Source organism: Podarcis filfolensis (genome assembly GCF_964270895.1).
Source record: "Podarcis filfolensis genome assembly, chromosome: 4".
Lineage (NCBI taxonomy): Eukaryota > Metazoa > Chordata > Lepidosauria > Squamata > Lacertidae > Podarcis > Podarcis filfolensis.
In genome coordinates this window covers 10,705,377-10,848,355 of record NC_139607.1, presented here as the reverse complement: position 1 = coordinate 10,848,355, position 142,979 = coordinate 10,705,377, and the positions used below count along the sequence as shown (strand labels likewise).

The following is a 142,979-nucleotide window of genomic DNA, read 5'->3' as shown; positions in this document are numbered from 1 at the left end:
GGCCGTCACACCCTGCTGGTGGGCTTCAAGAGCAGACCCTCCAAGTGTCCCTGTTTTCCAGGGACAGTCCTGGTTTCTGATTTGATCCGGAATGTCCCGTTTTTCCTTAGAACGTCCTTATTTTCATTGGAGAAATGTTGGAGGGTATGGAGTTACGCAACCGCCAAGCCAAGGAGAGAAGTAACTATACAACCTTTAGAAGGCATCTGAAGGTATATGGAAGTTTTTAAATGTTTAATGTTTTATTATGCTTTTCTATGAGTTGGAAGCTGTCCAGCGTGGCTGGAGCAACCCAAGTCAGATGGGTGTGGTATAAATAATAAAATCATCATCATCATGGAATAGGACATTCCTGTTTTCATTAGAGAAATGTTGGAGGGTATGCAAGAGGCATCTGGTTGGAATGGATCCCATACCCTCCAACATTTCTCCAATGAAGATAGGGATGTCCTGTTTGTTTGTTTGTTTGTTTAGCTACCCATATGACTAGATTGCTCCAGCCACTCTGGGTGGCTTCCAACATATAAATAAAAACATAATATAAACATTAAACATTAAAAAATCTTTCATATACAGGGCTGCCTTCAGGAGTCCTTTAAAGGTTGTATAGTTACTTATCTCCTTGGCTTGGGGGTCAGATAACTCCATAGCCTCCAACATTTCTCTGATGGACATCCTAAGGAAAAGTGGGACATTCCGGGATCAAATCAGAAACTGGGATGGCTTCACTAAATCCCAGGGGTGTCCCTGGAAAATAGGGACACTTGAAGGGTCCGGGACCCTTGGTCTGAACCGCAATGACTCTTGTGGGTTCACTCTCAAATCCAGGAGCAGGAGGCAAGCAATCAGTAATCTCTGTGTTGCAATTAGTGACTCTACAGCTATGCATAGCTTTCAGTTATGGGCAGCGGCGTAGCGTGGGTTGTCAGCACCCGGGGCAAGGCAAGTAATTTGTGCCCCCTAACCCGGGGCAAGGCAAGTAATTTGCGCCCCCTAACCCGGGGCAAGGCAAGTAATTTGCGCCCCCTAACCCCTAACCTGCCGCCGCTGCCCGCTTCTTCTTGCTGCTGCCTGGTCTGGTCTGGTGTGGTTCTCTCCCGCGCTCAGCGCTGCGCTGGGCGGCCGCTGCACTGTCCCTCCCCCAGATAGTCCCTTGCGCTCTCTCCTCACCGCACGCCTGGCACCCACCCCCTCCACAGTGGGCGGCGACCCGGCGGCTCGGATCGGATTCGCACAGCCAGCACTGCAGTGAGAGAGAGTGAGTGAGCCAGGTAGGGGCAGAGAGCTGCGAGTGCGAGCGCGCGCCCCCCCCAGATGTTGCACCCAGTGCGGCCGGGCCCCCCTGCACCCCCCACGCTACGCCACTGGTTATGGGCTGTTTCTTATTCATATGCCCTGCATTTTGATAAGTTCTTGTATGGCAGTGATGCTGATGAACAAAGCATATCGCCCATTCTTAGGTGTGCTTACTTGGAAGCAGATTCCTCGTGTAAGAAAAAAATGAATTTGGGAAAAGAACTCATGATTTTGCAATGAAAAGGGCTGGGAAAATAAAGCTTTAGTGTGACTTATCTATTTATGAAATGTTTGCAGTTGCATTGGTCCAGGGAAGGGGGAGGAAATCAACATCACCAGACAGACAAATCACAATACCCCAGGCATGCAAATTAGTACTTGGTGATGGGCTGTGTGGAAGAGGAAACTTTGACATGTGAACCTTGCCATGCACCGATCAAATGCCCTTCTTCCACACAGATATTAGGGATACAAAAGCCCCATTTTCCTGTCCAATTTCTCACTGTAGTCTCATTCTTAACTTAAAGGCTCCCTTAGGCATGAGAGCAGGATGACATCACAAAATCTTTCCCAGCGTGTTTTGGTTGCCTGTTCTATTGCTCACACCTGTCATTTGCTACAAAGATTTGGGTACCCAGATTGAGGCCAATCTAGCAGTAGATTGAGTGCACCTGCAATTCCCATGCTCAGCTCTGTCTGGCAGGGAATGCTAGCAGAAGCCAAAGGAAAGGACTAGGTGTGAACGTTTTCCAGAGCACCGGAAGCCACTGGGATTAGCAGGTAAGTTCAAGTTTTACTGAAAATGATGGGAGATAGTTTGTCTCATGCAGAAAACACCGATTGCAAGCAATTGATTCTATGTGTTGCACCTCACCATACATCTAAAGCACATTTAAAGTGCCCCCCCCCCAAAGTCATGGGAACTGTAGTTTTGTTAAGGGTGAGGGGTAAACTACAGGTCTTGTGGCAGGATGTGCTTTGTGCATGCAGCCTAAGCATAAACATCGTGTTTACAGGGAGAAGCATTTTCAGAAAAAGCGACGTAAGCCTCCATATAAGCTTTGGTGTGTGTATTTTAAGGATTAAATGCTGCATAAAGTGTTGCTGCTGACTCTTACTCCGTAGGCTCAGGCACCTTAAATGACATGTTCTCTTCACGTGCCGAGCCTTGCTCTTGCCCTGAGGTATTCTCTTGTGTAGAAATGCCTTGCAAGCTGGCCAGCCAATTAGTACTTTTTATTTTCCTACAGCAAAAGTACATGCTTCGCTGCGCAGATGAGAGAACGGCCTCTTCTTCTGAACTACTGGAAATATTGAGTGAGCCTCTAACAGGGAGCATGGTAGTGAATGCCTTTTCACGGGAACGGTTCATAAAATCATTCCAGCATTACAAGGACCCCTGCACTGGGGTTTATTTAGCAGTGAGATTACTCAGGCCTGGATCCCTTTTATAGAGATTTCCTTAGACGGAGTCAGAGCATCGATCCAATTGGCTGACTGTTGTCTACACCAGGAACTGCCACCTTTGGGGGCCAGTCAGTATATCTGGAAATTTGAGAAAGCGGATTTAGGAGTTTTGAACCCAATACACATCACTTTTGTACTAGCTTACATTGAATTATGTTAGCCATTTTCATGCCTGTTTACTCAGTTTGGAGATTTTTCCTTGAGCTTCTTCCAATTCTGTTTTATTCTTACAAACCTGAAGAATTTGGTGCCATCATTTTTAACTGCGCTTACTTATAAGAGACCTGTCCTGTTATCCCATGACTGCTAAGCTTGCCTAGCAACAGTGGATGCTTCATGCTTCAGCACCGGGGGCGGGGCACGCCACATGCAGGGGCGTGGCGCTGAGCCCGGGGGGGGGTGGCAGCCGCGATGGCACCCTACTGGGATTGCGCTGCTGGGGGCCGTGTGCTCCCCCTGCACTCCTCTTCCTCCGCCAGTGCCCAGCAGTCTTTGGTGGGGGGTTTAATCAAAAGCCTTTTGAAAGTCTCAGTATATAATGTCTACTGGCTCTCTCTTCTCCATGTGCTTATCAACACACTCAAAGAACTGTAAAAGGTTAGGGAATGAGGACGTACCCTTGAGAAGCCATGTTGCTTTTTTCTTCATGGAGATTTGTTCTTCTATACGCTTCGAATTCTGTCTTTAATTATGCTTTCTACCGGCTCCACTGGAACAGATGTTAGATTAACCAGCCTCTAATAACCTGGAACAACAAACCTCTTCTAAATATTGGTGTTAGATTGGCCACTTTCCAGCGCTGACTTATGGAGACTGACTTTAGAGAAGTTACACATTTTTTTGTTAAAAGATCAACAATTTCACATTTGCCTTATTTAAGAACTCTCAGCTAGATGCCATTCTGGGCTTGATTTTCTCTTTTTTTTAAAAAAAGAAACTTGTTAGTAAGCTCTAGAATTTCAATCTATGCCTTGGTTCCTTTCCTGAGAAAATTAGTTTAAGCACAGAGATCTTCTATCTTCTTCTGTGAAGAAAGATGCAAAAGGCTTCCTTCCCCTCCTCTGTACTCTCCTTATTTACAGGCTCATCCATATTTCCTTCTGCACTTCCAGGCCCAGTTCAGAGCTTTAAAGCTCCCTGACCGAGTAGGGGGTGGGTTTTTGGTCCTTGTGCTTTTCCAGGGAAAACCCACATTTTGCCGGTGAATCAGAGCAACCAGTCATCTGCTGAAAACCCAATTGCTGTTTGCTCCAATTCAGTAGTGAAACATGGGCTTTCCTGGGGAAAGCACTGGGATTTAAATAATAATAATGATGCTTGGACACAGAGCTTTAAAGCCCAGACCTGTGCCTACAAATGCAGCGTAAGTCTGGGCGAGCCCTTCTTTACGCACACCCTTAACTTCCTTGTCCCCCAAGGGTCAGCTGCCTATCTTAAATAGTGTACCTGCACACTGTACCTTTAAAGCACATCTGAAATATATTCTTTTCCTCAGAGAATTATGGGCAACACAGTTTACCCTTCACGGAGCTGCATTTTCCAGCAACCCGTAAACTACAGGGCCCAGAATTCTTTGAGGACAGAATGTGTTTTGAACGTGCTTTAAAGGTACAGTGTATACATAGTCATATTTAAATAAGTATGTGTTGATGGTCTCTTTGGGGTTTTGTTCTTCCAGCTATGTTACTTTGCTGCCATCCCATGGTGAGCAGAGATATGACGTGTGCTCTAAAAAGCTTATCCAAGGGATAAGCTGTGCCAGTCCAGGACAAGAAAGCGAGGATACATTATTATGCATTTTTGAGATGCAGAACTAACTTCCAGGTCGGATGCTGTCATTAAGGGGGTGGAGGCAGCTGACAGAAGTGGTAGCCAGGAGTAGTGATCAGATTCTTGGCAGACAGTGCTGTTCATGTTACTTGCTATACTTGCTGCCTGTGCATCATAGAATTAAAAACATTCATTTTTTTTTTAAAGTTACACAACCCAGTAGGTATCATTGTGGACTTTGTTAAAACAAAACAAAAATGCAGGGGCCTTGAAGTTGTCCCTCTGCAGATAGCATACTAACTGGACAGGCTCCTGAACAGATGCACAGGTCATGGTCTTCCCTGCTATGGTGAGATGTATTTTACTTCTACTTAAATTGTCTAAATTTCCACGGAGGTGTTTAAATGAACATATCAGACCTTCCAGGTGTCCCTATTTTCCAGGGACAGTCCCAGATTTACAGAAGCCGTCCCAGTTTCTGACTTGATCCCGGAATGTCCCACTTTTCCTAAGGACGTCCCTATTTTCATGGGATAAATGTTGGAGGTTATGATATCTCTGTCCCTTGTTTTGGCAAGGCACAAGTCATTTGCCTACCAGTTACCTTATTGCATCACTGCCAAGTTGGGTTGACTACAGCCCATGAGTAGGTTGCCTTCAACTGCTTGGCTCTCTTCGGGGACTCACCCAGACCTACAGGCACTTTGCTATGGTGGGCCTGTTCTCCATTATCTCAATGGTGTAGTTACTGCTGCAGAGGGTGCAGACCTGATGGTCTTCTGGTCTCACGGAAGGACTGTTTGGTATTCCACTTCATGGCCCACGCACTGACACAACACATGTGCCCTGTGTGGACAACTGAGATCTAGGTACAATCAGCATGCGTGGGACGCAGTGGGATGACAATAACAAACCCCACCTGTATCTTCTGAGCATGGTGGAGAACATGTGTAAGTTCTGTGCTCAAGGCCCAATCAGGAATGAAGAGGGAGCCCTGGTCCCCATTCTATGTGTTCACCGTTCCAAGTTTTGAGGCATCGACTCAGCACATGGGCATAGCCAGGATTTATCTTTGGGGGTGGCCAGGACACCCACTTGTCATCATCTTCTTTCTGGCTCTGTCTGGCAGATCCGGAATGAAATGTCTCAACAACAGTTGTTTTAAATTGCTCTCTTTTGACTCCAAGTGCTCAGGAAGATCTGTCAAAATCTTCAGTCATTTGCAAATACAGATAAGTGGTAAACAGGTGAAAACATTGGCAGGATTATTGTAATAACCTGCAGTTTTATAAGAGTATATATTTAAAGAAGATGAATAAATGAACAAATTAGGTTAATTTGGATATGCAGAAGATAATAAAAATAAATTTAAGGAACCGCAGAAAGAGGGGAAAGGAAGTCAAGTTTTGAAATGTCAAACAATTGTAAAATTATTGAAATGTATAAAATTAGTGAAATGTATAAACTTGAAAAGTATCATTTTTTTAAAAAAAAATCTTCAGTCATTTGAAAACTAGGAAATTAAATAAAAAATAACACCAGGGAGTAGCTTCCATGCAGTTAATGAGTATATTTTGCAAAATTACAAAGAAGACGCCTTTTTTCATCTTTTAAAAAAATCTAAACTAAAACAAGTTTTCTTGGATTTGCTGAAAACGTTTTCAGTACTTCCTTCTCAAATTCCTCCTTTTTTCCAATACAGTTTTTTGGTGCACACTCATTAAGCCTAGCCCATTGAGACGTTCCCCTGCCATTGTCGACCTTAGCCAGGTCATCGCCCTCCGCAGGGTACTGAATGACAAGTGTCCTCAGTGAGCATTTCAATTTCAAATATTCCGATTATTTCTACTTTTAGTTAAGTGTTTTTATTTATTTACTTGACTTAGGCAGGGGCGAAGGAAGACTAACCGGCACGTGGTGCGGGGTGTGGGGCAAACTGCCCGGCGGTGCATACGCGTGCGCCGTACGTATGGCACATGCACGCCACCACTACGTACTGCATGTGCGCATGCACACGCGCAGTACATGGTGGCGGCACACATGCGCTGTGGGGCTGTTTGCCGCCAAAGCTGCTCAAGTGCCGTACGGATGGCGGCGGGATCCTCTGCTCATGGCTGCAGTAGCGGTGGGTGGATCCGTACAAGTGACATACAAGCCACTCAAGCACCGTGCAGACAGCAGTGGGATCCCTTTGCCGCCACTGCCGCCATGAGAGGAGGATCCTCCGCACACGGCTGCGGTGGCGCGATGGCTGCGGCTTGTGCCGCCATGCCCGGGGGCAGTGGGGTGAGCCCCCCGCCAGGTGCCTTCTTGTCACCCCCTTAGAGATGGCACCTGGGATGGACCGCCCCTGCCCCCCTTCCTCATCAACTGGACTTAGGCTGCTCCCGTGGCTACGTCCATGGCTCAGTGCTTCACTAACTACCCTGAAGGCCCAGGAAGTAGCTCATACAGTGGTACCTTGGGTTAAGTACTTAATTCGTTCTGGACAGTGGCGTAGCGTGGGTTGTCAGCACCCGGGGCAAGGCAAGTAATTTGCGCCCCCTAACCCGTGGATTTGCCCTAACCCCCAGATGTTGCTCCCGGTGCGGCCGGCCCCCCCTGCACCCCCCACGCTACGCCACTGGTTCTGGAGGTCCGTTCTTAACCTGAAGCTGTTCTTAACCTGAAGCACCACTTTAGCTAATGGGGCCTCCTGCTGCTGCCGCGCCGCCGGAACATAATTTCTGTTCTCATCCTGAAGCAAAGTTCTTAACCTGAAGCACTATTTCTGGGTTAGCGGAGTTTGTAACCTGAAGCGTATGTAACCCGAGGTACCACTGTATTTCCCCCAGCAATTGGCTGAACTTCCTTACAAAGACCCGGTCTCACATTTTGAGGACTGTGGGCTAAAATCAGCTTTTAGCCAATGGACTGCACACAACCCCTAAGACATTTTTTGTGCTACTAGAGGACTGTTTATCAGAATCCTGGAAACGTCTGCTTTCCTTTGCTTCCTGTCTTTCTCGATTACAGAAGGAGCAACTTTGAACCCAGGCATGCTGCATGTTCCAAAGTTCCAAATAGGCCATTCTTTTTATTCTTGCTCTCCAAAATCTGACACTAGGATTCCTCCCCACACCCACTGTGTAAGAACTACGAATGCTGATATGATCCATGTTGCAGGGCTTCTATTCCCCGGGGTCTGTTTTTGGTATTAGAGATTAGTAGTTGTTGTGAAAACACAGAGTCTCAAAATGAGATCAGAAAAGGTAAGTGCCTTTCATCTCACCTTTAGAGGTTCCAAAGAGTGTGGGCTACAAACTAGTACATGCTGTGCTTGTGCTTGGCATTCTCACATCATCTTTCTCAGGGAGCCTAAACCGTTAACATTTATTTTGTTTGGTTGCAGTTTTGAAATTTTTTATTACTAAAGTTGTCCCAGTTTGGTTCCTAGTCAGGCTAATGAAAGCTCTGCAGATCTGGATAAATGCGATTTTGGTTCACACAGGAAAATTCATAGTATTATACCAGTTTGCAGATGCGTGTGGTAGGATGATGAATAGACTTTTCGTTGTATTTTTTTAAACTGATCTGCTGCATACCATTTTCTTTGTAGCCTTGGGTCGGCTTTCATTTTTATGCTTTTTTTTTTACTCTTCAGTTATTGCTTTGGAATTGCTTGTATTCCTTGTTTAATACTGTTGCTTTATTGCTGTTTTTATTGATTTGTTATGCAGTGCGCAACCTTGAGCCCTCCATGTAATTTAATATCTGGGAAATATACATCAGGCAGTGAATGTTTGGGCATGTCTTCTCTGGGGTGGCACCCAGCTCTGGCGTGTCCCTTGAAATTCAACTAGAGCTTATGCCATTGGTATTTAGATACTAGCTTAAAACATAATTTTTTACATGGCCTTTTAGAAATTTTCATTGATACTCAGCTGAGAGTTTGTGATTCAGTGTGCTTTGCACTGCTCTTTTTATATAATTTTGTGGTTTACTGATATTATGATTTTATGGAAGTTTATTACTCATTGAGTTCTTTAGATTAAGGGCAAGACAGAAACTGTCCAAATAAATAAAAATAATAGGGATTATAATTAAAAGTAACAATTACAATGCACTGCATTGAATTTAGTTGTATACATGTCGACTCTTTCTATAGACATACAAAAATGTATTTAACAGATGGGCATCTATTGGTCAACTCCAGAGAAAATAATCTCATGATTTCTGCCAGGGGAAAAGAATATGCCTCTAGCATAACTTTTCATATGGCTTCCCCCCGCAGCTGATACCCTTTCTCTCTTTGTTTTCAAAGGGAAATTACAGTTGCTAAAAAAAGAACACACAGACGACTTCTTTCTTTGCAATATACAAAAGGAATGAATCACACGGAGCCATGCTCTTAACAGAAAAAAAAGGAAAAGGAAAAGCAATTCTCTCTCCAACTCATCAAATTTCTCATCTGTAGTGTTTTTTAAAAGCTGCTTTCGCAGGCTGGTTCCCACTTCTTGCAGCAGATATCCTTCCGACTTATATGTTAATTACTGGAAACAGAATCATAGAATTGTAGAGCTGGATGGAACAAAGAGCGCCATCTAGTTCAACCTCCTGCAATGCAGGAATATTTCACCCAAATATAAAACCTCAGAAAAAAATATAGTGGATGAGAGATCGACCAGAGATCCCTTGCATATCTGTTATGTTTGAGGCATGAATAGCTAAGGGTGGTGGGACAAATTCAATTCAGCTGGCATTTAATAGTGGGGTAAAAGATCATAATCGTAGACCTTTCTTCAACTGCCCCATAGTGGGCTAGGAGAGCTGAAAATAATGCAGAGTTAACACCAAATACACTACTTATGGTAAATGAGCCATCATCGCCACTAGAGGGCTGTGAAAATTTGTGTCCCAAGCTTTTTAGACTCATCTACCAAAGAGATGCATTGGTTGCCAGATGCGAAATATATTGGCATTATTTTCAGCTCCCCCTACCCCACTATAAAGCCGAATGTATCAAGTTTCTACCTTCCATAGCCATATGAGACCTCCCCCCAAAAATGATCGCATATCTGAACTTTGTGATGCAGTTCTCCAACAAGAACGTTTACCAAAAAAGTCTGCATTACTATGACCGGAATGTAATTGAAATTAATAAGACTTTGGAACGCAGAAATAAAGAATATCATCAAATCTAGCACGCGGGGACCACTTTATCTAAATTATATAATTCGGTATTTGAAAAATTGGTATTAATAATTGTGTTATAAATTGGTATTGTTATAATGAGGCTTTTATTGGATTGTAATTGAAAACTAATAAAAATTATTATTATTATTATTATTATTATTATTATTATTATTATTATATTTTAAAAAGTCTGCATTAAGGACAGGAGGGCATAAAAATCATTCTATTAGTGAAAACAACATACAGAAGCACATTGCAGTGTGAGAAATTGCTTGCAAAAATGTGTACATTAGTCGATGTAAATGCTATCTTTGTACAGTAGACTAGTTTGTACACACACTTGCAGCTCCCCCCCCCCCCCGCCTTCCATTTAAGCAAGCAAAAGGCAGTTTCAAGGACTTCCCTGCCAGGCAGTAGCAGTCAAGAATCAGGACCAGTAAGGGGTGTGGCCTGGAGAGGGGTGTGTGGTCTAAAGAGAGTCCTGAGGGCCCCCTAGAGAGGCTCGGAGGCTACGTTTGGTTTTCTTACGGTCTAGTCTTTCACCCTAATACCTGTGTTTTCACTGCAATTTTTTGTAAAATAGTTGTTATTGCATTGCATAGTATTTTAGTAGTTGTATATGCTTTATGAGGCAGCCATATAAGTTGGGTAAATGAATGACTAAACAATGTAGGCCCTGTTGAAGGATTCTCTCCCACATGATTGCATTGGGTGAGGCAAAGAATGTCCCATCCTTGTTGGCAGGCACATCGCCTTCCATGGAGTGGGAAGGCAAAAGTCTGGAATTGGAGAGACATCTCTCCATGCAGTTCAGAGCCCTGAACTTCTAAGGTTCTAAATGATACAGGCAGAGGCGGTTTGAGAGTAACACAGCCGGTTTAGCTGCCCTGGCCTCCGTCCTTTAGGGGGCGCCACAGCAATGCTGTAGAATGGAGTGACGGGGGGGAGCATGGAAATTTAGTGTCGCACAGGACACCACTGAAATTTGAGAGTCCAAAGTCTGCCACTGACAGGGAACCCATGCTCATGCAGCAGTAGGGGGCATTGAATTTTTCACTTTTCAAGTTCCAAAATTGAGGGGTGCTAGAAAGTCATAAAATGTCTTGGGAATTCATGATATATTTTGGTCAAATTAATACCATTTAGTTTTGCTTAGAAAGTAGAATGAGTGTAGAATTGCATAGAAGTCATTAAAAATGATTGCCAAGTACTTGTATTATTATTATTATTATTATTATTATTATTATAATTAGCATTATTAGCATTACCTGAAATTTTCAGAAGGTAAAATTAAAATTCTTTGGTTTTACAAAGCAGTTCATATGCTTCTTCATCAAACGTAGACTTACTAAGCTAAACTAACTGTTGTCCAACCACAAAAATAATGGCAGATCTGAATTCCTCACACACAAATTAATTTGCAAAATATAAGTTTAACCCTCTGAAATGGCAGCAGCCTCCCTTCTCCAAATGTTCGGTCCTCCACCTTGCAGAGGGCAATGGGGCTGGGGAGCCAATGTGCTTGTTAATAATAATAATAATAATAATAATAATTTTGTTATTTATACCCCACCCATCTGCATGAGGGATTTGAACACTGCATTAGGACTGTATATAAGGCTCTGAGGCAGTGTAGCCATGCCCAGGCCGTGTCTAGTGCAGCCAGGTAAGGAGTGAAGGTGAAATAATGTGAGGTAAAAGACCCTCAAGGAAATGACATATTTCTTGTGGGATGCCTCTGATTTGTCTAGCATGTGGGGAAAATTAGTAAGTGGTTAAAAAACAAGTTAAAAGGTAAAGGACCCCTGGACGGTTCAGTCCAGTCCAAGGTGACTATGGGGTTGTGGCGCTCATCTCACTTTCAGGCCAAGGGAGCCGGCGTTTGTCCACAGACAGATTTCCGGGTCATGTGGCCAGCAGGACTAAACCGCTTCTGGTGCAACGGGACACCGTGGCAGAAACCAGAGCACACGGAAATGTTGTTTCCCTTTCAGCCACAGTGGTACCTATTTATCTACTTGCACTGGTGTGCTTCCGAACTGTGAGGTTGGTAGGAGCTAGGACAGAGCAATGGGAGCTTGCCCTGTCGCGGGGATTCGAACCACCAACCTTCTGATCAGCAAGCCCAAGAGGCTCAGTGGTTTAGACTACAGCGCCAATTCTAACCTCCTAGTAGGTGGTGCACACTAAAATTTACAGTATGTGATAATCACTGCAAGCTGCACATTGATGCATCCTGTTCACTGAATTAAAAATAAATGTTTTCAGCTCAGTGGAGAGATTTGGGGTTTAATGTAACTGTCGCATTCCTAGCAATGTTCAGGCAACCACCTTCTGCGTGAAGTAGTCTTGTCTTGCCTTTTTGGCTCACTCACCTTTCGCTGCCCAGCTCTACCAATCCCACAGCAGCCTGTCCCCTGTCAGAACAGAGCCATGGTCATGGTAAGAAAACATGAACTAAATCCCATCCCCGGTCGCTCATGGTCCAGAAGGGAGTTTTGCCTGGATTTGGAGAAGGAGTTTGCAGACAAGTATGGAGACATGTGTCCTGAGATAGCATGGTAACAACCCACACTTGTCTTCTAGGGATGTCAGAGAATTCTGGTGAAAACAGAGACAGGAGTGAAAATTGCAGACGCCTGCTTATTTCACATTAGAAATGGAAATCAATCCAGAAAATAATATTCGCTGATGTTGCTGCTTTCAGGCCACAATCGATATGTAATTGATTATATTTCCACACCATCTGCATCATGTTTCCACCTCATTCATTTCGAGGCAAAGACAACACAACTTAGGTAAATTATGCAATCAATTATGCAAGTTATGTAATTTTGCCGTCATGGGGCCGCGAGACAAACAAGAGCAGAACAGAAACAATGGGACAAAAACAGGGCAGGAATGGAAAAGGATGCCCACCTGTATCCCAAGTCATCTCCACCGTTTTTCACGGCATGACCAGGCGATGCTTTTCCACACTAATATTCCCAACTGCATTCTTTGTACACTAATTCCATAAATCTTTTCTGAGAGACGCTAGAGATATCATGCCTGCGTGCTGTCTGGCTCTGTCTTCACACATTTATTTCTTTTTCTCCCTCGAGCTCTTTGGTGAGTGATATCCTAGGGCTGCCATACATCCAGAATTTCCCGAGCATAGCCAGGATTTGACCGTTCAAAATGGCGCCTGGGTGGAAATTTCGGAAAGTGGCTAAAATGCTCCAGGGAAACCCAGGCATATGGCAGCCCATATTGGAAGTGTTGGTTTTTTGGCGATTTTCCTAAAAAGTAGGTAAAGAACTTCATTTTTTTTGGTCCAGATTTTCACTTTTTGAAATATGGCAACCCTGTGATATCCAGACAACTCTGCTTAAGCGTGTGCCTTCAGGTCACTACATGCTGCCTGGGCTTGTGCCCCGGGGAGGTCACTCAGTGGTTTGACTTTACTCTGGAAATGCACTCCATTGTCTATCGAGACAAATGGATGCCAACAAAAACATTACAATCTATTGGCAGCACTTCCTAATGCACAGCACTCATTGATTTTGCATTTTTACATTGCCTTTGGTCACTGCACTTTCAGTTCTAAGGTCTGAGCAGTGCCTACCCCATCTGTATGTGCTAACTATGGAACTATGGCCTAGGACCCACGTACCTACAGGACCGCTTCTCCTGGTATGCCCCGCAGAGGACCTTAAGGTCCACAAATGACAACATTTTGGAGGTCCCAGGTCGCAAGGTGGTTAGATTGGTCTCAACTAGGGCCAGGGCCTTTTCAGTACTGGCCCAGATGTGGTGGAACACTCTGTCACAAGAGACTAGAGCCCTGCAGGACTTGTCATCTTTTCGCAGGGCCTGCAAGACAGAGCTGTTCCGCCTGGCCTTTGGTTTGGACTCGGTCTGACCTTTATGTTTCCCTCCCCTTATGGTCTTGGTTTATCGGCTGCTTTAAACGAGGCTGCATTTTAAATTGCATTTTAACTTGTATTTTAAATTGGTGTTTTTTTCTTTCTCTTTCCCCCCTATTATGTTTTTACTGTGATTTTATTGGTGTTAGCCACCCTGAGCGCGGCTCTGGCAGGGGAGGACGGGGTATAAATAAAATTTATTATTATTATTATTATTATTATTATTATTATTATTATTATTATTATTATTACCTGGGCTGCCAACATTCTTGGACCATGTGTCCTAGCTATATAAATGCCTTGCAAAAAAAAGTAATGCTTCCTGCAGTGTTGAAGGAGGCACCCAGAGGCAGCTTAGCAGGGATATGATCTGGAGTTTCTGATCTCCACTGGATGCCCAGGGTACTTTTGCAAAAAGAAAAGAAGCAGCAGACACAAATGAAAAGTAGTATCCCAGTTAGCTCTTGCTGATTTAATGCGATTTAATTTAATGAGCAAGTGATAGTTTTGATGTGCCCAGAGACAACCTTGGGCCACCCAAGCAACCATTCTATACAACTGAATTAAGTGCTCTGTGTTTGCCAGGTTTTTCCAAAGACACATGGAAGAGCCTATGTCCCATGAGGCTGCTTTACTCATCAGGTTCATGTGAGCCAGAGATGGAGAACCTGCGATCCTCTAGATGTTGCTCGACTTCAGTTCTTATCAACCCCAGCCAGCATGAGCAGTGGTCGGAGATGATGGGAGTTGTAGTTCAACAACATCTGGAGGGAGATAGGTTGGTTCCACACCCCTGATAAAAGCCACTCTTAAGACTTGGCAGCTGTGTGCAGCCTCTTTCTAACTTGTTTCAGGAGACAACCGGTACCAGAGCTTCTGAAGAGAAATGCATCTGTTCACAATTTTAATATTCCAGATCTATTGAAGTCACTGCTGCCCCCTGTCTGTTGCATTAAGTGGCTCAACTTGCATCTCAGAAGAGACTGAACGGCTTGCTGGAAATTATCGCTGATAATGGCGTAAAGTAACAAGTTTCCACAGGTGTTCAGGGCAGCCAGTGGCCTGGATAGAATGTAGGCAGCATGGATCTGGTTTTCAATATCGCAGCTGACTTGGTACAGCCTTAGTTCAATCCGAACAACCCTAAAAATATGGAAAGGTAGAAAGCACACATAAAAGACTACCAGGAGGAAAAATGCAAGTCTACGAGCCTTCTGCTTATAAGGGTTTTGAGTGTGGGGCCCTGTAGCCAAGGTATAGATGATCACAGTGTAGCAAAGAGTCACCGTTATTAATGGCAAGTAGAAGGCCAGGCCAGTTAAAAACCAGTTGTACCACCGAATAACACCCACGTTTTCAGAACTGGTAAGGTCGAGGCAAAGAGATTTGTTCTCCTCCATCGTCGAAGTAAACAAAAAGTTGAGAGGACCCATGGCCAGCAGCGAAATTACCCAAGATGCAACGCAGGCCGCAACAGCCCATGCCTTTTTCCGAACGGAAAAAGACTGTATTGGGTGGACAATTGCAATGTATCGGAAGATGCTGAAGCAGGTCAGGAAGAGGATGCTGCTGTACAAGTTGAAGTGGAAACCAAAGCGGATGAACTTGCACATGAAGTCTCCAAAGACCCAATGCTCTCCATTGGCGTAGTAGTGAATCAAGAAAGGAAGGCTGGATAAGTACAGGAGGTCGGTGCAGGCCAAGTTGAACATGATAATGGTGCTGCTTTTCCAGGGCCTCATCTTGAACGTGTACACGCAAATCGCCATGATGTTTCCTGGGAATCCCACCGAGAAGATCATGCCATACAAGGGTGGCAGGTAGGATTTCCTGAGTCTGTGCACGTCGTCAGTGCAGTTCTCAACAGCAACTGCAGCGTAGCTTGGCAGCGCGCTGGTCTGGTTGGTTGCATTTTCAAAGGCAGTTGCGTCCATAGCAACCATTGTGAGACTTCATGAGGGCGGGAGAGAGAAAAGAGGGTGGGTTTGGCTTAGACAAGTTTCAAAAACGACATGCTCAAGTTATTTTGCTATAGGAAGAAAACTTCTGGGGATGCAGTTAAGTGCAATATAATCAGGGTGGTTAGCTCTGTGAAATGTTCTCATGGTTTTGCTCCCCAAGGATGTAACGCATCCAGAGAGAAAGAGAGAGGACACCCGCTGCTGCCTAAATGCTCAGACAGACATGGATGGAGAGGGTGGGCTGTCTTTTCCTCAATTCTCCTCCTTCCTTCCATTCCCTCAAGAGTTGGAATGGAGGAAAAATTAAATTCATATTTCAGTTAAAAGCGAACTCACCAAATTTGCACTTTCTAAAACAATACAAGAGCTGAAACATGACCAACCTTTGAAATTTGCACTTTTCTGAACTTTGCAATGCAAGTGATACGCACAGCCAAGCAATATGCAGTAAAATCACTGTATTAAAGTGTGCACGTAAGTGCATATATGAGTAGGAAAAATGCATAAAATCCATTGTGCTGCTTGCAAGAATGTGCATATTTGTCAAACCTGCACGTTTTTTTAGGGAGAAATTCACATTGGGAGAAGTAATTTTTTGTAAGGACCCCACCACCCCTAATGACAAATATGGAGAACTGAATTTAAGATTGGAAAAATGAGAAACAAAAAGAACCTCAAACTGGCAGATCCCTCCCTCCCTGCTCAAGAGACCTTCACACATCTTAACCCCAAGAGCAAGGAGGTTCTCAGAAGCCTGAAATTAGAACAAGTACGTGTGGAAACTGCTGGTGGTTGGGGGTGGGGAAGTTTAATGAACCCCCAAATTTAGGGTTCTGTGCACTATAGGAGCATTTGCAGAAATAGGATCTACGCAGGCCTGTAGCCAGCCTCCAAGTTTGGGGAATGGGTGAGAGTGGATGCCAGAAAAGTAGAGAGGCAGTTTACACATTGATGTATTACTTAAGATTCATTAAGGCTATATTAATGATGATAATGATTATCATTGTTACCGTTACCTGTGCAGGTCTTGTTGCAGGTAAGAGGGCAACTATTTCTGGGGTTGCCAGAGTACAGCCTCTTCCTGCTGCTGCCTTTCCTTCACTTCTTTGATTTCCTCCTTCCACCCACTCACCCTTTGCTTGCTTTCCTACCTTCCCCCCTTTTCTCTTCCTCAGCTTCCCTTAACTCCTTTCATTAGGAGCCAGTGTGGTGTAGTGGTTAAGAGCGGTAGTCTCGTAATCTGGGGAACCGGGTTCGATTCCCCGCTCCTCCACATGCAGCTGCTGGTTGACCTTGGGCTAGTCACACTTCTCTGAAGTCTCTCAGCCCCACTTACCTCACAGAGTGTTTGTTGTGGGGGAGGAAGGGAAAGGAGAGTGTTAGCCGCTTTGAGACTCCTTAGGGTAGTGATAAAGCGGGATATCAAATCCAAACTCCTCTTCTTCTTCTTCATTTCCTTGTTCTGCCCATTCTCGGTCCTTCCCTTCCTTTTATGTTTTCACCAGGACCTTTTAAAGAAAGAAGAAGAGGATTTTCTAATTTTAAAATTATTTGTAAAAAAGGGGGAGCAGAGAAGATTATGGGGAGGGCAGCCCCCCCCCCAGCTTCCCTCTGGCTACAGGCCTGGGTTCTGTATTCAGAGCTCATTGGTTAGATTGACAGTTTTTTTAAAAAAAATACGTGATTAAAAAGGTGCATTCTGACTAACCAACCCATTTAATTATTTTTTTAAAAAAGATGAAGTTGATTTTTAAAAATAAGCATTTAAAGTAACTGCAGGTAGCAAGCACAGACTTGGAACAAGAGGTTCCTCTTTAACTCTCACACACAAGGGAATACTACTAATGGCACCTTCACCACCTCAGCTGAGTTTGTGCATTTTCTGCATTCTCACAATCCCCTAATAGCCAAGTCAGCGCATGATTTTGCATGGGATTTGTTGCATGATTCTATAATCGGCACGGAAATCCTACATTATAAATCACACATCATTTAACGTTCCCCAGCTTTCTCTTGGTTGTTTTTAACGTCAGAAGGTTTGTATACCTGTCAGTGATTTGCATCCCCTCTGATCCTCTTCATAGTTGGAAATGAGAAGGCAGCAAACTAGTTGGCTACAAAGGGAGCTGGATGGCAAAAGACGACACTCCTCAACTACTGGAGCAACTTTGAAGTTCCACGGAGATCCATTTCCATATTTGCAGGAAGAGAGAGAAACAAATGCTTGCACTACGGTCTGGAAAGGGAGGAACTCTGCCCTGCGTTGACTCCTGTGCAACATAGTGCAGCTCTATATGTTTGTGTCTAGTTGTCTCCTGTCCCACCCTTTGCAGCAGAAACTGCTCACAGCCTGTCCAGTTTCGCTGTTATGGGTGTCTAAGGTTTGCCAGGCAATGTTTCATGGAGGAAAGGTGATGAATCAGTCATATAGCTCTCACCATCCATCTGGGAAGATTTCTCCCACAGGAATGTAAGCAAGCCATCGTTCTTCCATGTAGCTCATTGATGTGAGCAAAACACTTTAATCCTAGTTTCCTCTGAGTGTCTGTTTATGCTCCCTGTGCAACGAATTCCTTCTGCACCAAGAAATAAGAAGCTTGATATCCGAGAGGAGCAGAAATGGAGAAATACATTCACTTGATTTGCCCTCTGCTTCTAATGATGGAATGCCACCCTGTCATCGTAGACCAACTGTAAGAATCAGAATAATAATTAAGGAACTATGTAGAGGCAGGAAGACAATAAATATACTGAACATTTTTCAAGTCCTGGCTAGTGATCTAAGAAGGCCACAATTTTCATTCTTAACTGTCTTTTTCAGAAATTTCCTACTTCCCACAAACAAATCAGAATTAATGCTGACTTAAAAGAGCCAACATTGTCTATCCTCTCCCAAACTTTCTACAAACAAATCAGGATGAATGCTCAAAAAGTGGGTTATCTGGAATCAACCTTAATTTCTAATTCCACAGAAATATTTCTTCTTGCTGTCACTTTGTTTCTATAACCATGTCAAAGAACTGCTACAGAAGTGTTGGGTTGAATCTACACACATTTAAAAACCTGGTTTTTTTAAAGTGTTTTTAAAAATACATTGAATTTTCCATAAGGCTCACCAGTGCCATCAAGTGTCACATTGTATATTGCACTTAAAACACTTTATTTGCAGCTGTATAGCTGAGTCCTTGGTGTGGGCAGGAGTAATATATCAAGATCTAGAAAAGCCTCAGAGCCTGTGACAGGAAAAAAAGACTCATTGAAACAGGTTGGCAGCTGTCTTCCTTTTGATTCATGTATATGCTCTGCAGGATCTGTTTGATTAATGACATGGACCAGAACTGGATAAACTACAGTAGTGAATTAAACAAAATGCATTCGGTTATGTACACTATCCATTTACAGAACTGTGCGTTTTTACTTGGTACCGTACCTAAAGTCAGGCATGTGAAACTAGCGATGACATCAAAAGTTTGAAATTAATATATTTTGGTTTGACACTTTTGAATAGTTCAGTAACTTTGTATACTGTTTTTGACAAAGGTGGCTTTAATCTGCATGTCCAAAACTGCGTTTTTTAGGTGTGTTGGATCCTTTCTTTAAATTAAATGGGGTGAAATTGTCACTGGAGTCCAAATTATTGGGTGGATGGATGGATGGATGGATGGAGATACTGCATTTGTATTCTGCCCTCATGACTCTGTTCCCAGGTGACTTACATACCCTATTAAAAATACAAAGACAACCCAAAGTTTAAATAGAAAAAAAAATCAAATTAAAATTAATACAAAATAGCACCCACCTAACAAAAATCTGCTTTAGACCAGTGGACAGACAGTTTGCAAAGCCAGCCCCAGGCATAAAACTGGAGCAATCGAACCATGAGGTCATCCAATTTTGGACAACTGGAACAAGACTCTCTGTCTCCATATAGCTGTGTGCTTAACAAGTCAACTATGTGCTCCTCCCCAGCTTTACTTTTTCACTCCAAATGCCTCTTGTTTCTCTGCCTGCCCATTTTCTGCCTGCTTGCTTCTCTTCTGTGTCACAATCTGCTTCTGTTTTGCAATAGGCTCCCTTCTCTCGGCTCTCCCCGCCACATAATTCCGCTCGGTCTCTCCTCCTTTCAGTTTTATTTTATTGTTTCAGCAGTTTACATGCCATTAAACGTTTTTTAAAGGTCTAAGAGGTTTACAGTGTTGATCATAAACCTTGTGCCAAAGGGATGGGCAGAAATCTTAGTCTCGCTCCTGCAGTGGAGAATGACCCATTTGGGAGAGTGAGGCTATGCCCCACTAACCTCATTTGGTCCTCTGTCAGTGACCACCTGCCTGCCTTCTTATTTAGAATAATAGAATCATAGAACTGTAGAGTTGGAAGGGACCCCAAAGGTCATCCAGTTCAACCCCTTGCAATGCAGGAATCTCAACTAAAGCGTCCATGACAGATGGCCATCCAACCTCTGCATAAAAACCTCCAAGGAAGGAGAGCCCACAGCCTCCCAAGGGAGTCTGTTCCACGGCCAAATAGCTCTTCCTGTCAGAAAGTTCATCCTGATATTTAGTCAGAATCTCCTTCCTTGTAACTTGAATCCATTGGTTTGGCTCCTACCCTTGGGAGCAGGAGAAAACAAGGTTGCTCCATCCTCCATATTATAGCCCTTGAGATATTTGAAGATGACTATCATCTCTCCTCTCAGTTTCCTCTTTCCCCATGAAATATACTCGGAGTCGAGTGTGGATTTCATGCTCTTTATTCAGCTCATACATTAGTTACACAATGGGCCCCACGTGATTGGCTAATTCTGGGATTCTCTTGTAGACCAATCAGGTTGCGGATTCACTTCCACCTGGAGTTGGATTGGGTCCTGCGGACCAATCAGACTGCTGCATTCTGGATCCTATGGACCAATCAGACTGCTGCATTTTGGATCGTATTCAACTCAGTACATAACACCCCAACTCCCTCAACTCCCCATAAGGCATGGTTTCCAGACCCTCCTCTGCACACCTACAACCAGTGCAGGGCCTGGCACTGGTTTTCAGCTGTTGTCTCCTCAGTCGCAGTGTGGCCTTTGCAGAACTCAGCAGAGAGAAGGATGAGGACAAAACTAGAATGAGTTTGCTCAGCCTGTTGTTGACTTGGATACACATGCTGTGCTGAACTAATTATAAACATTTTTAACACAATGACATTTCCACAATCCGTTGCCTTGCATTGACAGACTTGAAAGCTACATGAGGAAATCAGAAAAGGGATGCTTCAGAATAAGGACGATGTAGGGAAACATTTACAAAAATAATTAATGCTATTTTATGGTAATGTGTAAATGTAGACGTCATGCTATGCCCTTTTATGAATCAATTTGTCTTCTAACTTGGACCCAGCTGTACACCTGCAAATATAATGTTTTAAGTGCATTATACAAATGTGACACTAGATGGCAATAATGAGCTTATGGCAAATTCAATATATTTTTCAAAATGTTTCTTTTTAAAAAAATAGCTTTTTCACAGTGGGTTTTTTAAAATATGTGTCACCTTAGTTGTACCTTAAAATGAATTTTTGACCTATCCCACAGGATCAGCATGTCTTAAAATAATTTATAAAACAATCCACTCCTGCAATATATTAGCTGAGATGGCTGATATACCTAATCAAACAAATCCATATTTCATTGCTTTCAGAAATTGTAGCAGGGAGTTAGGAAGAAGGCAACACATATCTGACCTGGTACACTTTATTTCCGGAGACCCACGCCCATCAGTCCAGCCACTGTATTCTGCCCCAGCTGTAGTAACCAAATAGCCTTAAAGCCATGAAGAATGTGTTGCAGCGGCAATTGCATTATCTCAATTAATTGACCATAACTGCTTTAGCTCTTCGCTATGCTCATAATGAAAACTGATCTTCCAAATCTGCTCTTTGCATTAGTGGGAAAGCTCCCATTAATGTCAATGGAAGCTTCCTCCCCAGTGCGAATAGCAGTGTTGGGAATGAGGGGTGTCATCAGCATTGTAGCATGGGAGAAAAGGGTTAATTCCCACCTCTTGCAGTTCCGTTCCTTGTGGGTCCCCCAGTAGCTGCTATTTGCATTTCTTTAAAGCATGTGTGTTAATTGCACCCATAAAACACATTTAACATTGTGGGGAAGCAAGAACACTGTACTCTCTGAAAGATCTCTGAATTAAACCATGAAATGGATGTCATATTGTGAATGGTACTGAATTTCTTAATACTGTAGTGCAGGCTTCCCAATAATCCACTGGCAATTTTTGATGCACCAAGATCTCACTGTATCTCAGATTAATCTGTTTTTCCCTCTCGAAAGGTCAGCTTGGCTGATGTTTCCAAAACAGTTTCATATATCCTCCATCATGGTGCCTGTACACATTCCCCTTCAGTTTACACAAGCTGAGGGCAAGATGAGTTGCCACATACTTCAGATTTCTTCCAAGGCCAGTTCTAAGCATTTCCTTCTCTTGCTCACATGCAAAGACAATTTTTATAACTTGCTTGGCATATTTATTTATCCACTTATTTTTGCAAGGGTAGGAACACAAATTCCAGGGTTGTAACATTCTCCAGTGCCTGCAATTTAGCATAAAAGAAAACAAAATTATTGTCTATAAAATACTATCTGGGGTTTCATTTTTTTTTAAAAAAAGAATGGTTTTAGAAAATGCTGATTTAATTAAACACAATATTCTCCATCCAAGAATATGGCCACTCAACAGACAGAATATTCCTGGTTTAACATAACATCTGGCATACATCATGCCTAAATTAAAGTTATTGGACTCCCAGCTCTCATCAGTCCTGACTGTTGGTCATGCTGGCTGTGACTGATTCATTTGGAGTCCAACAACATCCACAGCTTCCCCATCCTGTATTCTGGCTGCATCCAATCTATTCTTACAGTTTCTCCTAGCAGGCTTAGCTGTTGACTCTGCCTTGCCACATATATCTAGCCAACATAGATTTTTGCGGGGCAGTTACAGGGCAATTCTATGGCAAGATGAAGGGACGCGGGAGGCGCTGTGGTCTAAACCACAGAGCCTAGGGCTTGCCAATCAGAAGGTTGGCAGTTCGAATCCCTGTGACGGGGTGAGCTCCCGTTGCTCGGTCCCTGCTCCTGGCAACCTAGCAGTTCGAAAGCACATCAAAGTGCAATTAGATAAATAGGTACCACTCTGGCGGGAATGTAAATGGCATTTCTGTGTGCTGTTTCTGGTTTCGCCAGAAGCGGCTTAGTCATGCTGGCCACATGACCCAGAAAAACTGTCTGTGGATAAATGCCGGCTCCCTCGGCCTGAAAGTGAGATGAGCGCCACAACCCCAGAGTCGTTTGCGACTGGACCTAATGGTCAGGGGTACCTTTACCGTTACCTATGGCAAGATTCAAGGGGATGAGCAGCTTAGAACGCACTGGCTCTTCAGCACAGCCACTGTGCTTTACCACTGCCTCAGATGGCATTAAGTCCCCAACCCTGGCTTAGCCAAAGATACACCAGTGTTACTGGCTTGGCTCAGTAGGCCATGGCTTAGCCAAGGCTTGTGCAAGGTCCCCAGAGAGCGACTTGGCAGTGTCATGGCAGAAGCGGGAGCAGAGCAGAGGGACCTAGGCTGGATCCTAAGCCCGTTCAGCTCAGTCACATGACTTGGCTGCTTTAAAGGCTTGCTTTTCCTCTGCCAGGCTTCAACAGTACAGCAGCAACAGTCACATTTGGACCTAGTGTAACTTTACACCGACTTAACTTAGGACTTAGCTAGACCCGTAAAGAAAAAGCGATTTATATGTGTTGTATGTGCAATATAACGTTGTGCCACCAGATAGTGACGTGGAGTCTCGTTTTCCTCTACCTGTTTTCCCTGTTTAAATTTACGCTTTAAACCAAAAGACTTCTTGGATCCAGCCATACACTGGCTTGCTTTACGCCAGCTTCTTGTGCATAGGCTTACTCTCCCTTTCTACTTCCATCAGTGATATCAATGGTAGGTTGTTGCTGCGTACTTCAGGCATTGGAAAGGACAACGGTTTCCGGCTGGGGAGGCAGACACGCATACTGCAAACTTTGCAAGCAACCCTGTACAACTTGGTAAAGCGGGGACTGATTTGTGGGGAGTTTAGGTTGATATATACAGGTGCCCTCAGCACTGGCAATAAGCAAGTACATCTTTACCCTACAATTTCCCCTTGCTTGGGCTCTTCTGACCTTCTTTAAATGTGCCCTTGGTGGTATGAAAACCTTGTTTATATTGCACACTTCCTAGATGTTTTCTTATCTTCCTTCTCTAACATTCTTTCCTAGGTGTGTATCATTCACATACCTGGCTCTGGGACACTTTAAATGTGTTTAGCCTCTCCTGTGCCCACACCACCTGGTGTTTATTGGATCCAACGATAAATATATTTATATTTACGATTCTCTATATATAGCCACAAACTTTGGCTTTGTTTCTTGGCCTAATTTTCACCAAGGTGTGTGGGTTCTGTGCCACTTCAGGCTGTGGTTTGGGTTCATTTATCCCTGCCCACAATATTTCTATACAGAAAACTAGATTAGCATCGCACCTTCTCCTTGGGCATACAGTATTCAAAGCAGATTCCTCCCCACAAAGAATTATGGGCATTGAAGTTTACCCTGCATAGAGTCACAATTCCCAATTTAGACCCTTGCAAATCTCTTTTTAAACAGACTTTCACCTTGCTAGCTCAAGGAAAATGTGGAGCTAAACTTGATTTTAGCGAAGAGGATGAATGAGATATATTCTGTTTATTCCTAATAATGTTCTTAACCTATAACAAGGAGAAACAGTAAAAAAGTATGATAACATGACTTTCTTGAGACATGACTTGCCAGAACTCTGAACTACCTTCTTCCAAAATAGTTCCCGTGAGGAGCAGATATAGTATAACCGCAGAGGACATTCAATATCACCTATGGTATTAATTTATGAGCAATGGGATAACAGGCTAATCTGTGACTATTAAACTTCAACACTAGGTGGTAGTGTCGGCCCTCATTTAAGAAGCTGTATGTCTCTCATTCGGCCTTTCGCATCTTTCTTTCACAAATGAAAATTAAGCAAGGTTGTGTCAAGGGTATCTGAGGCAGAGGATACTGCTCTGGGAACCTTGTGGTGGACAGGCTGATCTGAGGGGCAGAGAGAGAAGTTGGTATTATGGGAAGGAAGATGTTGACACAATGGGAAGGAAGATGCCGCACCACAGAATTAAACTGGTTTTGCTGTCCCCCGCTCCCAAACAAACATTATGTGGGGTTAATGGCAGCAAAAGAAGGGCAGGGAGTAGAGCAGGGTTGCATTTCAGGCTACAAGCCCTCTGCCTACTACTTGCATTCACAGACCCTCCCGTAGCTGTCAACGTTTCCCTTTTTTTAAGGGAAATTCCCTTATTCCGAATAGGATTCCTCGCAAGAAACGGGAAAAGTTGACAGCTATGGACCCTCCAAGTGTCCCTGTTTTCCAGGGACATCCTTGATTTAGTGAAGCCGTCCCGGTTTTTTATTTGATCCCAGACTGTCCCACTTTTCCTTAGGATGTCCCTATGTTATCCGACCCCCGCAAGCAGTCTGAAGGCAATCCTGTAGAGGGAAGGTTTTTTTATGTTTAATGTTTTATTATGCTTTTATATATGTTGGAAGCTGCCCAGAGTGGTTGGGGCAACCCAGTAAGTGTGGGGTATAAATAGTAAAATTATCATTATGGAATGGGACATCCCTATTTTCCTCAGATAAATGTTGGAAGGTATGCATTCAGCATGTGGGCACACAGCCTAGGCCCTGCTTCTACACTTTTGACTGAGCATAATGACACAAGACCAGGGCCGGATTTAGGTTTGATGAGGTCCTAAGCTACTGAAGGTAATGGGGCCCTTTATATGTCCAGCTGTCCTTTGTCAACAACAAATTATCGCTGTTTTTTTGTGCTGAATATATGCTATATGGTAATTTATATACCTAATAGGTATCTAAAGCCATTTGCACATAACAAATAGGAGCCTACACAACGCAAAACACTAATGCTGTATGTAGGTTTTATTTTATTTGTTTTTTATCTTATATTTTGGAAATGTACATCCAGGTGTTTTTTTTCCCCTCTAAATTTTTTTGGTGCCCTCAAGAGAGTGGGGCCCTAAGCTATAGCTTGTTTAGCTTATATGTAAATCCAGCACTGCACAAGACACTTAGATTTGTTTTATACCCGTTTCACTGCCTCTTTGTAATACAGTGGTGCCCCGCAAGACGAATGCCTCACAAGACGGAAAACCCGCTAGACGAAAGGGTTTTCCGTTTTGGAGGTGCTTCGCAAAACGAATTTCCTATGGGCTTGCTTCGCAAGACGAAAATGTCTTGCGAGTTCCTGCGGGGTTTTTTTCCTTTCCCCCCCCTTTTTCCCAAGCCGCTAAGCCGCTTATCAGCTGATCCGCTAAGCCGCTTAACAGCTGATCCGCTAAGCCGCTTATCAGCTGATCCGCTAAGCCGCTTATCAGCTGATCCGCTAAGCCCGCTAAGCCGCTAATAGCGCTAATCCGCTAAGCTGCTAATGGGCTTGCTTCGCAAGACGAAAAAACCGCAAGACAAAGAGACTCGCGGAACGGATTCTTTTCGTCTTGCGAGGCACCACTGTACATATCCTAAAGCAGGCATGTCCAAAGTCTGTTTTGGGGGCCTAATCCAGCCCAGTGGTCAGTTAAATCCTGCCCCCGTGGCAGTTTATTTCCTGGGGTAAAATCCTAAAATAACCTCAATAACTTAAACCCTTAAAAAAAGGTCAACAACTTGTGTTGGTGCTAAGCTTTAAAGCCCTAAGGGGTAGGCAACCTAAGGCCCGGGGGCCGGATGCGGCCCAATTGCCTTCTCAATCCAGCCCATGGATAGTCCGGGAATCAGCATGTTTTTACATGAATATGTCCTTTTATTTAAAATGTATCTCTGGGTGATTTGTGGGGCCTGCCTGGTGTTTTTACATGAGTAGAATGTGTGCTTTTATTTAAAATGCACCTCTGGGTTATTTGTGGGACATAGGAATTCGTTCATCTCCCCCCCCCAAAAAAATAGTCTGCCCCCCCACATGGTCTGAGGGACGGTGGATTGGCCCACAGCTGAAAAAGGTTGCTGACCCTTGCCCTAAACGGCCTCGGCCCAGGATACCTGAAGGTGCGTCTCCACCCCCATCGTTTGCCGGGACCCTGAGGTCCAGCTCTGAAGAAATTCTGGTGGTTCCCTCACTGCAAGAAGTGAGATTGCATGGAACCTGGCAGAGGGCCTTTTCGGTGGTGGCGCCCGCCCTGTGAAATGCCCTCCTATCAGATGTCAAGGAAATAAACAACTATATGACATTTAGAAGACATCTAAATGTCTTCCAGGCAGCCCTGTTTAGGGAAGTTTTTAATGACTGATGTTTTAATGTATTTTTAATCTTTCGTTGGAAGCTGCCCAGAGTGGCTGAGGCAACACAAGCAGGTAGGTAGGATTCTTCTTCTTCTTCTTCTTCTTCTTCTTCTTCTTCTTCTTCTTCTTCTTCTTCTCCTCCTCCTCCTCCTCCTCCTCCTCCTCCTCCTCCTCCTCCTCCTCTTACACATACAAATTCCAATTAAACATTTTTAGACTGTGAGGTTTAGGTCTTAATTCTTTATTTAAGAGCCTAGGCCAGTGGTTCCCAACATTTTTTTGGCCATGCCCCACTTAAGCATCTCTAAAATCCTGACCCCCCCGCCCCGTGACATATAATTCTTATTATTCAAAAAGTGAATTCCTGTTCACGTGGAGGAAGCCTAAAAGGCCATTAACTTGGTCTAAACAAGCTTCCAAAGAACATGGCGTCCATGAAAGAGAAAAATAAAAGAACGAAAGGACAGTTGAAGTACTGAGGAAGAACTCACTAAGAAATTGTCAATAATAATAATAATATGAAGTGATATGATAAATAGCAAATAAAGTTTCAGAACATATAATAGAGAACTGAAATGCATAAATATAAAATACCGTATTTCCCCATCTATAAGATGGGCAACAACCAATTGCCAGTCCACCCTTGGCACTATCCGTGTATAAGACGCCCCCTAATTTTTGACATTATTTTTTCGGGGGGAAACCTAGTCTTATACATGGAAAAATACGGTAATTTTAATGGAAGCTTTTTCCGTAATACTTTGCTATTTTAATTACTATACAATAAAATAAAGGTACTTAACAAATTCAAAATATAATTTTCTCGAATTCCCCCCCATTAAAAATCAAATTGCCCCCCTGTGAGGCATGTGCCCCACATTGGGAACCACAGGCCTAGGCAAACCGGTCCTGTCTACCACCTCTCTTCCCTGAGAACTTTCCCTTCGGCTTGAGGGAGTATACCACTTACTAGCCCTGCGTGGCTGATCTTAAAATGACAGAACTCAATATTCTACGATGCAAAGGAAGTCGCATTGCCTCCCTTTTTGTTTGTATTGAAAGATAGCTTGCTTGCGCCAGCCATTCCAATCTAGTCCAGTAAAGTATGTGCATTTAAAAGCTGTCCCCCCCCCCCCAGTGCCTGGCAGCAAGTGGGTCCAATGAAAGACATTCCTTGCCCCTCACATTTGCAGCGAACGTTTGTTTCATCGCTCCCCATGAAGCCTGCTTTCAGCCTGTAATGTATTTCTAAACCCTCTCTTCTGAAGACAAGGAGAGAAGGTTAATGCAACCTTCACAAGCGGGTTAAGAATAGCACTTCACTTGCGGAGACCATCAATAAAGTCTTCCCTGGCTGTATAATTATCTTATTAATTGGAACATTATTTACAGGGAGAGCTTCCTGCACAGCAGTGCACCTCTTTTCTGTCACGCTTACAGTGCCCAGCAGGCTGCCTTTGCATAAAGCCCAAGTTGAAGCAATAACAAAATGGCCAGTAAAAGGCTCCTTAATGGGAGCCCTTGCAGCAGAAGGAGATGAATTAAGAGAGAGGCCTTTTTCAAGCCGGAAGGGAGAGGGAAGTGACCCTTTCAAGGTTGCTCAGTCCCACAGATAAGGGTGCCCTCTTGCTGTTGATAGTCATTCCCCTTTACACTTTGCTGCTAATTAAAAAAGCAAAGACATTCCCCAAACAAAAAAAGCCCTGTACAGTGGTACCTCGGGTTAAGTACTTAATTCGTTCCGGAGGTCCGTTCTTAACCTGAAACTGTTCTTAACCTGAAGCACCACTTTAGCTAATGGGGCCTCCTGCTGCCGCCGCACCGCTGGAGCACAATTTCTGTTCTCATCCTGAAGCAAAGTTCTTAACCTGAGGTACTTGTTAAGTTGTGGGTGAACATATTAGATGACACAGCTCTTGCTTATTCACAGGTCAGAACAGAACTGAACTGAAGGGTTCAGCCAGCCTGCTTATATAGAGCACCAGTACAACGTAACTGTAACAACTTTCTGTAACTATCCAATCACTGAACGTCACTTTCGATCCCTTATTTGCATATGTGGATCTGAACTATCTACAGCATCCCCCTGCTGGCCCAGGGTGAGAACTTCAGTACATAACAGTACTATTTCTGAGTTTGTAACCTGAAGCATATGTAACCTGAAGCGTATGTAACCCGAGGTACCACTGTATTAGTTTGATGGTCTGTTTCCCTTTACGAAACATATGTGATTATTTATCTAGTGCCTCGGAACATTCCAAAGTGTGTCCATTTTATGCAGATACAGATGTTTAAATATGCACACAGCATACCCCCCAACATTTCTCTGATGAAAATAGGGATGTCCTATTTCATAATAATAATTTTACTATTTATATCCCACGCATCTGACTGGGTTGCCCCAGCCACTCTGGGCGACTTCAAACATATATAAAAACACAACAAAACATTAAACTTCCTTATACAGGGCTGCCTTCAGATGGCTTGAGGGTCAGATAACTCCACAGCCTCCAACATTTATTTGATGAAAATAGGGACGTCCTACCATACCCTTCAACATTTCTCAGAGGAAAATAGGGACATCTTAAGGAAAAGCAGGATCAAATCAGAAACTGGGACAGCGTCTGTAAATCTGGGACTGTCCCTGGAAAATTGTCATTCTTATAAGGAGGCTATCATTGCATTATAATTGCAAAATTAATAAGAATTATTATTTAAAAAATCAGATTCATAATACATTTTTATTGCCTTTTCTTGGTTGTTAATTAAAAGACAGCTAACAACACTTGGCACAATGCAATCTATTCAATACTGTAATTTACATTTAGCAAATATAGTGAAAAGAGGTCTTAACAATGTTTCCTGGAAGCATATAAGGGACAATTCTGATGTTTCATTCTGATACAAGTGTCATGGTTGCCACTTGCATACAGTCAGGTCAAACCACAAGTGCATCTTGTTTTCACAGAGGCCAACCAGATGCCTGTGAGGATGAGATCTTCCCTATATGAGCCCATGATTTTGCGGCTATTTCCTTATTACAGCGGTACCTCGGGTTAAGTACTTAATTTGTTCTGGAGGTCCGTTTTTAACCTGAAACTGTTCTTAACCTGAAGCACCACTTTAGCTAATGGGGCCTCCCGCTGCCGCAGCGCTGCTGGAGCACGGTTTCTGTTCTCATCCTGAAGCAAAGTTCTTAACCTGAGGTACTATTTCTGGGTTAGCAGAGTCTGTAACCTGAAGCGTATGTAACCTGAAGCATATGTAACCCGAGGTACCACAGTACCTATATGGTCCTGCCTTTCTTTCAACATGAAACTCACTGAGTTTTATCCAATGCTAGTCATGCTCAGGACAGACCTACTGAAATCCTGAGCTGTAAAGTGGACTGGACCATTTCGTACTATTTAATTCTTGGTTGTAGAGGAGCAAGATTGCTTGGTCTCATTATACCGGCCTCCAAATGAAAAAATCAGCAGGTGGCATCATTCGCTCACTGATGGCTGCTCGTTTCTTCTTCTTCTCGCCTTGAGAGCACCAAGAGGTGATGTTCTCTGCATTCCTCATTACTGCAGACAAATAATCTGAGCTGGAGCTATCACAGAATGCTGGAAAAGGAAAATCTTGTCATTACTGTCCCAGATGACTAACAATTCACCGATATTTTGCTTGACATCTTTCTAACGCATACCGTTTACACTGACAGCAGAAAGAGTTTTGGCCCTGTTCAGTTATTAATGCTGGGTTAAAACTGAGGTTGTGGATTGTGACTATGGGAGCTGATGCATGTTTGGGTCAAGACATGCATCTGATGAATGCTTGGCGGTCAGGCTTGAGACCAGCAGGCACATCCTCACTCCCTATGCAGGAGGAACAGAGCTCCTATGCAGTGGCATAGCGTGGGCAGGCCACAGAGGTGGTTGCCCTGGGCACAAAATTGTTAGGGGCACAAAATTTCAACACCCGGTGCTGCCTCAATACACTTCCATTGCTGGGCTCCGTTGAAAACGGCTTCTTCATGCAAACCAGGAAGTGACATCTCAAGACAACAGAACGACTCTACGTTTTTTATCTCTGTGGCTATGATCTCCTGGGTGACGCAGATGCCATTAGGCAGTTGAATGCACATGCGTACTGAATGTTTCCCTCCCTCCAATAATAATAATAATAATTTATTATTTATACCCCACCCATCTGGCTGGATTTCCCCAGCCACTCTGGACAGCTTCCAACCAAATATTAAAAACAATATAGCATCAGACATAAAAAACTTCCCTAAACAGGGCCGCCTTCATTGTCTTTTAAAAGTAAAACAGTTGTTTATTGCCTTGACATCTGCTGGGAGGGCGTTCCACAGGGCAGGCGCCACTACCAAGAAGGCCCTCTGCCTGGTTCCCTGTAACCTCACTTCTCACAGCAAGGGAACCGTCAGAAGGCCCTCGGCACTGGGCCTCAGTGTCCAGGTAGAACAATGGAGGTGGAGACGCTCCTTCAGGTATACAGGACCAAGGCCATTCAGGGCTTTAAAGGTCAGCACCGACAATTTGAATTGTGCTCAGAAACGTACTGGGAGCCAATGAAGATCTTTCAGGATCAGTGTTATATGGCCTCGGCGGCCGCTCCCAATCACCAGTCTAGCTATCGCATTCTCCAAGCCACCCCTCTGTGCAGCCTGGGCCCATGCAACCCTCGCTACACCACTGCTACTATGTCACTTCAAAAATATTATTCTGGGATGTTATTGTGGCATGAGGTTGTCTAAATAAGAGCCTGCAATTACAAGGAAGGCTATGTTTGGCTTTGTGATTACCATGGATTTTATGATGTCTTCTCCTCTCTGTTGTCTTCCAGCTGCTGCTGTCTCACTATCCCTGCAACAACAGTCCTGGAAGACATACCCTTCCACAAAACGGGCATACGCTTAGGAACCAGATGTTTTCATTATTTCAAAAGAAGGGTCTTCCTGTACTGCTCTCCAGCATTTGTTGCAGCTTCTCTGCTGCTTCAGTACATTGGGTGATGTTTTCTCACACACATGTAATATTTCTGGATCCACCTGTAGCTTTTCATTGGCTGCTGGTGATTCCTGGCTTGCAAGAATTTTATTCCAGATAAGACAGTGTTGGCAAAGCTGCTGATTGGGCCAGAAGTTTGCAGTCATTTCAGAATGGGGTTGCATGCTCCCAAGTCTGCTGCTTGGAAGTCCTCACAGATGCTATCTGTGCATGGATTTATCAGTGGTTATGAGCACCTTTCACCAGCTTAGACTTGCTTGCCAGATGTGACCCTATCTAGAGAAAGTGTGCATTGCCTTAGTTACACATGCTCTAACTATAACCAGACCAGACTGTTGTAACGTGCTGTAAGTGGGACTGTCTTGAAAGATGGTTTTGGAAACTTCAGCTGGTACAGAACACAGCCATGTATGGTGGGGTGGCCTGACACTGGATTATATAACACCTGTATTGTGCCAGTTGTATTGACTACTTGTCTGAGGTGTTGATGGTGTTCTAAACAGTTTCAGACCAGGTTTCAGACCACTGAAACCTATATGAACTTGCTTCGGACCTGAAGATCTGTCTTAGAGACCGTGCTCATAGGCCATCCATCAACATCTATAAAACCAGTTGAGCTTTTTGGCTTCATATTTGTGGACCTCTCTAAGGAAAATACATATGACCCCATATTTATCAGTTTCAAATACATCCGTATTTTAATCTGCTTTTAATGAAAAACATATAAAAAGATGGATTTTATATATTGTTTTAAAATACTGTTATTTTTCATTCTGAAATTGTTTTTACCTGTAATTAGAGTACTTATTTATACATTTTAAATGTTTTCTCTGTGTAGGCGAATCAACAGATACTGGAATGAATGAATGAATACTAATAAGAACTTCCAAGTCCAGTCCAGCTATATCACAAGGTGAGGAGGAAACTCTTGTTTTAGGAGGCAGATGTGAGGGATTTAATAGCCAGCTTTATGGAGTTTAAGCTTTATGGCACCATCTCTGAAAGATGTTGTGCCCTAAAGACAAAGGTTTGGACTTCTCTCCAGTCCTAACATTCCCTGATCCTACAAATAATTTCTGTGGTGTCTAGCCAGTTCGTTTTTGTGATGAGCAAAACACTTTCTGGCCCAGTATTTCACACAACCTAGCAAGAAACACAGACATAGTCACACGTATGCATACAATTATTGGGAACCCACAGGCCACTTGTTCAAAATATATCCAAGTGGTGAGCAAATACTTAACAAGCACATTTTAAAAATAATTTAAAAATACCTCCATGTAACAGGGCCTGCCAGAGGCAAAACGAGTGCTTTTTTCTGGGGGTATGCTGGGGTACGCATACCCCTAAACTTTTTGTGAATCTAAGTTTGGCCTCATTGAGTGGCAGTATTTCAATATGAATAGGAAAATAAGAATACCCCTAAATATTTTTTTTAGAAAAAAAAGCACTGGGCAAAACCAATAATGGGGATAGGCATGTCCTCATTGGGCCTCTGAAACAGGAATCAGAAAGTGCCTCTCTGATTGACTTGAATACTGTACTCCTGGATATCTCAGCTGTTACAGAGAAACGGAGCTATGTGTACCCAATGCACTGATGACATTGAGCCTCCAATCCTCCAATCCATTCTCAGCAGTTCAGTGTAGATCCAAAGCAACACTGGGGACAGTACAGTGTCCTGCGATGCCCCAAAGCATGATTGCCAATGGGCTGAAAGACAGTCACCTAATGCTACTCTCTGGAAACACTCCCATAAGCAGGAGCACTTTGGCCCAGTTTTCCCAGCTCCCAGAGGGCTCCAGGAGGATGCCGTGGTCAAACATCATGGAGAGATTGAGCAGAAGCAACAGGGTTGTCCTTCCCTTGCGCCTCTCTTGATAAAGCTCCTTCCTGGGGGCCCTGATCTGCACAGGCTTCCTTGGGTGGGATCACACTGCAGATGCGATGCACACATGACTGTGTGCCAGTAGCGTAGCGTGGGTTGTTAGCACCCGGGGCAAGGCAAGTAATTTGCGCCCCCTAACCCGTGGATTTGCGCCCCCTAACCCGTGGATTTGCCCTAACCCCAGATGTTGCGCCCGGTGCGGCCGGCCCCCCCTGCACCCCCCACGCTACGCCACTGCTGTGTGCGAAAAGGTAGGACAAAGTAATCTTATCCAGCACCCAGGAGTCTTTGTGTCTGTATGTTTCCAGCAGATACTCATCACGAGCTGTTTTAAAAGCTCTAACGATCTGTTGTGGGGGGGGGGGAGATTAAATGCAAGCACCTCCCAGGGGGCTGGTGTTACCAGAAGCTTATGGCAAAGGCCATTTGGTAAACGTATTAATTGTGTACATTGCATAATATTCGGCTGCAGGGTCACAGCACTGTTTTCATCGCAGCCCAAACCTTAGACCAGGGTAAGGAATCCTGCAGGCAACTAGATATTGCCGGACCAGCACTCTCACTCATCTCTGGCCATTGATAGATCTAACAGCATCTGGAGGGCTGCCAAAAGCGCATATAGGGCACCACAGATAGAAGTATTGCACAGCGACATCTCAGTTTGTTAAAAAATAAAATAAATTTAGTTATTGCTCTTGATCCTGAAGGTGCATATGCAGGAAAAGCCACCTAAAAAGCCATGCAAATTTACCTAGCGCTCTTCTCTGTTTCCTTTTCTCCATCCTTTTCCAAAAGACCAGTGATCTTTTTTTAAAGTCATTTTAAAAAATAAAACACATCATCGTTTTCAGATGTTGTAAAGTGACAGATTAAAACAGGTGGGGGCAGGCGAAGAGAAGGCGGAGGCTGCGCTTTAAGCCAGCGTTTGCCTGGCTAAAGCTTCGGCGTTGCTAAGCAACCTCTCTCCTCCACCCATTCCCCCCCCCCAGCCTGGTTGCCATAGTGCTGTCTGCCAGAACTATCAAATTACAAAGAGAGGGCATTACTCATTAAAAATTAGAGCTAGAGAGGCAAATAAACATTTCGAAGCATTTTCATTTGCCTCCTTTCGCCTTCAGCTGGAATAATGTGGGCTACGCTGTGTACTGTTCCGTTCTGCCTTTCAGTAGCGCAGTAATTTTCCTTCCCCCCCCCTTTTTTAAAATTAACCCACTATGTGTCATTATGTTACACCTTTATTCAGCCTGATCTTAAACAGGTTTACGTAGACATTACATACCAGTGAGTTCATTGGACTTTTCTCCCAGTCATTCAGATTGCACCTGGATCCTAAGCATGTTTTCTCAGAAGTAAGTTGCGATGCGTTTAGTGTGACCCCAAAACTGCATTCCCTGCGAGTGAGCACCACTCAAGTCAGTGGGACTTACTTTTGAGTAGAGCTGTGTAGGGTTGCACCTATACTCTCCTGAAAGAGTGTGCAGCACTACAGTCCTAAGATTGCACCCTAGCTGATAATCTTAGACTTCAGTCCTGTGTACATGTACCCAGAAGTAAGTCCCACTGAACTTGCACACTGCTGGCTGATGGACATTCAACCTGATGGGGTTGCTTGGCAGCCAAAGAGATCATGGAGGCGTGGTCAAAGAGGTTGTGATGGGATGTGCAGGCTGAGTGCAATCCGTGCTCCATAGGTGCTGCTCGCTGAGTTGTCATCTGAACCTTCCTCTGCACCACCCTGCTTTTTGTAATAGTATTTTGAACTTGCCAAAGTATTTTACGGTCTTTTCACCCTCTCAACAACCCTGTAAAATGGACCACAATGCAATGTGAACATAACGACAAAAGTAACACTACCAGCACCTTAAGGACAAACAAATTTATTACGCTTAAGCTCCTCCTCCTTTTTTTGGCTAAAGTTCACTTCATCAGATGCATCGTTCTTGCTTGTTCAAGCTTGTTCAATAAGGCATTTGCCCATGTTTGAAGTGCGACTTGTCTATTGCTTTGTTTCAGTTGTAAGTCATGACTAAGCTGGCTACCCCTTGTATCGAAAGGGTTCCAGAGTACTCAAGACGATACAATGAGCCTGTGCAGAGAAATATTAGGTCTACACATCCTCCGGTGGGCTTGTTTAAATAAAAAAATAAAAGAGGTATAAAGACAAGGAAGCTCTTACCAATTGGCTTAGTGAGAAGGAAAATGTGCAAGTGATATTCTACCCACTCAAAGTGTGATGCAGCCTAAGGGTTTGAACTGTTAGCACTACCAACTCCTTGCAAACCACAGCGTCCTCTCAATAGACTTCCCCAGGAGCTTACTTCCCCGTAGACATGTATAGGATTGTGCTGTTAATTTGGAGAGATAATCATAAATCTAAATAGCTATAACCTAAAAAATGTTTATTAACGATCATAATAGGAATGTTTATTATTATTTTATTGATTTTAAAAAATGTGTTAGCTGCTTTTTATACTTTATTATTATTATTATTATTATTATTATTATTATTATTATTATTATTATATTCTGTTTTTACCGTTTTTAGCTGCTTTGGGCATCTTTAGCTGGGATATCCATTTCACAAACAAATAAAACAAACCAACAAATCAGCAAATCAATATCAAAAACCTCTACTTTGCTTCCTTGAAGCCTGTAACAACCTAAAGCACATCTCAAGTTTTGTTTGTTTTTTAGAATAAGTCCGCTCCCATCCAATCTGTATGTATCGTGCTTGTTATGACGAAGCGTTTGATGTTGATAAGCTGGTATGATAGGATAAACTTGGGAAATAGAGCTATCAAGAGTCTCTGCAGGGAAAGCTATCATTCTGGCTGCGATTAAAACCCAACAGAGGTCCTAGGGAGAAGTTTTGAGAGACAGGACAGGAATAGAAAGAGGTATCAGGACTATGCGAGGCTGGGAGAGAAGAGAACCCAGCGGCTAGGCAGCTGCAAAGAGACAGTGGATTGAGAGGAACCTGAGGTAAGGGTGGAGGGATGAGGAAGAAGTAGCTGAGAGACTGCTCCATTAAAATGAGTGGGTCACTGCTTCACCATCCTCAGTCTAGTCTCAGCCAGCCAGATACCCGCCAACCACAACCTTCCTAATTCCCCCTCCTCCAATGTTGTTGAAATATACTCAGAGTCGAGAGTGGATTTCATGCTCTTTATTCAGCTCATAGTGGTGAGGAGGGAATGGAAGTCCCCTCAAAGTATCTGCTTTATATACATTATTTACACAATGGGCTGCACGTGATTGGCTAATTCCGGAATTCTCCTGTAGGCCAATCAGGTTGTGGATTCACTTCCATCTGGAGTCGGATTGGGTGGCTCCTGCAGACCAATCATACTGCTGCATTCTAAATCCTATTGTTCTAGGACCAATCAGACTGCTGAATTCTGAATCCTATTGTTCTAGGACCAATCAGACTGCTGCATTCTGAATCCTATTTTTCTAGGACCAATCAGACTGCTGCATTTTGGATCCTATTCAACTCAGTACGTAACAGTTGTCCTGGAGGTGGAGGACAAAACTAGAATCAGTTGGCTCTTCCTGACTTTGACACCACCTACTGTTGGTGGTGGCCCAAAACATTTTGGCCCATGAGGCGAACCACAAATGGGTGCTCCTCCTTCACAGGGAAGCAGGGGCAAGTGAAGATCTACATCGGGAACAAGGGAGAAATAATTATCTACACTGGGAACAATGGTGAGAGGAGACCAGCAGAGCCTCCTATTCTCTAAGAGACTGCTATAGAAGTGGGATTTGGGTGGCTGCTGAGGAGGAGGCAGATCTGACCTCTGAGGAATGCACCACAGCAGCAGCAAGGGATCTTGCCCCTGAGGCAGTTGCCTCACCTTGCCTCATGGGTGGGCCAGCCCTGCTTCCTCCCTACCAGTCCCACAGAGCACCAGCCACAACTGCCCTGAGGTGATTGTTTTGTTTCAGTGACCCTGAACAGCTCAATAGCTCCAACAAATTGGGCCACCTCACTGCTCACCTTTAACTCTCGACCATTTGCGAACAAGACTTGCGGTGGAATTTTCCCGTGAGCTAAAGAAAGCACCTGTCCATTCTGGAGGCTGCCTCCTGAGACCTCAGCGGGATCGCTGCAGGCACTTCAAAAATTCTAGAAACGAGGCATTGTCGGGGGCGGGGGAGCCGCCATTTTAAAATATACGCTCTGACGCTTTTAGGTGCAGTAATAATTCACCAAGCATGGCTGCTTATTGTCCAGCATAGATTTCATTGACGCTCGAGAGAGGAGAGACCAGCACAGACTACCACCCTGTTTTCTAGGTTTATGTTTCATCAGGCTCTGTTACACAATTTGATATCAGTTTTCCTAAGTGAATGAAGGTTGACCGGCTGCAGTGCTTGGTGGATTTTTGCCCGGTGTCCTCATTTACCCTTTAATCAATCTCTGCACATCAGCCTATTTGAAGGAGTACCTAAGGTCTGGGCTGCTGGCCAATTTACTAAGCATTACCCTGAGTCTTGCGTCTCTTGGCTAGCCTCTGCTTTCTTTCCCTTTTGTCCTTGATAAGTGCTGCCTTTGCCTTCCCAGTGTAAGAATAGGCATGTCTAGAGTCCATGAGTCCCATATGCCCAAGATATAGTTCTTTGGATTAAATCTATCTGGAACCCTTCCTTAGCAGGCAATATATTTTTGACCAGCTTCGGCTATGCAGATGACACTATTTAAGAGGCAACATTTCCCAGCTTTAGGGAACAATCCTATAGCAAGGGAAGAAGGGAACAGTGGGGTAGGATCCAGTGGGTCTCCAGCTGAGCCAGCATATATCCCCTGTTCCAGCTGGCTGGGCAGAGCTTGGTGGATCTTAAACCTGCATAAGCATTGAAAGAGGGGTATTACAGGAGCAAGGTAGGGACAGGTCCAGAGAAGGGAAAGCTTAGGCCGGATACTAAACTCATTCAACTCAACCACGTGACCTGATAACCCGGTGTAAATTTAGCCAGCAGAAAGGATGGTATGACTCAAATGCTATTTTAAAGGCGTGATTTCTCTCTGTTCAGACTTAGGGTGGTTCAACAAGCGTAGTCCCCACTTCTGAATGAAGACGGGATCTGGTGTAACTTTACACCAGCACAATATTCACTTCCCTGCAAGAATCCTGGAACTGTAGTTTGTTATGAGTGCTGACAATATTCTGTGAGGGGCAAACTAAGGTTCCCATAATTCTTGGGGTGGGGTGCGTGCTTTAAATGCGTACACAGCCCAAGTCTAGTTTGATCCTAGCAGAGGCCCAAACGTATGTGCGTTGTCTCTTTTTTCAGGTTGTGAAGTCTTTTCTAGAGATCAGTTACATTTGATATGAGACGTTAGTGTTGTATTCAGTATAAGGTTGGGGAAGAAGAGAGGGGGAGAGGAGGGGTGGTGTGGTAAAACATATTCTTTTATATAGTGTACATGTGGGGTTTTGTGTCAGCGTCAACTGGGTAGGTTCTCTTTTTATTCGCTTATTACATTTCCTTAGTAGTGAGAGGGATTGGAGAGCTCCAGGGTGTGCTTGGTTGTCTGTAACTGGCTGCGGTGAGGTTTGTTTGCATGTGTGTGTGTGGGAGGGGGAATTGTTGGGTCAACAAAGCCATGTTGATTTTTCGTGCTGTCAGTGGGTTCTTGCTGTCTTGTTGGCCTGTGATATGATAAAGGGGAGCTATACTGGAGTGAAAGTGTCCTATTATATTTGTCCCCATGTCAGTTTCAGTCTGTTGGTCAGCTTTTCTAGTAAGGCTGTTCCCCATACCATTTGGTACCAGTGGTCCATGTTCGCTCCTGACAAGGCGGCCTAAACCACTGAGCCTCTTGGGCTTGCTGATCAGAAGGTCAGCGGTTCGAATCCCTGTGACAGCATGAGCTCACGTTGCTCTGTCCCATCTCCGGCCAACCTAGCAGTTCAAAAGAACGCCAGTGCAAGTAGATAAATAGGTACTGCTGCAGCAGAAATATAAATGGCGTTTCTGTGTGCTCTGTTTTCTGTCACAGTGTTCCATTGCACCAGAAGCGGTTTAGTCATGCTGGCCACATGACCTGGAAAGCTATCTGAGGACAAATACCGGCTCCCTCAACTTGAAAGTGAGATGAGCACCACACCCCATAGTCGCCTTTGACTGGGCTTAACCATCCAGAGGTCCTTTCCCTTTTACCTTTTACCTTACAGCTGACAGGTCTCTCCAGTGTCTGGCTATGGTGCTTCTGGCTGCTGAGAGTAGGTCGGTTATGAGCTCTTTATAGTGTGAGTGGGCATTATTATCTTGGGAAATGTTCAGTAGGGGCAGTTCTGGGGTGGCTTCTAATACCTGTTTACCATATTTTTGCGTGTATAAGATGCCCCCATGTATAAGACACCCCCTACTTTTGGAGACCCCGAATTTAGAAAATGGGTGTATGCACTACCCGTGTATAAGATGCTCCCAGATTTTTAACTTATTTTAAAGTAAAAAAACCTAGTCTTATACATGGAAAAGTACAGTAGTTATTTTGCATATTAGGACTGCTGTCCAAAAGGGTTGGCTTTTGAGGCATTTCCACCTCATGTGGAGACATGTACCTGCAGAGTTGCAGCCTCTCCAGCATTTTGGTGAGGTTTCTGGGTGTATCAGCGCCAGTTTCCGTGGTGTTAGGTACCATCTGTAAGTGAGTATCAGAGTTATTTTCTTTAGGCTGAGATGGATTTAAAGGGAGGTTTAGACCACATTCTAGTCCATTGGGTAGGGTTTATTTTGTAGCCTATACAGTGGTACCTCTGGTTATGAACTTAATTTGTCCGGAGGTCCGTTCTTAACCTGAAACCGTTCTTAACCTGAGGTACCACTTTAGCTAATGGGGCCTCCTGCTGCCGCTGTGCCGCCAGCGCACAATTTCTATTCTCATCCTGGGGCAAAGTTCTTATCCTGAGGTGCTAACCCGAGTCTGTAACCCAAAGTGTTTGTAATCCAAGGTGTTTGTAACCCGAGATACCACTGTATTGTACTCGCATTTTTTTATTATTATGTAGAGGGGGTTTGTGGGATTTTTGAGCAGTATTTTGTATATTGTGGATACCATCCCCTTGCTATCAACCCACTTGTTAAAAAGAATAGAACTTATTGTGGTTTGGAAAGTGACATGGAAATGCAATTAAAAGTGTGGCACGAACAAATGACTAAAGGAGACACACAAACATTCAGGATGAATGCTCATTGCTATATAGCCACCCGGTAAACAAACCAGAACAAATGTTCAGTAAAGACTGGGTATAAGCTAACCTTCATGCAACCCAATCAGGGTGAATGATCAATAAATACGTTGTGGCCTAAAAGCAGCAATACTTAAGGAACTGATAAAGCAGTGGCTAGGGGCCTTTCCCTAATAGAAAGTTTGAGAACTCTTGCCTTAGTGTTTGGACAGGAATATGTAGAGACAAGCAGTCTTTTGGGCTCCCTGGTTCCAGGATGTGAAGGACTTCAAATCAGCATTTTGAACTGAGTCTGGAAATGGACGGAGAGCCAGCCCCTGCAGTTGGCAAAGCATGAGCCTATTAAGGTCCTTTCCTAGCTGCGCATTACAAGTGCATTTTGAACTCATTGCATCATACTCCCTTCACTCCATTCATAAGCAGTTTCCGTTGCCATATGGAGATGCTATTTGATATCACTTGTTGGTCCATCTGTCCCACAGAGATCCAAGGCTTCTTTTGTTTATCTGCATTTTCCTGCTTTACAGTTGATTGTGCCGTCTTGAGAAATGAAACTATATTAACATGTCCCTGTGATCCACCCATCAAAATAAGTGTCTTTATGTTAATATAGTTTCAAGACAGCATATGTGTGTGTGTGTGTGTGTGTGTGTGTGTGTAGTGTTAAATCCGCATGGAAGAAAACTTGCTTTTATTACTTTGTTTTGTGATGCATTTCCTGGGGAGAGAAATAATAGCATTCTCAAAACCACAAGAACAAATGGGGATAATTGGAGCATATATATAGCAACTAATGTGGTAATAGATGCTTTCACGTAGCTACAAAAAAACATGCTAGCTGTGACTGTAATAGTTATAATGCAGAAACACTGAAATTGGTGGTGAATGACTGAAAAAGGGAGATCATTCAAAAATTCTGAAAATCTCAGCTTTCTTTTTTTCCTTCTTTTTACGTCCTCATACAGAGAAGAACACTTTCAGGGCCAGTCCTACTGTTAGACAGAGTGAGGAGGCTTCCTCAGGCAGCAAATGCTGGAGAGCAGGGAGCAACAACAAGCTGCTGGAGGACAGCCCATTGTGCTGTACTGCACAACTTGTTGTGCGTCACCTAAAGTAGACTGCTGCCCTCAGGTACAGTGAAGGATACCTCTCCTTTGCCACTGCTGAAGTAATATTTGACTGCTCATCCGGTCAGCTTCTTTACTTGGAATGTGGGAAGGGGGCCTGTTTTTCCTTCATCTCAGTCAGCAAAATGTCTTGAGCCAGCCTGAGAAGATGGCATTACATTCTATGTCAGTGCTTGTCTGGTAATAAGAAGTCCGGAAGTGTACCTCAAAAAATTAAGCCATGAAGTTGAATGACATCATCACTCTGTGCCCAGGAAACCCATGTAAGGCTCCTTCTCTACTGGTATAAAGACAGGGAGATCATCTAGAGGAGAAATGATGGTCCTAGAATTATTATTACAATCTCTGAGGAAGTTCATTTCCATTCCTCAGTCCCGAGCAAAGGGGAGTTTTGGACTACAGCCGGGAAAGTAAGGGTTCAAATTCCCACTGGGCCACGAAGCTCACAGAGTGACCTTGAGCCAGTCACTGTCTCCTACCTTATTCTACCTCACAGGTTTGTTGTGAAGATAAAATGTACACCCACAATGAGGTTTTGTGTTGTTGTTGTTGTTTTACAGTCGAAAGGTATATCAAGTTTATGAAATAAAGAAAACAACTAATAATAACTGGGTAACTGAGCCATCCTTTTCTTTAAGGGTTGCCAGCTTCCATCCTTCCTTTAATTTAACTGGATAATTAAATACATAATTAAAAGTATATACCGTCCATCATCTGAGGATCACAGGGCAGTTGACAGCATAGACCACTTAATCACCAAAAAATACCTCTAAGCGGTTTATATATTCCTTTAAAATATCAGTAAAATCCAATGTTTAAAAACAAGTTGACACACAGGTATCTTTCCTTTTTAAAAACCTAAGAGCGAAGTGTGACTCCAATTTTAATTTTGGGAAATGCTGCCGTAAATTCTTGACACGAACTCCAAAGATGTATTCCCCCAAGTTGACTGTGAGTCTGATTTTCCACTTGGCTTGAAGCATGCCAGAAGATAAGGGCACAGAGGGCAAGGCTTCTACATTCTGTTTGCCTCGGTCAATAACATTCAGCATCCAGATTCCTCTCGTTGATGCTTTTAAGATTACTGAGATATCTACCTTTGTCCTCAGCAGTGCAGATCAAAACAGAAAAATAAGGTTCAGAAAAGAAAAGAAAAAGTGTTGATGTTTAAGTGATACGTCCCTTTATTTCATCTCAGATTGTTTTCTTCTTTGTTTAAGTCCCTCTCAGCTTGTATATTTGCATTCTGTGTTTTAGTGCCAAAGGCTGAGAGTGAATTGCCTGAAATTGCCATTAATCCATTTAATGGAATTAGCATGGATCTTCTAGACCTTTGGGGAATTCTTGGGTAGAACAGAATATCCACTAGGAAAAAAAGGCTTCTGCTGACCACAGAAAACGACTTGCAATTCCACCATTATATGTATGTTCCTAGATATGTTCCTAAAACTCCATGTGGGTTCCCAGAGGACATTGTGGACTTGATCCACAAATGTTCCAAACACATATTATCCATCCTGGTTGCTACTGGAAATTCTCCCCCCCCCCCCCCGCAGTCCAAGGATTGTGTAAGAGCAACCTATCTTAGACTTATTTTCCAAGCTGCCATAGCAAATTGCCCCCCACCCCCAATCCAAGGCACCCGACCATTCTGTCTCATTTCATGCTGCTACCTCACCTCAGAATATCTCGATTCATATATCAAATCTGTTAGGTTCACAATTCCTGAATGTATAGCGGGCCCTGGCTTCGTTCCAACATCCTTTCGCATTTCTGTAATTCAAACTGAGCTTAATTATGAGTTAATTTATATTTTCTCTGCCTGTGCAGTTTTTATGACTTTCTTTGTGTACAGGAAGTGCTGAGGCTTAGCTAGCACACAAACTGTAGTTGTGCAGAATGCAGGATGATCCAGCATTTTGATTCCAAACTGAGGGCTTAGTCCAGTGGGCACTGAGGTCAATAGGAAACATTTCATTTCTGTCAACAAAGGCTGGATCATTCAAGAACGCCGACAATTGCTATCAGTGATGAGGACATTTTGGTGTCTAAGATCTAAGAGCAGGGTGCTTGGGTAAATGTATGGCTCGGTTCTAGACTCACACATACAAGAGACTTGCTGAAAAAAACAAGCTCAGATCAGACAGTTTAACTCAGGGGATCCCAACATGGTGCCCTCCAGAAGCTGTGGACTACAACTCCCATAATCCTATGCTGGCAGCGGCCAATGGGAGTCTGGCAACATTCCAAAGGCATTCTGTTGGCTTCCCCTTGGTTTAATTGCACTTGTTTAATACTTTGAAGCTAGTGTGGTGTAATGGTTAAGAGTGGTGGACTCGTTATCTGGTGAACCGGGTTCGCTTCCCCGCTCTTCCACATGCAGCTGCTGGGTGACCTTGGGCCAGTCACACTTCTTTGAAGTCTCTCAGCCCCACTCACCTCACAGAGTGTTTGTTGTGGGGGAGGAAGGGGAAGGAGATTGTTAGCCGCTTTGAGACTCCTTAGGGTAGTGATAAATCGGGATATCAAATCCAAACTCTTCTTCTTCTGTGTTAGTGTTACAGTTAAATAATTTTAGATTTACTAGACTTACAGGTCACAACACTTTGTAGGGTAATAATAGTCTGGCTCCAGATTTTTGTCAGAGATGGTTTTAGGATAGCAGAACTGGTTCAGCCGCACAAGGTACCAATTCACAGGGGGCACCCCAACCATCCTGTAGAGGTGTGCGTGGGGGCGAATTTTAGTGTCGCACAAGACGCTGCTGAAATTTGAGACCCCAAGTCTGCCACTGTTTTTGTTGGTTTCCAGATTGCACCTGTGCCCCCCCCACTTTTTTTAAGCCCTGGTGGCTTAGTCATGCTGGCCACATGACCCGGAAGCTGTACGCCGGCTCCCTTGGCCAGTACAGCGAGATGAGTGCCGCAACCCCAGAGTCGTCCATGACTGGACTTAACGTTCAGGGATCCCTTTACCTTTACCTTTACTCTTTAATAAATGAATAATGTCCATGTGTGCAAAATTCAAATTACAGCCATGTCACCTTTCTTTCTTTTTTTAATGAATTTATGTTCTGATTGCTTAAATGCTGGCCTCAAAGTGAAGGAAGGGTATGGACAGTTCTCACTGTTCATGGTCTTCTCTCACTTCCTGTTAAAAGTGGAACTTCAGAGACACCCCTGCCTATTGAGATCAAGCAGGTGCCTTCGCTGTATTCCTTTTGGCACCTGCTAACAACATTTTTGGTTGGATCAGCCTACCCAGATGCTGAGAAATGCAGATGTGAATTTTAGTCTGTTTCAGTATTTTAACTTCTTCTTTTTTAAAAAAGAAGAAGTTTTTATTAAGGGTTTTTTGTGTTACAAAGCAAACAGATAAGCAGGAAAAGGTACACCTATTGTCTCCACTTTAAATTCATGGTCTTTTTCACAGTTTGTTTATGTTTGGTGAGAGACACTTTCATCATAGACATCTTGCAGTTGGCGGAAAGGAAGGGGTGTGTGTGGAGATGGAGATACTGTTCTTTCCTTCTGTTGCCTACTATTGGTGTAGGCGTAGGGTTGCCATTTATCCTCTTTTTCAAGGACATGTCTTCTTTTTCTCAGGTAAAAGTTCAGTATTTTAACTTCTTGTATGTGTTGTGATTTTTTCCTTGTTTTATGGTTTTATCTTTTTAAAATTGCTTTGAGGTTGTTGTTTTTAATAATCAAGCGGTGTATAAATTTTATGAAATGAAAATAATTAAATGGGATCCTTGAGTCACACACTGACTGGGCATCTTCCCCTTAGGGCTGCATCTGCACATGGATTGAACACGCAACGGTAGAGCATCTGACCTGTGTGTGTGGCTTTAATCTATACCTGCCAGGCTATAGAATTGGCATAGGAGGAGGCATCTCACTATTAATGTGGCAGACTCCCAAGGACAAATGGTACCTGCGTCACCCCAGGGACATTTCCCGGTTGTGCTACAATGCTCTGTGCTTAAATCTGCTACTTTAAAAGTTACAGCATATCCCTCATTTTGAAAAGGCCACAGGAGAAGATGAAAATTAAAAGAGCTCTCAGTGCTATGGATTCTTTATAATGTTAGAATCACAGAACCGTAGAGTTGGAAAGGACCCAGAGGGCAATCTATTCCAACACCTGCAGTGCAGGAATCCCAGCTAAGGTCTCCTGCAAGGTCTGTAACTAAGGGGTGACATTTTTGCAGTTTCACTGCATTTCGTTGCAGATTCCCCATCACAGTTTGGCTGTTTGATTGTGTTGCATGCCTAGATCTTACTTCAGAACACATGTGTAAGCCTTGTTGGCTCAGACTTGGTCTTATTTGGCATTTCATGCTACTGTTCACATGTCTCCGTGGTAGTTGCTGTCTCTGCTTTGTTATTTATTATTAGTATTCTTAATTAAATTTATATACCCCTGCTTCATCCGGAAATCTCAGGACTGTGCTTGAGAAATGCATTCCCGGCACAAAGTGGATTATAATTGTTCCAGCAGAATGCACTTTAGATTGACAAATAGTGTAGGGAAGGGAGGGCATGGGGATGCTAAAAGGTACAGGAGCCCTGGATAGTCATCTCGCTTCTGGTCAAGGTGAGCTGGCGTTTATCCACAGGCAGCTTTCCGGGCCAGCAAGACTAAACTGCTTCTGGTGCAATGGAACACCGTGACGAGTGCCAGAGCACAAATAAATGGTGTTTACCTTCCCGCTGCAGTGGTACCTATTTATCTACTTGCACTGGCATGCTATCGAACTGCTAGGTTGGCAGGAGCTGGGACAGAGCAATGGGAGCTCATCCCATTGCGTGGATTTGAACCGCTGGCTTTCAGATTGGCAAGCCCAAGAGGCTCAGTGGTTTAGACCACAGCGCCACCCGCTCCCACCCGCTGTACACATAGATGATGTCATGTGTACAGCGCTCCCCCCCCCCCCGAATAAAGATGCCTGCATCCTGCACTGAATGTGTGTTACCAGGCAGTGCGTACACATCCTAAGTCGGCAGCCCTGTAGGCACTTCCTTTGGGGTAAACTCCACTGTACTCAGTAGGATTTTCTTCCAAATGAACAATTCAAACGGGACTGAGCTGCTGCATGAGAAAGGAAACCCACAAGACAGTTTTCTTGTACAGATGAAGGAAAAGATGGCTGTTTAGGAGATGATGTTACTTTTCTTTTTCTTTTTGGATAATCTCCTCCAGAAAGGACAAAGAGGAAGACTGGGGAGAGGAGCTTAAGGAAGAAACTGAATGTAGGGGAAGTTGACAGGAGATAGCCAGTAAGCTGATTAGAAAAGAAAGGGGCAGAGTTGAGAGTCAAGAGTGGGAGCTTAAAGGAGAGGAAGTTGGCAAGCCCGCCAGACTTTCTCCGGAGACATTTAATAAGAAGTAGATGTGGGCAGAGCAATTTAAGGACTGAGCTGCAGTTGTATTTGGAACACACAAATGTTTGATTGTGAAGTACCACAGATCCAAGTTCTAGCAGCTCACTATAATCCAGGGCGGAGTGTGTTTATTCAGAGCTCAGATCCTGCATTTCATTCATTCTCTAGCTGTGTGCCATACACACAGAGACAGAAAGAGAGACACATGTTTACCACATGAGTTGGAAAGGTGCAATTGCTCTTTCCTCCTTCCTACAAAGGCAGCAGCTTGACAAACGTTTTTGTTAAGAGCACCGTGTGCCACAATACAGTTTGCTCTTTATAACATCGGGGAGAACATTATTTTTCCCCCAGAACACTTCTTGCTGGGCTCATTTAAATCTTTATGTCAGAGAGACACGATTAAACTGAAGAAGAGGGCAAACTTTCTAGGAGCTCGGAATGACTCATTTCCGAAAGCTTCGTCATCACCGACATGAATTTGTGCCGTGGAAAATTATAGGCAATCATCTTTATATCTTTATTCCTGCTTGCTTTGTTGTTGTTGTTGTTCTTGCCAAGATAAAGGGTGACAAAACTGGCTCACGCTGGTGTTTAAAGCCCTAAGTGACGTAAGTAGCAAATATCTAAAAGACCACTTCCAACCGTTTCAGGTGTTAAAATTGGCAGAGAGAGGCCCATTTGCTAGTGAGCGGTGATGGCTACAAACTTAGACAGTTTTAAAAGAGGATGCGTGAAATTCGTGGATGATCAGGCTATCCAGGACTACCAGCTATGATGGCCGTGTTCTGCCTCTGCTCTCAGAGCCGTATGCTTCTGAATACCAGCTGCTGAGAATCGCTGGTGGCAAAAATGCTGTTGCATTCAGGTCCTTTTGTGTGGGCTTCCCTGGGCATCCACATGGCTACTGTGAGACCAGGAGGCTGGAATAGATCCGGCGGGCTGTTCTTACGCTTTTAGTTCCAGCATCTCAGAAGTGCAGGGAAATGTGGTGGTGGTGGGGACTTCCTCTGAGGCAACCCATAAATTGTGGGACATCTCCTATGCCTGGTGTCTTCATAGAATCATGGAGTTGGAAGGGACCCTGCGGATCATCAGGGAATATGCAGCTGTCTCATATGGGCATCGAACCTGCAACCTTGGTGTTATCAGCACCATGCTCTAACCAACTGAACTATGATGATGATGATTTATTTATATCCTGCTCATCTAGCTGGGTTTCCCCAGCCACTCTGGGTGGCTCCCAACAGAATATTAAAAACACAATAAAACATGATATAGCTTCTTCCTTCTACCAAAGATGCAACTTTTTACCCTGGCCTTTGACAGATATCATTGTGGGACGCACCTTTCCTGCTTCGTTTAACCTCCGCTCCTTCTGTCTGGGAAAGGCTTTGCTTGTTTTTATAATGTATACTTGTTTTACTTGATTTTAATTGTATGATTATATGGTTATGTCACCCACCCTAGGACATCATGATGAAAGGCAAGTGAGAAGTAACTAGATAAGATTCATGCAACACAGAGACCTGGAAAACAGGGAGTGACTGGACCAAGCAGTGCTGATTCCAGGTTTGGGGATATACCGGTATATAGGGAGGTGTCCTTGGCCAAGATGCCTTGTGTCCCCCCACCTTCCTTGTTTCTCGCACTGCTGCCCATTCAGTTCCCCTCTTTCGAAAGGCAGGATGCTGCTTTGGCTCCTCACAGTGGTCACTGCTTGCATACCCTCCAACATTTATCTGATGAGAATAGAGACATCCTATTCCAATATGATGATGATTTTACTATTTATACCTTGCCCTTCTGACCGGGTTGCCCCAGCTACTCTGGACGGCTTCCAATATATATAAAAACATAATAAAACATTAAACCAGTGCTTTTTTCTGAGGTTACGTACTTAAGGTAGCAGTACCAGCACCTTTTTTGCTTAAAAAAAAAAAAAGAAGCATTGCATTAAACATTAAAAAAACCCTTCCCTATACAGGGCTGCCTCCAGATGGCTCGGGGGTCAGCTAACTCCACACCCTCCAATATTTCTCCGATGAAAATAAGGAAAAGTGGGAAATTCCGGGATCAAATCAGAAACCGGCTTCTGTAAATCCGGGACTGTTCCTGGAAAATAGGGACAGTTGGAGGGTCTCTGCCTGCGTGCTCAGAGAGGGCTGCTGAACAGGCAGCGACTGCAAGCAGGAGGAGCAACAACAGTAGGACCAGGATTCGCTGGGAGTTGGCAGTGGCTCTTGCAATGCTGAAGGGGTTTCCGCATCATGCAGGCAATTCCCAAGCCTTGTGCTCAGGCACGCTGCTGTGCCGCAGGAGAACTGCTAATGTGCTGTGAGAAACTCATTAATAGCTACAGGGTTTTGTGAGCCCCAGTGCCCACCCACAATGAAGGCTGTTCACAAAGGAGGCCTAGCGCTCTGGCCTTGTTCCTTTCTTTGCAGCCTCTGTGGTGGAGAGGGAGCGACGCTGCTGTGATTTGTGCATCAGATGTGACTGGAAGATTCAGTCACTTCTGGTTTGCAGAGACGCAGCAAGATTACTTGTCCTCGGAAGGAGGCTGCCTGTTGCATCTCTGTGTGAGCCCTTGCCTGGGGCTCTGCCCTCCTTCCAAAAACTTGTGCACAGAAACACCTCTGCCGGGAGCAGTTCTTCCTCTCACACCTGCAGCAATGAACCACGTGGGCCTACGGTTTTTAGGCAGAAAGAAAGTTATCCAGAGAATGGGGAACACTGATTTAGGCACCGTGCTTCACTGAGGTCCAGACCCTCCAAGTACCCCTAGTTTCCAGGAACTTCCCTGATTTAGAAAAGTCATCCCAGTTTCTGATTTGATGTCCCACGTTTCCTTAGAATGTCCCTATTTTCATCAGAAAAATGTTGGAGGGGGTGGAGTTATCTGACCCCCAAGCCGTCTGAAGGCAATCCTCTATAGATATGGTAAGTTTTTTTAAATGTTTAATGTTTTTATATGTGTTGGAAGCTGCCCAGAGTGGCTGGGGCAACCCAGTAAGATGTGTGGCGTATAAATAGTAAAATAATCATTATGGAATGGGACATTTTCACTGGAGAAATGTTTCAGGGTATGTGAGGCCTAGGGACCAAAAACAAACACCTGGGTTGTGGAAGCATAAAATTGTAGGGCAGCTTACTAAGTCTGGAGCCCCTTGCTCCCATTGTTGGGACTGGGTGCCAAGGATGGTTGTCTTTTGTCCTCTGAGGAGGAATTCCAGGGACAGTCCTGGTTTCTGATTTGGTCCTGGAATGTCCCGGTTTTCCTTAGGATGTCCCTATTTTCATTGGAGAATTGTTGGAGCACATAGAGTTCTGCAACACACACACCCCAAAGCCAAGGAGATAAGTAACAGTACAACCTTTAGAAGACATCTGAAGGCAGCCCTGAATAGGGAAGGTTTTTTTAAAAAAAAGTTAAATGTTTTACTATGTTTTTATATAGGAAGCCAACCAGAGTGGCTGGGGCAACCTAGTCAGATGGGTGGGGTATTACGATGATGATGACGATGATGGAATAGGATGTCCTTATTTTCATTGGAGAAATGTTGAAGGGTATGTAATCCAGATTCATTAAAATACCGTATTTTTCGCTCCATAGGACGCACCTGACCATAAGACGCACCTAGTTTTTAGAGGAGGAAAACAAGAAAAAAATATTCTGAATGAAACAGTGGATGTATGATTTTTGTGGTTCATGCTTTGGCCACAGACATGTGATTTGATGGTGAGTTTGGGGTAGCCCAATGCAAAAATCCTGAGAATCCATGTGGATCCGTGCTTTGTAACCATGTTTTTGCGCCATTGCGGCCCCAGGCAACAGTGGGTGCGTGATTTTTTTGGTGCAGGCTGTAGCCATGGACATGCTATGTGATCTGATGGTGAATTTGGGGTGACCCAATGCAAAAATCCTGAGGATCCATGGGCTTTTACCTCCCCCCCTCCCAGGCAACCTCCTTTATCACTTAGCCTCCCTTATCTCTCTCCTGACCCCACCGAACAGCTGCTTCCTTTCAACACTCCCTTCCCTCTTGTTTGCCTTAGTGTCTTTTCCTTAGCTGGAGCAGTTTTTTGCTCCTCCTTTTCTTCTAATTTCTCTCCTCATTGATTTAGTCTTCCTGTCTCCCCTCCTTGCAAGTTTGCTGTCTTTACCTCCCCCCTCCCAGACAGCCTCCTTTATTGCTAGCGTCTCTTATCTCGCTTCCGATCGCTTCCGATCAGCGGCTTTGTTTCAACACCCACTTCCCTCTTTCAAAAAAAAAGGCAGGATCTGCTTTTCGCCCCTGGGCAATTCGGCTTCAGGGACCACGCATTCGCTCCATAAGATGCACAGTCATTTTACCTTAATTTTTAGGATGAAAACAGTGCGTCTTATGGAGCAAAAAATATGGTAAATGGGGAAGGTTTTTCATTGGCCTCAGTAGAATGCGGATTTGTATAATGCGCTGAAACTCCCTTTAGGGTTACATCCTTTGAACATAGGAAGGTGCCTGATACTGAGTCAGATCATTGGGTCACCTAGCTCAGTGTTGTCTACACTGACTGGCAGTAGCTCATCAGGGTTTTTGATGGAGGACATTCTCATCCCTACTTGGAGATGCCAGAGACTGAACCTGTGAAAGTTTCAGAATTATAGGCTGGCCTGGCAATGCTGCCGTTTTGCCTTTTGGTAAAAGGCCTCCTTAGTTGCTCTGCTAAGGGGAGTAGAAGTGCAGTTTGAGTGACTTGACATAATAAATAGCCATTAAAATGTTATCAGCAACATCTGTTCCACCCATTAGGAAATAGCTCATGCATTTAAGAAGATTTTTAGTGAGTCAAGTGATAATGCAAAATAAGACTTTCCCCCTCATACATTTACTTTTCTCAGTCACGGATTTCTTATTTTCATTTCCCTGTCCTTCCATATACCAAGAGGCAGCATTAGGATACAGTCAGGCAGAAGAGGGAGTTACCAAGCCATGGACTCGGTCTGGATAAAATTAAATATTTTACACCTCAAGTTCAGTGGGGCAGATTTAAGTAAACGGGATTGTGCTCCTCACATTGTGCAATCAAAGTTCGTGGCCAAAGGGGGGGAAAAAGTGAAGATGAAATGTAGACATCCTGTTCCAGTTTCTAAATATAAACCTGAATGTTCTCCCTTCCCCCCTCAAAGGAGCTTATCACCTTGATCCCTATAGATATCTGCAGCTGAAACAACATAAAGAGCTACAGCAGAATGCACCGATAAAATGAGTTTTATCTTTCTTGACACACCTCTTGTTCCCACAGCCCCATTATTAAAGGCCATTATCAAAATTCAGAAACTGTTCCTAAGAACTATTTGAAAATAGAATAGTCTAGAGGGGGGAAGTCTGGTAAAAATGAGTTGAAGAACCGCAGCTGGCATTAGCCATAGTTCTGCTGATTTGAAAAATCAACAACCTTTTCCACCGGGAATCTGGTGCAGGTCTAACACTCTATCCCATATGGCAAGATAACTGTGTTTTATTGGGGTGCTTCCTGAAGGGCAGACACCGGTCTCTGGAACTGCAGATCAGTCATTCTGGCAAGTCTCCTCTGTCTTTGGTTTGTTGCATAACAGAGGAAAAAGCAGCAGGTCCCTTGCAGTTTGTGCCCACGCTAGAGAGGAAACATCACCTGCAGCCTGGCTGTTTATCATGGAGTCTGATTGCTTGGGGCAAGAAGGTTGGTTTGATGCATGCAATATATAATAATAATAATAATAATAATAATAATAATAATAATAATAATAATAATAAATTTTTATTTATACCCCGCCCTCCCCAGCCAAGACCGGGCTCAGGGCGGCTAACAACCAATAATAAAAACAAGTTGATTAAAATACAATTTAAAAAGATTAAAATACAACATTAGGATGCAGCCTCTTCACAGAAGGAGAAAGGAAAAAGAAAGAGGGGGAGGGAATCAAACTGATTCTAAGCCAAAGGCCAGGTGGAACAACTCTGTCTTACAGGCCCTGCGGAAAGAAATCAGATCCCGCAGGGCCCTGGTCTCATGAGACAGAGCGTTCAACCAAGTCGGGGCCAGTACAGAAAAGGCCCTTGCCCTAGTTGAGACCAATCTAACCTCCTTGAGGCTTGGGACCTCCAAAGTGTTGTTATTTATGGAACTTAAGGTCCTCCACGGGGCATATCAGGAGAGGCGCTCCCATAGGTACGAGGGTCCTAGGCCATATAGGGCTTTAAAGGTCAAAACCAGCACCTTAAACCTGACCCTGTACTCCATCGGGAGCCAGTGCAGTTGGTAAAGCACTGGATGAATGTGATCCCGTGGCAAGGACCCCGTAAGGAGCCTCGCTACAGCATTCTGCACCCGCTGGAGTTTCTGGGACAGCTTCAAGGGCAGCCCCGCGTAAAGCGAATTACAGTAGTCAAGGAAGGAAGGATATAAGCAAGGAACATTTCAGGAGATGGGCCATGAATGCTTCTCCAACCCAGGGAAAGAGAAAGGAAAGGTGTGGAGGGGGAGAAATCTCCTACATACATCTGATGAACAATATTATGAAGAAGTGGGGGTGGAATGGGAGGGGACAGAACAGGAATGAAATTCCAGCCTTTCTGCCTGGAGAAGATGCTTGACACTTGACCAAACAGCTACTCTGAAATGGAGAAGCTGGGTCATTTTGGCAGGTAAACTGGATTCAGTATTATAGTATCAAGCTTTTCTCCAAACCATCATACAGGGATATTACATCCATCATGCAGGAGTATAAAGCAGTCATTTACATATGGTAACTATATGTAGATGTTAGAAGATACAGAGTTTCTGTCTTGTCTCATGGTGATCAGGAATGTTTCATGAAATTTGCCACTCATAATCAACTCTCCACCGCCAAGCACAGTTCTGCTGAACAGAAAGGCAAATACAGTGGTACCTCGGGTTACAAACGCTTCAGGTTACATACGCTTCAGGTTACAGACTCCACTAACCCAGAAATAGTACCTCAGGTTAAGAACTTTGCTTCAGGATGAGAACAGAAATCGGGCTCCGGGGGCGCGGCAGCAGCGGGAGGCCCCATTAGCTAAAGTGGTGCTTCAGGTTAAGCACAGTTTCAGGTTAAGAACAGACCTCCGGAACGAATTAAGTACTTAACCCGAGGTACCACTGTAGAATAAAACAGCAGCCATGGGTATAGGTCGCATAGACTAGAATCCACTTTTTGAGTCTTTAAGGAGACAGAAGATTTTAGTTTTTTTCTGCAACAGACTAACGTGGCTACCCTTTGGAAATAATAGAACAGAGAGAGAGAACAAACCTTGAACGAATGAATATGAATTTTGCTTTTGATCATGTATGTTGTTTATTTCACAATAAAGGTGTATTATCAGTAGCGTAGGAAGGCAAGGGGGAGGGGCAAAAAAAGCTCCGCCCCAGGTGCTGGCGGGGGGTTTGCTACACCACTGTATATTATACCAGTACAGTAACCGAGGCATGGCCAAACTTAGCCCTCCAGCTATTTTGGGACTACAACTCCCATCATCCCTGACCACTGGTCATTAGCTAGGGATGATGGGAGTTGTAGACCCAAAACAGCTGGAGGGCCAAGTTTGGCCATGCCTGTTAACCCCAAAAACCCTCTGTAATAGTAATAGACTAGCAAGGTGGAAGCACAGAGCATGACCCAGCCAAAGTTATGTGCATATTAGTTATGTGCAAGCAAATAAATTACCAATTCATTAGCTTGTTTTCTAAATATTCTGGGGCAGCAAGATCCAACAGAATTCATTTTAGTCACAGGCAATGTATTTTCCCTCCCTAGCTAAGAGACTTTCACGATGAAACGAGGGCAGGGTGGTTTTTCTGCCTCCAATGGGTTATTTAGAATGTAGCATGAGGCACGCAGATGCAAATTATGTTATTGCTGAAACAGAAGCACAAATGAAACATTTGAAAACCGCCAGAGCGCTGGCTTTTTTGTGTTTTGTTTTAAACCAAGATCGCTGGATGTGGCAGACATGTTGATGCTTTTCCACCAAGTGAAACATGCAAACACCCCCCCCCCCCAAAACCCTGGCCTTTTCTTTGCTGCCTTCTGCCTCTTTCCTTTGCTGAATGAAAGAGATGGAATTGAGAACGGGAACATTCTATTCTTGACAACCTATCCACATGGCCATTGTTTGAGCACTTAAATGCACTTAAAACACATGAATAGGGGGGAACAAACAAGCAGATAAGAGGTTTATTAATTATTTAATGCACCGGGATGGGGTGGGGGGGTTCCACCAGGAGAAACCGAGTCTGCGCCTGAAATGACTGGGGTGTGCGGTCACAATAAAAAATGCTGCTGAGTGTTTATAAGGAATAAGGGGGAAACAAGATGTTGTAAAGTTACTCTCTAGCTGGCTTATTTCAACATCTTACAGAGTAGCGGAGACCAGCCATCATTCATCCATCTTCCCCTCGGACCGAATCCATACCTGTTCATCTTACGTCAAAGGTGGAGAAACTTTCTCAGTGCCAAGAGGTGCATTTCCTTCTGGGCAACCATCCAAGGACCACATGTCGGGGGAGGATAGAGCCGAAACAACAGTTTTTATCTTCCATCCAGGGATGCAAGGGAACTCAGGTGAGAAGCAGGGTGAGTGAGTTGTGTGGCCTTGTGAGAATTATGTGGGTCAGATGGAGGAGCCTGGAGGGACACATTCAGCCTGTGAGGCTGAAGTTTCCTACTCCAGAACTGCATTGCTATCTGAAGTCTTGGAGGCGGTGACTTAGCTGGGAGCAAAGAGAACGCAAGGAATGTACAGGAGAAAATCCAGTGCAACTGTAGCTTTGCAACGCTTGCCCTCCCCTCGCAAAGTTATTCATTTCTAGCTCCCCTAATTTTTTGAGCAGCAAACACCAGGGTTAAGATGTATTGTCAAAGTTGAGCTTCAGGCTGCTGTCAGGGCAGAGCAACAGCTGTTAAGCCATCAGGTCAGAGCCAGGCAGCAAGCTGAAATGTCGGAATAAACCAACAGGCTTGGATGACTGGCATTACCCAGGCAAATTCTGATTTTGAACAGCCTGTCCTGTTGAGGCATGTCTGGATGAGTGGAGTAATTCTAATATTTGCAACTCCTTTACTGTGCAGGGAAGGAGGTTCTCTGCAGCTATGCAGAGAGCCATGGGCCTACGATAGTAGCATCAGAGGCTCAATACAGGTATATTTGAACTAACTGAAGTCAGGGTCAAATGAGAAAACTTCACAACCACAGTTGAAAAATCAATGGTTTAATAACATCTGAGAACTCCTGACAATGCAATACAGGGATTCCTCAACAGGCCTTAAGAGGAAGGCATGCAATTTTCCAGGCAATTTCATCCTCCTTGTGATCATACGCATTCACACGTCACTTGGGAAACTCTAGCCCGGTATATTTTAATATAAATAATATTTCTGTTACGTAAACAAACCTATATATCATCCTTGGTCCTGCTTCTTACCCCAATTTGCTTAATATGTGCTATTATTTGTTTAGAGTAGCTGTAGAGTTGCTTAATAAGTCTTCAGTGACTTCCATTTTCATTGGTACTGTTGTTTTTATTTGCATTGTTCTGTGCATTTATTCCAAACACTGCATAAATGACTCTCCCCCCGCAAGAGAATATTTCTGATTTTTTTACCCTGCTAAAGTGAGACAAGGGGCAGAAAGTAAGGCTATAAACACTGTATCTCAAAAAAGCTACAAGAATCATAACTTTCCTGAGCCTTCAGAGTCACAGAAAGATGTTCTGGTTTTGTCCACATTTGAGCATTATTTAGCTGTTAAACCACTCCCCACCACATACGGATTAAACCAAAGTAGTCCACACCCACACATATTGAATTTGTATGAGAAGCACCTTTGGTTTTTCCCATTTTACATTTGTCCCTTTTGTATTTATCCCCACCTTCAATTTTTTAAAATTCTGTTATACAGATTGATCAACTAGACAGATTAACTATCAACAGGGCACATGTGCAGATAGTTGTGTGTACACCTTATTGTTGTTTTTTTAAATTTCCCCATCCAGGAAGTGTGCAAAAGCACACAATTGTAAATTCTGAGCACATACTTTACATTTTCTGGTTTTGTGCAAATCTGAGGGACCAAAAGAATATATATATGCTCCTTTACAAGCACAAACTGTGTGTGGGCGCGTGCAAAAAAAATTAAAAATGTATTAAAACCAGTGTTTAAAAAAATCTAAAAGAAAATTCTATTTTTTAGAAAACTGGATTAAAACATCCTACCCACAGAAAAGGCCACAATTAATTAAAAGCCAAAGGCTTGATGAAAAAGAAATGTTTTTGCCTGGCACTTAAAGACATGTAATGATGGCACCAGGCGATTCTCCATGGGGAGAGCATGCCACAAGCAGACCTTCCATCATGGAAGGGGAATATGATGAAGGGTCTCAGATGACGACTGCAGCGTCTCGGTTAGTTCATATGGGGAGAAACAGTCCTTGATGTATTGGGGTCCTGAGCCACATAATACTGTATAGGTCAAAAATATCATTTTGAATTGGGCCCAGCAAATGACTGGTAGCCAGTGCAGTCGGTCCAGGACTGGCGTTATGTGCTCAGACCATCTTGCCCCAGCGACTTGCCCCAACCTGGCTGCCAAATTCTCTACCAGCTGCAGTTTCTGAACAGTCTTCAAAGGCAACCCCAACTGTAATGCAGCTATGAAAGGAAGGCTGCTGCTTCATGGGAGTTATCCATTTTTAACAGTACTGGCCTCTTTGGCCACCTGAAACAAATGAACAACTAAAAATATGCATCTGTTTCAAAGAAATAAGTGAGCTGATGTAACAGCGCAAAGGGCAATAAATGAGGTGCAGTTTGTAACGTTCCCGAGATTGCTTTTTCAATACCTACCCACTAGGTGCGTGATCATTTGGCACATGATGGGAATTCACATTAGAAGATTGATGTGGCATTTTATTTCCACCACTCTGCGGAACTCATCTTCCACCTCCTGGGATGCCTAAGGCACACATTTTCCCATGCTCCAGGGGGTGCTCCTTCAGTTCCCGCCCACTTGACAAATGGCCATTTCCAACAAATATTTCTTGGGACTAAGAGCAGGCAAGCAGAGGAATGTGAAAGGAACATCTTTCCGGCCATTTGTTTGAATATCAGCTGGTGATCAGGAGCAACTTAGCAATATCTCCTTAAATTCTGCATGGAGAATCCAGCCTGAAAGACAGCAATATTACCAAGAAGGAAGAGAAAGGAGTCACAGTGGATGGACGCCAGGTCCCAGGCCTTACGAGCAGCCAGGGAGCAATCACCTCAGATACACAGGTATCTACTTTATACCAGGTCAGACCTTTGATCCATCATGGACTGGCATCAAGTCTCCAGGGTTTCAGGCAGGGAATTTCCCTAGTCCTCCCTGGAGATAAGGGACGCGGGTGGCGCTGTGGGTTAAACCACAGAGCCTAGGGCTTGTCAATCAGAAGGTTGTGGTTCAAATCCCCACAATGGATGAGCTCCTGTTGCTCGGTCCCTGCTCCTGCCAACCTAGCAGTTCGAAAGCACGAAGTGCAAGTAGATAAATAGGTACCACTCCCGCGGGAAGGTAAACAGCGTTTCTGTGTGCTGCTCTGGTTCACCAGAAGCGGTTTAGTTGTGCTGGCCACATAACCTGGAAGCTGTCTGCGGACAAACATCGGCTCCCTTGGCCAGCAAAGCGAGATGAGCACCGCAACCCCAGAGTTGTCCGCGACTGGACCTAATGGTCAGGGGTCCCTTTACCTTTACCTGGAGACAGGGAGGCATTTGTTATGCAAAACATGCACTCTGTGACTGAGCTATGATCCTCACTCTATGATAGTACTTCATAACAAAAGGCAGAACACACACACTTTGTACAATGATAGTATTTCATTAATGAAACATACCCATTAATTCATCATTGACAAGCTGGAACAATATACTGCGTTGTAACTACATGTATATAAAGCAAAGAATATCTTCAGAGAGATACACAGCATTGATCAAAGCAGTGATTATCAATAAAGATTTCTGCTGTGCAAGTAATGATTACAAAATAATAGGGAATATTGTCTTGGGTCTAATTATGCTAGTCGGTTTTTCACTTTTGGTTAGTGAGAAAGTGGAACCCAGATTTAAGAGGTTACTAAGAAGAATTGTTTGCCTCTTCTCCCCGCCTCTGCTCCCATTTTGCTTGTTACTATTTCCAATTCTTAACAGGTGTGTCACAATCCTGCCCCTCTGTTTTCAAAGAGTAGGGGGACGTGGAGCTTTTTGTGGCGAGGGTGCACGAGACACCAAACCAGATGTGATAACTTAAGGCTATCATGCATGTCCCATCTGCACAATACACTGAAAGCAGTATCATACCACTTTGAACAGCTCTCCCCACACCACACCAAGAATCTTGGGAAATGTAGTTTGTTAAGGGTGCTGAGAGGGGAGCAGGGGTACCCTAGCAACTCTTAGCACACTTAACAAACTACAGTTCCCAGGATTCTTTGGGGGGGGCATGGCTGCTTAAAGTAGTATTACATTGCTTTAAAAGTTTAAATCAAAAGTGCAGATGAGGCCCTGTTTGCAGCAGAAATTAGCTCTGGGTGATGCTGAGGGACTGGTGTTCATATCGCCAAGATGCTCCTCAGCTCACCACCCCCACATTTCAGGAAGTTTTCTCCTTTGAAAACTGTGTACAGTATAAAGTGATATATGTAATGGAGAAATATGCAATCTGCAAATGCCAGCCCATGATACTCTACTGCCTGAAGTGGGACAGCAAATGGTGCCTCTACCACTCAGTTGAAAATGCATCCTAGCCAAGGCCTTTAAGGTGCACCTGAGGTGGAAAATCCCACAGGTGCCTTTCCTCTTCTCTGGTAGTAAAAATACAGCAACAACAATTTTTAAAAAAATCAAATGACCCAACAATTCACTGTCCTTTCACAACACCCCTAATCAGCTGGTAAGGCAGGCCCTGCCAGAGGACTTTTAATTCCAACCCCTCAAATGATATCCCACCTAATGGATATCATTAGGAGAGAAGCAAGACAAGTGACAGTCGAGCTAAGAGCTCAATTCAGAGATTTGTTTTGCGCCTTTCACTCAAACGGTGCAAGCTGGAAAAAGCCAGGCTTATACGGCTGTTGCTTCTCATGTTCTGTGACGCCTGGTTCCTATCATGGTGTGTGCATGTTTTGAAAGCAACCCTATTTCAAGGGCAAATAATGCCCGTTTGTCTTGCTTTATCAATAGGGTGAGGAAGGGGGAAAAATAACAACTAAGAAATATGATGGTTATGATTTGTCAGTTTTTCACAACTCGTGAGGGCCGAGGGCCCCCCAAGGCAAGGCGAAGAGGGGCCTCGGCTTCCCCGGCAGCCAGCCCAGCCCCTCCGCGTTCACCTTGGCGGAGCCGCAGGACTGAGGCGGCGGCGGCGAGGCCTGAAGCGCCGCGAGAGGGACTGTCGGTTTCCGCCCCACGTCACGCTTCACCCGCGCCTGCCTCCCTGACTCGGAGCGCCGGGCTACACGGAGGGGAGGGCCTGCGAGCTGAAAGCCGAGGCCGCCCCACGCCGCTGCATAAAGCTCCGAGGCGGGTGCGCCTCCGAGGGACGCGCGGCGACCCCCGGGCATGGGCCGCAGAGGCGCCGGGGGAGCAGCGGGCTCAGGGAAGCCGCCCGCGTCTCCCGCCGCCCGGCGTCTCCTCGCGCGCTGCCTGCCGGCGGGGGCTGCGGCGGCTCTGTGAGGAGGAGGAGGAGAAGAGGCGGCGCCGCGGCGGCTTTGGCCCGGCCCTTCGGGGTGGGCCCGGGCAGCCCGTCCCCAGCGGCCGCCCCCCCTCCCCGCGCCGGCAGAGCTGGCAAGTTCCTGCCTTTCGCGCCCAGCCCCAGACGCGCGGACGCGGCTCGGTCTCTCCGCGGCAGGTGAGGGGAGAAGCGGAGGCGGCGAGGGCGAGGGGACCTTGGCGAGGCGCGCCGGCTCCTCCCCGGAGCGCGCGGCGGGTGGCCAGGTGCGGGCGGCGGGCTGAGGGGAGGACGCCGGCCTCTCTCCCGGGGGCGGCGGGGACGCACGTAGGGAACGCGGGCCGGGCGGGGGGTCGCGGCGAGGCGGCGGCGGCGGCGGAGTCACCTCTCGGCTCGGCCGCCCGCGCGCAGCGGGTGCTACGGAGATGAGCGCAGGTTCGCTGCGCAAGAAGAGCCGCGGCGTTGCCAGGCGCCCTGTTTACCCTCTAGACCCAGGTTTACGCGTTTGGCGTGCTCTGTTCCCGGGGACCCGACGCTCGCGCATTCACACGAGCAGTTCGCGCCCGAGGTGCTGTCGGGTTTAACCCCTGGCTGTCCGGCTCCCCCCGCGCCGAGGCGGCACCGGGGCTGGTGGAGCGTCGGGAGAGGCGTTATTTGCAAGGGACGCGCGTGTGAAGGAGCAGAACGCCTCTCCCTCCCTTTGCTCAGGGAGGAGGGAGGAGTAGTTCTGACTTAGATAAGATTAAAAGCCCTGATGGGAGCCAGATCCCTTTCCCTTAGGGTATGCCAACTTGGTCTACTACTCCTTCAATCCCCTCCCCCCTAATAATAGTAATAGTAGTAGTAATTACTAATAATCATAATGACACCAACGCCAAGGTCTCCTGCAGCTGACTCAGGCCTTTTTCAAATCTTTCCCCTCCCCTCCTCTCCCCGAATAATGAGTAGCATATGTAACTTGCGATCCGCTTGAATGAGGCACAAATGCGTTGGTTTTCAACAGTTTTTTAAAAGATCTGACGCATCTGCGTCTGCCCTTGCGGAAAGAAGAATAAAGTTACGTGCCTGTCTGTCCAGGGTACAACAGTGTCAGGCTACTGAGAACGTGTGGAAAGAAAGCCACGCACTCCCCATTACTTTTGGTTCAGTGCAGATTCACAGTTTTGTTAACTCAGCATTTGGCAACCCCCGGTGCTTTTGGTGGTAGCAGCAGCAGCAGCGAGCAGCTCATGTTTGCGTTTGGCTGAGTTGTTTCAAGCAAGGAAGAGAGCCTGACTGCGAGGTGCTTTGTATGGTGGTGTTTTTTAAATGTTTTGTTTCCTGGTTCTGTAGTTGCAGCTGTTGGTGAGATTGGTGCAAGAAGTAACATTCTCAGGGACATTTCATTTACAGAAGTGATCTTGCGCCAGAAACAGAGTTCAGAGACTGTAAAATATGCTGTTCTCTTGGCTGTGAAGGATCTGTGACCAGGACTACTCTGTAAGAGGGAAAGATGAAAGAAAATGCAACACTAGAGACAGAGGAATTTTACATAAGAACAAGGCTTCAGACACTGAGGCTGCATTGGGATGGTATCTTTTTTCTGCAGGCTTGCAATTCATAAAATCCCATTTTATGCTGTATGATATTGTTTGAATGCAAGAAAACATTACATTTGTGAAAATGCTGCAATCCTATGCCTACTCAGAAGGAAGTACCTTGTGCTCACTGATACTTAAAGTGCAATCTTGTGTGTTTTAACTCAGAAGTAAGTTCACTAGTGGTGCTTGCTCCCTAAGCAACTATGTTTAGGATTTCAGTCTTCCTCCCAGTTAAGCCTGCATGGAATTTCAGACCACATCCCACTGAAATCACTTGAGATTTACTTCTGAATATACGTGCTTAGATTTGTGCTGTGAGTGCAGTCTCCTTCTCCTCCACTGGACTCGGTGAAGACAGCCACCTTGGTTTTAGTGGAACAGCTCCCACTCCTGACACAATTGTGCACCAAAGGCTACATACCAGTGGTGTGAAACAGTGGATGCCATCTTACATTCTCATGTGTATTATAAGATGGATGGGAAGGTGGCACACGCCATTCAAACCATGCATGGCAGAAGGGGGTCATATACATTTGTTAATTTGCGCACCCATATCCAGTCTCCCAGTCCACCATTGGTGATGGTGGACTCTGCTTCCCGCGTGTATCTCTCTTGGTGGGTTAGAATAAAAAGGTGTAGCCTGACCCGTACTGAACTCATATTAAAACTTCCCATTTAGTGAGGGGAGATTGTTGCCTAGGGAGAGTTTGCAAATTAAAATGATCATAACATGCTTTAAAAATGGCATTAAAGGTTCTGCACAATTGTCAACATGTGGGAAAAGCTGGCAGCATAGCTGACATTTGTTTGTTTTGTACCCTGGCTAACGCTGTCTTGTTGCTTTTAAGTTGCTGCCTTAGCATTATTTATTTGATTCAGTTGTCTCAATGTATTTCGTTTGTCTTAACAGGCAGCTTGAGAACATTTTAAATATATGAAAACTTTTGAACTTTATATTAAAAAACCTGAACTGAACTGTGATTCCCATCAAAAATATTATCATGTGTTTCAAGCTGCTGAGCTGTGGCATTTAGACTTGCAGCTTGCCTTTGTAGTTCTGAACTAATTATAATAATTTTATAAACATTTAAATGCAATGTTATATTAAAGGATAAAATTAGCACTATATGGGTGCCTTGGAGCCACTTTTAGGATATATGGTAGTGAAATGTTGGTGGGCACCTAACAGTGTTCCATCAACTTCGGTAGACCATACATCCAGTAAATGAACTCTGAATTGCAGTGGTTGCTTAAATCTATAAACCTAAGGCTATATTGCCCCTGCATAGGGAGTTAGTAACTAGGCAGTGGACACAATAGAACTTACTTCAAAGTAAACATGGAAAAGGATTCTGTTGCACATTTGTTCATTTCTTATAGAAATGTGGGGTTGTTGTTTTTTTCCTGACTAGTGAGAATACTGAACAGTCATACCAAAATGACTTGCTTTGCATATTCTTGGGTTAAGTCCCATTGAATTCATTGGGAGAGAAAACAATACTGTATGTGGATCGTAATTTAACTTTGCTCCAGATGAAATAAGTTAATTTAGTATCACTGTAGCATCTGATAATTATACTGCCTGGTTGCCTCCTAATTTAATATGTCATAAAAGTAGTGGGGTTGTAGCTGCTGTATGTCATGGGGGAAAGGGCCCAACTCAGATATAATGAATACAGTGTTTAATTAAATATCTTAATAGAGGCATGTGGAAAAATAAGAGAGTGATTCTTCAAGTTGTAGAAGAACTGATGTGTCATCAACTCCTTTCTTTTGTTCTCCTATTCTCATCCAAGCTGCAACTTGTTGCACACTCATAGTTTTCTCATTTAATGTTGAACTCTGCAAACACACCCTTCCCAAAGGAAGATGCAACCATTGCCAGGCAGCATCTATTACTTCTTTCCACATGTCTAAACCTGATCCTTAAAGCTGGTATCTCAATAGGCTATCAGTGAATCGCATGGAATGCCAGATGTTCAAAGAAAATGGGCTACTGCCTGTTTACAATGGCTGCACTTGTACATATTGCTGAACCATGGTCTAGCACTACATGCATGAGTAAATGAACTGAGGCTAGCTCTTCTACAAAAATAGTACTGCATTAAGGAGAGATCACTTTTTTATTTTTGGGGTGTGGGTTGAGTACAGTCTCTGATGGAAAATGCTTGTCCATTTTTGAAATTTTATCAATGGCAAGGTATCAAATTTTATCAAATGGCAACTTAGATATTGTTGACTGCCCACCCCACCCCAGCTCACATTGGGTTGAGTAAGAAATAAGCTAGGGTACTTAAAAATAAGTGGATCATATTATTTTTGGAAGAGCCCAAATTTAGACTCCCTTGTGGCCCCCAAACCCCATGTCAAGGTGCAATCATTATAAGCCATGGAATTTCTGTGGCTTATAATGACAAAACCCCTCTAATTAGGACCAACCAAAATGTCACAAAATAGTGGCAGACTTTCTCTTTATCAGGCAACTATTGCGCAAAGCAGATGATGGGGCAATGAAGAAAAAGCAAAAGTAAAATAGCAGTAAAATAAAAGCAATTTATAGTTAAGCATGCCTGAAAGGAATCCTGTTGACGTTCTCTTATCGGCCTAGCCTCAGGAAAAAACCCTCTCCAGAGTAGTTAATTCACATACAAATATACCTGTTTACCACATTCTTTTCATAGAGTTTGCTGTTTCTGTGCATTTTGCCTATTAAATGGTGAGAAAGTGCATCTTGTGAGAGGAGGCAGCTGTCTCCTTATCCTCCCATTCTTTTAAGAGTTATTTAAAAAATGGATCTGTTTGGGAGCTCTCTTTTTTTGTAGGTGGGAGGACAGTTTTCCTTCCAGGTGTTCTGGCCAGGGCATTTGTCAGTACCTGCCAAACGGTGATGCTGTATGGCTGCTCATTATGCCCTGGGAGTTGTCCTTAGAAGAGGTGCATCCACCTTCTCCAACATGGGCATCTACCAGGTAAAATTATAGAAACAAATTACAGCCAGGGATGGAGAAGCTGTAGCCCCCTAGATGTTATTGGCTGTACACAGAAAACATTTTCGGCTTACCTTGAAACCAGTAAAGGGTAAAACAGTCTTCAGATCTTGTGGTGTGAACTGCTTACTGTGTAACTGACCACAGTGAAGGACTCCGTGCATGTCTATTTACCAAAGCTGTGTCCAGATTAAATTGAATTAATGAAGATTGACAGATATTGTGTCCTCAGTGGGAATGATATGGACACCCATAACAGATAGGGTTCAGTCTCCTCTTGTCACTCGGGTCTAAAACCTTGGGGACTTGCATAAACTACTCTTGTACTTGACACTTCAGGATAGGCTGGAGTGCTTTTGTGTCAGATTCTTAAGGCTGTACAGTGGTACCTCGGGTTACATACACTTGAGGTTACATACACTTCAGGTTACAGACTCCGCTAACCCAGAAATAGTACCTCTGGTTAAGAACTTTGCTTCAGGATGAGAACAGAAATCGTGCAGTGGCGGCGCAGCAGCAGCAGCAGGAGGCCACATGAGCTAAAGTGGTATCTCAGGTTAAGAACAGACCTCCAGAACTAATTAGGTTCTTAACCCGAGGTACCACTGTATCACTAAAGCACACAATGCAAGATTGCTCTTGAAGTTGGTTTCGAGGCTTCAGCTGGTGCAGAGTACAGCAGGAGTCAATCTGCTTGCTGGATTAGGTCATTGTTGGCACAGCACATGACGTGGGTCAAGTGTCAACATTGTTGGGCACCTACCTAAGCACTGGGACCTCAGACGGGCTCATTGCCAATTCCACTGCCATTGGAATCCCTTCCACCACCAGAGCTGTGGCATGACACTGCTGCCACCACTGCTGTTACATTCTTCAGTTGCTTCCCTTGCCTTTGTGCCTTCTTTCTTTTTGTGATGCTTATCCAGAAGCAGTACTTATTACGGGAGCTTAGCTGATACTTGGCTCTGTTATGCAGCAGGTGGCCATCATGGCAGAGGCAATGCCTGATGTTCTTGGGGAATGTAACCTGGTGGTTGTCTCCGGTTGGCTCAGATCACACACTAAGCAATAACTGCCTGCTGCCAGGTGGCATGTCTGTGGAGATAAGGAGGCCAACGTGAGTGTACAAAGGAGATGTACTATATGGGAACTCAGGTGGTAGAACCAGATGGGGCCCATTAGTAGCATGAAAAGACTGATTTAAACCTGATGTTGACCCTGCATGTTTGTGCTTCGTAATCTGAATGGACTCCCCAATTCTATGTCTTGGCCTTGACCTATAAGTCATAAGCGTTTTGGGAATTCATATTGACTGTAGCAGACAACATGGCAGGGCTGCCTCTGGCTGAGTTGCTGCTGCATAACGGGAAAGAGAGTGGTAAGGGTAAGGCAGCTGTGAGGTTGGCGCAGTGCAAACACACTGGCAGGAGCACAGGAGTTGTAATGCACTGGGCTAGATGCTGTATGATTTTGTTGTCTTTTAACTTATTTTGTTACTTCTATATTGTATTCTATAGGTTTCAGATTGTAATGCAATCAAATATAAGAAAGAAAAGCAATAAAAATGCAATATTAATATTTAAACTGAAGGATTGCTGCCTTCCATCTTCCACCATGCATCCACAGATATGCCACAGACCAAAATAACTTTTCAGGCTACAGTTTGGGAACCCCCAACCTAGAGCAAAACACTAGGACTGGGAGCATATCCAGTCCATTCTGCAACCATTTCACTTGCTGTTGGTTCGCTTCCGTTCTGAATTCAAAGTGCTGGTTTTAACCTTTAAAAGCCTTTTTTGGACTGAGTGGCTTTCATACTGTCCTACCCACCATAAATTATAAAGATGGATTGGGTGGTGCGCCTCTTTTTATTTATTTTTAAAATATATAAGCTGCTCTTCTTTGTCAAAACACCCTCAAAGCGTTGCACTTGAAATTTAAAAACAAAACACACAAGTCAAAATCAGAACAAATCATACTTAGCTTTGGGGAAATGCATCATCTGGTAGTACTAAAATACGTAGAAATGGGATGCTTTTCACAATCTTCCTAAACGTTAAGAGAGAAGGCACTAGATATGCCTCTTGAAGGAGAGAGTTTCAGAGTTTGGATACTTTATCCATGAAGGCCGTCTTCCATGTATTCACCAGCTGAACAGGATGTGAGCAGGGCTACTCTCTAAGTTCTCAGTAGGTTGGCAGAATCTTGTCTGAGGACAGCAAACCTTTTTTGCAAGAAGGTGTGTAGCCTGTGCTGTGGGTGCAAGTGACAGAAGGCACTCCTGCGAGGTGCAGTATTGGGTCCAGGAGCAACATTGGCCTGTAAGTCTACTTTGATGGGATAGAGCAAAATGTCCCTTGAGCATCAGCATCAGCCTGATGATGTCTGCATTCAGTCTCAGCCTAATCAACCTCATCCACTTCATCATCAATTCCAAACACTTGCTTTAGCACCTAGCTGTTTAGTTAATGAAGTATAGAACTGGGTTTCATCAACATGATGATGATGATACCCAACTGCACAGCTCCAGACTATCTTGCCCCATGGCTTTGTGTGTGTGTGTGTTGAGCAATGTGTAATAGTATCAACTCCTGTGGAGTCCCACTTGACAGAACCCAGTGAGGAGATAAGCTTGCCTCATCAGTTATGGCTCCTTTGCATGTGTTCAGTTAGGCTTCCCTTTTGTTCCCGTTAGAATAAATCACATTTGTTCTTCAGAGTGCTATTAAATGCCCAATGCTTACACTTCGGTGACTGAATGTAGGGATGCTCTAGTCATGTGTTAACAAGCTGGTCCATGGAACAAAAGTGTCCACAGGCATCATTCAGGTGGTCAGCAGTGTATCCTGTGAACCACCCTGAGACCTGCGGTTGTAAGGCGGTATACAAATTTAATTAATAATAATGATGATGATGATGTCTGTGGATTTGTGGTTGAAGAATAGTGATGGCACATCCATTGCAATAAGTACAGTGGTACCTCGGGTTACAGACGCTTCAGGTTACAGACTCCGCTAACCCAGAAATAGTACCTCGGGTTAAGAACTTTGCTTCAGGATGAGAACAGAAATCGTGCTCCGGCGGCAGCAGGAGGCCCCATTAGCTAAAGTGGAGCTTCAGGTTAAGAAGTTTCAGGTTAAGAACGGACCTCTGGAATGAATTAAGTACTTAACCCGAGGTACCACTGTATTCCTAGTGATTTTCAATTGCATTTTTATTGTTTCTTTTATTTCTTATGATTTAATGTATTGCAATTCGAAATCTACGGCATGCAGTAAAATACAGCGTATGAGAAGTAAAATTGTACAGCTTCTAGCACAGAACTGTAGTGTTACAGTTGCTGCAACAGGCAGACAAGTTGTCTTCTAAGACACTCAGCATTTTTCAAGTGGTCCATGGGGGGGGGGGAATGTTTGGGAACCATGGCTCTAGACCATTATCATGTTGAATGTATGTATTAGCTGTTATAGATCATTGTAGTGTAGGAAGGAACCTAAAGGAACTGTTTATTCTTCAAGTGCTAGTTTTTCCATGAAGCGAAACTCTCAGGAAATAATAATAATACTTCTTTATTAAATTTGTTAGTCTCTTTATCTTGTCCAAGGTAATCTGAAGCGACTTACAACCAACCAAGCCATGCCAAGAAATCGCGGGAGCTAATTAAAAAACACATCTCTATTGTGCCACAGGAATTCTATCTCAATCTGTACCTCAGCATCCAAATTATTGGAAGATATGTGTTTTATATATAACCCATTTATTTATAGGATTTCTTACTTTGACAGTAGGTCTCAGGGCAAGCTGCAACAATATAAAATAGGTTAAAACAATTTACAACAGAAAAACTGAGCGAGTCCTAAATTATACAGGTTGTATCCAATGTTAGTTTTAATTCAGAGTGCATCAATAGAAATTAATGAGCATGACTAACTTAGATCCATTAATTTCAGTGGGCCTATTGGGTAAGAGAAAAAGGATTAAAGAAAGTGAATTATAAGTAATTGAAATTAGGGGTTGCTGGGAAAGTTTAAAACAGGGATGCAGAAAAGGGAGGTATGGGGAAGTCGTTGAAATAAGGTTTAAGAAAAAGAGGTTATGAAATTATACGTGTTTATATGTTTGTTTGTTTATGTATTAGTTTATTGTGTCTTAATATATGTTGGAAAATTAATAAAAATTTATATAAAAAACAAAAAAAATTCAGTGGGCCGACTCTGAGTAAAATTTAGTTGGCTACGGCTCTGAATCTCAACTATCAAACATCAGGGTAAAGCGATGCGTCCTCTGCATGCAAAGGAAACTATGCAACAAAAGTGCCAGCTGTTCTTCTGTGGGGATCTAGTTCCACAGGTGTGCCCTCTCTGTGGCTGGGCTGCCACATCCTGTACTTCTGAAGGTGGCAGAACCACCAAGAGGGAACCCTCTGCTGATCTTAACACCCCCCTCCCCCCCCAAATAATAATCCTGTAGGGATGGAGACAGTCTCTCAGGTCTTTTCCTACCTCATGCGTGCCGAACGTAACTTAAAAAATATAACATCGGACTCTTTTTCAAATTTAGAAGCTAAATAAATGAGGTAATGCTATGGTACGTTGTTTGTGGCAAACCTCTTTCTAAGAAAAAATGCAATTTCCACATTGAATGTGGAGATTATAAACCGCTTGTCTAAATTCATCAGCTTTTATTTTGGCAACCTTTTTTTTTTTAAGTGAAGGTTACATTACTTGGATTAATATGCACGAACAAATCTCAGTTCCAACAGATGGCAGCCTGTTACCCATAACCCTGTACATGCCAGCACTAAACTGCTTCTGAGAAAAAATGCTGCTGGTGTTGACTCTTTCGTCTGATTTTAAAATGTAAATTATTTCCTTCAGTATTTGTGTGCATGTTCTCATGTGTTTTCTTTCAAAGCATTCTCAAATCAGCCTGCAGTTGAATCGGTACAAGAGCATCTGGTGGTGTTTCTCCCCTACCCTCTTCTTGCATTTCTGTTTTCTTGTAGAGGTGTCATTTTACCTTCTCAAGAAACACCATTTTCCAGGGAGATTCCTTTTTCATTGGCGTGGACGCATTGTTTTTGCACATTAGGCAAGCTGCGCTGCCTTGTCAGTCAATGCATTCCAACCAGTTTAAGACCAACAGAGCTGCTGAACTTCTGTGTGATTGGCTACAGTGGACTGGGAGGGATTTTGCTGGAAGGAAGGGCTGCAGTTGTTCACCAACAGAGTTCAGGCTGCCTTTGCTTCATCATCGAAAGGAAAATCCCCAGATAAAGCGTACGGCTTCCAGAGAGGCGGGAGAAAATAAGCAGCAGTAATTATTTCACCGGAGACTTATTCATCGTCATGATGCAATCAAAAAGATAGGACCGCTATTGCATTAGAGTATTTTGTTTGCGTGATTTAAGTGTCAGATAGACAGAGCAACACAAGGTACGTAGGAGGCTGGTTTTCTTTTACTGAATGTTTAAAGAGTTTGCTGCAGTATGCTGCATACCATATGTGTTGCTTAGAGGGGCAGAAAAAGAGACCCCCCCATGTACAAAGAGTCTCTGTAGGATGTTTGTGTTTTATTAAGAGAATTCAGTGTAAAGCAATTCAAGTGATCCTGTCTCTCTATAGGGTGATGGGACAGATCTATTGAAAAATAACACATTTTTTTGTGGGGAAACAAGCAGTCAATGTTTCTAAAAAGTACTGCATGTCTAAATGAATCCCAAGAACTGTGTATCTGGGAAGGGGATTAATGAACTTTGCAACAGACAGATTCGAAAGGAGTTCATGGAATAAAACATTCTGTCTTGGTGGGGGGGCGGATGTCAGCTTAAACTAACAGCACAACCCTGTGCCAGTTTCGTCAGAAATAAGCCCCGCTGTGTTCAATGGGGCTTACTCCCAGGTAAGCCTGTGATTGTTTTAGTTAATCTACCTGCCAAAATTTGGCAATGGCCATAATTTCTAAAAGGAATCTGTTTCTTCACAAAAGAACAGTGGAAATCGTCGCCCATTGCAATGTACATCTCCATGATTTGATAGCAGTGATTGATTTGGAGTGTTATTTTCAAACTTGTTATGTTATTTCCAAAGTTGTCAGTACTGTAGAACCCTTATATAAAACAGAAATGGCCAGGCCAGGCTAGTAATGGTTACTGCAGATATCTTATCTATATACATTTTTAATGAGAACACACAGCCAGCAGAATAATTTAATGAGGAGGTCTGGCTTTTAAAGCTGAGACATGTCAGTTTACTTGATAAGAACTAGCTACAAGCAGCAACAGAAGAGTTATGTTGAATACTCTCACTTACGAGATTGGCGAAAGCTGCAGTTGGGATGGAAGACTCTGATTCTTCTGAATAGAAAGTTGGGTTTGGAAAGGCAGAGTTTACTGTTAATTCCACTGTCTTCTATACCCACTGTGTTCAAGAAGAAATTAATTTGCAGAAATTGGTTGTTAGTTGTTCATTTCTCTCATTTTTTTCATTCTTGACTATTGTTTTTTACACACACGATTTTATGATGAAGGTTTTTAAAACTGAAGCATGAAAAATACTAATTCATGATCTGTCATGGATATTTAAGCATACAGTTCATTTCTCAAAACATTTCTCAATTAAAGGAGTTCAGCCTGAGCATGCTTTCAGAGTTGAACTATAATATCTTATTTAGCTGCTACCAAACAAACTGGTATTGCAAAAGCAGAATAGTAACTGTCTGGTTTTTAGGGCATGTACTTAAAGATTTATCAAGTTGCTTCTATGCAGTGCAACATCTCTGTAATTTTAAGAAATGTTCCAATTTTGTTTCACTGAAAAATGTTGTACCTATCTTTACAAAGTTGCACATAATTTTTAGTTAACCCAAATGCGCAAGGGATTTTTCTTGTACAGTATCTGTTAAGTGAGGAGTCTCTTAACTTCTCATTTGTCCTATCATTTACTTCCTGATATGGCAGAGTGTTGATCGGAATATAGCTGGTGCAATATAGCTGCAATTATATATCCAGTTTTCTGGGATTAAACTTTATTGAACCCAATGAGACTTTTGGGTAGATATGTGTAGGATTGTTCTGTGATTGCCTTCATTTGTTCAGAGAGCCTTCTGGAAGGTTGATATTGATATAGGCTGCTTTTCTATTTTAGAACAGTGCCTTTTTGAAATTACTAAAAAAACCGGGGGGAAAGAATTGCCTTTAGGAATACTTAAGGAGTAATTCTACACCAGTATAAAGCAAGCTTGCCATAAAGTAAGCCAGTTTTAAAGTTACACCAGATCCAAACTCTGTTAAGCAGTGTGGTTGTTGCTACCAGGTCTAAGCCTGGTAGAGCAAAAACAAGCCTTTAAATAGTGTTTTAGTTACATTTCCCTTTTTCCTGGCTTGATTTATTCCGGGTTGCCAGTTCATATGACTCAGCTGAAAGGGCTTAGAATCCAGACAGAGTCCCACCACACCCCAGAACACCCCATTTTCAGGGCTTTCTCCAGTTTAAGATTCACTGGATCTCAGGTAAGCTGGGATGGAGGAGATACTGGCATATCTCTGGCTGAGCCGAGGTTGAGGGAGTTAAGACAGCGTAGCCCAGCTGTGCCAAGAACCTCCCTGCTCAGCCAGAGATCTGCTGGATCCTAACCCACTCATCCCAGTGGATCATTTTATCATTTCCCCTGTAATTGTAGCTCCTTGTATGGCATTGTTTTTTAATTCTCCCAACTTCAGATTGCTTGTAAAGTATGTAACGGGAGGACACTACTATGTAACTCGCTGGCTGATGTTATATGTAAGCTCTGATAGATAAATTGAAACACCAAATCTACGAGTCCAAGATGAAGATAAGGTGCCACCCTAACAATAAACAAGACCTAAGTTTTTATTTGAATTCTGTTAGTATTATCTAAAAGTAAGATATCTGTCACATATATCTAATATATAATTTAAATAACTTTCCTTAGCCAAAACCTGGTGACCTCGAGATGTTTTGGATTCTACAGCCTCCACCAACCTCTGCCAGTGTGGTCAGTAATCACGGATGATGGAAACTGCAGTTCAAAACATCTAAAGGTTGTGGAAGACTAGTTTGGAGTGTTTCAGCATCTTACACAGCATCATGGCAAATACCGCTTTCAGCAGATATAAGAGGAGGCACGTAGCGCTAGTACTTTGGGGCTAGACTGCCAGCTCGTTTTCAGGCCCAATTCATGGTTCTCATGTTAGTGTTTTAAACCAGAAACAACTTAGGCCCCAAATATATGAAAGAACACTTCCTTCTCTACAGACCCTCTTGGGGACTAAGATCAACAGAGGGTAGTTGCTCTGCCTGCAGAGGTTTGGTGTAGTAGTGACTGGAAGAGAGGGCATTCTCTGTGACAGTCACTGTGTTGTGGAACTCCCTACGTACAGAGTTAGGTCTGGAATGCTCATTATACAGCTTGCGGAAAATTCTGAAGACGTACCGCATTAACTGGCTTTTGACACTCAGGGTGTATATTTTTAGGACCCACCTTGTTTTGGGTGTTGTAAGTTGTTTTAAAATGTTTTTAATACTGTTTTTTAAAATGTTGTAACCTGCTCAGGGACCTTGGGGGAAGGATAGGATGATGATGATGACGATAATAATGATAATTAATAATGACGTATGGGGTGTTAAGGGACGCGGGTGGCACTGTGGGTTAAACCACAGAGCCGCGAACTTGCCTATCAGAAGGTCGGCAGTTCAAATCCCTGCAACGGGGTGAGCTCCCAACCTAGCAGTTCGAAAGCACGTCAGAGTGCAAGTAGATAAATAGGTACCGCTCCAGCGGGAAGGTAAACAGTGTTTCCGTGTGCTGTTCTGGTTCGCCAGAAGCGGCTTTGTCATGCTGGCCACATGACCCGGAAGCTGTACGCCGGCTTCCTCGGCCAGTAAAGCGAGATGAGCGCTACAACCCCAGAGTCGGACACGACTGGACCTAATGATCAGGGGTCCCTTTACCTTTACCTTTATGGGGTGTTAGGGGAGGAGTAGCACCTGTGATCCCCACTATGCACTCAGCTCTCACCTGTGGCTCCTAGAAGCTGTCAGTATGTGACAGCAGCCACACACCAGGAAAGGCTTCAACTGGCTGGCTAAACCAGGTGTGGGTAGCTGATGGGTCTCAAACCCTCAGTGAGTTAGGGATTTCCCCTACATGCAAAGATAGGCTCCAGCAGATGGAGTGGAAAAAAGCAATAGCGGGTCCAGTGGTCAAGAAGGCAGTTTTGGCACATGCCATAGAGGGAAGTGAGGGGCAGATTGGGCTCATCAACCTGAGAAGGCAACCCATACAAGAGAAGGAGAATTCTGGTCCTAAACCTCCACAGCCTTACATGATATCTTCGGGAGAAGAAAAGGCCAAGGAGTAAACGCTACACAAATTCAGAGTGGTGTCCCTAAGACAGTTGGATGGGGACTTACATGCCTCCTTCTGGAAAATTCTGCAGCTAAGCTGTTGTCAAAAGTGTTGCTCTGCTTTCCTTTGGCCCACACCAGAGAGATCTTGTTGTCTGGGCAGCCCAGGACCTCCATACACAATGCGCAGGTTTGCATCCCAGGTAGGTCACTGATGCTGCTAATGTTCACCCGTGGAGGTGCACTCCATTGTCTCTTGAGACGGATGACAATAGCAGCAGCAGCAGCAGCAAAAACAACAACAGCAGTAATAATGGAAAGCAGACTTGGAGGAAAGCAGCCACTGTGATAGCAAATGGGAAGAAAATTGAGCATGAAGTGTGGGAATGCGCTGTAACAATAGTAGCTGGGGCACTCCCCTTTTGAAGGACACTGGGCAAGGCAAGATATAGTGCACCTGAATCATAGGTTTGCACTACTAGCTACCTAAAACCCAAGCTTTTTTCACTCTTCGAGTGACAGTTTTGGGTCGAGACAACCTTTATTAGGATGATAGTACTCTGTGAATTGGCCCTATGCCACAGTACTTGGGATGCGATGGAGTTGCGTCATGCATAATTTCCTTTTTGCACGATCCTCTGGGGATCTGACTAGTTTGGAAAAGAATTGTCTGTACATATAGGCTGGACACCACTGAGCAGGAGTCGCATGCGCCTCCGTCCTTTTGCTTGAGACATCAACAACTATTTGCTTTCTAAGTTGTTTTGTGCAGTGCGTCAGCTCTCTCTGCTTGTGGCACATTGTGCTCTGGACTGCCAAGACTTGTGAATGGATAGTCCTGCTGTTAGGCAGGAAATTGTGCTAGAACGCTTGTGGCAAAAAGTATGTGATTACCAAGGTGTGTGCCCTTCATTGGGTGGGCACTGAATGCTCTCGTTGTAGAAAGCACAGCTCAAGAGAACTTGGCAGTATATTTTTAACTTCAAGTAGTGTGAGGAAAATGTGAAGTATATACATCTCTAAATATACATGTGGACACTGAGGTAAGGCATGCTAGCCTGAAAAAACTGTTCCAGAAGTATTTAACACTCTTTGCTTTTACTCATGATGGATGTTGCCTGAGGCTGCTAGCAGAATACATTATGTTTAGAATAGGGAGGAAGGGTACTCCAAATGCCAGGTGCCATATTCACCTGCAGGTATAAGAAGAATTCGTTAGCAACCATGAAGGTTTCATTTATGCACTGATATTAGAGGGAGTGATGGTGGAAATTGGTATGGTTGCTATTGCATGTTATCGTGTTGACTCTTGGGGCATGATCCGGTTCCACTGATTTTAATGGGAATATTAACCATGTGTTTAAATAACTTGCACTGAAATCAATAGATGCTTAAAATCTTTGGTCTGGCAAGACTTTGGCCTTTTGATGTATATCTCATTAGTGCATTAGCTTTTTGGAAAACAAAGAAGAGGTAATGCTTAATAAACATAACTTGTGTATATTCCCTATTGAATTTAATGGGGCTTATGTGCACCTACATGCAATCAATCAATCAATCAATCAATCAATCCAATCAGTTAATTAATTAACAGCCCTTCAGCCCAAGGATCATTGGGCGGTTTACAGTATAAAAACACAAAAATACATTTAATATAAAGATACTAGTTGGAGTTGTTGTTGTAGTAGTTGTTGTTGTTAGGTGATATTTGCTGATGTGGTATTTGAATATAGAATACAATATATGGATACTTAAGAATGACATTGATATAATAAAACTACTATTAAGCAGAGAGGACAGTCTCGTGCAAAAATAAGATTTGAAATTTGCCTTATGTCCTCGAATTCCGCAAACATTCATCTGGTAATTGGTAAATAACAGCATATCTACAATTTGAGTTCCTGCATGAATTAATTAATATCCGCATATCATCTCTTTGATATGCTGTGCTCTGCTGTTGCTCCCTTGAGTGTATTGATCTTAATTGCCATTCTTTTGCTAATTTAATTTTAGCTTCTGATGGTAAATTCTTTCCTGTGTTCCCTTCACTCCTTCCTACTACCTGGAGTGAAGCACGAATTAACATTACATATGTACCCATTCAAAACATGTTTCAATACTGTAGTTGACAAGGGATGCAGACCATTATATACATTTTGTAATTTAATAACCACGCATATTAAAACCCCAATATATCAAATCCCATTGATTTCAATTGGGTTTATTGGCTTGGAGAATTTGTGGATACTTTACACTCTGATCCTAATCCTAACTGTGATTACACGGAAAATAATTTCCAATAATTTTGGCAGGTCTTACTTCCTAGGAAGTGTGTTTATACTGAAGTCTTTGGTTTTTATTTATCTCCCGGCTCAGTTGAAATATTACCTTCTTGATGGTTGAGCCAGTTCATCATAATGGGATTTCACACCACCAAAAAACCTCCGTATGTCCAAATCCTATGAGAATTATGAAGTACTGCTGACATTAACAGCAGAAACCAGATTCTGTGGGGACTTACTAGATAGTAGCTAAGCAGTTTGAACTCTCCCACGTGATTGGGATGAAGAAACACGGCTCAGGGGAGTTGAGATCTGGAGACAGCACACACACACTGTGTATTTAAAGCACATGACTTACCTCAAAGAATCCTGGAAACGGTAGTTTAACCATTGCAGAGCTACAATTTCCAGCATTTAGTTCCTAGACTTCTTCAGGGAAAGTCATGTGCTTTCAATGTGCATTAAACATGTGGTGTGTACACAGCCAGAGAGGCAGCTCCCGCCCAGCAAAGGTAACCTTTAAATCAGACCTCAGTGTAAAGGTGTCCTATAGAATCTTTCCACTTTCAGAGCTGTTGCAAGTTTGCATTTGCTAACATAGCATACGCCTACTTACACTTTTAACTTGCTTTTGTGGCATCAGGAAAGACACCCTCATTTAAGCAATGTGCCTTTTTGCAGCGAGTTACTAATGGCTTTGAAACTAACCTGACTGGCCTGATCACTTTCCACTTGCAAGAGTTGTTATCCATTACATCTTGCCTGGGCTTGACCGACAAACCCACAGGCAGAGTAGACCTAAGGCAGCAGATTTTATTAAAGATTTCACAAACTGCTTCCAAATCCTTGTTTGAAATTGAAATCCTAGTTTGACGTAGGTTTGGAAGCGGCCCTGGTTAGGGCTGGCCTTAAGTTGCATGGCATTGGCAAGCTTTGGTTATTGCAAACCACAGAAGGGAGGGGTGAAGCTGCTGCGCGTGAGGGGGGTGGGGCAGAACAAGGAGTGCTCAAACTTGTGGAACATTCCCAATCATTTGTTGATTAGGTGAGCATGACATGTGAACCAGTATGGTAAGCTAAACGTAATTGGCCTGTTGGCTTTTCAAAGCTCATCCCGACAAAGAATGGGTGTCTCTCTGAAGTGAATTCAGTGTACAAGCAAGCCCATATATACATTGTAGTGACTTCGAAGTTCTTTAACTTTTACCTTAATATGTGTGTATTCTTATTTCGGCCTATTCTTAGACGAGTTATCTGAGAATCATAGAATTGGAGGGGAAGAATCATAGAATCGAAGGGGACTGCAAAGGTCATCTCGTCCAAGCCCCTGCAATACAGGAATCTCAGCTAGGGATACCTCAGTTGGTAGAGCATGAGGCTGTTCATCTCAAGGTTGTGGGGTCAAGCCCTACATTGGGCAAAAGATTCCTTCATTGCAGAGGGTTGGACTACATGATCCTCACGATCCCAACTCTTTCATTCTATGATCGTGTCTTCTGTTCTTAACATTAGATACACTGCAGATTCTTTGAGATTTGTTTCTGATGAGTTGTTTAGAACAGCCTCACACGTCATGCCATACCTGCTTTTGCTGCTCAGTTTCTCAAGCAGGTATAATTTGTGGATTTGTAATGCTGAATGCACACCAGAAGGGGACCTTCAGCCAGCTAGAGCTGTTAGCATGTGCAGACAGCTGTTGGTGTGCATCTGCCCTTCATACTTAATGTGCGTTAGTCAAGACACTGGTGTAGTGCTAGTATATCCCCAACAAGTGCTGCGTACAGAAGTTTATTTTATGTGCATTTGATGGGGTTGACCAGTTTTAGCTCATTTCTGAATGAAGCAGAGAAAATCATAACAAAAAGGAAGAGAGTAATGATCTAAGAATTGTGTAAGAAGAAAAAGGTGCTGCTGGACTCCCACAGGGATCTGCAAGCAGTTTTATGTGGATATTGAAAAGCATGGGGGAGCCTTTAGGATCCCCATGGCCTAATTGCTGCAGAGGAGAGCAACCATCCCCTAGCACAACCGTTTTGCAAATGACTGTCCCAAGTAGGGAGAAGAACCACTTTGGTGCTGTACTGCCTGCCGGAGAGGGTGGAGTTGCCACGGAAGTGACTTTAGGAAGCTGGTCAGACTAATGGTCCATCTAGTTCAGTATTTTTTTTCTGCCTGGAAGTAACTTTCTAGGTTTTCAGATCGTGCTCTTTTCCAGCCCTCCCTGGGGCCCTTTGGATGTGCTCTGTTGCTAAGCCATGGCCACTCCCCAAAGTCCAAAGACCCTCAAACTTGCTCTTCTCAGCTCACCTGGTAGAACATTGCAGCTGATGTGAGGGTCCGCGGAGTCCTGAATCCTTCAGACCCTGGTCTGCAGCACCATACAGAGGAGCACGATAGCCCACCACACCCAGGAAGGTCCCAGCGTTGTAGGGGGAGGTACAGCTGCCCTGTCCTGTTGCTTAAGGACCAGTTCAAGGATTTAACCATGATGGGAAGGGAGATGATGTTGGCAGAACAACAACCTGTGATGAATCCTCACTGCCATTATCGGGGCACAAGGGGTGCCTTCTCTTGTCACAACAGATTTCAAAATACATTAACTAAGCTGACCCAATACACAATTATCCAGCCTTGCATAAAGGAATTCTTTTCTGGAGAGTTTTTGCCGTTGTAGCAACATGGGCCCTGCTTCCTTTGCAGCTGGTGGTAGATTTTTCCTCCCGCTTTCCCACATGGCCTAAACGCCACCAGTGCTATTATAATATAAAGCCAGCTTTGAAGTAAACCCAATAGATTTTCTTAATAAGCTCATTGCTATCCTGTAAATAGCACATTAAAAAAAACCCAACCTACCTTATAGTGGCTAGTGGATCAGTGGATCAGGTTAAGTAATCCTGGCAAGGAAGATGTGGTTCATTTTAATGAAATTGTTCCTTGTAGGTGAACATTATAAATAAGAAAACAAATAAACAAAGCTTGATCAGCCTTGCAAAATAATTCCATCCATTTGATTCCTAGTACACTTTTTGCTACATTCTGTGGTGCCAGTCACGATGTTTTGCAATGAAATCTATTTAGGGTTACAGACTTTGTCTCTGCTAAGAGATGAGGAACGCTATTTTTTTCCTGGAAGAAGGCACATTCAGAGAAGGCCTTTACCTCCTGAGGAAATGAGGACAGACTGCTTGGAGATAGCTGCTAAATAATGCAAACTGAGACTGCAGCCCTAAACACTGAGCATGCATAGGATTGCCTTGTGAGTAGTAAAATGATGAACTGGAAACTGTTATAGAGCCTTCTGAATAGTAAGCATGTTCATCTGCATTATGCTAGGGCTAGAATGACCAGTAATTTGTTTTATATTTTTAATTTTAAAATATGTAACTAGCCCCAAGACTGAGTGTCAAATGTGTTAAAACATTAAGAACTTTGTCTTCTCCCAGTTTAACCCTTCCCTCCCAAAGTCAGCCCAGACAGATAAATATCAAGCAACAGTGGAAAATGTTCATTTCTGTTAGCAGGTCTTAGGTGAAAAAAAACCTTACAACTGATACTGATAGTGAAAGTGACTGGTTAATAATAATAAAAAAAGAACGGGTGTTTCCTGCAAAACTTGTGTTTGTCATTTAAGGATGAAGAGATTAGCTGATTGTGCAGTTTGTGCTATATTTCCTTTACATATCCTTGGCTTTAAAAATCTGTGGCACATTGTAAGAAGCAACTAATGCCATAAAGCTACTTAGATAGGGCGAAAAACCACAGGTAATTTGAAAGTTGTTTGAATAAGATTTCTGCTTTATTTTCACAGGTCCATGCATTGTAAGTGCCTTTCTGAAGTCACTCGTACAAGGAACAATCCGTCTGCTTTTTTCCAGAACGATTTCTCTGCCAGCTCTTACCTTATGTGTCATCTGCAGCAGTTTGCCAGCCACTTGATGCAAAACTGACTCCTGCATTTACAGAGCCTGAGGAAAATATTAGTTTGGGCATGAAAACTGCTGAATGTGTAGCTCTTTTTGTGTAATCAATGCCAACAAAGAGGACACAGTGGGCTGAAATGTTGTTGAGGAATGCCATTGCATGAAAATAAAACTTGCTTAACAAAACGGTGTCAACAAAACCATCGAGGGACTCACATTTTCTACAGCCAGAAATGCTACCGAGCATGAATATTGTGCAGCCAAAAGTCTACAAGTGGCACATATTGATTGATGATTGACATGCTTGCTGATAAATAGTTGTCTCATTCAGCTTCATGCGCATTGGACTCTCTGAAGCATTTATTACATCATTGCTGCAAGGAGCTATTTACATTGAAAGGGTGTCCCTGAGTTGTTGGAATTCATAACTCGAGGTGATTTCATTAACAGCAACTCTCAAAATCTAAATCAATTGTACATCATGGCTTTGAATGTTGCTCCTGTAAGAGATACAAAATGGCTGACATTAGAAGTGTGCAGGCAGTTTCAGAGAGGAACTTGTTCACGCTCTGATGAGGAATGTAAATTTGCACATCCACCCAAAAGCTGCCAGGTTGAAAATGGAAGAGTTATTGCCTGCTTCGATTCCCTAAAGGTAAGAACTAAACATTATGTGTCTTGTTTATGGCAAGAAATAATGGTTTATTAAGTAATTTTAAAGATACTGCTGCTGTTAACAGTTGCAGTGTAAATTAAATACAAATTCTGGTTTGTATTAACAGCAGCTTAGAATCCAGACTACGATGTGAGCTTCCAAATATACAGCAGGCAAACCAAGGATTGGAACTTGGCTCTTTTTGTTTCCCAACCTCTCTCTATACCCAGCTTAATTAAATTCACTGCTGTCTGTGTTTCAAAAGTCTGGTCTGGATAGAACAGCAGATTATGGTGTTCCACAGACTAGGACAGGCATAGGCAAACTTGGCCCTCCAGATGTTTTGGGATTACAATTCCCATCATCCCTGACCACTGGTCCTGTTAGCTAGGGATGATGGAAGTTGTAGTCCAAAGACATCTGGAGGGCCGAGTTCGCCTATGCCTGGACTAGGAAGTCAAGGAGGGAATAGGAGAATGGAAGTGGGTGAAGGGGAACGCATGAGCCTGAAACTATTAACGAAAGCCAAACATGGGTTTTCCATTACATCCAAACTAGATCACCATTCCTTTTATTTGAGGTGTTGTCTGAATTCAGCCTGTGTTGTATCTTATTTGAAGAAGGGGGGGGAAGGGGGGGAGACTGCATATTTTCCTTGTAGCTGTGAATCTCAAAGTCTGTGGTGTCACCTAGTATGCCATGAGTAATAAATTGATTTACATAATTATAAGCTCCTATCTTCCCAAAGTACCACCAAAAGAGGAGGCTGCCCGCTGTTCCTGCAGCTTTAATTGCTCTGGCCTTACCTCCCTCTGTCAGCCTCCACAATGTGGAGGTAATTCTTACACACAGGCTAATACATTGTGAACAACTTGTCTATAAGGCCACTTTCTCAAATGAATCTTAAATGGCTATGTTTTGAAAACTTCTAACGTGAATGTTCAAACTAGATGGGCTGGATGCACACTCAACTTTACTCAATCCCCTCTAAAATTAAAACTGATGATGCGATTTAGAAAAATCAAGAGATTCAAAAGTGTTTAATATTGTCGTATTCTGAAAGGATCCCAAGCCCCTTTAGCCACAGATTCCTGTAAATGACACCTTTAGATGATGTACTTCTTCTTCCCTTGCTTATTCTACCCTACCCAAGTCAACTGGCCTGGTGTATGAGAATCAGAGCCCAGTATCTCTTGCCTGCGTCCCTAAACCCACTCTCCTATAAACCCCAACATTTCCATTTAGCATACCCAGCATCCCAGAAGCTGCAGAGCTTCACCAAAGCTGTTTGATAGTCAGTTCATGCTACAGAGAGCACATGTCTTCTTTCTTCAGCCACTACCTTCCTAAGCTAAGGGCAGCAGGGTTTCTGGGAGCCCACTGGCTTTTCAGCCCGCCTCCTCACAGTCAAGTTGTGGGATCAGCCTGAGAAAGTCTGTCCGGCTTCTTGAAACTTTTTGTTTGTATAAAGCATAAGAGCAACAAAAGTTTTATCGTGCATTTTTTATTGTAATTGGTTTGGTTGTTTATACAGGCTTATTAAGAGTCAAATTCTTAGTTCTGAGAATCAAAAGACCTGTTTAGTTTTAAAACGTTGATGGGGTTAAATGATTAAGGCTATTTTTGGCTTAGTGGTGGTACCTGGCTAGTATGTAGACTTTTATGCTCTCTTTCTCGGAATGGTAAGTACTTGTCTGTCATGCCCATTCTCTCTTTGGCTTAGAGCGCCCTTCCATAAAATGTTTTTCAACTTTGCACGTCTTAAATCTAAGACATTTGGATGTATGCATACCCTTTAAGAAGGGGAAGTGTTTGCATCACCACCAAGATGCAAGTTAGTCTGCAAATGTACATCTTAGCAGTAAACAGGTTCACACGATAACCTTCCTTTAGGATATTTCTGGTGTGTGTCTGGTATGGAGAGAGATGTAAAAAGAAAGGCCCTTTCAGGAAAATCTGTTGGCTTTATATCATGCAAGTCCTTCACACAAACAATTGTCTTTGTGCACTATTAATGACCTTAATCCATGGATTATCATATTGTGTTTTAATAGCTTCTTAAGAGATGTTCTAGCTCATTTAGGACAGTGGAAGCATGCATGTTTTATTGTTACATGCACATCCTTTGCTCTCTTAGTCTATATGCGCCGCATATAAACCATTTTACGTCCAACGCAACTTGCCTCGCTACCATAACCCACTCCTGGGTTAGCTCCTAACATCAGACTTGCTCATCCCCATTATTCACTGTCAGTCCCTGACCTCTCCTCCATCGCTGTATTGCGTGTCCGTTGTCAACTGTTGTGAATTTGTATAATACCAAGGAAGACTTGGCGCTATGTGCAATTAAATATTTAGCAGCAGGAACAGGAGTCCAAGTGACTGAAGGTGCGTGAGGGTCACCATTGCCATGCTTTTCATACAAGCAGAGTTATCTTTGCTTAAATTTTTATGTAAGCAAGTTTGCATGATGACCCTGGGGGCTGGGAGGCTTGTTCGCAAGTCACAGCGCAGAGACAAACTCAGCATGATGGAAGCAAAGACATTTGTTTCTTCGTGGATCTGCCCTTATTCACAGGTAGTGCAGTGAAGGTAAAGAAAGAAAGAAAGAAAGAAAGAAAGAAAGAAAGAAAGAAAGAAAGATGGTGGGGGACACCTGTCACTTCTCACAATGATGGTGGGGAAAGTTCAACTCCCACCAGCACCCTTCTTTTTTTGTCAGAAATTTGACCCACCTATCAGTTGCTTTTTGTCTGATTGGACAGATATGGGAACAGCAAGCACAGCTGCCCCAAACCACTCTGTCATTAGCTCACTTGGTGATTTGGGGCAAGTCACAATATCTCAGTCTCTGTTCTCAATCTCAGTAAAAGATTAGGCACCTCCCTCCAAGCTGAATGAATGAACAAGGTGGAGAACTGTAAAATGATTAGGGGATGAAAACTTCTTGCCTGCTGTCCAGAATCTGCTCTCCTGGCATCCGATCCCTGACATAACCCCAGAGGGGCTGCAGCAGAGCATGTGTATGAAGGTATCAGGGTTCTAGAGAAAAGGAAATTCATAATTGAAAGCATTTTGTTGGCCATATATTTTTACAACTTTTATTCCATGTTCATGAAATCCTTAACTGTGGTACTAATCACTTGGCCAAATTTGCTTCAGATTCTCAGTGGTTACTAGCAGAAGTGACCCGCTGGGTGTAGCAGAGATGCCACACTGATGTCCTGTTAGGTGGGTCACTATTGCTTACAGGAAGTTGGCACAGTGTAGATGCACTAGCGGAGCCAGTGGTGTGTTTTCATCATGCCAACTTTTCTGCCACCTTACTCCACCTTTAGGCCTTTCTCCTGCCTAGAAGTTATATTCCAGGTATACCAAGTTAACATTTCTGATATAATATTATATTTGAAAACTTTCAGAAGAGAATTAACACATACATACGGGCAATAGCCTTAGACAGTTTTCAGCAGAATTAAACACTAATCTAAAAGTCTTCTTGGAAGGAAGGCTTGCAGTGAAGCCAAAGACATAGTATATCATCTTCTCTGTAATTTTCCAGTGGGGAAGTATTATTGCAAATATGCATATATATATATATATATATATATATATATAGGATTTAGCTGCTGTCTAAGGGCTAGTGTTTGTTTGGGTGCAGTTCATTAAAACGCATGAAGACCCATCAACAAGAAAGCTCCACAAAGGGAGAATAGGAACGGAAAGATCACCATGAGGTGATCCAAATTATTGGATAACCAGGGCCAAAGCAAAGGACAGCTTAGCATTACTACCCATATTTCACATTAATATTTGTTAGCTGTATTGACTGGCAAGATACCAGGTGTTTTTGTTTTCCTTTAACATTATAATCCATAATGTTCGTAGGGGGTGTTGCATAATAATTTTAAAAATGCAATATTTTGAAATATGTCTGCCCAGTAACCGGCCTTTATAAGCCTAGAGGCTGTATTTTGAACTACAGTTTCTGTGCAGTTTTGAAAGACAGCTTCATTGGATAACAGCGGCTGGGTTATCTCTTTTCATAAGCTGAAGCTGATGAAAAGGTGCTTCATGAACAGAGGTCACTTGGGCCATACCTAGGAACCTGATCATTTTAGGGGGGGTGCAAATCAATTCAGAACAGGCTGAACACCATCTGCTTGACCAGATGTACCCCTTGCCCATAGCCACTTTTGGACATATGGTGAAAAGTGGGGCATGAATGCCTTAAATAAAATAATAGAACTTCCATCTTGTCAGGATTGAGTTTCTGTTTAATAGCCTTCACCCATCCCATTGTCTATCCCAGACAGTGATTCAACAGTCTGACCACCTCACTTGTCTGAGATGCAAAAAGGAGAACTAGAGCTGGATGTCATCAACCTATTTTATAGACTGATGCTCCTGGGACATGGGAACTGTGAGGATCTTAATGCATCCGATCCCTGACATAGGCACCTTGTCTGTTTTAAAGACATCTGTTTTCTGTACCAGAATATGAATACATACATAATGTTTATATCTTACCTAGGGGTGGTAGGAGTTCAACAGTAACTAATCCCAGATCTAAAATTGTGGCCCTCCACTCTTCAGTCATTTAATCCAGATCAATACTGGAGTAATCACATGGATTATAATGAGATAAATATTTGAAGAAAACATGCATGCTAATTTTTCCATTCCAAATGCATAAAATGGGCCCAAAATATTTGAGACTTAATCGTTTGGAACTTCAATGCATCATGTTCCTTAAGAATTGTTACCTAGAAGCACAAGTCACACCAATAGCCCTGTGCCCGAGTGTTCTCTGCCTGAGAGCAAGGTACTAATACTAAACTTAGCAAATACATATCTCAGTTCCAATGGGGAACACCACCATGTTGCCAGCCCTATAATAGAGCATATCTGATGTGCATGGCCTTTTAATGTTTAAAGTTGATGCTTGATCTGATATTATCTCTTTGCTGCTAAAACAGATTTAATGCAGGCTAGCCAGATACCTTTAAGTAACTGATGAACAGTAGCATCAAACAACCCTCCTCCCCAGTATTAATTTTTACTAAGGGAGATGGCAAAAACCTTGGTTGTAATTTTTAAAGGTACCGTTTAAATCAGGCTGTAGTATAACAATACTTAATTGTTGTAAAGCGTTTTCACTTGTTCACAGTGCTTCACGTGCTTTCTGTGGTTGTAATCCTTCTGACTCTGCAAGGTGTGCAAGCTTTATTATCCCCACATTTCAGATGAATGGACTGTTGCTGAAAGAGAATGTCATGCCTAAGGACACATAGTAGATTCATGGCAGGGGTGAGATTTGAACCAGCACTCCAACTGCAATTGCATCATACATTTGTATAATGGCATTACAATATTAGCATTCCCCCCCCCCAACCTCTTTCCTAATACTCCCTAATGTGGAGCTGACTGACACATAGTGACCACAACCCCAGTATCTCTTTCCTGGCCAGTCATCACCAGTTCAGACCCCATTAATGTATATATGTCGTTAGAATTTTTTGAATTTAATAATCACATAAAAATGATTTAAGCAAGTGCAGCTTCCCTTGGATTCTTATAATCTAATAACCCCCCCCCCCTTTTAAGGCTTTCATGCTAGATAAATAAGAAAAATCCTGCTTTAAAATGATTTAAATCAAACTTCATTTTTACTAGTCAGATATTTTCTAAAGTTGGTTGTACACCAGAACAACAACAAATAATAATAATAATTTATTACTTGTACCACACGCATTTGTCTGAGTTGCCCAGGCCACTCTGGGCAGTTTCCAACAAAATCTAATAGAACATAATGAAACATCAGGCATTAAAAACATCCTGATGACTACGGAAAGTTGCATAATTGTGTCTCTCTTTGACATCTGAGGGGAGAGCATTCCACAGAGCAGGCACCACTACGAAGAAGGCCCTCTGCCTGGTTCCCTGTAATTTCACTTCCTACAATGAAGAAACCACCAGAAGGCTCTGAAAACTGGACCTCTCTTTCCAGCTGCGCTGAACGATGGGGGGCGGTAGAGATGCTCCTTCAGGTATACAGGGCCAATTCCGTTTAGGGCTTTAAAGGTCAGCACCAACACTTTGAATTGTGCTCGAAAATGTACTGGGAGCCAATGTAGGTCTTTCAGGACCAGTGTTATATAGTCTCGGCGACCACTCCCGGTCACCAGTCTAGCTGCTGCATTCTGGATTAATTGTAGTTTCCGGGTCACCTTCAAAGATAGCCCCACATAGAGCGCATTGCAGTAGTCCAAGCAGGAGATAACTAAAGCATATACCACTCTGGTGAGACAGGATGCAGACAAGTAGGGTCTCAGCTGACGTACCGGATGGAGCTGCTAGACAACCGCCCTGGACACATAGTTGGCCTGCCCCTCCATGGACAGCTGTGAGTCCAAAATGACCCCAGGCTGCGTACCTGGTCCTAGGGGCATAGTTCCAGGGAGTCCTCCACACCTGCCCACTTGCTGTCCCCGGTACTTCTGTCTTCTCGAGATTCAGTCGCAATCTGTTATAATAATAATAATAATAATAATAATAATAATAATAATAATAATAATAATAATTTATTATTTATACCCCACCCATCTGGCTGGGCCTCCCCAGACACTCTGGGCGGCTTCCAAATATTAAAATACTGTACTACATCAAACATTAAAAGCCTCCCTAAACAGGGCCGCCTTCAGATGTCTTCTAAAAGTCTGGTAGTTGTTGTTCTCTTTGACATCTGGTGGGAGGGCATTCCACAGGGAGAGCACCACTACCAAGAAGGTCCTCTGCCTGGTTCCCTGTAACTTGGCTTCTCGCAGTGAGGGAACCGCCAGAAGGCCCTCGGTGCTGGACCTCGGTGTCCGGGTAGAACGATGGGAGTGGAGACGCTCCTTCAGATATACTGGACCGAGGCCGTTTAGGGCTTTAAAGGTCAGCACCAACACTTTGAATTGTGCTCGGAAACATATTGGGAGCCAATGTAGGTCTTTCAAGACCGGTGTTATATGGTCTTGGCGGCCGCTCCCAGTCACCAGTCTAGCTGCCGCATTCTGGATTAGTTGTAGTTTCCGAGTCACCTTCAGAGGTAGCCCCATGTAGAGCGCATTGCAGTAGTCCAAGCGGGAGATAACCAGAGCATGCACCACTCTGGCGAGACAGTCCGCAGGCAGATAGGGTCTCAGCCTACGTACCAGATGGAGCTGGTAAACAGCTGCCCTGGACACAGATTTGACCTGTGCCTCCATGGACAGCTGTTAGCCGCCATCCATCCTCTAACTGCCTCCACAAACTTACAGAGTTCTCTATACTTACATGCTCTAAGAGTAAGCCTCACTGAACTTAATGACACTACTTTTGAGTATGCCTCTATAGGATTGCACTGTGATTTGTTATGAAAGCACCGGCTTCTGCTTGTTGTTCATTAGACACATGTCAATCCCAGAAGAAGAGTTCACATTCTTTTCAGAGAATAATGTATTTTTTAAAATAATTTTTTAAGAGCTCATCTGACTGCTGAGGTAGCTGCAGGGTATAAAACTGGATTCTGTTCATGGGTTATTCTGAATGAATACGGATTGGCTTCTTGGACCTATGGGCTGGATCACAATACTTTTGATGATTTTCTAGTCCCTGTTCCTTCTCTAGTTACCATAATAATGCACTACTTCTGTATATAGATAGAGAGATCTTCTCATTATGTTTGAATGAGGGTCATGGAGTCAGTTGTAAATGACTTTGCTTTAAGATGTTTGAATTTAGCATATTTGTATTGTATTCAGACCTCCTTTTAAATCAGCCCCCCCCCCCAAAAAAACACTCAGCCTTATAATTGGAAGAATAGGTCAACCAATGATATTTACCAACATATTTAGTAGGACTGGGTTTTGTTTTTCAGGTTTTTGGGGTTTTTTTGTTTTTGCAGCTGTAGCATCTCTTGAAGTAGAAACATCAAGATATAAAGACACATTCACAGGCTTGTAATAGCTTGTCTTAGTAATTATAGATTTGTTTCAAATTGTAGCCTTCCGCTAACAGAAGAGTCTGTCATCTTACATTGAAATGAGCAATTAAGTGTACAACTTGTAATATATTTGGTTGTTTAAAGAGAACCACAAAATACAATATGTTTGTTTGCTTCTCCTTTTTAACTTTGGGATTGTACATTTTTAAAAGCTGAATGTTCATTAAGAGAAATTATATAATCCATTCAGCGCAGTTTCCTAATTATTAGACAGTAATTGATTTACAGTACAATCCTGGAAGTAAGCACCACTGTGTTTATTGGGGATTTTCCCCTCTAGTAAGTGTGTTAAGGATTATAGCTTTGAAGAATCAAGATTTAGTGCCACTCACTTTGAACTAGTGGGAAACAGAGAGAGTAGAAATGGGGAATAAAAATGCCAGGAAAAATGTGTGATGTCCTCTCCCGGTATGCCCCACGGAGGACCTTAAGGTCCATAAATAGCAACACCCTAGAGGTCCCGGGCCCTAAGGAAGTTAGATTAGCCTCAACCAGAGCCAGGGCCTTTTCAACACTGGCTCCAGCCTGATGGAACGCTCTGTCTCATGAGACCAGGGCCCTGCGGGATCTGATTTCTTTCTGCAGGGCCTGTAAGACAGAGTTGTTCTACCTGGCCTTTGGCTTGGGGTCAGTTTGATTCACTCCCCCTCTTTCTTTTTCCTTTCTCCTCCTGTGATGAGGCTGCATTTTAATGTTTTAATGTTGTATTTTAATCTTGTTTTTTAAGTTGCATTTCAATCAACTTGTTTTTTATTGGTTGTTAGCCGCCCTGAGCCCAGTCTTGGCTGGGGAGGGCGGGGTATAAATAAATACTATTATTATTATTATTATTATTATTATTATTATTATTATATAAACAATTAGATGAGAGACTTGTTGATTTATCTGGGAATGCTAGAAATATTATGAGCCAGGAATTTCTAATTTAGAACTACAGTCATACCTTGGGTTGAAGTTGCTTCAGGTTGAGTGCTTTCAGGTTGCGCTCCACGGCGACCCGGAAGTACAGAACACGTTACTTCCGGTTTTTGCTGCATGCGCAGACGGTCAAAATGACATTACGTGTGGAAGTGGTGAATTGCGACCTGTGCACGTGCAGATGCGAGTTGTGTTTACTTCAGGATGCGAACGGGTCTCCGGAGCGGATCCCGTTTGTATCCAGAGGTACCACTGTACTGATCGTATCATGATTACAAAGGGAAGACACCCAGGAGTAAAATTTTAAGGTTTTTGACTGACAGTGCATATCATTGCAGGTTAAATATTTAAAAACCACCCCATGTATCCTCCTTTACAGTAAACCCCATTGAAAGTGTGTATTTTGAGTAAACCTGTATAGTAGGAGTTGCCAACTTTCGAGAACTAGTGTGGAAATTTCCAATTTTGAGCAAGTGATGGGGTGCCAGTTACAGAATGGCTGTTGTGTCGTGGTGGGAGGGGGGCATAATACAAAATTAGAGAGGGGCAACCGTCCCCTTCTTTATGCTTCCCGTGGGAAGTCCTCTGTCCTCAGCTGGTCCTGATAATGGAGATCACACATACAAACATTAATGCTGGTGCTGTCTATTAACAACATCAGTACCAGGAAAAATATACGAGGTAGCCACACCACTCTTGTTTTGCAGAAATCAGAAGGTATATGCACATTTTGCCCTATAGCTTGCTTTCCAAGTGGGCTAAAAACTTTATTATTATTATTATTTTAGATTATTATTATGAATCTCTTTAACAGTAACAAAACACAAAAATCAAGAACAACTTTGGTGCAATAAGTCTCTTGTACAAATACACCTAAGAACCCAAGCAACATTGCTGAATTTTCAAATTCTCCTGTCAAGAATTGCTGGAGGCTGTCTAAACCTGCCCCCTTCATTAAGAGACTTAAAAAGGGATACCATTCTTTAATAATAATAATATTTTATTTATATCCCGCCCTCCCCAGCCAAAGCCGGGCTCAGAGCGGCTAACAATAGTAAAAATAGCACAGTTTACATAAAATCACAGTCAGTTAATTGAAATACATTCTAAAATCAGTTCAGAATCAAATTAATGGCAACCATTGGGCTAGAGTTCTATGAAGATTACAAGTTCAGTCCCCCCTTAAATAACTTAATGGTGGTAAGTTAGATCTTCTGAGAACTATATAATCCATATATTGTTATACCCCATCTCTTTTCCAGTGGGATGTTGTTACTAGTCTCACATGGTGAGAGTCACTTTCTAGGGGCAAGAGGGCTAGAGCTGGGTCTGGAATTAGCTTCTGAGGTGCAGTATACACACACACACACTTTGAAAAATACTTTTTTAAAACATGAAACCGGGGCGTCTTTTTAGGAGCACCCTGAAAGCTTTCATGGGTTCTGGGATGGCAGCCCCTCATGTATAGGATTGCACCAGGGCAAATCAATACTGAAGGGCTGGGGCGGTGCAGAATGATGGATATACCACCCCAACTGAAGCCCTGGTAAGTGATGAGAGGCTTTCCCTCCTTTTTATTGCTGTCACTGGTCCAAAGTCTCCATGACCTTGCGCCCAAACATCCCATTTTGTGACTTCCACTAACTACTGTTGGCAGGAGAGACCTTCGTATCAGTTCTCACCTCTGCCGGTGGAGAGATGACTGCTGCATTGTTACTACCTTCTTGTTGTCAACATAGGGAGGTAGGATTGCAACCTAAATTTTGAAAGCAGCAATTACTTAATAAAGTCCTAAATAAACTAGCTGCTATTTAAGATGTGATCCTTAACATCCTGGCTTAGAAGTGAGGATCACTAAAATTCTGACAGGATTTGACATCACAGCTAGCTACCAGATTTGCAAGTCCAGTTCTAATTTGTAGATCTCTGTATGTATAAAATTAATTTCAGACATCTCTGTTGATAGGAATAATCTGTAGCAATCATTTGCTGTGGCATGTTGATGAGAGCTGTTCATCTCCTTTCCTCAAGGAACATCCACGTACAATTATTAATTTCTTTTAATAAAGTAAACTTTAAATCCGTAGCAAAGTAGGGTTGTTTCTGCCTTCCAGCTCAGATGTTGCCTAGTGATCTGGCTGTGTGAATTTTCTTCAGACAAAATGCTACTTATCCATCATAATTTTACTGTCACACACTGATATAAGACAGAAAAAGAAAAAGACTTCACTCAAGTAAATCGGTTATTTTTAGAATACAAGTCGTTTGAAAAGCATTACGGAAAAATCTTAAACTTGAAAAGAACTAATGATAGAGCACAGTTTAAGCTCTGTTATATTTTTAGCCTAAATATCTTTCAGATCAACTCAGATCTGAAGTGCCATGGTGATTTTAATCATGGTATGAGGTACATGTCAGAAAGAAAAGCTTGAAACAAGTAACTCAGTCATCTTTGTTATAAGTGGTTAGGACTGTGGCATGGAGATAATTAGAAATATGCATTTGCTGTGTATTACAATGCTGTGGTCATCTTGAATGTAAAAATATCCATCTTGAATGCCAGAATTCGATCAAGTGAAATCAGATTTCTGAACTAAGCTAGTATTTGCTTTGGGTTGTCTGTTCAGAATAATTGCCACCTATGTCTTTCATCATACTCTGACTTTTCTGCTAGGCAGCTTTGCAGATATTGCCAGAAACAGATTAATTTTGTTAATCATATTTTGACTAGCTTTCCTGATTCCCTTACCACTCTTGGTGTGTTTTTTCCTGCATAGCACCTAATAATAATAATAATAATAATAATAATAATAATAATACCCCGCTCATCTGGCAGGGTTTCCCCATCCACTCTGGGTGACTCATCTGATGATGAGGCTATAGTTCTGCAGGCTCTCCTAAAGGGAGGATCCACAAAAGTTGTAGAACTCAAGTAACCAAGAAGATTACAGTCATATCTCGGGTTAAAGTCGCTTCAGGTTGAGCGTTTTCAGGTTGCGCTCCGCGGCGACCCGGAAGTAACGGAACAGGTTACTTCCAGGATTTGCCGCATGCGCAGATGCTCAAAATGATGTCCCACGCATGCGCAGAAGCGGCGAATCGCGGCACGCGCAGGCACGGGTTGTGTTCTGCTCAGGATGCAAACGGGGCTCCGGAACGGATCCCGTTCTCATCCAGAGGTACCACTGTACTTGATGAGAGTCAGAGCCAGCTCATTCCAGTTCCCCCCACCCCACCCTTCTCAGCAGTGATTTGTATAACAGCAGCAATGAGACTGAGAAGGAAGAAGCTGACAGGTAGCAGCATCACCTGGAGAGGTTGGAAGGAAGGCTGGCTGAGGCTGGGAGGAGCAGCAACACCCGGATCACCCAACAGACGGATCTGTTATGCTAGACTGCAGGTTAGATCTTGTAAAGGTGAGAGAGGTGGATAATGAAAGTATTGTGCTTGTTTACCCCATGGCAGGGTGAGTTACTTGCAGTCTCAAAGGAGGAGAAGGAGAACCCTGGTAGAAGAAGACAAATTTCCCCTCCCCGCAGCCTCTAAGGTCATTCCCAATAAGCAATGTTTACACCGGCAGACCCTGCTTTAATGTATTTTTTGCAGGAATAATACAGGATGCGTGCAAACTCTGCCTTGGCGTGTGAGGTTTTCATTTCAGCTATAAATGTGAATGGAACCTGGACTGTCTTTTTATTTTCTTTAATCCCCTCAAGCTCTGCTTTATCAAGATTAATGAATGACTTGGCAAATGAAGTTCTTCGTTTATTTTTAATCTGCTCCCCATAATTTTTTGTCACCTTCCCAAGCAACTGGAAATGTTTTATCATGCTGCCCTCTCGTTGGGAAATCCTGCCCCCCTAAACACATGCATTGTTAATGGCACAGTTGCTGCTCTGGCAGTATCATTAAGCAATGAAACCCAGCCAGCCAGCCTCACACAGAGATAAGAGAATGTGCCTTTGTATAGTGGTGGAATTTTCATCCGTCTACTTGAATGCTTTGCAAGATTGTTGCTTTTTGCCCTTTTCTAGGAAAACCACTTTTCTGGTTGGACAATGAAGGATGAAGCCTACTAATAAAATAAAGCCTCTGTATATTGTTCATAATATAGTAAAGCTTAGAGACAGTTGGTGATATCAGACTCGCATTGTGCCAGGCACTTGGGGCATACGTAGTAAAAATGTAGACCTTGCCTCAGAGAGACAGTAATATGTAAGCCATTGGTATTGACTTTCCAGCCAGAGTTTAGCATATTTAATTCCTATTGAAATCAACAGTGCTTAAAATAATACTTAACTTTGGCTGGATCCTGCCTTGGGTGACCTTCTTGATACGTTCTTAACACATCTTGTTCTGCAGGCCAGTTGCTTAATAACCTCCTATTTCCATTTCTCCAATTAGCAGTGTCGTCTAGTTAGTTCCCAGATCTGAAGAATTCGACCTGTTCTCTAGCAAAGGAGAGGCCATGGTCTCAAGCGGGCAGGTTTTATGGATGGTTAGATGGTCAGAATAATAAAATTTAGGTCCTTTTAATTTCCTCTGCTGTACTTGCCCCTTTGGTAATTGAGTTTCCATTTATGTAATTAGTGCAAAAGGATGGGATTAACATATGTAACAGAAACAGATAATTTATTAATTATAATTTATGTTCACTATAGTATGCAGATGGCTTTATTATAGTGTTGTGTGGAGGAAAGGGGGGCGGGTTTCTTTACTTTATTAACAAAACCCAACTTCTATTCCAATGGTTTTCTTAAACCCATACTTCTGCCACCATTTAATTCCACCTCTGTCCTTAATAGCCCAGTGGGATATAGACGTGCTTCAAAGCCAATCTGGTATAGTTGCTATACTTAACTATGATATTAATGTTTATTTCTTACAAGATTATGTAGTACACAGGCTTATGTGGTTACTTTAATATAGTTCTATCTCCTTAAATTCTTACACGCTTTTCTAACTTGTTACTGGAACTTGAAATACTAACCAAGACAACTTGGAGGATGTAATCTGTTACAGTATTAAAAATCTTCTGCTCAGTTGCCTTGGTATTTGACTCCACTCCAGTTAAGCCTTACTAACAGTGTAACTGAGGACTTTGGCAAAAGCCCTTGTTCGGTCACGTTTTCAAGCATAGGATCTGTTTTTCATCTTCTTCTGGCTGTCCACCACAAGGACCAAGCACCAACCTACATTGATTTATCCTGACTAGCACCTAGCCATATATGCATTTCTTCCAACTCCACCCCACATCCAGCTCCAGCCAATCACACTGTCTGACTAAGAATTCTAAATCTGCTACCCACCAACCAGAATTTGTATACCTCCTCTCCTTTTGCATACTGAGAATTCTGTCTCCAGCCCCTCCCCAGCTGTCAGTTAGGGTTCCCCAGTGACTGTTACAAACCGACTTTCACCTGACCAGATAGAAGACTTCCTCCATCACAAACATTATACAAGGGTTGGGTGGGGTGGTAAAGCTTATATTCTTCTACTTTAGTGTATGTGTCTCTTCCCCCCTCCTTTCTTCCCAAGTTATTCAACACTAAAGTCTCACAACAAATGTAACTGATCTGTAGAAAACACAACCTGAAAAAGAGACAATGCACGTGCTTTTGTAAACCAAGAAAATCATATATATATATATATATATATATATATATATATATATATATATATATATATATTTAAATCATGCAGCAGACATTACAATACAATACATGCTAAGTTACACAAAACAGTCAAACCTCGGTTCCCGAATGCCTCCGTTACTGTACGTTTCGGCTCCCGAACGCCCAAAACCCGGAAGTAAGTGTTCTGGTATTTGAACGTTTTTCAGAATCCAAACGTCCAATGCAACTTCCGCTTGAGTGCAAGAAGCTCTTGCAACCAATCGTAAGCCGCACCTCAGTTGTCAAACGTTTTGGAAGCTGAACGGGCTTCCGGAATGAATTACATTCAACAACCGAGGTTTGACTGTACCTATTAAAAGACAGTTGAAACAAACAGGATTTCTTCGCAGTTTGCAAAGTACATTGGGCTCCAGCTTCTAAACATTTATTTAGTGTCAATAATGTGTTATGCTTAGGCTTGTAGGAGGTAATAATTATATATGGATTTAAGAAAAAATAGCAGATATTTTGTAAGGTTATAACTGCACTGGGTAGTTCTAGAGACAAGGGGGGGGCGGAATAAAGGAAGGATACTCGAGACACTCTGTATGTGATCTCTAGCGGAAATGTCACCCCATTAGTCAGTAGTATAAAATCCCCCTATTTTCAAAACAAACAAAAAACAAACAGGTTTTCTGTCTGGATGTAAGAAGGGATGCTATTTTTTATTATTTAACTTGATCAAATGTAAAATAACTGTGTTAAATTGAAATCTGAGACTAATGTAACAAAACAAATGGAAGTCTACATACAAAAAATTGAATCCCTTACTCTCTTATCAAATAGAATGGCTCAGTTCTAACAACTGTATCTTGGCCTTTTTAGTTGTGCACACAGTCCCTTCACTCTTCTCTTTGCAGTGCAGATATTCAAACCATTAAGTCTCTAATTAACCATTGTTTCTCATTTTGCCCAAACTGGGAAACCTGACTTCAGAACCAGCCAGGATGTTAATCCACTGTTTGAATTTGGTTTAATATCCTGTCTTGGCCCAGGTCTGGTAACCATAGCTTCCCTGTTTGCACAAAACAGAAAACATGGTTCATTAAAGACTTCCTGGTTTGAGTCCCCAAGCTGTGAAGGGTCTGCAAGCACAGACAAAAAGCTCATTTATATCTCATTTATATAAAGCTTATTAAGCTGAGATAGGATTCTCTCCACACAGCCATTAAAATGAAGCCTGTTTCTTATTGTTGAACAAATCAAAACAAAGGGCTGTCAAAAACATTCTCCTTTTGAGATCAAACATTTCAAATGTGGCATTTTGAGTTACATCCCAGGTGGCCTTTCTGTAAACTGAAGCAGATCTAAAGTTTTCAGAGGGGGCTGTAATTTAGCAGCGGTCTCTGCAGATTTTTACTACATACTTCTTTATTTACTACATTGCTATCCTACCTTTCTTCCAGTAAGCTCAGGGCAGTATATCTGGTTCTCCTCACCCCCTCCATTTAGTCCTCGCAACAACCCTATAAAATAATATAGACAGAGAGAGAGAGAGAGAGAGAGACTTGTCTGAGATCACCTAAGGAGCTTCTGGGTTAAGTGAGAATTTGAACCTCCGTTTCTCTAACCACAACATCACACTGGCTTCTGGAAGAGTGGAGAGTTTTGCTTTGGACCTTTGGATCCAACCCAATATGTCATGGGCATGTTGTTACTTTTTGAACTGTGAATATCTGTCAATTAAGATAGTATGGACATTTATGGTTTATCTCATGAAGTAGACGGCAGCTTTATTGAATATCCAAACGGGTGGGTGAATGGAAGACTGTAATAATGGTAGTTCTCATCACATCTGCTGGAAGGAGGAGAATGGTGTCAAGCAAAGGTTGGTCCTGGGAGTATGCCTCTTGACCCTTCTCAATTGCAGGGCACTCGAGGGTCTTTAAGAGGCCTTAACAACCCATCCTTCTCACTTCTGTATGGCCAAGTTACTGCCTCATATAAAAAGTGGTCCCTATTTTCTATATTGGCCTTTTCTCTCTCTCTTGGTGTGGCGTTTGCCTCCTAGGATGGGTCATAAGGAAAGGGTTAAAATGGGTGTGATGTGATTGGCCAGTGGGAATGCAAGGGGGGAGTAAAAGTTAGAGTGGGAGGTTTTGAAAGGGAGTTGAGGTTTGAGAGTCAGTTGAGGTTTGGGAGTTGAGAGTTGAGGTTTGGGTGTTGGAGAAGGAAGAGGGAGGAATAGGCAGTGGGTTGGTAGAGTTGTATTGTGAGAGAGCGAGAGGAATTGTTAGGTTGAGTCAGATAGATAGTTGGAATAATCAGTTTGGAGTTGTTAGGAACTAAGATTAAGAAACTGACAAGAGAAAAATAAACTGAAACCGTACGCTTGTTCCTGCATTTTAAAATAAACTTGATTATTTGTTAATGTTAACAACTGACTGGACTCCGTGTGTCCCCGTGAAAAATGGGGTGGTGGCAGCGGAAAAAGCAATCACAGTGGTGGCACAGGGTCAATAGACCGTCAAACGTCCGGGGGCCCTGTGTGGTCGCCACACTTGGCAATGTAATTAGCCCACCCTGAGATGTGTCCTGGGGTGGGATTGAGCCTGGAGCTGACTCTAGAGCAGCCTTTCTCAACCTGTGGGTCCCCAGATGTTGTTGGACTGCAACTCCCATCACCCCCAGCTAGCAAGGCCAGAGCTCAGGGATGATGGGAGTTGTAGTCCAACAACATCTGGGGACCCACAGGTTGAGAACTGCTGCTCTAGAGTCTTCCCCATTGAAGCTCTTGCAGTGTGGCTGAGAAATGCAGTTCTGTGAGCACTATGTCCAGTCTTGTGGCATATGTCATGGGGTGTGTTTGGAATTAGAGCAGGGCATGCCTCTGTGCCTTTTTGCGTTGGATACGATCTCCTAAACCTTCAACTTCTCCCTTCATTCCATCCACAAAGGGCAGCACCAAGGCTCCACCTAACTGCCGAAGTATTATTTTGCAAGGCTGTTAATAATCAGACCACAATACTAAATATGCTACGTACAAATACTTCCCATTGATTTCAATGGAATGCTCAATATTATTAGGATAGGGATGTAATGCCTTGGAGAAAGGCCAACCATTGCAGATGCTTTTGTGATAACACCAGACTATAGTTAAATTTCCAGAACTGAGTAATATTTTCACATTTTTCAGAGCCGTTGCACAAGGGAGAACTGCAAATATCTTCACCCACCAACACATTTGAAAACGCAGCTAGAAATTAATGGAAGGAACAACCTGATCCAACAGAAAACTGCAGCAGCAATGCTTGCACAGCAGATGCAATTTATGTTTCCAGGAACGCCTCTTCAGCCAATGGTAAGTACCTTTAACAAAAGAGCTGTCTGTATTAACTTTACAAGTCATTTCCAGATAAACTGACAAATGCATTTCAAGCACTTTAACATTTCCACCTTAACTTATGTAGTTATTACAATATTGCTGTTGTGAAGTTCTGAAATAAAATGCCTAGATCAGTTTTGTAAATTAAATTTATATATATCTATATCGATACATACATAAATAGATTTGTGCAGCTGTTTTGAAACGTTTCAGTTTCAGGACTAGGCAGCTTATTGATTATTAGGCCAATAAGTGAAAGTCTGAGCTGTAGAGCTATATTTGGATAGTTTATAAAATTATTTTTATATACCATAATTTGTATGCATTCTTCATTAAAGGCAGGGCTATTGGGGGGTGTTCTTATTCTAGAATGGCTTTGTTCTGAAAGTTTAACCTATAATGTGGAAATCATATTATGAACTTGCAGCTTTTTGTTTAGCATTCTGGTTGATTGTCCTTTAGCATTTTTGTCATCACAGTTTCAGGTGCATGCTATTCCTTTATAGGTTCAGATAATACCTATGAATTTCCTAATCTGTAACTGACAGTTTCTACTTACCCTTCTTTAGTCCAACTAGAAGTAGGCCATACCATAATGTATAACAAACTGTGGTTCAGATTTGTTTTTTGGACTTCAGAAGGGTTATGCAGATGGTTTTACTCTGCAGTCACACTTGGGAGCAAGTCATGCTGGCTGAAATTTTTTGTATTTTGAGTTTAACATTATCTGGACAACCACAGGTTTCCTTTTCCTGAAACAGTATTGCGTACCCCTCACTGTTTTCCAGAAGGATCATGCCAAATATATGCCTTCAACTGGATTTGCAGGTTTATAGTTTAGTTAATTTTACTGATGTAAAATCACCCAGCCATTTACTGGTTGATTGTGCTGCCTTTTCCGTCTTTATCTTATGCGTTTATGTGCAGTACTCATATATCCTCCCACACAGAAATGACTTAAGAACTCCTCATGTTCAGCCAGTTATAAAATGTGAACTTCAATTTTTCTGCTTCTTAATGTCTGTTTTGGTTATCCCTTTTGGTCTAATTTATGGAGGCTAAGCCATGTTTTTCCTTTGAGGCTGAGGCCTGTAGCAGAAGCTACCTCAGCAGCACGTAATATATTCTAGACACAATCACAAATGCTTTTCAGACTGGTGAGTCACTTAAAAACAATGAAATGATATGTGTTTGGAAACACCCATCTATTTACATTGTGAGCCCTCATACATTACACATACTATCCCGTGTTTTCTTTGAGCAGCCTCAGGTCCATAATTTCAAACTACAACCATATATTTCAGTCTCACATGGTTAAATCATTCCCCCGCTTCAAGAAACTGCTCAGATGTCTGGAAGCTTCCCTGTTCTCCCATGCTGTTTTTGACCAAATTCAACAGCGTAGTCTTTCCAACCTGGCAATTGTTTGACTCTGTAGTAAACACTGACTTTTAGGACCTGCTTGGTTGTATTTTACTATTTCCTTTTAAAGAAATAATTAAAATCCACCTACCTGCACTCACACACCCCTTGCAAATTGCCTAACTCCAGACTCGGATGCTGAGGAGACCGCAAACAATCCATGCAGGGTAGAATCATATTGACTTTTGTCATAATTCTCTGCAGGCAAGCTGCTTCCCTGATATGAACCTGTTTATTGCGGCAGTGTTTGTCTGGACTGTGAGTTATCCATCACTGTAGGCTCTGGACACATGAACGTCGACTCGGTTTATATCTTAACAAGAGAAATTCTTTTTTTTCAAAGTTCCCTGCAACGTCCGGAGCAGCATTCTGGAGGCTGGCCAGTGTAGTTGTGGTTCTCCTAAAAAGTGGTCCATCTGGCTGGAAATTGCCATTTTGACCCTTATTGAACCATGTTTGCCTATAGGATTTACATGTTTGTTTTTCATCTCTCTCTCTCTCTCTCTCTCCCCCTCTCTCTCCCCCCCACCCTTTCCTCAGCACTCATTTCCTGTAGGGCCAACAATAGGATCCAACACAGCACTTAGCTTTGCACCATATTTAACACCCGTCACTCCTGGGGTTGGATTAGTTCCTACTGAAATTGTCCCCACGCAGCCTGTCATTGTTCCTGGAAGTCCCCCTGTCTCAGTCCCTGGTTCAACCACGACCCAGAAACTCCTCAGGACCGATAAGCTAGAGGTATGGTGAGCACCATTATGCTGATGCGTACTTCTTATGTTAGGATTCTGGGAAAATTGGGGGGGGGGGGGTTAGTGCAGTGAAGCAGTTCCCTAACCTTAGTTACCGCTGAGCAGAGGCATTGCAGATACTACAGTAGAGATCAGCTCAGAGTAACAGGAGTACAGAAGTAATTACACCATTATATTACTGCTGCTGTGTTTTTATATGGCGTGGGTTTGAGGCTGTTAGCAGTTTTACACGGAAAGGACCTAATAAATCCAGAACATAAACCCAGGGAGAGACTCTGCGCACCAGCTATTTATAGGTCTGTTACCAGCTAAACATGCACAATTGTTTGTTACCCACCAGTTTGAATGAAAAGAAAACAATGTGTTTTGGGAAAGCTGAGCTACTATCCCAACCTTGTAACATATGAAAACTAGCACAAAATGGGCCAGAGGGATAGCAGGAGTGCTCTATGCTAAGTTGGAAGTGAGGGTTCCATCATTTTGCTCTCTTCCTGATGGCAGACAATACGGCTGCTGTATGACCCCTACCACTAACCAGCTCTGCTGACACTATAAACAAGGGGCAGAAGAGCAAGATTTGCTTGTGTTTTTGAAGGTGCATGTACATCTCTAATCACACTTAGGCGACTTTATAGATTTGTGAGGAAGCATTAAGGGTTAAAATACCTTATTCTCCTAATGCCTCAAAGGTGATTGCAGGTACAAGGAAAATCTAGGCTGCTGGTCTTCATCTTGCGGGTTGTGAGTTTCGCTAAGTTGGGGTGAGCCAATGGCAGGAAAAGTATCCTGCAGCGAAAGAGGAAAGGGCAATGTAACAGAGATGGAAATGGGGAAAGGGCTAATCTGAAGCGAGAGGGCATGGCGTGGATCCTGAGATAAGTTAACTTAAAAGTTCAGGGAAGGAAAGTTACCTGTCCTTCTTGCAGCCCCCTGGGCTTCTACTCTGAAAGGTCAGGTGCTCTTCCTGAACAATGTGACATGGGGCATGGTGGCGGCAGGGGGCTGGTGGGCGGGGTGAAAACAAGGAATGAGACATTTTCCTTCTGTGAACTTCCTTCTGATAACTTACCCTAGCATTCAAGTCCTGTTTTAGCCAATTCCCCTCTTCTCCAGGAGCCACCAGGCCACATTATTTAAACCGGCTTCTAGAGAAGGAAGGCTTTTCAGGGGAAGCAGGTGGCTGAAGGGGGAAGAAGGAGACAGGAAGCATTCCTTCAGTGAATCTCCTTGCCTTAAGTTATCTTATGATCCAGAGCTGTGTGCCTGAAGATACACAAGTTGCAGAGCGGTTGTAGGTTGAAGTTGGAAGTTTGGTTTGAAAAGCACTGGAGGCCATTTGGTCTCGAGCCTTTGGGAGTTACATTTTTGAATGTCTTCTCTTGTTCAGTATATGCAACTACCCCACCCCACCCCTCCTGATCTAGTATGCATAATGAGTATTGTTTTGCGCACCAGGTTTGCAGGGAGTTCCAGCGAGGAAACTGTGCACGGGGCGAAACTGACTGCCGCTTTGCACATCCTGCAGACAGCACAATGATTGATACAAATGACAACACCGTAACTGTTTGTATGGATTACATAAAGGGGCGCTGCATGAGGGAGAAATGCAAATATTTTCACCCTCCTGCTCACTTGCAGGCCAAAATCAAAGCTGCTCAGCACCAAGCCAACCAGGCTGCAGTGGCTGCTCAGGCAGCTGCTGCAGCTGCTACAGTGATGGTAAGTGCAAGAATGCAGGATCCGTAATTACTGCTTTTGTGAAGCCAGCATTGCTTTTAAGAGTGTAATTTAGCTTAAAGCCTTTACCAGAATATGGTCTTCTATTAATTTGCAAATGCTGATCTAATGAAATAATCCAGTGATCCAAGGTCCTTTTTCACTTTGTACCTTTAGCACAATAGGCATCTTTTTGGAGAACAACGTAATTAATGCCCTATTTGCCATCGTTTAGGACGTGTTTTTTTAGGAATGGCTGGGTGAGGAGTCTGTTTGGATGTTCAGAAATTTGGATAGGCTTGTCTAACAGCAACATGCAGTTAACATTTACATAGTGGTTTCTGGGACCCATAGTCTTGATGTAGCTGTATAGAAGTCTCTGATAAGTTGATTGCTGTTTTCTTAGTGACTGGAAGCATTGCTTTTTGATTAAGCAGTATATAAAACTTGTTAAATGAAGGCTATCAAGGGAGAAGAGGAAAAAATGCTTTATATATGCGGGTATTGAGGACTGGAGAGAATAGAATCCTAAATTTATGTGCATTTAGGGCAGGGGTCAGCAACCTTTTTCAGCCGTGGGCTGGTCCACCGTCCCTCAGACCATGTGGTGGGCCGGACTATATTTTGAAAAAAATATATGAATGAATTCCTATGCCCCACAAATAACCCAGAGATGCAATTTAAATAAAAGCACACATTCTACTCATGTAAAAACACCAGGCAGGCCCCACAAATAACCCAGAGATGCATTTTAAATAAAAGGACACATTCTACTCATGTAAAAACACGCTGCTTCCCGGACCGCCCGTGGGCCGGATTGAGAAGGCGATTGGGCTGCATGCAGCCCGTGGGCCTTAGGTTGCCTACCCCTGATTTAGGGTCTGTTCACCTGTCTAGTTTGATGTGGAGATAGCATGGTGAACATGCACAAACCAGTGTGGCATCTTGTGAATTGCTATGGGTTGAGCTCTCCTACAGAAAATTTCCAAATGGGGATTGAACTTGGACGTGGCAGGCTTCAATGCCCTTGGCATTCCATCACTTACCACCATGATTGTTTGAATGGACTCCTCATTTTTCTTTAAAGTAAAAAATTAAAAGAACATGCTGTTATCTCAGAAGGTTGATGGATAGCTTAATACACTGACTTGCCACAGCATTTTTGCACAGTTCCAAGAACAGCTCTTAAGTGCATAGAAGGGTTTGTGCAGGTACACCCAGGCTTCTGAAAAAGCTCATTGCACTGTGCTGAGTTTAAAAAAAGGAATGCTGAAAGTGCCCGCTGTACACTGAAAGTGCTCAGGTGCATACAGAGCTAACCACATGACTCTCTGCTGCTGTTTTTAAGACTGCCAGGAATGTCATACTGATGGCTAGAGAAAGTATCTTTCCAGAAGTGGCTTCTTTTAGTTCAAAGGAAGTGCTGAAAGAGCTGGTTTTGCCCTCACATTTTTCTCACTACTTCTGGAATGTGGGTACTTATCATCCTGAAAACTTTTATATTGGTAGCAAATTAGTATCAGTAGAAGCAGAATTTTCCTATCTGGAAGATAAGCTGACTCCACACACAGGTCAAAGAGGCATTGTCCTCATTGGCAAATATTTAAGACTTCTACTGTATGCGGTATGAGATATAGAGCACACTACAGAATTTACTTAGTGAAAGCCAACCTTCTGCAAAGACTTGATATGCTTACCAAGAGAACAGAAATATTTCAAGGTCAAAGAATACACATGTTTTAGAGGGAGAAAGGAGGATGTCTCCCACTTCAGTGTATGTTCGCAGCACACCAGAATAATCTTAAAGCATCAGAGTTATTCTAATGTTTGTTTAACTTAAAAAGCAGTTTAGGGTTTGGGTGTGAATGCGGCTCAGAGCGAAAATGCCTCTGGAGCACATAGGAACTGAACCTCCTTTTAAATTTACATAAGCCAGTGTTCAAACTGAACATTTGAAAAGGATGGTGTGTTCCATTGATGACTATAGGAATGCAGAATCATTGGCCTAGCAGTTATATCCTTTACTTCTTAGGGTCAAGAACATAATTTTATCTTTGGTTAGGAGCCCAGAAGCTACCTTACTTGTTTCTTAGCTTCTGTGGCCATCATTGCCCTTGATGCACACCTTGTCATGTGCAACCAATCATATGCAAAAGCTAGTGGTATGGCTATGCATTTCCACCTCTGTGAAGAGACACATTCATTTCAGTGGGACTCAGATGAGCACGGGAATACAAATTCAGATGTGCATCAACATCTGCATTGACTAATTACATCTTAGCCTGCTTCTGCTCATAGATCTCCCTTGCTGGGACAGCTGTCTTAAGAAGCAAGGTCGGAGGGTTTCCTAAACATGCACACACAACTTTTTTTTATTGCCTCTTAAAATGTCATTCAAAACGTTCTTAAGTACTAAGAATAAACATATGCAGTCATACAAATGCAGCAACAACCCTTTCCAAGCACCCACAGACTCAAACTTGGTACCTACAGAGCCTCTTCCTTTTGTTTGTTTGTATATAAGTATGATCTTTGAGTGACTCCATTCTCTTTGGAGGGTTATGTGCTGGCAATGCTGCAAAGATCAGGCTTTCTTCATGTTCCAAGTTTGGCGCCACAACAAGAAAATATGACCCCCGAATACCGTTGTCTCCAGAGGAGAAACCTATTGTGCTGAGAGTGTAAATGAGAGTTCAAATGTTTTAAAATTTTAGCTTAGAAGAAAAACTTCACAGACATTTATTGGAAGTGTAGTCAAGACCACCCCTCTTTCTTTGTGACTTAGAAATATTGACAGTCCAAACTTGTATGGAAGAGGTCCCAAGAACCTCCAGTTCAGCATTAGTAAGGCTGGTAAAGGAGACTCTGGAAAGCCACTGCTACACAGAGTAGATGGATAAATGATACGGCTTTGTGGAAGGCAGTTTCATATGCTTTTTGTTCTTACACAGGACGTAATGTCTTTAAAATATTATACAATGCAGTGTTGCCATTTCTGCTTTCATCATAAAATAAAACTTCTGACTCGCAATGAGCAGTGTTTTCCATTACTATGTTTTATTAAAACTTGGTATATAGATTATGTGACTAAAGGTGAAAAAACAACAACATAGAAAGTACTAATTCAAAATAATGTGCAGTTTTTCTCTGCTTTGTGCGGTAAGTTCACTGGAAAAAAACTTAAGCTGTTGTTCCCAGCATAGAAAAAGAAAAAGGCCCGTGCTGAATTTGCTGATAAGTTAATTATCCTAAATAACATTTACTAAATACACCAAAAAAAAAAAAAGATTTTAAAATTAAAACAGATTTAAAATTTTACACTTTGCTAATAGAAGATCTATTCCTAATAACATGGTAAACCTCTTATGTGCTCATTCCATTAAATCGTTTTAAAAAAACGTTTTCAGTTGTTTAGATTTGAATGTTAGCATTTGGAGATTAACTTGTGCTTTTTAACATGGCATAACTAACTTATCAAAAATTCTTTTAGGAACACCTCCCCCCCTAAAATAATGCTTTCCTATGTAGCATTCAAGCTTACCGGTGCTTATAAATGCTTAAGGGTGTCTGCAAGCTGCTGTTTTAATCAACTTTCCTAAATTTCAAACATCTATATTTTACTCTCTTATATGCTTTTAACTAAGGTACAGTAGATGCATTTTTTGCTTCAGTACTAATTCGAGATGTAATATTCATTTCTTTAGAAAACAAAACATTTTTGTTGTTGTGCATGCCTAGTGTTTTGTATGTTGTATATTGCATTCAGAATATTTTTTTCCTTCTCACCTATCCACAATGCAATGCCGTTCCCATGATGCACCTCTGCTTGCTGTTTACCTGTATGTTAATTCGCTTGAATCCCATTGGCCCACTGCCATCATGTGCTCGCTGCCTGTTATTAAAAGACTCAGTCGACTGCCAAAGCAATGAAGCGACCTCTCGAAGCAACTGTAGACCTGGTACTTTGACCTTTCACCTTTTGCTTTGCATGTAGCTTTTCCGAGATGCAAAATAATTTTTAATGTTAACTGAATTTTCTTGTATTATTAATTTTACAAAAATAATTTCCGTATTTTAGCCATTTCATTTCCACATGTAGTGATTGCAAAGCAACTTTCCGCCTTTCCTAACACAGTTCCATCTTCAACTATATTCCCTTAAAAGCTTTTTAAAAATCCTGCTTTTGTAATTAAAGATGCTTCTTCTATGCTAATTAATATAGTTAACGGTGCAAAGATATTTAACTTTTTAAAAATGTTATGAAAGACAAGTGCTGTTTCTCTTCTTCTATTTTTAGCCATATTTAAAGAAAGATCTTTGGATTTCTTTAAAAACCCCTTCGGTCTTGAAAAGCTTTTTTTGTTTTGTTTTCGTTTCAGTTTAATTGTTGTGGTGCTATAATTTTAGTTTAATTGTGCCATGCATTTACTATCAATAACAAAAAAATGCCATCCATTTGACATTGTTCCTGTTTTGAACTAATGTGCATGGCAAGGCATCTTCAACCAAATGTAATATTTTAAGAGTAGAACAACCTATTACAGCTTCTGTCAACCTTACTACTGCTACTCTTATTATTCCATTTACAGGCCTTTCCTCCTGGTGTTCTTCACACTTTACCAAAGAGGCAAGCACTTGAGAAAAGCAATGGGGCCAGTGCAGTTTTTAATCCCAGTTTCTTGCACTACCAACAGGCTCTTGCTAGTGCACAGTTGCAGCAACATGCAGCATTTATTCCAACAGGTAGGTCATTTTAAGAGTTTAGTTTTGTTTCTTTAAATCTCCGCAGCAGAGATCACTCTCTTTGTGATCACATTCATTGTGCTTTCCCTTGGACAAATCCGTCATTTTCCAACCTCTTTTGTGACCAAAAAAACATTACGTGGGATTATATTTTACTTCTGAAGAGCATTAGGATTTCAGAAACATGTCAGTCTGGTGAAAAGACTTTGGGTTGGATCCAGACCCACTCATTCTTAGAATAGATCCATTGAAATCTACGAGTCCCATGGAGATTTTAGAGGGTCTGATCTAAGGGTGACTAGGCCTGGACCCAATGCATTGAATGTGAACAATCTACAGGACTGCTTATTTTTGGTCTTTCTTCATATGTGTCACAACAACCCATTGGGACGGAACACAGTCTGTTCTCGTCTCCATTGTTTTCTGTCAGCTTGAATCATGTTCTGCAACACACCTCTTTGCACAGGTGTTTTGGGAACTGATGAGAAAGAGCCTTGAGGGACAAAGTAGACATTCAGTTTCACTAGGAGTATGTTAAGTACTTGCAATTAACTTCCTCCGTCCTTCAAGTATATCTTGCATGGCTTACCTGTACATTTCTCAAGCAGAATGAAACTCCTACTTAACATCAACCTGCTTGCTAATATTCAGACTCCTTCCGCTACTGCTATAAAAAACCAAAGTGACGATACCTTTCTGCAGCTAATTCGCATGGGCAAGGAGAGCATGTGTTCTGTACAGTTACCCAAAGGCAACAGGTGGGATCAGGCAGTGGCAGAGAACAGGGCTTCCTGAGAATTTTCTACTTTCCCTGCTGTCCATGCTTTGGTGGACATCTGCTGGAGAGGGCAACCTGCTATATGTTCCTGGGCTCCCTCTGCAATCAGGCTACCCTCCCAAGGTGTTCCCTACTCAGTACATGGACAACGGGGGCTCGTGGCAAGGCAGGACCCATGAGTGTGGCTCTGCTCTACACTCTTAAACAATAGTTAGTGGTGCGGTGTGAAATCTTGAACAGGGCTATTCTAATTGGTAATGGAATCCTAATAAGATAAGAGTTTCCTTGCCCCTTTGAACACTGAAGCACATGTTATTGCAGCTGGTAGATTACTGTAATTAACTGCTCACATGAGTGGTCTACTCGCATGAGCAGTATGACACCGGATGCAGAGATGTGTAAAAGATTGCAGCGGCTACCTCCACGACTAGAAAAACCCCTAGTCACCAAAGTAGCTGCTGAGATCTTCAGTGTGTTTAGCTATAAATGGTAGCTTACTCACAGAAAATGAAATGGAAGATCTTTCAGCATGTCACATTAGCCCTGGCAAGCACCATCTATAATTTCAGAGAATAGTGCAGGGATATGTTTTCTTTCTCGGAAAGAAGGATCACTGCACAACTAGATAGGATAGTTTCTCAGGGACAGAATCAACACTTAATTCTGAAGTTTGTAGTGTTTACAGTGCCTGGGCAAACATCAGTATCACTATTTAATTGATAGACATGGATGAGTGATTGTCTTGAAGTAATTTAAAATGACCACCCACATGTAACCCCTAGTATAATTTTGGAAGGTTTTCACTGTGAAGTTAAATAAATGCACATACATTAAAGAGTTCAAAAGAAATGCAAGCTTTGACTATAGAAACGTAAGGTTTATGGTCCTGCCTTATTAAGAATATAGAATTTGGACAATCCCAGTTCAGATGTAATGATAAACTCCAGTTAGTTTAAAATGGGACTCACAAACTTCCAATCATTTCCTCACAAAGGAAGAGAGGAGGAGCTTGTGAGTGTGAGGCTCACATAATGCTAAACTATGGTTTAGTGTTTAGTGTTAAGTCTGAAATGGGCCGATATTTTACGAACGATAATTAAAAACAAAGAGTGAAAAATCTATGTCGGCTTGGCTGTGATGCTGTCGTGCACATACAAGCTCTGTTAATTTTTATGGTGCTTAAAGCTACATTATTGTTGTATTTCACTCTCATAACAAAAACTGTAAAGTGAGGACATATATTCCATGTATTTTTGCAATTCATTGCAAGTAAATTAGGCTGAGCATCCCAGCTGCAGCTTAACATACCTGTGCCTGAATTACAGGTGGGTATGCTTATCAGTCTTTTGAATATCATGAATTTTGTTACTGCTATGATTTGCATGTGCATGCCTTCAAAACATACTTTTTAACATTAGAAGAAGCTGTTATAAAGAAAACAATGCTTATGGGACCTCCAGCTTTGGCCTAGTTCAGACAGAATGCTAAACTAGACATGAGGAACCTGTGGCCCGTCAGAACCCCAAACAGTATGACTGTGTGGCTGAACAGCTTGGGGTAGAGGAGTCCTCCCTTCCCTTTGTTCTTCCTGCAAGCCCAAAGAGGAGAGTAGATTGGAAGCTTTTGCTTTCTGTTTTAAACCAGAGCTTTTGATTGCATCCAGACTTTGGGGACTTTGGTTAGATCAAACTATGGTTTGTTCAAGCAAGATAGGAGCACGAACCACAGTTTGATCCTGGCTTGTTGGAACAAACTACAGGTTAAACCAATCAGCGTTCCCTCCCAGTTTTGACTGCAAAGAGAAGGCAAAGCTTCCAGTCTTCTCCTCACGGTTCACTAGAGAAGGGGAGAGTGTAGAGCCCGAGGCTTGCTGCTGCTGCTGCTGGTGGAGGTGAATCTAGCACTAAACTGTGGTTCAGTGTTACACCTGAAAAAGAAAATTTCATCATGCCCAGGCAGCCACAGCACCAATTTATTGCTAAAAGATTTTCAGGATTATTCATTCTTCTTTGTTGGAAAAGGTTTCTTTCTACGTTTTGAAAATATTTTGTTGCCTTATGTTATTTTACTTAGAGGGCAGCCAGGAATAAGAATTACATCTGTGAAGGAGCTAAAGATGTTCTCCTTTGCCTGGTGTTTCCAGCAGCTGCTTTTACAAAATGGCACAGATCTAAAGAGTAGTTGCATGAATAGCATCCACCTATCTGCATTACAGCAAATTTTTGTTTTTGAGTTTGTTTGCAATGCAGAGGTATCTTGCCCAGTAAACTATATGAACTTTGAAAGCACCCATTTTCTGCAGCTTTCCACAAAAGATCAATAACAAATGATTTTGCCATTTGTTTCCGTTATGAAAAGAGGTAGGAAAATGTAGTGACACCTAACAAAAAACAACAACCTGAAACACTAGTGAAGATGTCCATAAAGACAATTGGACTGGAAGATCTTTTAATATGTCTCTGCAGAACTTTACCCCTTTTGGCACAACTTAACTCCAATATGTAGTGACTTGGAAATTCAGATATAGATGTGGCCTGTACTTCGTTCCCAGCTAAGGGGAATCACCAGTCATTGCCTGTCAGTGTAAGTGTCAATTGAGAGAAGTGCTTGTGTCTGGTACAACCTGGAGCCAGTCTTGTGATGTGCCAGAGAGAGGGAAAAGAGGCAGTACAGGCACTTCTCCTCTCCAAAATCCTCCATTAGGGGTTAGATGCCAGGAGAGAGTTGATACTCACATGGTGTAAGAAGCCTGCAAGTCTGCTGCTGCTAACGCAAGGAAAACAGGAGTGTATTAAAAGAGATGCATCCCTTGCACAGACTCATTTGAGCAGCCTTTCAGTGAGGAAAGTACAGAGAAGTGGCTTTCTGCATTTGCAAACAAAATTTAAGAAGACACAGAAACCATGGTCAGCTTTCTTCAGTGCTCATTCACATCTTCCCACTAAGTGGACTTTAGCTTTATGCAATCCTGGCATTATCTGTGCATGTGTTGTTCATCCCTGGGGAAAGCAGTAAGACTGCGATCAGGAGAACATTACTGCTCCTGCAAGGAGCGGGTTGTAGGCGGCAGGTGAGCACTGATGCTGAGAGGGGAGAGGAGCAATGCCTGAGGTTCTCTTCTCTGAAGAGGCAATGAACAGCTTCAGCTGGGCCTACTACACACCCATCCAGCTGTGATTGGGGCTCACACACCTCAACAATACCCCCCCCCAATAGGCAGCCACTTTTCTGTTGAATCTGACAGGGGCTTCCTTAAATGCTATGGCTTACCTTTCCATACTTCTCGTTTATTGAGCATCAGGGTGGTCCAGGGTTTCATACCAAGTGGGGTACTTCAACAATGAACCTGCGGGCTGCTCACTGCCTTGTTGCAGGGGAGGTGGGAGTGAGGCCCAAATTTGACCATCACCAGCTTTCTCAAAGTTGGCTAAGCAAGGCATCAGGCTTTGGGAAGGAGGTGTGAGGCTCTGGTCGGGCTCTAGAGCCTTCCAGCTCCTTCCCAAAGCTGGGAAAGCACTAACTAGGATTTGGGAAGGAGACAGGAGGACTCTAGGACCCCACCAGAGCCCTCATGCCTCCTTCCTGGAGCCCAGTGTCCCACTTACCTGCCTTTGGGAAGATAGCAGGAGGGCATGAAATATTGCTGAGGGCCACCAAAAAAGGCCTTGAGGGCCGCATGCAGCCCTTAGGCTGCACAATAGGCTGCCCTGATCTAAATAATAATGTGAAGGAGCTTGCCTCCAGGGGCACCTAGAGGAACACAACACCAGTTAACATTTGTATATCAGTGCCATGTGAAAATGGGAATTTTTACTCCTAAAACCTCTATTTGGGGGGAATGTGGGAAAATACATATGAGGTTGTGGTTGTTGTTTTTTAAACCAAGCCATGTGAAAAATACAGAGTAGCTCCCGTCTCCATTTTTCAATATTGCATATATATTGCACGATCCACTACTGCTGCCATTCACTGCCCACAAATGCTAGAGTCGTCTCATTGATTCTTCCACAGTAAGAAGAATTAAAGTAAATAGATTGTGGGCTATAGGCAAAGTTATTATGCCTTTAGCATAGTCATTTGGTAATTTGGTGCCTGGTTTGCTTTATGATCTGCAAAGGAACAGCAGTATTTTTCTTCAAATACTAGTTTCTTTGGGGTTTTTTAATTGAGCATGATAATAGAAATATTGAATTATTCACTGGAGGTTGTTCCTTCAAGGCAAGGTCATTCATAGCTAGCTAGCTAGCTAGCTGTAGGTAATGTATATGGAACTGCAGGACGTGCTGGGATTTCAAAACATTTTACATATACAGATCCTTCCCCCCCCATCTGCCTGTTTTCTCCTAACTATGAGGGCCCCAGGGAACACTGAGTTATTGCAAAGATGCAAAAGAATATACAAAAAATATAATGGTACGCCAAGCACTGCGTCAGGTCAGAAATGAAACCCACCCATACTAACAGCACAGTCCTATGCATGTTTACTTGGAAGTGTATTCCGTTGTGTTCAGTGGGACTTACTCTCTAGTAAGTGTATTTAGGAGTATAATGTGAAGCAGACTTAATAGCCTTGTTAATGTAGAGTATTAATACTTTAAGGTTGCAATCCTAGAGCTGGGAGTAGGTCCCGCTGAACTCAGTGCAATCTCGTTTTGAGAAGACATTTATACAATTGCACTGTTAGGCTGCAGTCCTAACCCCACTTACCTGGGAGTAAGTCCCATTAAATTCAATAGGGCTTCCTTCTGAGTAGGCATGGTTGGCATGGCATTGCAAGCTAAAAACTATCTTTGAACGTGAAACGCAGAAAAAAAACCACCCCTGATTTTCTTGTATAAATCAAACCCCTGCGTCCAGTCACACTTCCCTGCGTCGCTCTGCTGGAAGTTGACGCGGCAGGGGAGCAGAGCTGCAGCGGTCCCGTCCGTGTGAGATGAGGGATAAATCAAGTCCAAAGACAGCTCAGTTCTTATCTCTAGAAGCGTTTATTTACAAAGCAATAAAACCGTCCGAAACTTCAGACATTCTCTTCCGTGCTCCAGGAGCACACACGCAGCTTCTGCTGCTCACCGAGAAGTGAAACTGACTGTGGAAACAGAAAGACTTTGTGCGTCACTTCTCTGCGACAAGCCCCTCCTTCTGCTCCCCCTCCTTTCCTTCTCAGACACAGGACACACCGGAGTACTGACCCTGTCAGTTCCAAACTCCACAGATTTATCTTACTTGTGTGTAAAGCAAATTGTTTAAATGATGGAGGGCAGCTTAGTGCTGTACAAATTTGGAAGGAAGTCCTACTGAGTCCAATGGGACTTACTCCCAAGTGTTGTCTGCACAGATTTCCTGTCTGTCATGGCTGCAGTATTAACTATATTGGCTCTGAAGTAATCTTGTTTATCTTGGTGGTAGTACATTTTGGGGGCTTAAAACAGCTGCGAGTTGTAGATCGTGATACAGACCATTGTTGGATAACCTAGACTATTCAAAGTGATTGCTTTTTAAAGAGTTAGTTCCTGTTCCTGAAAGGAAATGCTAAAGAAAGGCTTTGCCATATGGATTTTGATTAATGTGCACAATGTGTTGAGTGACTATAAGAACTACTGTTTTAAAACAGCAAAGAAGCTATGAATGATCTCTTTGAAATTGTATTTAACTAACTTTGGCTTATCTTGGGGATGCTTGGATCTCACTTTGAATGTTAACTCTAAACAGCTAACCTGTTTCTTCCCTTTATTCACTTTTTCCACCTATCATTGCATGACACCCAGGGTCAGTTTTGTGCATGACACCCGCTACCAGTATTGGTAGGTTTCAAACTTCTTTATTGATCTCTTTTTTTTATCGTATTCTGTAGTTTCCTTTGTTTTGAGGAACTGAAACATAACTTAGACAATTGACTCAATCCGATGATCCATTTGGATTTCTGCTTGAACAGTTAAATTTTTCAACTTAATTGTTTTAAAAAAAAGAAACAAAAAACCCTGCTGCTTAGATGCAACATCACTTGCTATAACAATCCCACTGCAAAAAGCACAAACACCATGAATTGCAAGCTGCTTTTCTGTTTTCAAAAGGAAAAAAAAACTTTTTCTATATTTTATATTGCTAGCATTATTAAACCATAAGATATTGAAAAAGCAGTCTAATTTCATTAGTGTTCTAAAGTTTCATAGTGGTGTGCCTGTTTCTTCTTTTTGCTGTGTTGTGAGAAAGTTTTATCAGTGTTTCCCAGAAATCCTAATTTTAATACTTGCAGTAAAAAGTAGAGAAAAGTATTTAGACCTAAAGAATATTTTCCTTTTTTGAAAATATATCTGACTTAAGAGTTGAAACATTTGAAAAGTTTTCACTTTCTGGTTTAAAAAAAATAAAATTAGAGGTTGCCCAGCAGACTTTCCCCAAATTAATACTGAATATTCATTATGTCCGTTGCCTTTGAACTACTCATTTGCAATCAAACTTCTGCTATGTCCTATGATAAGAGATCAATTTATCTATAAAAGTGAACCAAAATAAATTACCATAATAACTGCTTTCCTCTTCAGGATCAAATAATATACTAGCTAAATCCTATAGCAAGATCTGCCAGGACGAGTGGGTTGGGATCCAGTGGCTCTCCAGCTGAGCTGTGCCAGCCTAATTCCCTCATCCTTGACTCAGCCAGGCCTCAGCTGGATCTGAAGCTGGCAAAAGCTTTGAACAAGATGAGTTCTGGGGGCAGGACCAGGGAGGGGGCAATTAGACTGAATCCTAAGCCCTGTTCAGCTGAGTCGTGGGACTGAACAACCCAGCATAAATTAAGCTAACAAAAAAGGTGGTGTATCTGAAACCCGATTTTAAAGGCCCAGGTAAGGTTGGCTCAGCTGCTGAACAGCTTAACTCGCACCAACTTCCTTTATGCCAGCTTCTCATGTAGGATAGCTCCCTCAGAAAATGGTTACAGACAGTGAAATAAAACAGATTTCGTCCGAGAGTCATAAAAAGCAAAAGGATACATCTAAAGGAGTAAATGAGTATCACTTGTCTTTTCAAAAGACAAAACATGTAAGCTTGAAATAAGAACATAAAGAAACCAGAATTAAGTTTATTTCATTTTCATAATTGTACCTTTCCCATTTCAGAAGGAAATAAAGCACGTTGCGCTCCTATTTCTGTGTGATAGTATAAACTCATTCCGTTTGCTAAACCTCAAGTTTTATATTAGTCTCAATCTATGGCCAGTGATTGCCAGTTTTCCGCATAAGCAGCTGTCCATGCATATGGTGCTAGTGGGTTGCAGGGCTGCATCTTTCATGTAGCTAAAATGCGTGTCTCCATAATAAGATTAAATCATCCAAACCCTGACTTTATATAGATGGATGGAAGGATGTAGTTAAGTGCAAGTAAGGTGTTTTGAGGGACTTAAAAGAGGGGAGGTGAAGAATGTTTGAGGAGTGAGGCATAGCATAAGGCAGCTAGAGGCATAGCTGTCAACTTTTCCCTTTTCTTGCGAGGAATCCTATTCGGAATAAGGGAATTTCCCTTTAAAAAAGGGAAACGTTGACAGCTATGGCTAGAGGACCCTGCCAGGACCTGAAGTAGAAATAGGTGAGGGAGTGTGTTAGGAAGCCCCGGAAAGTAAGACTATGCACATTGTGCGTGCATTTTTGCAGTACCCTAAAGAAATAATGGGACACGGGTGGCGCTGTGGGTTAAACCACTGAGCCTAGGACTTGCCGATCAGAAGGTCGGCGGTTTGAAACCCCGCAACAGGATGAGCTCCCGTTGCTCGGTCCCTGCTCCTGCCAACCTAGCAGTTCAAAAGCACATCCAAGTGCAAGTAGATAAATAGGTACTGCTGCGGCGGGAAGGTAAACGGCATTTCCGTGCACTGCTCTGGTTCGCCAGAAGTGGCTTAGTCATGCTGGCCACATGACCCGGAAGCTGTATGCCGGCTCCCTCGGCCAATAAAGCAGAAAAGGCTGCAGGACAAAACTGATGGGAACAGAAGTTGAGCAAGACCCACATGACCAGTATTGCTCCTGAACCAGATATTGGGGGACAGAGGTGGCAACAGAAAATGACGGAGGGTTACTTCAGGGACCACCATCCTATATGCAGTTAGGAGTAATATATTCCACTATATTCTTTGGGGCTTCCTCTCAAGTGTGTATGGGGTTTTTTAGCCTAAAACAGAGTAATGATGTGGTCATAACACCTGGGAGGAGCACTTATTTTGGAAGACTTCGCTCTTTCCAAAGTGGGAAGAGGTGACAAAAATGGACATGGAGGTAGTTTAAGAGTAATATGATCACAGGCTTGCCTAAGGATATTAGTATCAGCTGCTCAAATATAAGAACACGTTTTGGTAAAGACGACAAGAAGCAGGTGTCAGAACATTGTCACATGTGTGCAGGCAGGCAGAAGGTGAGAGCAGATCGGCCCAAAATTAAGTTTCCAGGATTGTAATTTCTAGGACAGTGACAGGAAAGTTTGCTAGGCAGAGGGTTTGAGAAATGTGAGGAAATGGAGCTTTTCCTCACCTTTGTTCTTAATGCATCCCTCCTGAACTCCTCCAGAAAAGTCCCACTGGAGGGTTAGGGACTCTTCTGGCACAGCCTTAGGCAGGAACTGGGGAATAACCTTCATTCTGCAGATAGAGGTGTCTGCAGCCGGCTCAGGAGCACCTTCAGAGCCAGACAATTGGGATTTTTAGAAAACTAGGTTTGTTTGTTTTTTAAAAAATAAATGAATTCCAAATACCAGTAGTTCTGTCACATTTGGGGTGATGCCTAATGAATGTGATGGGACCCCACTCCCTGCCACCTCCCCCTGTGCCCTCTATCTGCTCATGAGGGTCCATAACCTTCCAGAGCAGATTTGGGGAGCACTGGGGGGGGGCAGGCACTGAAGAGAAGAGGGTAGGAGGGGGAGGTTGGCTTTTAAACTTTGACAGAGAACCCCTACTAGGCTACCTTTGTTATTTTAGGGGAAAACCACACCAGCTTTTCCATAAACGAACTGGCCATTTTCATGAAAGCATTATTAAATTAAAAAAATACCAAAACAACAAATTAATAATTCTTTTCTGGGAATCGTTGATAACTGTGACATTCTTCCTTTAAATTGTACCTGTAATAAGCTATTTTCCCTTTTGTTTTATTTCTCTGCCACGCTTTCTTGCTTTGCATTGTGATTGCATGCCATCTGCTGGTTTAACCCATGATGGCTTGCTGCTGCTGCTCTGATATTCACCATGCCAAAATTCCACTGCCATTGCCATAATGCTACACACTCCTGTTCATTGCTTCCATGGCTCCCCTCCTGAAAGTACCCATGATGCACAGCGCTACGTCCGCCACTGTCTCTGCAGCAACAACTCCTGCAACAAGTGTCCCCTTCGCCGCAACAGCCACAGCCAATCAGGTTTGCTCCTTTTAAAGCTTTCTTTCACAAATCCCAAACTCTAAATGAGTGCTGGTACTTATTAAAAAAAAATTCTCCTGGAGAATTTTTTTCTTCATGTTTTTACCCATCAAACTTTATTTTGAAGTAGTCCTTTAGCAAGTATTTGTGGACAGGTTGCACTTATTTAGAGTTAACATTTATTGCAAATAATGGTATAGCTATGTCTAATGTTGCACTGTTTGTTTTTTGTTTCTAACACTGTGTAATTAACCCAACTCATATACATTCATTTTAGCGGTGATCTATTGGAATGATCCAATTAACTTTTGGAATTGTGGGGCGGAGGGGTAATGTGTTAAATCATTTTTCAAATGCTAACTACCTTTTCTCCACACAGTAAGTATAAATAACTAGTCTTTTTCTTAAGGCTGAAACAAACTCCAAAAAGACAAAGTCAGCTGCAATAACAGCTGGAGGATTTATCTATCATCTATCTATATTTATTTTCCTGCCCTTCCTCCTAAAGTCACCTGGGTACCAAACAACAAAACAGAAAAAGGAATTCATTTTTTAAAAATAGAATCAAGTATCCATCAATTGCTGGGTATAGAGAAATGTTTTTAAGTTCTGCCTAAATGTTAATAAGGGAGGGGACATATGTCTGAAAGGGTATTCCATCATCGGAGAACAACTACCAAGAAGGCCCTGTGACAAGTCAGCAGCAGCCAGACAACAGTAGCAGCACCCTTGCCACCATAAAGCCCAAGATGGTTGATTTTTGTGTGTTGGGGGCGATATCGTGTAGACCCTTGGATCCCAAGCCATTTAGAGCTGTATGCATCAGTACATCACCTTGAATTGGCCCCGGTAATTCACACAGAGTCGGTGCAGTACTTCCACCAACCTGAAAGCCACTTTCTGCACTAGCTGAAGCTCCCATGCCTCCTTCAAGGGCAACCTGCTGTAAAGTACCGTATTTTTCGCCCTATAGGACGCACTTTTTCCCCTCCAAAAATGAAGGGGAAATGTGTGTGCGTCCTATGGGGCGAATGCAGGCTTTCGCTGAAGCCTGGAGAGCAAGGGGGGTCGGTGCGCACCGACCCCTCTCGCTCTCCAGGCTTCAGGAAGCTATCCGCTAGCCGTGGGAGATGCAGCTCTCCCACGGCTAGCGGAGACCTTGCTGGCACCCAGAAGCTTGGGGCGCGCTGAGCTCTGCACGCCCCAAGCTTCGGGCTTCGCGCAGCACTCCGCTAGCCGTGGGATAGCCGCGCGGCTCTCCCACGGCTAGCGGATAGCAGCCTGTTCTGGGGGCTGGGGTCGGGGAAAGCTCGGGCTTCCCCCGCCCCAGCCCCACACCTGGGGGGGGGGAAATAATTTTTTTTTCTTTATTTCCCCTCAAAGAAACTAGGTGCGTCCTAGGGGCCGGTGCGTCCTATGGGGCGAAAAATACCCCCTCCCCCAGCTCAGAAGCCAGAGTCACGTAGTGCTGCTTTCTGGTTGCAAGCTTGCAAGTAGAAGGGGTACCACTGTAATGCAGGGCTCTCCACTTCCACTCTTGAGTCATTCCAGAAGGACAGCATGGTCAGTGGTGTCAAAAGCCGCAAAGAGAGCCAACAGGGTCACACTGCAGTCTCTCTCATCGGTCAGGGCAACTAAGGTTGTTTCAGTGCTAAGACCAGGCGTGAAGCCTGACCAAAATAGGATGATATAATCTGCTTCTTGCATGCACACCTGCAGCTGGCTTGCCACCTTACTCAGGGAGTGCTGCCTCGCTTTCCCCCCAGGAATTTTACATCTACAGTGGTACCTCGGTTTACGAACTTAATCCATTCCAGAAGTTCGTTCTTAAACCGAAACCGTTCTTAAACCGAGGTGTGCATTCCCTAATGAGGCCTCCCACCGCCGGTGCCCTTCCACCGTTCGGATTCTGTTCTTAGACCAAGGTAAAGTTCGCAAACTGGGACACTACTTCCAGTTTTGCGGAGTTCGTAAGCCAAATTGTTCGTAAACAGGGCTGTTCTTAAACCGAGGTACCATTCTACTGTTCTAATCGTGCTTCTCTAATTTTATCTGTATGCATGCTTGTATATTCACATTCACGGGCAAAATGTGTGCATCAGTTAAGTGCTAATAGTGAACTTCAGAACTGTCTAAGCACAGTTTGTCTAAGCCAAAACGGATGTGGCAGATGTTAGGAAGCCTCATAATATTTTTATTTTATTTTTTTGCTTTTGGTAAAATGGCCAGATTTCAACCAAGATCTTAAATGAGCAAGTCTGCTCAAGCCTTCAGGCACTATGCCAGAGCTTTCCAAACTTCTGATGTTGTTGGCACACTTTTTAGACATGCATCCTTTTGCGATACAGTAATTCAGTTTTACTAGCAAACCAGTTTTCCAGCCCCCAGAAGGAGCGACACACCTATGTGTCGCAACAGAGTTTGGAAAGCTCTGTACTGTGTGCCCCATATTATTGCTATCTTCGTACACGGTCCTTCAAATCTGCCTAGTGTATAGAGCAGAGGGGGAAAGCGGAAGCAGTAGGAGAATAGATGAAAGCAACAGTTTAAGACTGACTCCATACAGCACAGAGGTGTGGAGCTCACCTATGTGTATAAGGTATATTCACCTCCCTGCCTTCCCTAAATGTTTTCAAAACGGGAACAAAAATTCCTTAGGCACATAAGAGACTCCCAATCTATCTTGGGCAACTTACTCTTTTATTAAACGTCCCACTATTTTTCTGTACTATCCAGAGCTTGCCTCTCTTTATTGCTCTTTTGTATTTAGTGCTTCTCTCTCTTTTGTGTTTGGAGTGTGGAGGGGTAAAAATGGGCCTGTACACTTCATTTAGTGGAAAAAGTAGACTTCACCACCCCCTATAGCAAAACGAGCAATCATGGTTTGTTTGTTTGTTTGTTTGTTTGTTTGTTTGTTTGTTTGTTTAGCAAAGCAAAGACATGCACTGCTGATTTGACCAACTGACTATGAACAGTGCTTCTCTTTTAAAAGCATATTTCCCCCCCTGAAATCCATGTGCATTGACAGGAAAGTTATATTGCAGTGTTTGATTTGTGATAGCCGTTTCACACATGCATGAATGCATGGATATGCATTATGAATCAACCTTTTTTGCTTACACTCAGAATCTGATTGATCACCATATTTGAGAGAATTACGAAATACACCCCCCCCCTCACCACCCCAGGTCAGATAGTGGTACTCTCAATGGGATCGCTTTCATCTTTTCCTTGGAGCTTAATTTATTTGTTCATATCACCTGGAGCTCTTTGTTTTTTAAGGCACCTTTCTGCAGTGAACACCCTGATTTGGATTGCATTAGTTGCTTTGTTTTTACAAAGTGACGCAAAGTGAATTACAAAACGAACAGTAAACCAAATATAAAAATAAGAGTAAAAGCAATCTAAAATGCTGATAGATAATACACATACACACAGTATTATTTAGTATTATTTACTAGCCCTTTTACTCAGAGACTACTCCAGTCCACTAGCACCAATCTCAAAGGCACAGCTATTTATCTCTTTCTTTAAGCCCTGGCCCTGATATCTAAGCTGCCTCTGACACACTTTCCTATCTTGAGCATAGCTTATGCTTGCTTCTGCATACCTGGCCCTGGGGTTGGTTCATATATCTGTCACAAGCCTTGATGACCTAGGCTATACTTGGGAACGTAATGGCATGGAGATTATAGTATGGCACATTATGAGCACACTGCTTGGAAACGTGCTACCAATATTATTATTATTATTATTATTATTATTATTATTATTATTAATTACCAGCCCTTCACCATAAGGTCTCAGGCCAGGATTCAGCTATTTAAAATGCAGCATTAAACACAGTTTAAAATAAACAGTACATGCATAGCCATGAATGTCTTAATGGGAAAGCACTTAGCACTACGGCAGCCGACTGGAGCATGTCGCAAAAGCTGGCAGACCATTATTAAAATCAAAACAATCTCGTACAGAGCAACAGTAGCCATGCACTGTGGTCAGCGCACCTCAAATCAAGTCCAAGCTACAGAAGACTGTGCCACTCTAATGCGCTCTGCTGTGATGTGTTTTTGGAGGCAGAGGTGAGGACTCTAGCATTCAGAGCCAGAAAGCAGGCAGCACAACAGGCAGACCAGACTAAACCAGACACCATGTCCTAGCTCTGTATCCCCCACCTCCTCCTGATCAGATGCAACATAAACCCGTGTTTGAAGAACCCACCCTACAGATCGTCCACGATACATAGCCTACTGCCAAAGGTAAAAAGCTTTGTTCTCTGGAGGAAGTTGATTTTGTCAGCAATAGAAAAAGCATCCACCTACTAGGCTGCCTAGAACGGTTGCTGTTGTTGTTTAGTCATTTAGTCGTGTCCAACTCTTCGTGACCCCATGGACCAGAGCACGCCAGGCACTCCTGTCTTCCACTGCCTCCCGCAGTTTGGTCAAACTCATGCTGGTAGCTTCAAGAACACTGTCCAACCATCTCGTCCTCCGTCATCCCCTTCTCCTTGTGCCCTCCATCTTTCCCAGCATCAGGGTCTTTTCTAGGGAGTCTTCTCTTCTCATGAGGTGGCCAAAGTATTGGAGCCTCAGCTTCAGGATCTGTCCTTCTAGTAAGCACTCAGGGCTGAATTCCTTAAGAATGGATAGGTTTGATCTTCTTGCAGTCCATGGGACTCTCAAGAGTCTTCTCCAGCACCATAATTCAAAAGCATCAATTCTTCGGCGATCAGCCTTCTTTATGGTCCAGCTCTCACTTCCATACATCATTACTAGAACGATTTAGGACTTCTTTATTTCCTTCTTGTTAAAGATGCCATTTTACATGGCTGTCCAATAGTTTTGCAGCACATAGTCAGTAAACTCATTAATACGTATTTCACATGCCCTTTTTATTCTTAATTTTCCACATGCCACATTGCTTTCCAGCACTTAAAACTTGCAAAGAGAACTTTGCAAAGCAGGTTGTTTTTCGGTAAAGGTGCTTTGCATCAGCTACAGCCACAAATTCAAAGTTAACATTTGCCTTCCAATATGTGATAGCACTACTTTAAGAAGTGTGAAATACCAGTGCCTATCTGAAAGTGAACTTTCATGAAATGCCAGAGACTTCATTTGTATTCTTCAGTTTCAGGTTTGGGAATAAGTTAGTGAAGCAGTATTTTGATTAAAGTTTTCTCAGGTACAGGTCATGTTTTAAGTTATAGGAAAATTTGTGTAACTATCCTAATAAGGGAGTGCTAGTATGGCTGATTTTTTATTCCACTAATTTGGGATGGAGTGTCTCACTCCCTGAGCTTGCTTTGGATAGTTTTTTTAGTTTGCAAATGTAAAAATAAATTCAGCAAGCAGTAGTGGAGAGTTAAGGGTTAACATTATAACTTAGAGCATGCAAATGCCTTCTGAAGAACACAGTGATGGCTTTGATAAGCAAACTGTCCAAAATGCACCACATACACATAAGAATTGTTCAGTTCAATTTTTTATGTAACTTGTAGGGGGAAAATAACATTGTTTCCAGTAAGTGCAATCTTGTGAGTTTCTGTAAGATATCTAGATTCTAGAATGTACTTTATCATCATATTTACCTGCTATGCCACTCACATGCAAATGATTGCTTTAAAAAGCCATTTCATTAAAAGGAAGCTCTATTGCCTGCAAATATCAGTGTTTAGCATCCTATTCACAGCACTTTCAGCCACTAAACGTAATTTCCATTTCAGTTTTCTGCAACTTGTAGACTGCAACCTATTCAGCATTTAATATACGAACTCTGAAAAGGCATCTTCATAGTCTCTTAAGAAAAAAGTAATATTTTTTTTAAAAAAATCCCAAAACTCAAGAGAGACTTAATAGATCACAATTATATATAGAATTGTAGAGTTGGAAGGGACCCTGAGGGTAATCTAGTGCCACCCTCTGCAAAGCAGGATGCGTGCATCTAAACATCACTGAGTCTATGTGGAGCAGCCCATGGTATCTTTTAATCTGTCTCAACACTGTCACACATCAGCAGCCAATGTGGTAGTATGTGTAGCAGAATTGTTGTCTGTACATGCTCACAGTGTATGCCACTCTGGGCAAGTATGTGAATTGCTGTACATTAAAACTAGAGACTAAAAATCCTCCACAAAACACCTTGTTACCCAAAGGCTGTCCCCTCAACAGTCCATAACAGTAAAACACACACACACACACACACACACACACACACACACACACACTTACGATAAATGTCTAGAAAACTAGTAAATAGTGAGTTGTAAATCTCAGGACTAATCAAAAACCTTTCACAAGTGGCCAAAGTTCGTTCTTATTTCTGTTATTTGTTGATGCAAGATCATGCAACGATTGGTACCTCTCAATAAATACCATGCACTTCCATCAGGACCATCAATCCCCAATCAGCAGTTGGGGGGATAATACTGCTGACCTACCTTACAGGGTTGTGATAAGGATTATAGTGTGGTAATGCAGGTGAAGACTCTGAACTCTTTGGTTGCTATGCCAAATGTTAAATATTAGGGAAACAGCAATAACTCCACGATGTAGCTGTCAGGGAACTGCCATCGGGAGAACTGGAGAGGAAGGGGCTCACAGAGGCTGGCAGAGACTTGTCAGCTGAGGAGGGAACCAGCAGGGGGAGAGAGGCAGTTCCAAGGGATAGCGAGTCGGAGATATGGCGCAGAGACACCTCCAGCAGCAACAGCGGGGAGGTTTCAGGACCTCCCATAGGGACGCCCACTCCCCGCCGGAAACTATCGCGTCGAGAGTCCAGAAGGCGCGTTTCCGTCAAGGAGCTTTTATGCTGGAAGAAGTTCCGCAAACGCCCACTGTCAGATTCTGCCAGCGACTGACGGGGCCATGCTTATGGAGCTCCGTTACAGACAGAGGTTTGTGCACTCAGCCAAACTCTGAGGGACTAGGAATTTCACGCACAAGCAGCTAATCATCCCACCACAGCAGCACATGTTTAGTAGAAGGTCCCAGGTTCAGTCCCTGGCATCTCCAGCTTCTGCTGGAAGACTCCCGCCTAAAACCCTCAAGTGGAGAGCTGCTGGCAATGACCCTACTGACCCGATGGACCAATAGTCTTGATGCAATGTAAGGCTGGTAGTCAGTGCCATGAATTATCTGAAGTGGAAGGTAGAAGAGCTAACCACACACACAGCTGTGCTTTTCGTATCCTATGCTGTCTTCAAGTCAGCGTCCTGAAATCTGAGCATGTCAGCTGTTCAGTCCCACTTGGCAATTCCACCTGTAGCAACAATGAGCTGAGCAGCTTCTCGCCAACCGCTGTACCTTGTGCTACTCTGTCCCTTCCATTCACACCACTTCTGCGCAGGTGATATTTGTTCATTTATTGCACTATGCCAGAAGGAAGCCGAATGTTGATGGCTCCAAAATGTGGGCTGGGGAGGAATTACTCTGGTTGGACATGGGGACGGATGGGTATATCAGGAAGTCAAAATAATTCTTTCCTCAAACCATTAACTTTTTGGAATACAGTATCCTCTCAATTCAACAGAAAGCTGTTTTAGTACCTTTAATAAAAATAATATTTTACATTCCAGAAAATGTTTGAGGAGCAATGTGTTGCTTTAAAAATCTGGACGTTTTCTCCTGGTTAATGTTGGAAATGAAACTAATGGTGGAAATGAAACTAATTTATGGAGGGATTTCTGAGCTGTACCAAGATTGTCATCACAAGACTTCTTAAAAACACTTACATTGGTGGCAGGAGAAATAGCAGCAGATGATCCTGCCTTTTTCAGGCCACTGGCTCATTTAGCTCAGGTCTGTCCATTGTGACCCCCAGCAGCTCTCCTTTGCCAGCACAGCATCCTCCATGGGCAAAGACTGTGCTAAGGATGGAACCTGGGACCTTCGGCATGTAAAACTGCCAATATACAGATATATTTTGTACTTGGAAGACTCTGTTCAGCTGGGGAAAGTTCAGAAAGGGGTAGGAATGGGGCCAGTGGGCTGGAGCAGCTCCCCTGTAAGGAAAGCCTATAGCATTTGGGGCTTTTCGGTTTAGGGGAAAGGCATGTGAGTGGAAACGTCATAGAGGCATATGAAATTATTCATGGGGTGGAGAAAGTGGATGGAGTTTCTCTTACATAGGACTTGAACTGGGGTCAGTCGCTGAAGCTGAATGTCGGAGGATTCGGGGCAGACAAAAGGCAGTGCTTCTTCATACAACGCATAGCTGGAACTATGGGATTTGTTCTAACAAGAGGCAGTGAGGGACACCAACTTGGTCCACTTTAAAAGGGAATTGGACAGATTCATAGAAGATAAGGCTATCAATGGCTTCTAGTCATTATGACTACGCCCTACCTCCAGTATTGGCTCTGAACATCAGTTGCTTGGGATAAGGAATGAGAGTACTGTTATGAGTTATGGCTCCTCCCGAAAATGTTCTCTATTCCCACTCCTTTTGTGCTAATTATGAAAGTGAGAGGGAAATTTGGTTGCCGGGCATGAGAACTGCAGTAAATGCATAAATACATATTTATTACTTTTTAATGCAATGTATTTTGTCCTGCTAGGGATGCGAGTGGCGCTGTGGGTTAAAGCACAGAGCCTAGGACTTGCTGATCAGAAGGTCGGCGGTTTGAATCTCCGCAACAGGGTGAGCTCCCGTTGCTCGGTCCCTGCTCCTGCCAACCTAGCAGTTCAAAAGCACATCATAGTGAAAGTAGATAAATAGGTACTGCTCCGGCGGGAAGGTAAACAGCGTTTCCGTGCGCTGCTCTGGTTTGGCAGAAGCAGCTTAGTCATGCTGGCCACATGACCCGGAAGCTGTACGCCGGCTCCCTCGGCCAATAAAGCGAGATGAGCGCCGCAACCCCAGAGTCAGTCACAACTGGACCTAATGGTCAGGGGTCCCTTTACCTTTACCTATTTTGCCCTGCTATTCTGCCAAAAATGTTCCCAGAGCAGCTTACAGATTAATAATAAAAGGAGGACAGTCTGTGCCTTAATCTAAGAGGCATGGCACCAATGGAAGAAGAAACAGAGAGGGGAAAGGGATCCAAGCAGACTCAGGAATCTACTCTTAAAGTCTCAGAGTTCTTATAAGAACTTTTGGGGATGGAAACAGTTGGACAAGTGGTGGAATCTAAAGTGCATTGGGAGAGCCAGAGCAATGGACCTGCCAGCTTCCTTATCGTGAGATCGACATTTGCAAACACAAATTGAAGTTGGCTATGTGGTATGATAATGGGGAGATGTCACTTCTATTTTCTATCAATTCAATCAAAAATAATAGCCAGATGAATAAGCATATGCTTCCAAACCAGAATTTGCTACCATTTCAAACTATACCTTTTCTTAAGTTGATTTAAGTTATACCATCTTGTTCCTCTGGTCAATTTAAATTAGTAGAGCAGCTGCCTTGTTCATTGTATTCAGCTGATTGAGGCGGCCACTGCGCCAGTCGCGGCCAGCCACCATATTTCAGTTGTGTGGTTTTTTTAATCATGAAAACCTACACAATGTAGCAGCAAGAGGAACAGACACATTCTTTATAGATCAGGATCTCTAGTGGTAGATCTTTGCAAGATTTGCAGTAGATCAATAAAGTGTTCTGATTGTTTAACAATAGCAACAGAAGTGCACTTTATTTCTTTTTTTAAGTACTGCTGAAATGAATAAAATGTAGGGGAAACCAGGAGTCAACTATGACTATGAGCTCAGTTCCAGTCCTGAAAACAAATTTCTTGGCTAAACACATGCTCAGGGGCACCCTTTGCCTCAAGGGAACGTGTATGGGTTGTATTCAATAAAGTCCAACTGAGAGTAAACCCACTGCAATTAATAAACCTATGCTAGCCATGCCCACTAAATTCAGTGAGTCAGCTGTGAGCGGAACTAGCATTGACTGCCACCCTATGTATTTCACATGCACATGGACAAGTTGCTGTGTTGCACCAAATTCTGACTGGTGGGACTTGGGGTTCTAGTAAAATAGAAGCAGAGTCTGAGTGATCTGACCAACTTGTTTTGATGCTTGCCTGCGTTTGCAAGCTGTGAGGCCAAACCCAGTGCTAAGCCGGACGAAACCCCTTGCTATAACTTGGGATTTCCCCCTTCCTTTTAGCTGCGGTTCCAATGCAAACCCCTTCCTGAGCAGGATTTAAACCCTTTCAAATTTGGCCTGCTAAGGATCTGGCCTGTGCAGCCAAAAGGGTTTTGCATGCCTGTACTGTGGTATAGCATTCAGGTACTTCTCCCAGAGGCAAAAATTCTCTGGCACTGAAAAGTAGTTTGTGACGCTGTTTGTTTGAAATTTCAAAATCTCTTGCAAAAGAATCCTTAAGGTAATGCACTTTGATCCTTGGGCAGGTAACCTCAGGTAGAGGTGAGCTATTGATTGTGAAAGAGGTGCCTAGATTGCCATTCCCAAAGACATACCAGCTTTTCATTGATAACATTTAAAAAATATGTAAATATATGTATTTGGAGAGTCCCGTTCATTCAAGTAGACCAAGAATTAGAGAATATGGTGTGCAGTCCCAAAATAGATCTCACTGGGCCAGATATAGCTTTGGAAAGAGCATCTCTGTCCTGGAATGACCCCGAATGCACCAATATTTTTTTATTTTGGCCCTTTGATTTAAATGAGATTAACAGGTCGTCATTTTTCTTGCATTCAGTTGTGAGCATTAGCTTGTGCTGCAGTATACAGAAGAGTACAGCAGCACCTCACCCTTGCTCTACCATGGCCAATCACCAAAGGTTTTTTTTCTAAATAACAGTTGGGGCATTACATTACAGCAGTGGAAGGATGCAATCCCATGGCAAGATCTGCTGGGGTGAGCAGCTTAGGATGCAGTGGATCTCTGGCTTGGCTGGTTGACGCGTCCCACCCAGTCAGAGCTAAGTCCCCAACCCCAGCTCAGCCAGTGTAATGTGGTCATCCTGGAGAGCCAGTGTGGTGTGGTGGTTAAGAGCGGTAGTCTCGTAATCTGGGGAACCGGGTTCGTGTCTCCGCTCCTCCACATGCAGCTGCTGGGTGACCTTGGGCTACTCAGACTTCTCTGAAGTCTCTCAGCCCCACTCACCTCACAGAGTGTTTGTTGTGGGGGAGGAAGGGAAAGGAGAAGGCTAGCCGCTTTGAGACTCCTTGGGGTAGTGATAAAGCAGGATATCAAATCCAAACTCTTCTTCTTCTTCTTCTCAGTCAGGGCTGAGCCGAGGCTGCTACAAATTCCCCAAAATGGGTGTCCCAGGAGCATGGCACTTTGGCCAGATCCTACGCCTGTTCCTCTTGGTCACAGGACTGGGCAACTCAGCAGAGAACATTATTTTTAAGGCCTGTTTTCCCTCTTCCAGCAGCAGCCCCACTGCTGAATGGGGTTTGGATCTGGCTTCATACCAGCTTCCTGTGATTGAATTGCCCCCCTAGTTGCAGCAGAGGAAAGGAAGAGTTGTGGGGGACTGCCCCCTTTCCTGCCCTGCTCCTTTCCCAGCTAGTCATTAGAGCAACTTTTAACCATGAACTTGAACCCAAGTTCATTTTTTCCTCCCCCCAATCCATTTCCCTTTTGCGTCATGTCTGTTTAGATTGTAAGGCTGCTGACAGGGACTGTCAATTTTTAGTGATTTGTGAGCTGCTCTGGGAGCCGTTTTCTTGGTCTTAAAAACAGAATTAAAAATAAATAATATTTGAATAAATAAATGATAGAAGCAGCTACAGCAAGGAGGAAACTATGGCAGGGAACATCTGTGGATTAGTGTAAGGCCTCAGATTCTTGTACTCTCACTCTGTTATTATTAGAATAGTGTTGTGATCGAAAAATATGTTTCCCATAAATAAATGAAACTCTGTGGAGCTATCTGCAGGAAGCTGGATAAAATAACTTGAAATTATTATTTGCTTATTTTATGAATCGCCCATCCTGTGGTTTAAGCTTGGTCTCTCACTAGTCTTTTATAGTCTCATATCTGGCTCCAGCAACTATTTATTGATAAAGGAGTTGATTCTTTATGTGGCTGAAATATGCCTCCTAATGGCTAATGTATTTTAGCTTTTTGTATTAGTTTTTAGTAATGTATTTTAGCATTTTAGTTTTAGACTGTAGGGCAGAGGTAATATTTCACTGTAGTTAATAGTTCATGTATATCATACAGAATATATCCATTTGCCCTGAGAACATGAAATACACCCACCATTCTGATGAAGACTGCCACCTTTTATCAGAAATACGTTCTGAAAGTTATGTAGAAAAATGTAGCAGCTGCATATTTTGGAACTGTAGGCTCCATGCTGGTGTAGTATCTCATGGTCCTCAGGTGATGATATACGATTCAAACCTTATAGAGTCATACCTTGGTTTTTGAACAGCCTAGTTCTCAAACATTTTGGATTCTGAACGATCGAACCCTGGAAGCGAGTGTTCCAGTTTTCGAACGTTCTTTTGGAACCTGAACATCCGATGAGGCTTCCAGTTGGCTGCAGAAGCTTCTTGCAGCCAATCAGAAGCCGCACTATGGTTTTTGGATGTTTGGAAAGTCGAATGGACATCTGGAACGGATTCCGTTCGACTTCCAAGGTACAACTGTACATTGAACTTTAAAAATCAACCAGGAACATCCTAAAGTGTCCCCAATTAGATCTTCATAGTGGTTGCATTTCCCATAGCAGTTTTCTTCAACATTGGGTTCCCAGATGCTGTTGAATCAGGGAGAATTTGGAAGTTGTCACTTTTTCTTAATCCTAATTGTGTCATTTTGACTGACAAACTGGTTTAATATTAACTAGGATAATATTTACCTTCATACCATAGTTAACCGACGCTGGCTTGTTCAAACAAACATAGTTAATGCTTGCTATAATTGTGGGTCCAAACTACATGGCAAGCTGTGGTTAATCAAAAGCGGAATTTTTTGAATATCTGGCCATGCCGGGAAATCAGTGCACAAGCCTGAAGCTTGCTGCAACTTGTTCATCTCATGCTAAATTGTGGTGTGCACATGCATATAAATTTTACATCTTCTACTTTAACTGGAAAACTCTGTACAGGCAACTCCCCACTTGCACGTGACCATGCACACATCTGATGCCGGGATGTGGGGAGCACCCTGGAGAATCCTCTTGGTTCACATGAAAACCCTCCCCAGAGAGAAGACGTCCTCTTTGGTCCCCTGGGAGGGTCTGCTCGTGAACTGGAGGGTCAGTGGGACTTTGTTGAGATGCTCATCTGATGTGCGGGGAAGCGGCTGCTGCGCTACCCCACATGTCAGCTGCTAGGCGGGGAGGCTGAGCAGCCTCAACAAAGCCCCGCTCCCCCTCCGGCCTGCAAGGAGGCCCTCCCCGGAGCTCAAAGAGGATATCCTCTTCAGGTTCCAGGTAGTGTCTCCTTGCAAGCCGCTAGGACTCTTCAGGGTGTTCCCCACTTAACGTGCATTTCACTGACACGTGCGGAAGCCCAGAATGTAACTTCTGCACCAGTGGGAGGCTGTGCTAGAATTTGGGAGTTGAGGCCTCAAGGATCTACCAAGAGAAATTTATTACCTGGAGGCGTTTTCCCTTTTATTCAGCCTGAGAGCGTCTGTTTGCAAGGTTGAAGTACATTCCCTAATTGGAGACTACTTTTCGGGATTTGTGGATTTCTGGTGTCTTACTACTACTAAGCAGATTAGGGTGGAATCTACACACACATTTTTAAAAAGTTCTGAAAATGGTTTGGGGTTTTTTTAGCTGTAAAAAAAATTCAGTGGAACCCTGGTTTTTGAGCGTCTCGGAAGCCGAATGTTTCAGAACCTGAACGCCATAAACCCAGAAGCGAATGCTTCCGTTTTTGAACGCGCCTTGGAAGTCGAACAGCTTCCGAGGTGCATTTCTGAACTTTCTCCATTCACTTTGATGATCGCCCATTGCGCCTCGGTTGTTGAACGTTTCGGAAGCCATACGGTCTTCCGGAACGGATTACGTTCGACAACCGAGGTTCCACTGTACATTGAATTTTCCATAAGGCTCACCATCACCATCTAGTGTCACATTGTATACTGCACTTAAAACACTCTTACAGTGTTTTATTTGCAGCTGTATAGCTGCGTCCTAGATGACATAATTGGGCAAATATTCATGGATACATCTTCCTTCCCAGGTTAGTCTCTGGTTCTAAAGGCAACAGCATAGGGGAAGGTGCCTGTGGAAGAAATAATGATGTGGCACAGGAGAACCCCAGCTGAGCATGGTGCTGGGGTGGCGCCATTCAGAGATGGCAGCCGGAGTGGTCCCAGCTCTCAGCAACATCTTTCAAGACACAGGGCAAGGGCACAGCTGGGGGCACAGTGGTGAGTTTCCTAATACAGTGGTACCTCCGAAGTCGAACGGAATCCGTTCTGGAAGTCCGTTCAACTTCCAAAACCAAGGCACAGCTTCCGAATCGCTTCAGGAAGCTCCTGCAGCCAACCGGAAGTTGCGTCAGACGTTCAGGTTCCAAAGAACATTCACAAACTGAAACACTCATTTCCGGGTTTGCAGCGTTTGGGAGCCAAAATGTTTGACTCGCAAGGCATTTGGAATCCAAGGTACGACTGTATTTCATGTCCAGGAAACGATTGGGAGCACACACCGTTGTAACAAATGAACACCGTTATTCTTAAAAGGCTCGCATACCATGCAAGTTTTGTCCATAAGAACATTAGGCGCATCATCTGTGTGCTTCATTCTGAGACAACATAAAAGCAAAAGGGGGGGTGGAGTAGTCGCTTCATCAGAATTGAATAGCACACCCAACCATGTTGTTGCTGTTTTTTCTTTTCTTCTAACAGATAATCCTGAAATAGTCAACAGGAATGGGATGGAATGTCAAGAGGCCTCGATGAGGACAGCAAAGCATTGTTACTGTACATACTACCCTGTCTCTTCAATAGAATTGCCACAAACTGCATGCTGAGTAAAGAGTTTGTTCGTCTGGACAAATCACAAAAACACTAAAGAGCTAGTGCTGCTATATCATAAAATGAATATTAAATATGGTATGCTTAGTATATTCCAAACTAATCTAGTTAACTATCTGATGCCAGCTGTGATGGTTCAAGACTTAAAAAAAAGGGTAACATTTTACTTTTCAAGGTTTTATACAGCACCGTTTACTTCTTAGAAATATCGTCTTACCGCCATGATTATAGCTAATGTAAGTAGTCCTATTCATATATTATTGTAGGGTTCACAACTTTATGAATCTTTCAATGTTAGCAATAAATGATTTACATTGGCCACTAAGCCCAAGGTCCAGAGAACCACCTAACTAGCTCCACGTGGGCCCCGGCCACTTCGCAGGGCAAACTGCTTCGGAAATTGTGGAGAGGTCCCAAAGCTGTAGGTGAGACGGCAAAGGGGGTCTCCTGCTCAAAGGAAGTTGGGGGGGGGGAATCAAAGGCCCCGCTGAGCATGTGCAAGCCCTCGGGTGCCCACCCCAGTCGCCCTTTGGATCTTGGCCAATCTTCACCAACTGCAGACTTAACTTTTAACCCTTTGACCACTTTGTACTCTCTTAAAAAGCTCACTTCTCTACTAAGGCAGTTGATGCCAAGGCAAAGGAGGTGATGTGAAAGCCGAACCCTGTATCCCTGAACATCACCCGTCAAAAGCTCCAAGGCAAAGCACAAATTGCGGAGATGCACACGAGCTGATTTTGGGCAGGTGCGGAGAAGCTGTACTGGAATCGTGGCATTCTAGAACTAAATTAAACCTTTGCACAGTGTGGTTTCCATACCCCAAACAAAGTCTTGACTATGTTATTTTACAAAGAGAGAGGATATTTTTTAAAATAAAGCCTTTGCAAAAGTGCCTAAATTTTGCCACATCAGACTTGAAACTATGTGACACTGATGTCTATAATTGAATTTACACCAAGTGATTAAGCTTTCAGATTTGCAATCAGGTTACCAAAAATAAGAACTTGTTATGAAATAACTTCTTCCCAATTAAAGAAATGGGTCTATAGGTGAAAAGATAGCAAGATATTCTATTTTAACTCAAAACGGAATAATTGAAACTGAGTCATTGAAAAAACTAATAAGTGACTTTAATCTAGATGACTAGGAGAATACTGAACAAAATGTAGAGAGAGCTTCAGTTTAATCCATTGTTACTCTTGCCGTATTTTTAAAATCAGGTTTAAGAAGTTGTAACCGGATTACAGCACAGAGAAAGAAACTAGTTCTTTTAACCTTTTTTTCTTTAAAAGCTTATTTTATGTCACAGAACTATGAAGATATCTTTAATACAGCTATATACATATTATATATACACATACATATATATGGACAAAACAGATTTTAATGTTTACTTTTTTAAAAACTGTGTTGATTTACAAGGTAATTATATACATTTGATTAATGTAGGAGGTTTGTTTTTAAGATTTGTTTCCTATACTGTTGTACCAAATATGTCACATTTCACATTTTATATGTTGCACATATATCAGACAAGTACATAGTTTTTAAATTATTGTTTATAAAACAAAAAAGCAGCTGTTCTATGGAAATATGTATAATTGTTTGAAACATCTGGTTTTTTTCCATGTGAACATTATAAATGATTGCAGTATTTTAACTAAGACTTTTCAGATTGATTCTAAGCTACTTAGCTCTGGCGGCACTGCCTACTCAGAAAGACCAGAAGCACTAATTGATTTTTTTGTTAATGAAATTATTTTTCAGTGTTAATCTTGCTTTTCAAATGTCTAATATCTGTTTATATTCAAACGATAGCTTTGATCATCTAAAAGGAGGGGGGGAGACAAAGAACCCAAAATCTGATGGTAAACATAGTGTTTGTAATCTTGCATTAGTTTTAATTTGTGAGGAATATGTATTTCTTTTATCTTCACTTGTAAATTTTCTCAGATGTTTAACCTAGGTTGAGAATATGGCCGTTTACCTACATCTGTAGTTTGGGTTCTTTTTTTTTTTTAAAAAAAGTTGCATTTAAACATTTGATAGTTTATTGGACAATACTAAATGGCAATTTATGTATGTTGTTTAAATATTTAAACTGTAGAAAGAACATTTTATCGGACATTATGTTTAAACAATTATTTTCTTAGAATCACTGCAATGTTATGTTCTATTCATTAATGATCAAAGGTCATTATCTTTATTTCCTCCTGAACCAAGAGAAAAAGAGAGATCCTATTTTTTAAAAAAGAGAGTTCCACTGTATTGACATATAAGTTTGTTCTGTTTCTACATTTCTAAAAATATTTATGTCAAACCACAATCCACTGGCTCCAAAATAGCTGTGTTGTCTCAGTGGGGCTAGGCTGGACTAAGTGGTTTGAGAATCACAGTTTTAAGAGCATGAGTCACAGAGGTTGCACAGGCAGAGAAACCAGCGGCAGCTAGAATGAGGTCCACACACACCACTCCCTGAATGCCCTCCAGGAGCCCTGACTAAGCTTTCAACCTGTATCGTTTTCCGAGTATGTTGCATCACCCCATTTTGCTTTGGTCTGCACAGCTTCAACAGCCTCTGGCTCTGAAGTGATTTTTTATTTTTTATTATTATTATAGTAACAACATATATTAATCCATTCGCCCCTGGCACGTTCTCACTTGCAACTTTTAAAAATCCTGCTCCTTACATACTGTGCCAGCCAGGGCTGGCCCAACCCTGAGGCGAGGCAAGGCAAGATCCAGCCTCCACGGAATTTGTCGCCAACCTCTGCTGCTACATATGCTTTGGGGGCAGGATCTACCCCTCCTGAGCAGCTCCCGCCTCCAGTGCCACTGTAGAAGTCATCTCATCGAGTAGAAGGCTCTGCTAGTCTCCCATCCCTAGGGATGAAATGGCAGGGGCTGCCTTCTGGGGGTTTTGGGCTCTGAACCAACCCCGTGTGATTCCAAGCATGCCCCTTCCCTGCCCCCCATTCCCAATATAGATATTCACTTCCTCACCCCTTACTCCCAATGTAGAATTGTAGAGTTGGAAGGGATCATGTGGGTCATCTAGTCCAACTCAGAGCAATTCGGGAATCTTTTGCCCAACGTGGGGCTCGAACACACAACTGTGATTAAGAGTCTCGTGCTCTCCTGAGCTATTCCTCTCCTTGCTCCCAATGTAGAACTTCACACGCACCCCTTCTTCCCTGATGGGTGGGCAGGGCGCCGTTTTGTGGCTGGCCTCAGCTGCCAAAATGTCTTGGGCCGGCCCTCATGTCAGCCCTGCACTCCAGAACCGATTCCCCCTTTATCTCTGCTCCAGCCACCCAGCTGGTCTTCATATAGTGTTCATTCCAGCCTCAACCTGATGTTCTAACCCTTAAAGCGATATGCATTTTAATGCTTGCTTTCAGCCATTTGGCATCTAAACACAGGACTTTGTCCCACTGTTGGTTGCTTGCCTCATTTTACTGTTTTGGCTTCCATCTTCAGCCCGCAACACAAGCCTAATCCTGTTTTCCATTTCTACCAGAATGCGTCCCATCAGCAGAACTAGCAACAAGAACTTCTCATTTTCACCTGCAAAGGAAGTCTAACCCTGTCCTTTTCAGCAAGGGCTACCTAGGAGATCAGAAGTCACGCAAATGCATTCAGAGATACCTGTCTCTGGGACAGCAAAATCACTGGCCCAGTCGGTACATCACATTAAACCAGGAGTCAGCAAACTTTTTCAGCAGGGGGTTGGTCCGCTGTCCCTCAGACCTTGTGGGGGGCCAGACTATTTGGGGGGGGGGAATGAATGAATTCCTATGCCCCCAAAATAACCCAGAGATGCATTTTAAATAAAAGGACACATTCTACTCATGTAGAAACACGCTGATTCCCGGACCGTCAGCGAGCTGGATTAGAAGGCGATTGGGCCGGATCTAGCCCCCGGGCCTTAGTTTGCCTACCCATGCATTAAACCATAGTTTAAAGCAAATTATGGTGTGTTTGCAAGCACATGCTGCTAAGGTTTTCGGTGCTGCTTTTCCACTGCTGCCACCCTGTGGACAAAATAGGCCAGAATCCGCCTTGTCATTCAAACCCAGGTTTGTGGTTCATTTCTCCCCCAACAAACCACTAGTGGAAAGCTAAAAACAGATTTTGGCTGGTTTGGAGAGCAATGACAATGAGCCCAGGTTTAGACAACACAACAAGGCCGACTCATTGTTTGATCCACAATGTGGTAGGAGTGGAAGAGGAGCTCCCATATCTCACATTAAACCACAGCTTGTTTCAAGCTGAGATTTAATGTGACATGATACCCAAGCCTGGTTTCCTTCTGCCCCTTCTCAACTGCACTTTGTTTAGTCTCAGTGCCTCCTGCTTTTAATCTGTACTCATAGTAAAGAAAGAACTAGCGTTTAAGAAGAAAAAAAGTATACAAGAACATAATTTTTTATTTATTTTAGAGTAGTTTTGTAGAATACATTGAATCTGGAAAGATCTAAACCTATTTTTCTGTATAAATATTATTTGCCAAAACTTCATTTATATTTTGGAAAAGAATGTCTAACGATGGTAAATCGACCTTACATTGGTTTGTTGTTGTTGTTGTTTTTAATACTCCTTTGAAGCAACCATGAAATGGGCCAATATAGTCAGCAAGTACTGAAGCCGAGACATAATTTCAAGTGTCTTGGGACGTCTCTGTATTTTCTATAAGAGCACTTCACCAAAATACCTTAATTTGCCCATACAAAATGATCAATGGTGACATTTACACTGCATCCTTTGCTAACAGTTAAATAAACCCCTTCTCTTATTTCATGTACTGTAATTATTTAGGAGCCTGATTTAAATACTCATTTATGAGTTGGTTGAAATATTATTTAATTACCCAATGTGCAACCATGGAAATAAAAAGAAACATTTTAAAATGATTCTGGCACCTCAGTGTTATTTCATTGTTGCGACGTACTGAGAAAACGATTCCAGCAAAGGAAAATGGATCAATGAGCCTTGTGTTTAGAAAAGCTGTAGGCAATAAATATGTGAAGAAATGCTGGAATTTAGGGTCCTTTTTTCAGACAGGAGTTTATGCCAGGCACCCCTGGCATTTTCAATCCACATGCAATGCTTTTTAGTCAGAACAGACTGGTAGATCTGCACTGCTGGCACAATCATTCTTTCACAAATTCAGAACTTCCTTCCCTTTTCCGTTTGGCACAAAGAGCTATCTCAAAACGCCCTACAGGTGATGATTTTCTCTGTACCAGGGAGCCTGAAATAAGGGAAGGCAGAGTTCCCCTTAGATTGACTTCATGGAAGTGCCGAGGATGATCAGACAAAAAATGACTGCTCTTGTAGTCAACTGGTAAAGGTGAGTTCTAGAACCCAGCAAACGTACCTACAGCATCTAGCTTGCTGTGCCTTGAGAACAGCCTAGCTGAGAACTAGGCTTGAAACAAAGCCAGAGACACTCATCCCTGCACAGCGATTGCTCCTTCTACAGTTCTGTAATACTCTACAATTCTCTGATTCATGGAATTATATATTTTCAGCACAGCTGGGATCCTATATTTAATTTTTAATTTGATATTAGACCACCTTGAGACCCTCTCTCACACCTTAAAAACAAACACATACAAGGTCTCTGTGCTGCGTTACTAGGCTGCAGATCTACAGCCATTCCTGACAACTTCAGCCTAAAGGTGGTAAATCCTGTGTCGTCTTCCAGGAAGTATTTCTTTCCTTGCAGTTTTACCCCATTCTTCCTCAGAATGGGAGTGTGGAGCCGCTAACAATACAGTATCGCAGGTAAGCAGCACGACACAGTAAAATGTACCTGAATATGAAAACAGAACAAGGCAACAGTAGTAGAGAGCAAAAATTATGGACTCCTCAAAAAAAATGTTGCTTGCATCCCAAAGGCCTGGGCAGATAGGAAGGTTTCTACCTTTTGTGCTTAAATGTGGCCAAAGTGGAGAACCACGTTTTATGGGAGTTCCATAACAGATGTGAGAAGTGCACCAGTAATATTTCCTCCATTAACAGAAGCAGCGCTATAGTGCTCATGTCCTGCTTGCGTGCTTCCGGTAGGAATCTGATTGGGCACTGACAGCAAGTTATAGTGGACCAGGTAGGCCCCCGATCTTCTATCCCAGCACATGCTTGCCTGTGACCTTCCAGTTCCACACAGCCATCCAAAGAGACAAACAATTCCATCCTTTCTCTCCTAATGTCATATACTGCTGGAGCTGTCTTGCAGAATACCTCTAAGTAAAGTCACCCCTCTCATTTCAGACAGCTCCTCAAAATTTATTTCCCATATTCTGCTTGCACCATCCCAGCCCCAATGCCCTAGTCTAAGGCTTATTGACTAGTAAGCCCCATTTAACTCCGGGGGGATAACTTTTGATTATATGATGGTGTAAGGTTAAGTATAAGCAATGGAAAATACTGCACACTTCCCTGTCTTCCGTGTGTGTGTGTGTGTGTGTGTGTGTGTGTGTGTGTGTGTGTATCTCTGCCTGTGGATGGTGCGCTCAATGAATAAATATTTCGCCCTCCAGAACTAACAGCTCATGTAGAAAAATTCATTAAAATGAATCAAATGTCACAGCTCTAATCATCCATTTGGCTAAATCTAAACTTGTGCCAGCCATGAAAGCTGTAGCAAGAGGCATTTTAATTATGGTGAGGGCTACTTATTTAAAAATTACTGCAGTGTCAGAAAAACACTGTGAAATGGGTTGAGTTGCTAAATCTCTTTGTCTTCTATTTAGTTTTAAGAACATTTGCACTATTGTTCTGTATGAGGCAAGTGACCTGTCTGGCCCTGTATTACCTGTAATATCTAGATCCCTCAGATGATATATACCAGTACTATTGTAGGAGAATCCACTGTCAATCATCTGCATCTTCTAGCAATACAAGCTATTATCATTCCATTGCTATTCTGCAATAATGCCTTCAAATCACTTTTTCTTCTATCACACAAATCCCAACATTTCTGAAATACGGTTCCGCAATATTTTCATGGTGTGCAAAGTTTTGCACACTTTCCCACTTTTGTGTGTGGTGGGGGCAGGGAATGTTAAGTGACTTCGGTTTCATGGCATTTCTGTGCGTCTCTTGACAGAAGCCTGTCACTGCAGTCTGTGTGGACAGCTCACCGAGACCGTGAACTCAAGTAGTTCCTGCCACCTAATTTTTGAATACCAGGAGTTATATACCAAACACACACACACAAAAGGGTGATTGGTGACCTGTGTGCATGCTCATAACATGATCATTTACTGGTTGGTGGAAGGAGACAATGCAATCTGAATGCATCCTGTCACTGGTGTGGACAGAAAAAGTGTGACCACCCTGGAACATACAGAACTATAGTGCTATAAATGAAACATCAGGAGGGGCACAGTATGAACCATGAAACTAGAATGGCTCGATACAGAATTTGTCCAGACCCTGGCATGGCTGCCGTACTTGCCTGCTAACTCGGGCTTCCAGTCACTGCAGCTCTGTTACCTGGCAACGCTTAAGAGGTCAAGAAGTGAGAAGCAGCAGTGAAGGTGGGTTGGCTTTCATACATTAATTTAAACTAATCAGCCAACTCTTTTGCTGCAGGTCTCTAGAATTTCTATATTCCCCTCTAAAATAGTCAGCCTATGTGCAGAACATGATAGGAGGAATTAAGAGATTCCGCCCCCACTCCCTTAGCTATAAGATGACGACAAACCCACCACATCGCAATTAAGCCTCGTTTCTCATTAGCTTTCTGAACTTCATCATCACAAATTTGATGGTCCGGTTCACACAAGTAAAAAAAAACTATTTTGTCAAAGGGTTATGTAAGGCAGTAAACATGTTTTGCCGCTGGCAGGAGAGAAACACTTCTAAAATGTTTTCACAAGGTCTCAGAACAGTGCAGAAGTTTGCAGTATCCTGATCACAGCCGCTGTTCTTTCCTGAAGAAATGTGCTTACATTTTGAATAGTACTGAGGTTCTATGGGCGGAGAATTGTGGTGGCACAGACAGAAATCAAACTAAAGAGGACCCTTTCTCTTGGCTCCTATCAACAGTCTGGGCCCCTCCAGACATTCTGTTTATTGTGTATTTATGATGATTTTTGCTCATGATGGTACTGGGGCAGTTATATGCAGTTATACGTCATCCCACTTTCAACACTCTTTGCTCCTGCAAGTTTCATAGTGGATATATTGCTTCGTTTCCAATGAGTTTTGTGTCCTGTAACTTCCTGCTGAAAACCCGTATTTTGCAAGTGTTAAGAGTTTGTTTTTGTCTCACGCTTGTTGCACTATAGCACAAGAGTGCCCCCCCTCCAGATGGCAATTGTTGGTTTTTAATATTTTGGTTAAAGGGAAATATTTGATACAATAAAAGGAGAATGTCCTGGGTGCCTAGATCCAAATTTGAGGCAAGTACCATATTTTTTCACTCCATAGGGCGCACCGGACTATAGGGTGCACCTAATTTTTAGGGGGGGAATTCAAGAAAAAAAATATTATTTAAAGGGAGCGCTGAGCAGAGCCTGTATGCATCCCAGGCTCTGCTCAGCTCTCCCTTTCATGAGACGAGTGGAGTGTGTGTGTTGCTCTTGGGGGCTTTTCCCTGAGGAGGGAGAAGGGCAGCCAGTCAGTGATGAGCTGCCCTTCTCCCTCCTAGGGTAAAAGCCCCCAAGAGCGGCTCTGCAGGGCAGCGGGATGAAGGCTCGCTGCTGCCCTGCGGAGGCTTCGCGGGCTACCCCAGAGCTGCTCAGGAGCTTTATCGAGGCTGGCGGGGGAAGCCCGGGCTTCCCCCACCAGCCCCGACAAGCTCTGGGAGTATTCCCCACCTCCCGCAGAAGCCGCACACTCTTTAAAGGGGCTGCGCGGCTTCTACTGGCTTTTCTAGGAGATGGGGGAATTCCCCCACCTCCCTGAAAAGCCCGCAGAAGCCGTGCGCTCTTTAAAGGGGCTGTGCGGCTTCTATTGGCTTTTCTAGGAGGTGGGGAAATTCCCCCACCTCCCTGAAAAGCCCGCAGGCTGCCATCTGCAAGCCTTGGGAGCCCGGCGGGAACTCCCACTGCGCTCCGAAGGCTTGCGGACATCTGCCCGAAGCCTGGGGTGCGCTCCCCGGGTTTCGGGCTGCAGGCTGCTGTCCGTAAGCCTTGGGAGCCCG

The 142,979-nt window shown here is 43.1% G+C and overlaps 2 protein-coding genes and 1 long non-coding RNA gene across 29 annotated transcripts; 2 read left to right on the top strand and 1 right to left on the bottom strand.

Moving 5' to 3' along the window:
- Window positions 1–14,511: 14,511 nt before the first annotated feature.
- Window positions 14,512–17,722, bottom strand: LOC310761185 (2-oxoglutarate receptor 1-like). The gene is made up of 2 exons (XM_083610962.1): window positions 17,624–17,722; window positions 14,512–15,566 (listed from the first exon to the last, which is right to left on the bottom strand). Exons 1-2 carry the CDS (start codon window positions 17,638–17,640, stop codon window positions 14,513–14,515), a joined length of 1,071 nt encoding a protein of 356 aa, XP_083467088.1. The 5' UTR covers window positions 17,641–17,722; the 3' UTR covers window position 14,512.
- On the top strand, window positions 15,348–18,336 carry LOC310761368. 2 transcript variants are annotated; one of them, XR_014547436.1, is made up of 2 exons: window positions 15,348–15,436; window positions 17,662–18,336. It is a non-coding gene; the product is annotated as an uncharacterized lncRNA (long non-coding RNA). The 2 variants fall into 2 exon arrangements; XR_014547437.1 differs by lacking the exon at window positions 15,348–15,436 and adding an exon at window positions 15,559–15,673.
- Window positions 18,337–61,109: 42,773 nt separating this feature from the next.
- MBNL2 (muscleblind like splicing regulator 2) lies at window positions 61,110–138,735 on the top strand. Of its 26 annotated transcripts, none has more exons than XM_083610884.1 (10): window positions 61,401–61,535; window positions 81,381–82,147; window positions 99,903–100,067; window positions 102,054–102,254; window positions 103,721–103,984; window positions 107,887–107,940; window positions 108,571–108,724; window positions 115,268–115,303; window positions 118,810–118,904; window positions 133,694–138,735. In XM_083610884.1, the coding sequence occupies exons 2-10, from the start codon at window positions 81,974–81,976 to the stop codon at window positions 133,706–133,708; spliced, it is 1,158 nt and encodes a 385-aa protein (XP_083467010.1). In that variant the 5' UTR covers window positions 61,401–61,535; window positions 81,381–81,973; the 3' UTR covers window positions 133,709–138,735. The 26 variants fall into 26 exon arrangements, with proteins under 26 accessions (XP_083467031.1, XP_083467027.1, XP_083467028.1 ...); XM_083610895.1 differs by lacking the exon at window positions 61,401–61,535 and adding an exon at window positions 71,154–71,357; XM_083610904.1 differs by lacking the exon at window positions 61,401–61,535 and adding an exon at window positions 71,217–71,238.
- Window positions 138,736–142,979: the final 4,244 nt, after the last annotated feature.

What these genes read in the sequence shown, in the direction of transcription:
- MBNL2 (XM_083610884.1), top strand. Translation starts at nt 81,974, where the DNA reads ATGGCTTTGAATGTTGCTCCTGTAAGAGATACAAAATGGCTGACATTA. An exon ending in CCTGCTTCGATTCCCTAAAG is followed by an intron (nt 82,148 to 99,902) that starts GTAAGAACTAAA and finishes CACATTTTTCAG; the next exon opens with AGCCGTTGCACAAGGGAGAA. An exon ending in TCAGGACCGATAAGCTAGAG is followed by an intron (nt 102,255 to 103,720) that starts GTATGGTGAGCA and finishes TTTGCGCACCAG; the next exon opens with GTTTGCAGGGAGTTCCAGCG.